The sequence below is a fragment of the Carex rostrata genome, chromosome 10 (genome assembly GCF_964058835.1).
Source record: "Carex rostrata chromosome 10, lpCarRost1.2, whole genome shotgun sequence".
Lineage (NCBI taxonomy): Eukaryota > Viridiplantae > Streptophyta > Magnoliopsida > Poales > Cyperaceae > Carex > Carex rostrata.
The window spans coordinates 9318292-9462470 of NC_135927.1; the positions used below are offsets into that span (position 1 = coordinate 9318292).

Sequence of the window (144179 nt, forward strand, 5' to 3'; positions counted from 1 at the left end):
TCATTGCTAATTAATTAAGTGGTGCCATACTGGCAAATTAATAGATTGTTTTCTTTCAAAGTCTATTATGTTAATTATATGACCGTTTCTAACGCTATCCTCCAATCACAGTGTAAGAGCATGGGGCGCACCTCTTAGTTTAAAACAATAGAAAAAATTAGGCTGTGTCTCCGGTTATTCATACAAAAGTAAATACTAAATACAATTAATAAATGCCTATATTCTGTAAAATATTTTCTTTAGCAATATCGCTTTTTTTTTTTTTTTTAAAAGTAAGCTCACATCTTTATTAGTTATATGCTAATATTAGTATCTTTCTAATTTTGATAGGAATGAAAAAATAATAATTTAATTTATTATCATGTTGAACGGTTCGGATCAACTGTTAGGATTTTGAAAACTCAAATATTAAACCGTTGCACGGAGTTCCTCTATGCTACGCGAAGCACCGTAGCCAACAGATATATATAGAGTAAGGCTACGCTACTTCGTGAATTAATGGGGGTATTTTAATTCACGCTCATATCTCTAGTTTCAAAGTTCAAAATAGCCGATCCAAACTATTAGATGTTTCAACTATATTAAAATGTACTTGGAGACCAAATTTTATATTTTTTGGAATTTATTTACTATTTATTAAGATGGTTTGAAAATCGTTGTTTTTATTAAAATTTTGCATTATTAAAAAACAGCGATTTTCAAACCATCTTAATAAATAGTAAAAAAATTCCAAAAAATGTAAAATTTGATCTCCAAGTGAATTGTAATATAGATTAAATATCTAATGGTTTGGATCAGCTATTTGGACTTCGAACTAGAGATATGGGCTACGGTGAGTTGCGAAGTAAAACGCATTTCTACTTCATGCCGTATTTTTATTTTGAAAGTCCAAACGACCGATCCGAACCGCTAGATGTTTAATCCATATTGAAATGTGCTTGGAGACCAAATTTTACATTTTTTGGAATATTTTTACTATTTATTAAGCATTTTTGGAAATTGTTGTTTTGCTGTGAACGGTAAAAAATAATAAAATTTTCTGAACCATTAGATCAGCGACTTTCAAAATTGGTTAATAAATAGTAAAAAAATTCCAAAAAATGTAAAATTTGGTCTCCAAGCATATTTCGATATGGAGGACAAGATGAACGGTTCGGATCAACGTTTTGAACTTTAAAATCGCAAAATATGAGCATGAAGTAAAATAGTCGCTTTACTTCGCAACTCACCGTAACCCATCTCTCTCTCTCTCTCTCTCTCTCTATATATATATATATATATATAAAGTTTTTTTTTAAAGAGTAGGGTTAAAATGCACCATTGGTTTTGTGCCCCAACCATACCCCATGTCTATATCTCTGTTTACAAAGTTCAAACAGTCGATCCAAACCGTTCATCTTGTTCTACATATTAAAATATGCTTAGAGACCAAATTTTATATTTTTTGGAATCTTTTTTACTATTTTTTTAGATAGGTACAAAATCACCGTTTTTGGATGGTCCAGATGTAGTGATTTTGTACCTATCTAAAAAAATAGTAAAAAAATTCTAAAAAATATAAAATTTGGTCTCTAAACACATTTTAATATGTAGAACAAGATGAACGGTTCGGATCGACTGTTTGAACTTTGTAAATGGAGATATAGGCATGGGGTATGGTTGGGGCACAAAACCAATGGTGCATTTTAACCCCTCTTTTTTTAATTAGCTTAAGTATCAGGTACGATTATGGATTCGATCTTTTTTTCTATTGATATAAATATTTTTATCATTAATGCAAAATGTTCGAAGCTCTTCGGTCGCTCACTGACATCTAATAAAAAAAACACTTTAATAGATATGGATATGAAAAACTCGAACTGTATTAAATTGTACCCTTTGAGTGACACACCTACCTCCCCACATAATTTTTCAGTTGCAAAAAAAAATAATAATAATAATAATTGGGATTGGATTCCAAGCTCACATAATTAGCTAGGGTCGAATTTTCTACCCTTGTGCCTACCTACATTTTAAAATTAGTGATTCCACTCATTTGATCAATCTTAGTTGTCTCAAATATAATTTGATAAAAAAAAAATGAAACTATGAACAAATAAAATAATAAATATATTATAATTACTCAAAAAATAAATTTGTCACTTGACTTTCCATATATACTAAATTAATTCAAAAATTTATAAATTTTAAATAAAAGCATTATTCGAGAAGTAGATCAGTTTCAATGATTTGAATTTATCATCTAAATCTATTTGATAGATATCGGAGTTAAACTCGTCAAGAGGTTTGACAATGAGCGTAAGAAAACGATAGTTTCAGCATGGAATTAAGCAAAAAAAAAAAATTGAAGTAGAAATTTGGAGCTCACGCCTCCAGATTCCATTAATCGGAGTACAAGATGTGTCAAGTTACAAAAGCTCATCTCAACTGAGATGAGAAGAAATAAAACAAAATGACAGTAGCCAAAATAAAACTTAAAAGACAAAAAACAAAACAAAGAAAACTACAAAAAGCACAAATACACACAAGACAGTAGCAGTTGTTGAACTGAACTCTATCATCCATCCTTTTTACTCTAAATTTAAACCAGGATACCAGCTTCTAAGCTTCTAAGCTCTTTGTGTTCTTTGTGAATTAAGCAAAATTAAATATTGGAGTTTGTTATTTACTTCTCTTGATTAATTACCGCTTATTATAACAATTTCATCTTTGTGTTCGTTTTTGTTTTACTTAATTAGATTAATTTTTTTTATAATATATAAGAGTAGGTTTCTGTTTAATTTAGATTAGTTTTCACTTTTCAGGATCTAAGTTCTGGCAGCCTGATGTAATAGAGCAATTATATTTTATTCAACCTATGTAGCTGCTTTTTGTTCTAATTTATAAGGAATTGGCCTACGGGCTTGTAATAAAAAAAAAAGTATGTTAATTTTAATTAGCTTTGGATTTAAAGTCATGGAATTATCGGTTCATAACCTATAAGTTGCAACATTGTCACTCCGCCACAAGAGAGCAACTAACTTAAATAAATGACAAATTTTTGCATTACTTCAAATTTTAATACAAAAATACGTAAACTCATAGAATAAATAAAAAAACAAGAACCATAATCCATAATGAATAAAGCCATGCAGCCAACTGATCATGCCACGTCCTTCTATCACAATATCCTAGCAATTAGGATCCTCACTAGTCCTTCCTCCCAAATCCTTCTCTCACATGCCTTCGAAAATTCTCACTCCTCCATATATATCCTTGCCAATTTAACCATGCACCATTCCAAACATACATGATAAAAAAATGAGAATATAACACATGCAATAATAAGTGCGAGAAAAATAGAATCAATTTATTGAAAATAGCATATATCATATCCAACGTCTCTCATAGCAAACATTATCGAAGAGGGAACTAAAGGTGTGGCCTACATTGCTCATAGTATTTGCAAGCATATTCGCATTAATATTCTGCACTTGGGCCTGCATCAGTTGCGCCTGAAGCTGTTGCAGATTGTTCGCTTCATTACCAACCTGTACAGCTCCATATGGTTGTGGTTATGGTTGTGGTTGTGGTTGTGGTTGCAAATGTTGTGGTGGTGCATGCGGAGCCTCAAGACCTTGTGACAACACTTCTAGTTTGTTAGGAGAGAAGCATCCAACATGACCCCCATAATCACAACTTGTACAAAGATAAAACCATTTGTTAGCATCAAGGTTTTTCATGCACAAGTTACAGTAGGCTCCTGTGTTTGGCGGATAGGGATTCTTTTATGCAAGAGTGAGTGGGTGACGGTGCGAACGGTGGTTGACTTTATGAGGGATTGCGGCACAATGGAGGTGTAGATCATAGCTGCACTCTTTGCACCTCAGACAGAAGGTGCTTCCATCAATTCCACAACCATCGCACCCATGAGGAAAAGGTGGTGTCAGCACAAGCTTCAGGGTGTGTGCTGGGTGCGAGGGCTGGTCTCTCCTTTGTCTGATTGTGGCACAGGTAACATGAAGAAAGTAGTGGCAACAAATGCAACTGTAAGACTGATCGGCACACGGCATGTTGCATGCATGACACATTGGTTTTGGGAGGAGACGCAATCAGTTTTAGGGGATGGAGCTAGGTGGCTGGCATGGATCAAGGTTTTGTCTACATTGTTGATGCTCTCCATTTATTCTTACTTCTCTCTCTTTATGTTCTTTTCAGTGGCTTATGTGCTATGATATTTGGGAAGCTATTTATAGAGAGGATGCAAGTGCATCACTAAAACTGAAGGTGCATATATATGATTAAAAAATAAAATAAAAAATATGTCCTGTTTATTGTCTTTAGTTTCCAGTTTTGACCGAGGCTCCAAATAAGTATATATTCTCATTTTGGTCATTAATTTTTTTTTTCTTCCACAATATTGTAATTAAAAACTAATCATGCATTACCAACAAATTTGATGGACATGTAGCTATTATCTAATATCCACGAGAGATCACAACCGTTTTAAACATGCAACCTCCCACAAGTAGATCTGGAGGATTGCCTTTTACCACTAGATGACTAGATGAAAGGTTGATTTTCGTAATATTATAGTTTCATTGGATATATACGATGGTACCGTCACTAAAATTGGCGTCTATATATGTCAACATTCTGTATCAAACAAGTGCATGCAGGTAAGTAAAACAAATTAATAACGCAGATGCAAACAACAAATATTTCTAATCTAAATACCCTTATACACTGAATAATTCAACATTGTACATTAATATGATCAAAGAATGCTATCCCTTTGAACTTGATAACAATGATCGATAAGGCCAATTAATTAAGTATGAATTTGTTAGAAGCGCTAGTATTATGGATCATGATAGGAATTGCCATCATTGGCCAAAATTACAATTTGTTACTTTTGATGATTCAAGTAATTTACCTCATCTAAAATCCAAAAGCCACATTGCTATTTGCTGACACATTAAATGTAAGTGACATTTCTTGGGGTAATGTAGAAGAAATTGTATATTAGCCCCGTACCTCTTAAAGGAAATTGGTACAATAATATGCAACATAAAACTATGGCAGGAGATTGGAAAGAGAGGAACCTGAGGAAGGGAGTCAAATCGTTAAAGCTGGGTTTAAATCTGGTTAATAATATATAAAGCAGGATTAAATCTGAATTTAATAAGAGGGTTTCTTAATCTAATGGAGTTGATAAGACTTGAGTTAGCCCAATGTATAATGTCCATTCAACCAACTTTACATTGATGGCCCTCGGCCTAAATGGCCCAAATAGCCCAATAATACAGAAGCCCAACTTTTTAGTTGACTCAATTAATTATCCTTTTGTCTTGTGCGCTTCTCTTAGTTCCTTATTCACTGCTAAATAAAATAAAATAAATAAAAAGGGGACAAATTCACTTTTTACCACATGAGTCATGGCATGGGTATTAAGAAATAGCCGTGATTTTAGACTATTCTACTTTGATGTTACGGTTCGGATCAATCTTGTATATTTCATTTCTGTTGAAAATCTGTGTAGTAGGTAGCTAGGTATCCGAATTCGAATTTAAGAAAGCCTCCATGAGATATTCGTATGTCTAAAATCAGGGTCCACTTCTGGTAAATATAGTGGGCAATTGGACTTTGTAATGGGCTGACATTTTCTGGCTCGCCTGATTCATCATCAATTCATAGTTGACTCAATTAATTATTCTTATTCATTCTTATTTTGACATAAAAGGAATGACAAGGACTTATTAAAATCATTAAACCCCTTAAAAAGAAGTTCAATGTCAATTATTTATTTTTTTGAAAAGCTTCGCAAAAATCGCAATGTCACGAGACTCTCGACCTTTGGGTAACCACAGTCTTATAGTGACCTCATACGTGTAATATAGCTAGTTTATCTTTTTTTGTTGAAACATTGGCAGCAGCTGCCAAAGGGAATGATATAAAATTAGTTATGACATCAGTTACATCCATACCGTCCCTGGTACCGGGGTTCAGTACTAAATTACAAAGCACCCCCCAAGAAAATAAAAATGTCAGAACCAGAAAATCTGCAAAATTACAAGTCACTACATCTATCCATGGTTCTGTACAGGCTGTACTGTCCCTGGTACCCGGTTCCAATAGTTAATTACAAAACAACCCCCAAGAAGTAAAAAGTTAACAAGAAACAGAAAACTGCAAATCAAAACTAAGACGCTTGAAATACCAGTAGGCCAGCAAACACCTCTCCACAGCCACCTGAAGCAGCTTCTCTAGTCCGGTTCAGGTAGGAGGTTGGTGCCCATCAATCTATACGTACCAGTGTTGCAGTATTTGACCCATAACCTTCCTTCCTCCATTACCCAATCTGCTAGTACCCTTGAATTGATCAATTTTGAATATAGCTAGCTTCTCAAAGGAACAAATCCTTTAATCCTGGCAAGCATTATTTTCAAAGCCCACAAGAATATTCAGTGCTAAAGGCAAGTACAGTATGTTCCATTTGACAGCTCCTATTAACCAATGACTCAATGGATTTCAAGCCATCCTTTTTAATAAATATGTTGCTTCACTGAGGTGACCTTCAAGAACATAACCTTGCTACAGTGCAGTGTAAGTGATTACATTAGGTTGCTTCTCTGTTTCCTCCATTAAAATTACCAGCTTGTGTGCTTCACAGGTTAGTCAGCGCTTGCACAGAGAATCTATTAGTGCATTGAAAGTGACTACATCAGGTGAGATTCCTTGATTTACCATCTCATGAAACACCCCAATTGCACATTTCCAGTCACCTACAGCTGAAGGCCTATGAAATACACAACAGTATGAGGCAACATTCAGGTGTAGGTGAACTTTCATGCTGCAATAACATCCCCATTTTGCAAAGGCCATCACAGAGAATGATACAAGTGATCGCATCAGGCCTCACTTTTTCAGCAACTATTTACTGCCATGCTGATCTCACCCTCTTTCCAAAAGCCATGGATAAGAGTGTTGCAACTACTTGCTAGTAAGAGCTACTCTCTTTTCTTGACACTTGACGGCAAAGCTCATGCCCGTATCTTGTGTTACCAGTTCAAAGACCATCTATAAGAATGTTGTAAATGATTCAGGAACAAGACCGATAAGAGGCAATTTAGCAAACACCTTAGAAGCATCATAAATCTGCTTCCCTTGGCAAAACCCTTTGTTATATTAGGGAGTCAAATATTTTCAATCATTGGCCAAGCACACAGAATCCTAGATCTACTAGACCCATGTGGCGGAAGCAATCCACCACCACCCCAAAAAAATCACTATGTTAGGATAGACACCTCTGTCCCAAATTCGGTTGAGGGCTTGAGGCAATTAAAGAGATAGATCACAGTGGAGCAGCGGTGGGGATGCTTGGTTTTAGGAATAGCTGTGAAGAGGCTGTTGAAGGGATTAATGGACGGTTCACGTATGGCCCAATTTTAGTTAGCGTCCATCTGCTATCACTGGTCTCTCCAATTGGCTAGTGAAAGGCCTTAGACGGTTCCGTTTTTTGTTCCGTAAACCGAAGTTCTCATTGACGGATGGTTTGCCTTTTTTTTAATGTGTTTTCTTTCAACTGAGTTCTGTTGATTTCATTGATGAGATTCTTCTAAAACTCTCCATGAGAAAGCATTCATCATTGAATTGATCAGATTCAACAACACGGTTTCATTTGCCATTAATTAATTGCAGCTTCTGTTGAGTCGTATAGCATAAACGTCAATAATTTGACCAAAATAAACGGAACATTTCATTTTATATTATAAGAAAACAAATTCTGACCAATAATTATTTCCAGTTGAAGTCGCAACAGGTGGATTGTGAATATGAAGCAAACAAATAAAATTATGTACAATGAGAAAAACTTCCAATTCATATCATACATTCCGATAAAGTTCATTGGAACATTGCCAATTCCATTGGGGTATTAGCAAAACACAGGTCAAACCACACTGGTAAGCAAATTCTAGGAATCACTGAGACATAGTCGCAATATTTCAATTTCACATAAACATCCACAATCAATTTGATGTTTAAATGAAAGAACACCCCAATCCCATGTTTTTCACCCAAGGGCAAACCAAAGGAATAAAAGAGGAACGCTTAGCATAGATATTTGTTTAATACAAAAAAGCATAAATAACAATTTAAAATACAAAGGACCCCAAATGCTAAGTTCAATATGGAGGCGATCTATATCACTGGGATGCCACCTCTGCCACTGCTGCTTGGTCCCACTACCGCACATGACCTATAAAAGATCAGTGTTAAGTGTTAATAAGAACAAAGGGTAAGTACCAGACAAAAATGAAGCAAATGTGTCAATGACAGGATGACTATTGGGTCCTATTTACAAATGTGGGTAAAAATGATTTTCTTAATAAAGATGATAAGTATTGAGCCTTTGGTATGATATGCAGAGAATTACAAAGTGTGACAAGAAACAGAAAAACAACAATAATAAAGAACAATTCTACATGCATCTGACAAAAATCATGTCAAAAACAGCCATATAATTACTTCAGAGATGCCTGAAATTTGACAATACACCAATTAAGCAAGAAAGACGGTGCCAATTAGGCAATATACATATGAAAACCAGCAACCTGTACTTTTTTGTTGCTCGATTCAGACAATTCAATAAACACATAGAAGATATATCAATTATTCATGATATGAAGAAAATCATACATGGAAACACATGCAGGGTGCATAGAGATAGCAATATCACATACAAGATATCACCAACTCACAAAAACCATCGACCATCCAAAACACACCACCATTTAAAAAAAACACACACACACACAAATACCCCTCTACATTGATCAGGAAAAGAATGAGGGCAGTTTGGTACTTCAAATGGAGCACAAGGAAGACAGGAATCGATTTCATGATTTATAAATTTAGTTGACATTATTCATTTTGTTAGGGAAGAAATTAAAAATTTCCAGAACAAAGTTATGTTTCAGAGGAACTGATTTTGGCAGACCAAAATTTCAATAATTATACAGAAAAATAAACAGAAGAAAAGATGGGGCCTTCTTCAAATTAGACCAAATACTTAACCGTATACACAGACAGATCCAGTTCTCTCATATTCACTACCAGCGCCAATCAATTTTATAGTTATTTGCAATATAACATCTAAAGCACAAAGATGTAGCCTACAAAAGTAAAACTAAGAATAAGCCAAATCAAAGATTTTACTAAATCACCACTAGAATTTTAATATCATCTGATCTAAGGCCATTCATAACATGTTTATTCAAGCAGACAGCCCAAACTTTAAATTTGGCAAGTAAACTCTGCTCCACAAGTTACTTTAAAGTGTGTGTGTGTGTCGTCAGGACGGGGTGCAAATACTAAACCTTAAACACTTTCTCAGAATACTTGATGCAGGCTATAAGTATTAAAAAAAATAATAATAAAATAAATAGGTTGCTTATTGCAAAGGGCAGAGCTAACAGATGGCTGCGAAAATTAGCATATGGTTTTTGTGCAAGTGCCTAGAACACCAATCACAATTGCAAACAAGATAAAAATTATATAACCTTCATCATAGCTGAGCTTAAGCAGGAGGATTATCAGTCAAATTAGCACCACTGCCGCTGGGACCAGCGCCACCAGAGAACCTCCTAATGGCAACAAGCATCAGAGCCCGCATCCGACCACCCCTCGGCTGCTGTGACGCCTGGCCACTTGAAGAGAGGTCCATTGTTGACATCCCGTCTATCATTTCCGTCATCTGGTCTCCCGCACCTGTTTCACTGCCTACCGCACTATCCATATCCTGAGAGAAGTGGCAAATTCTGTAATCAGTCAGTATCTGGTATCACCTACTCTTCACACCTTGTCTCAGGTTCATAGAAATATTATTATTATGTTTTGGTCAATCAGCAGCTAGATAAAGGACATTGATTTTTTGAAATATACCTATACCTAAATCACACATTAATGCATAGTGCTAATTAACAAATGTCTATCGGCAATCAGTGATTCAAGGTATTGGTAATTTCATGTGCCACTACTAAATCATAAACTATATAATCTGCTCCAGCACAGCTGTCTCTGAAACAACTGCAACATCAACAATTCAGTAAATCTTCTCCACTTCAAATGATAAACATAGGCATTAACTAGTGCTAGAAAGTTTCCTATGATATTTAACCATCACTGGTAAGCAGTTTTCCAAGCCTAATCATAACTGCAATTCTGAGGAGAATATGGAAAAAGAGAATGGAAAAAAACAAAATTCAAAGGATCCACAGGCAGCGAGAATCAACAAGAGTAAGATAAAAGCACTACTAGTAACACTACCCATAGGCAACAGAGCTCAATTAGGTCAGAAACTGATCAATTACCAAAATTATACCAATTAAAATCCATACCTGCTCTTGCTGCAGCTCCATGGTATCCAGAGTAATCGAAAAGCCCTCACCCCTTACCGACCTAAGCCACTCAATACACTTAGCCGACACAGCACCACACCTCTTCAATTTCACCTTCACCAAGCTGGGGCAGCCCTGTCCCAGTGCTGCCAAGCCATTATCTGACACCGGGCACCCTTTGATACATAGCTTCCTAAGCATGGTGCACCGTGAACCAAGGCAAGCCACCTCCCTGTCCCCTACTGTTTCACAGCCACACATAGCCAGACGCTCCAGCTGGCGACAGTTATTAGCAATCGGATCGAGGGAGCGGAAAGTTGGGTTAACTCCAACCAGCACAAGTTCTTGTAACTTGGGGCAACCCTTGGAGATCTCAATCAGCCCAAGGTCCCCAATGCGGTTGGTGCGCCAACCATCAATATGAAGCTTGCGCAGCATGTGACACTTAGAGGTTATCTCGGCAATGCCAGCATCAGTGCATTCTGGGGTCTTGACTATGTGAAGAATCTCTAGGTTGATACATTTGGAGAGGTAGTACAACCCCTTATCACTTACCTGTACAACAAGGAATGGAAATGAATAAAATTTTGGTTTTAAATGAGATATTGACAAATCAAGACTCCAGGTATTTAGGGAAAGCAGCTCATGAACACAATACCTATGAAGTTATATTGCAGAAATATTGTCGCTTTAATTAATTACAAATAAAAACTAACAAATCAGGAACTGGCTCTAATTTAATTACAACTGAGTGTAAAAGGAAGAAATCCCCTATTAAACAACGAGTGATATGCATATTGTTCAATTCATGTAATATTTACTGTCTTTGATTTCATAGATTAATGGAAGCAATATTGACAATCAACCCCAAAACAAGCTTTTTCTCATGAGAAAGAGGAAAAGTCAAATTCTCATTGGAGTCTAATTCCACAGACCTTCCAACATTAGACAAAACTAGTATGGACTACTCAAATCAAACTTGAACTTGTTATTTGAAGTTTATAAAAAAAAAATAGTTCCACTTGCGATTCCACCTTTTTTTCAAAACATCAATTCAAACATTATTATTACTGCACAAACACGAGTATCCCCTATGGTACCTGACCATGTAGAATACTCACAGCTGAGCCAAAATCAATTTGGTGCCTATTTGGAAACTAGGGGTTTTGTTTTGAGGTTTGTGCCAGATTAAAACGGACGAGTCAGATCTTATTCTACACAGTTGGGTATTGCACTGGATCTGAATTCATAGAAACACAACCTTTGGCACTCTTCAAGTGGAATTGTAGCTAGAATAAGATCTTTGACAAACTAAATCAACCTTAATTGCACCAAAAACTTTCTAAAATTATCTCTATAGTAATACACTGTATCAAATAATTTAAGCATAATTCCTAATTTCACGAACCCGAAAAAAGAAAGTAAGAATTCTAATATAAAGCTACCAGGAAAGAGGCTAGCATATAACAACCTGTAATTTTTCAAGATGAACTTCAGTAATACCCGGGATCCTCGAGCTGATTTCATCCAAAGATCCATCCCATGGACCTGAGCAGCGCAAAATCTTAATTGTTCGCAGATTTTTACACCCAGAAAGATACTGCACGAAACACTGAGCATTGTACAGATCCTTGAGACAAACAGATTTTAACGAATCCGACCCGGTAAACCCAGCCCCGATAACCACCTCATCTGTATTGTTAGTGTAACCATTGCCTTTGTTAATAACCCCTCTGAGTCTCTTCAGAGACAAATCTTCTAGTAAGGGGCAAGAGGTTAGGATTGCGGCCAGTGCACTCGGCCCGAAAGAACAAGAGGCACAAGAGATCTTTCTCAACCATCTACTGTTAGTAGCAAGAGTTGAAATTCCCTGCTCGGTAATTTGCTTGCAAGACCGTAACTTCAGGCGAGTCAACCGAGGTAATTTCGTGGATATGAAGCTCAAAGAATCGTCGGTGATGCTGTCCGTACGGCGGTCGTTCTTCAACGCGAGCTTAGTAACCGAGTCGAAACGGGTCAGGAGATTGGGAAGGAGTGTTTCTATGGCTGATGCAGCGTGGAGAGAGAGACGTTGCCTGCTTTGACCCTCGACCTTGTACCAACGGTGGCAAACCAGGGAGCACTTGTTGCGATCTGATTGAGAGAGAGAACTGAAAACCTCAGAGAGGCACTCGTTGGGGAGGTCAAGGGTGTAGTCACGATGCACGGATTGAACTGAGCATTTGATCGGAAAAAGGGGAACGGATTCGTAATTGAGAAATCGAAACTCGATCTCCATGAGAAATTAGGGTTTCCCGGGTGGGGAATTGGGAAGATTTCAGATGAATTAGACCAAGTGAGGTGAATTTCTCGGGGTTGGTGAGAGAATCATTTGGTCAGATGGAGGAATAAGGGTTTGTTAGCAGCCGGAGCTGGAGAGAATAAGAAAGGAAGGTGCGGAATAACTGAGGAATTGCTCCATCCCAATCTGCCCTTCTCTTTCCTTCTCTTTCCTTCTCTTCTCTCTTCTTTCTCAAAAGATTCCAGATTGCTTTGGTTTGGCCAAAGTAAAAAAATAAAGGGGAAGAAGAATAAAGGGGAAGAGAAAGGAACAAAAAGTAAAGTTATAATATTAATTTATTTTCTGAGTATTATTTTAAATTTGAATAATTATATCAACCTCCACTTTCATTTCTCCATTAGTCTCTCATTTTTTAAATAGAGGTGCATTTTTTTTCTTTCTTTTTCTAATATCGTCTACATTTTTCACAATTTATGAGAAATTTTGCGAATCTAAAATTACAAACGTATTCTACGCAATTTTATCTTTCAAATGAGATTAATGATGACATACTTTCGGACTCATCGTCACACAAGTATTTATACCTCATCATGCAAATATTTATCCACAATCGTGGACCTCATGTCTTCGCATCAACCTTCCCCAATCGTCCCTGCATCAACTTTTATCTAACAAAAATAGTTGACCATATAGGTATAAATACTTCAGTGCATAGGTATAAATACTTATAATACTTGATTTAATACTTTTAAATATCAGCAGTATCATATGTGGAAAATACGAGATATAAATACTTAAATGACGAGGTATAAATATTTGTGTGACGACGAGCTCAAAAGTATGTCATCGTGTATCTCATTTGAAAGATAAAATTACGTAGAAGACATTCGTGATTTTAGATTCGTAAAATTCCTTATAGATTGTGAGAAATGTGAACGAGATTAAATAAATAAAATTGGAGGATAATGGGGGATGAGAGTGGGAAGACAATTATCAGGGCCATTAAACTTATGTTATATTTTTAATTTAAAAATAATAAATTATAAGTAAATGTTTCGTTAGTATTTTTTATTGAATAATTAATTCAACAAAAATTAATTATGAATTTTGTTATATTTTTCCTTTCCTTATTTTTGGTTAATATCCATAGAAATGAAGTATTAGTCGGTAAAATGGAAAAGACCAAAAGACTGGAAAGAGTCAAGAAGAGAAGCGTTTGCTTTATTTGAATGTTTTGAAAGATATTTGTAAAGCGACCCTTGCTTTCTTCATTTACGCAATGTACCTTCTAATGTACGCAAATACAAAAGTGTACTGCAAGAATTTTGAACTTTTAATAAATGCTTTAATCATAGTGATAGAGAGGAATATTTTTAATGAAAACAAATATATTTCATGTAGTTTTGAGATTGGTTGTGCTTTTGTCAGACTAAGAAATTTATTTTGTTTATAATTATGCTTTAATAATTGATGAGAGTTTAGAGTTTGGCTAGTATCACATCAGTGTTATTTCAGCTTATTTAACATCAACTTCAAAACTTATCGAATTGACCTTAAACGACGAACCCAACCCATTCAAACCGATCAACTTTATTAGATGTGTGTTTACATGCAAAAATTATAATTTTTCGAATTTATTTAGTATCAAGTCAAGCAGTCAAATGTGAGGATTTTTAAGTTAATTTTATTCATTCATTTTTAATATTTTTGACTGCTTGACTTGGTATTAAAATAACTCAAAAAATATATATAAATTTTACATGTACATACATCACTCGTACAGTAAATCAGTTTGAATGGTTTGAATTTCTCGTTTAAAGCCTATCAAATAAATATTGGAATTAGAATCATATAGCACCGATATCATACTAGCTAGACTCAATTTTATATGTGTTGAAGTTCCAAAACTTCAAATTATATAACTATTTTTTATAATAACCACCAGCCCAAAATCAAATGCTCTATTTTTTTTTCATATGTTTTTATAGTTAGCTCAATTTAAATGAAAAATTATTACTATTGTTTCCTTATATTTAAATAAGTGTTGGACATTTGTAAATGGAATAACTTGCCTTGTACACAAATAAGGAAAACAACTTACATTATTCACAGGACAAGACTTGGACTTCTGTACAAAATTGTATTATTTAAACTTTATGTGATTAGAATATTTGCAATGCAGATAATATGATTATTAACAATTGGAGAATTAGAGCCTGTTCGGTAGCATGGGAATTTTGTGGGAATGAAAATTTTTAATATGGAAATGGGAATTTCAATTTGTCAAAACCAAAGTTATATAATCCATAAAAAATTTGTAAATGTAGGTGTTCGGCAAATGCATGGGAAATTTGTTAGGATGTTTGTTTGTTTTTCTTTTTATAAAAGATGTAATAAACAAGGGGTAACGATATAATGTTAAATGTTTACGTAATTATAACTAATTAACTAATTAAATAATTTTAACTAATTAAATAATTTTAACAAATTAAATAAATTTAACTAATTAAATAATTTAACTAATTAAATAATTTTAACTAATTAACTTATTAAAATTATAACTAATTGTACAAGTTAATTTTGATTTAACTAATTAAATAAGCATTGATTAGTACAATTTCATCTTTTAATTTCATCCATCTTTTAACTTGAGTGCTGTCACAAGTTAAGTTGGGAAAAAAAAAAGGAGGTGTGAGTGAATTTTTTTTTTTCAACAAAAGCTATTGTAGAGAGTCCTATGGGTTTCAAAATGGGTACAAGTATGGGTATTTTATCAGGCTGCCGAACACTGTGTAGGTAAAAATACCATTACTTCACTTTTACCCTTTAAAACCCATAGGAATAGGTGTAGCCGAACAGGCCCTTAATGGTGAGATGTCATCTAATCCTCTTACAAGGGGTTGTCCCATTTGCACAATAATAAATGCATTAGCGGTGATGGTGGGGTCAACTGTTTTAGATAACTGTCTCTGTGGGACATTTATTTAAATACTAGTTCTTGTGCCGACTTAGTCTAGGCCATATCTTGTTGTTCGGATTCTATTGGAAGCTATAGAAATTTAAATAATTCATTTTAAATCTGACGGTTGAAGAAAGGGGTTCAAATTTGCATCGTGCGTTTTAATCTGGCACGAATTTTAAAGCGGATCCTTTTTAATCCGTGTCTGTATCCTTTGAGATATATATCAAATTTTCAGTATTATTTAAATTTAAAAACCGGATCAAATAGTTTACGATGCCTATCCAGAATGCAGGGCAACTATTTATTATTGTGCTTTGAGATTCGTGCAGAACTGATTTGAATGGTCTGGATTTTGCACAGATCAACTAAAAGTTTGTAATATATCAAGGGATGTGTATTCCTATAATCCAATTAGGTACCGAAATAATTTTTTCCTTCGGGAGCGAAAAGGAAGAGGTTTGATGGCAAACGGACCGTTCCATTTACGTCAAGATTCGTGCGTCTAAGTTAACAGTTTATAATTTGAATAATACGCATGAACTATGATATTGTGAATCAAACGGGTCTAGACCGAACATTAAACCGAATTATTCATCAGAAACATTCTGCTCCCTTTTTGCAAACTTGATTATAAGTTTATAACCTTCTATATATAGTCTATGTTGGCAGGTTAAGAAAGCTAAAAGGTTAAAAAAAATAAAAAATTATGGCAGATCATTTGAGTGTATATCTCATTTGGAATTGCAACAGCAAATTTTCAATTTAGTTGTCCTATTTTTTAATTGGTTCTGTAGATAACTTAATGAAATTGGTGTTGAATATTTTGTCATATTTTCTTCTTATTCTATAGACTGAACTGAACAAACCAATTTTCCTTATTTTACAGGATAAAAATTAACAAAAAAAATGAAAAATTGGACTCCTAGTACATGTTCATATGGAGGTCATGACGAACAATTCGGATCTAATATTCATACTTTGAAAATTAAGATATAAATCCATAATATGAATCAAAATGTGTTATGCATAGTATTGCAGCATCACTCGTGTCTGTTTGAGTAAGCTAGTACAAAACATTAATTTTTATGCGCCTGCTAGATAAAGTTTTAAGTAGTAATTTTATGTTTCTAGTTTTGAAATCAATAAAGTTGTTGTTGTTGTGTTAATTTTTTTTTTTTTTTTACTGAAGTTATTGAACTTGTTATTATAACAGGAGGTCAAAAAAATTGAATGGAACAATTATTAAAAATAAATTCCAAAAAATTTATGAAATACAAAAGAACGAGGGGAAATATAAAATGAAAGCAAGTTGAGAGCAAATTTGATATTGAGCCTTTGGTCAATGGTCAAAGAAAACCCGTCACAGTTTAATTAACAGTCAAACACGATATCATATTGCTGATTCAAATGTTGGTTTAATATATATAAACTTGATTCTAACTAAAAAAAAAATAGAAAACTGATGACATAAATTACACCTGTAATGTAACAAAATAAAATAATATAGACATTAAAGAGTTGAAGGCAATGTTTTATTAAAATACGATTACGTCTACGGTTATGCAATATAAAATGCATAAGAAGTATATATTTAATTTTCAATGTAAGAACTGAGAAGATAAAGGAGATTCCTATGATGACATCGATGCAGAAGCAAGGTCTGCCATGGACTTCAATTCGTTCCACACTTTGGTTGACAGATCTGGCCTATTCTTTCTCATTGGATCGCTGCATCTAAGGCCCAATGAGATCATCTTCTTGGCCTCCTTAAACGACCAGGGACCTGCCGAAGCATCAATTAATGCCTTCAATGTATCCTTCTTTTGTGCTGCCTCCACCAAGTTCCTTATTCCCCGTGGGTCTTTGCATGTCACGAGCCGCAACAACATAATGCCAAATGAATAAACATCAAATAAAGGAGTTATCTTCCCTGTTGAGAAGTACTCTGGATCCATGTAGGCAAGCGTTCCCTTTAGACTATCTGTCAACTGGAATGGTACACTTGCACTATCTGTCAAATTTAGTTGGCGGCAGAGGCCAAAATCGCTGATTTTGCTGACATTGTTAAAATCAAGAAGGATGTTGTCGGGCTTGAGATCACCATGCACAATACCATGAGGTTTGCTGGAGTGTAAGAAACTTAGTGCAGAGCAGATCTCAAATGCAATGCGTGTTCGGGTTTGCCATGAGAGGGGCGAAGTATTGTTTCTGGACCTCAGGTTATCTTCTAGGCTACCATTTGGTAAGTACTCATAAATAAGTGCACGAGTCTCTGCACAAGCCCCTATAAGCGTCACAAGGTTGGGATGCCTCACCTTGCTAAGAATTTCAATCTGTGAAGTTCAAATGAATAATTTCTTATTAACTACAAATAATTAGTCTCCTCTAGTGAGTAGTCAATGCTTAATTACAGAATTATGCATAATTTTAGTACAGACTCCCAAGCAAAATTACCAAACTATTTAAAGTATTATGTGTGTAGTTTGATGTTCTTCAATAATTCCTTGTGTACTTCGCGTCATTTGTGTTGATAGTTGTTTAGCATTTCTATTTTTGAAGTTTTATAAGTCATTTTAATGCTTACATTTTTTATCATTTTTTTTACACTTGACTTTGTACTAAATGGATTCAAAAATTTAAATGCACACACATTACTCATAAATCTCATAAAGTATATTGGTTTCAACGATTTGAATTCGTCATTTGAAACCAATCTGATGAATTTTTGGAGTTGTGCTCACCAAACCCTCTTGATGAGCACATCACATGCTAGCTTTGCTCAAAATTATATATTCTCCTTGTAGGAAATACCTCCTGGTGAAACTCTGTTGCTCCTTGACTGCTTCCTTCTTTCAGAATCTTTATTGCAATGTTAGTGTTGTGGAGGATGCCTTTGTACACAATGCCAAACCCACCTTCTCCAAGTTTCAATGACTCATGGAAATTGTTGGTTGCATCTTGGAGCTCAGAATAGCTGTATCCAGCAAAGTATCCTACAGCTTGGCTACCAGGGGCTTGCTGCTCTGTCAATTGGCGCAACTCTTCAACTTGTTTTCTAGCATAATCTCTTTCAGACATCAGTTGTTCTATGAGTTTCTGGGCTTCTGAAAGTTCAAGTTGAAGGGCAGGCCTCTCTTCGTTTGCATTGTGTGTGTTATTGTGTTCATTCTCATATTCTGCTGTATAAGAAGTTCTGTCATCTCTCTGCATTTAAGAAGCAGATTAATATATATAGATATATTGAGGTTGGCAAAGGTGCCATGCCTAAAACTAATCAACTGGTTCTGGTGGTACAAATCTTAGTTTTGGCTCAGTCAACGTAGAAACTTATTGACCATACATTGTAGAAACTTTTCTGGTTTCTGATATTCACACACTCGGAGTTATCATTTTCACGCCACCTTTTCGTGTTTGTTATATTCGCACTTGTTAACCCATTATTGTACAAAGTTCTTTATTGGATTAACTTTTTCTTGCACCCAACAATTCTCACTAATTTTACTTTCCTAAATTTCAATTTAATAAAATAAATAAATCTCTTGTACATTTATTGTAGATCATTTTATATACTTGTGACTAATAAATAAATTAAAAAATAATACTGTCATTGCGCATAAAGAAAATATCTTTCGTATGATTTATAATTAATGAATTGTTTTTTACAAACAAACTGGAATTTAATTCAGTTTGTCAGTTCGGTTTTATTTCAGTTGGCCAATTTATTTCAATCGGTTAGGTTGTATTTTTGAAGCTTGATTAACATCTGCCTCTCTGTTAAATTAGCTCAAATGGGCTGAAGTACAATGGGCCCAAACTTGGCATTCAGACTCCAACAGGAATTGATTTTCGTGGTGCTTAGCAAAGTTTGTCTTAAGTCTTAACAAAGTTTTTTGTAGCGATTCCACTAATACACTGAAAAGGATAAAATATAAAACACATATCCAAAATATGTACTTCATTTAGAAATGAAATGACAAAAAAATGTTCTGAAGATACAGAAAGTTATGAAATTTGTGGAAAAAAAAAGAAGAAGATAAAAAGGTAATAATATAAGAGATGGGCTACGGTGAGTTGCGAAGTAAAATGCGTTTTTACTTCATGCCGTATTTTTATTTTGAAAGTTCAAATGACTGATTCAAACTGTTAGATGTTTAATCTATATTGAAATGTGCTTGGAGACCAAATTTTACATTTTTTTGAATTTTTTTACTATTTATTAAGCATTTTTTAAAATTGCTGTTTTGCCAGGAACAGTAAAAAACAGTAAAATTTTCTGGACCATCAGATCAGCGACTTTCAAAATTGCTTAATAAATAGTAAAAAAATTTCAAAAAATGTAAAATTTAGTCTCCAAGCACATTTCAATATGGAGAACAAGATGAACGGTTCGGATCAATGTTTTGAACTTTAAAATCGCAAAATATGAGCGTGAAGTAAAATAGTCGCTTTACTTCGTAACTCACCGTAGCCCACCTCATAATATAATTGTTATACAAAAAAACGTTTGCAAAACATTGCAAAGGAAAGTGGGAGAATGCAAACACAAATGGCACTGATTTTTCTATAACTCACAGTGATAGCATTTTTGTAATAGCATTTTTGTAAAGTGTATAAAATTAGCTAACTCACAGTGATCCGTTGCAGTCAAGGTTCTAAATAGCGATTATAGCGGCATAGCGGGGATATAAAAAAAAAAGCTATTGCGAATAACATAGCTATAGCAGAAGCTATCACATATAGTGATTTTTCCTTTTCAAACTTTATATTATATATTTCTACTAATTATCAACATAATTAATATTAGAGAATTGATGTAACAACTAAATGACAACTAATCTAAGTCTATACTTTTTATCAATTACGCAAATAAGAAGGAAAAAAAATCTAAAAAATAACATTATTTAATAGTTTATACTTCATGGTATTACATATTAGAGCAATTAATTTTATAAGGTAAATGAAGTCAATATACATATTTAAACATTTTATAATTATAATAATAATCAAAATCAGTTTTCAATTAAAACGAACGATAATAATTTTACAAATGAATACTATAAAAAGAGTAATCAAAATGAAGAATTAGTATTTGAATATTTCTCGATATAGAATGATAGAATAAATCACAAATAAAAATAAAAACATATAGTTTGGTTTAGTATACTTATCGTAAAAGACCATGTAGCATTAGCAATAAGAATAGAAGTACATAAGTCTATATAAATTGCAAAAAAAAAATCATGTAGCATAGCGGTAGCTATAGCGGGTCTCATATAGCGGTAATAGCGGTAAGCTATTATAGCTATAACGGTCGTAGCTGAGTTAGCGCAATTTTATCTCATAGCTTAGCGTTTATGGTCCGGAAAAGCTATAGCTAGCTATTTAGAACCCTGGTTGCAGTTCAGATAATAATTGGACTAATTGTTTGTTTGTTGTTAGGATTCATTGTGGTCGGATCGAAGATCGTTATGGCTCATAATGCTTTATATTTTAATACTATATATGAAACAAAATCGGTAAAAACAATACTTAATTTTTTTCTCCTTTTTTTTTATTATTTTGCTATGATTTTATCTATCCATTACCGACTCACAGTAAGGGTGTCAATGGGTACGATACAGATAGAGTGGAACCATTTTCACAACCATACCCACTAATTAAGATCTATTGATCTTATTCATACCCTACCTATACCCGTTAAGAATTTACCTTACTCTATCCTACTCATACCCGTTAAGCTGATTAGCGGGTAACGAAATGGTAGTGGGCGAATAATGAATAATACAAATATAATAATTTTATTAATTTTTCAAATAAACCATCAAAACTTATCATATCATAAATATGCAATCACAATTACTAATATAAAATTAGAATATAAATATGCAATTAATTTTAAGTAATAGTTTTTTATTAAGCAAAAAAAATTAAAATCACAAATATCTCTTCTAACAAATTCAATTCCTTTACTATATAATTTGTTTTATATAACAAATTAAAATCATACATATGCATAATATTCTTCTTATTATATAATTTATTTTATATAATTACATGTTACCCAATGGGTATGAAATAAATATTCTTCTTATTATATAATTTATTTTATATAATTATCTGTTACCAACGGATACGAAATAACATTTACTTGTATCCATATCCATTTATCTGCACTAAACCAATGTAATACTGATGAAATTACTTGCCGACCTGGCTAAACCCATTTATTGAAATAAAGTTGCCAATTACAACAAACAACTAAGCCATTTAATTATAAATGTACCAACTAAGATGATAAAGGTGCTTGCTACAATGACACCGATGCAGAAGCAACGTCTGACATGGATTTCATTTCCTTCCACACTTTGGTCGACAGATCCGGTCTATTCTTTCTCTTTAGATCGCTGCATCTAAGGCCCAATGAAAGCATCTTCTTAGCCTCCTTAAAAGGCCAGGGACCTGCCGAAGCATCAATTAATGCGTTCAATGTACCTTTCCTTTGTGCCTCCTGCACCAAGTTTCTTATTCCCCGGGGGTGTTTGCATGTCACTAGCCGCAACAACATAATACCAAATGAATAAACATCATATTGAGGAGTTAACTTCCCTATTGACAAGAACTCCGGGTCCATGTAGGCAAGTGTTCCTTTTGGACAATCAGTCCAGTGGTATGGCACACTTGCGCTAGCTGTCCAATTAAGTTCACGACAGAGGCCAAAATCGCCGATTTTGCTAACATCATTCAAATCAAGAAGGATGTTGTCAGGCTTGAGATCGCCATGCACAATACCATGAGGTTTGCTACAGTGTAAGAAGCTTAGTGCAGAGCAGATCTCAAATGCAATGCGAATTCTGGCTTGCCATTGGAGGGGCAAAGTATTGTTTTTGCACCGAAGGCGGTCTTCCAAGGTACCATTTGGTAAATACTCATAAATAACTGCACGGGTCTCTGCACAAGCCCCTATAAGCGTCACAAGGTTGGGATGCCGTAACTTGCTAAGAATTTCAATCTGTGAAGTTCAAATAAATAATTCGTCATTAACTACAAATATTAATCTCCTAGTGTGTAACAGGGCAATGCTAAGAACTGTGCAAATTTTAGTACAGACACCAAAGAAAATCCTAAAAGAATATTGTACAAAATGTGTATATTATTTGATGTTCTTCAGTCATTCCTTTATGTACTTTGCGTCATGTGTATTGATGGTTGCTTATCATTTCTTTTTTTACATATCAATATAAATTGTCCAAAAATACCCTAACAAAATTTATATTTCATCCTTTGATGGTAGAAATTGGAATTACATTTTCATATTTGAGGGATCAACTTGTGTTAGAGTGAAATTACAAGCAGGTAGAAAAAAACCATCAAGATATTTAAAGGTTCAAATCGACTATAAATTTAGTTTGGAGCTTTTTAACGAGGTTTCGAAGAGGCTTCCTCTTCCTCTGTCCAGTTATTACCTCTTTCTTGCTGTTATGTACTCAAAGTAAAGTTGCACTCGAATTCTGTACAAGTAAATATATATAAATATACTTGTGGAAATTACCTCCTGATGAAATTCTTTCGCTCCTTGACTGCTTGCGTCTTTCATAATCTTTATTGCAATGTTAGTATTGTGGAGGATCCCCTTGTATACAATACCAAACCCACCTTCTCCAAGTTTAAATGACTCATCAAAATTGTTGGTCGCATCTCGGAGATCAGATGAGCTGTAATCAGTAAAGTATCCTACATATTGGCTACCAGGAACTTGTTGCTCTGTCAATTGGCGCAACTCTTCAACTTCTTTTCTAGCATAATCTCTTTCTGACATTAGCTGTTCTATGAGTTTCTGGGCCTTTAAAAGTTCAAGTTGAACGGCAGGACTCTCTTCATTTGCATTGTCTGGGTTATTCTGTATGTTCTTCTTTTCAGCTGTAGAAGAAGTTCTGTCATCTCTCTGCATTTAAGAAGCAGATTAAAATCTATAGATATATTGAGGCTGGACAATGGTGCTATGCCTAAAACTAATCAATTGGTTCTCTCGAAATGACTGATATGAAACAGTCAAGGTAATATATTCTTGGGCTAAGTATTGTTTTTGAATCCTAGATGGTTTTCTAGGATACCATTTGGTAGGTACTCTTAAATAAGTGCACGGGTAATTGCACATTCCCCTATGAGTATCACGAAGTTTGGATGCTGAACTCTGCTTAGAATTTTATCCTATGTTGTTTAAATTAAATAACTTCTGGTTAATTGAAAATATAGTCTCCCGAGACCTAGATATGTAATTGTGAGATGCCATATAGATTAAAACAATCAATACATTATAAATATTTTAATTGACTATGAAATATTTACAGGTATATAGTGTTGAAGTGTCAGCACCGAAGGGCCCAAGGCCCAAAATTAGTTTTCATGAAGATATCAAGAATTGTCTAGAAACTATCAAATAAAATATCTTGTAGTGTAAGATGTAGGAAAATCTAGAAGTGTCCAAAAACATCTTAGGTCTAGATGTTTCTTTAGCTCTAATGGAGCAAGTATAAATAGGGTGCCTTGCTCCTCATTTTAACCATCCAAGCAAGAAAGCAATCTTGGGTCATATAAGTAGTATAGTGTTGTAGTAGTTTGGAGGTGTAGGATAATATAAGTAGTAGAGGGTGTAATTTTGGAGGTTAGATTATTAAGTAGTAGAGTTGTAAGAATATCTTCAGAGAGTAATAAAATTAGTTTCAATATAGTGTCTCTACTCAACAAAGTGGTATCAGAGCCAGGTTAGGTCCTGTTGGCTAGAAGGTTCGGATAATCCGTGAGTCTGTTGTTGTGTCAAAGGTCCTGCTGATTAGGAGCTTTTTGTAATCCCTTAATACATCATGGTGTCGAAATGTCAGACTTGAGTGGCATGAGTGGTTTGATCGAGAAGTTGAATAATTATAATTATAGAGACTGGCGTATGTGTATTAAGTCATATCTGCAGGGGCAAGATTTGTGGGAGATTGTCGGTGGCAATGAGATCGAACCGCCACCGAATTCGATCCGAGCTTATAAGAAGTGGAAGGTGAAGGCGGGCCCAGCGTTATTTGTGTTGAAGGCTACGGTGGACAAGAGCCTACTATCTCATATTGAAGATGTGGAGACACCAAAAGAGGCATGGGATGTTTTTGCCGCGTTGTTTTCAAGGAAGAACACAAGTCGGCTGCAACTGCTCGAGAGGGAGCTGATGAATATCTCCCAAGGTGACAAGACTGTAAGTGAGTTTTTTCTTAAAGTAAAAAATTTGTGCAGGGAGGTTGAGCAGCTAGACGCCAATGCAAAAATTGGCGAGGATAGAATGCGGCGGATAATCCTGAATGGCATGAGGCCAGAGTACAGCGCCTTCATCACGGCAATTCAAGGATGGGCGATGCAACCAACCTTGTTGGAACTAGAGAATTTGTTGGCCAGTCAGGAAGCTCTTGCCAAGCAGCTGGCAGGTTTGACGGTAAAGCACGAAGAGGAGAAGGCTTTGTATAGTGGTCGACGTGGAGAGTCGAGCAGAGACCGGTATCGACGACAACCTGAGACGGAGAAGGTTTGTCATGAACAATGCAAGAGGTGTTCATGTTCAGGGGGAGCTCCTAGAGGCCAAGAGGGCAAAGGAGCCGATGGCGGTGAATACCGGAGTAGAAGAGTGGAGTGCTACAATTGCGGACGACGAGGGCACTATGCGAGAGAGTGTCAGTTCAGGAAGAATGAAGGAAACTTTGTGGTGACCACGAAGGAGAAGGCAACAGAAGAGGTCCCAAGTGAAGAAGAGTGGGACGCAGTAGCAGCTGTTGCGATGCAGTCAGTGGCCGACGTAGAGGACGTCGAAGAGGCTGGTGAGCCTGAGGATGAGGAGATCAATTTTGAGTCATGGTTCTTTGAAGAACCAGTTGAAGAATCGGTCAAGAAGGAGACCGAAGTTATGAGGTGCACAGTGGCTGATGAGGAGAAGCCACAAGAGAGCACTGAACTGGAGGCCATCACCAAGAAGGGTGATGATGACGAGATGACACAGAAGAGTGTCGCTGTTGTGGAGAAGACTATAGGACGAGAGTTTGTGCAAGAAGATGCAGCTTGTATGATGATCTATCGAGAGAAGAAAGCTCGGCGACGACTTGTGCCAAAGCAGCGTGACAAGAAGATTCCAGAAACTTCTCTTGTGAAGATGACTATTCTGGAAGATCGACCGGAGACGTTTGAGCAACTTCAAGCTCAGAAAATTAAAAGAAACAACAAGAAGCATGATGACCCAGATGGACGCGGAGTACCGAAGATTAAGACAACACCAAGTCGGTGTTGAGGGGGAGTGTTGAAGTATCAGCACCGAAGGGCCCAAGGCCCAAAATTAGTTTTCATGAAGATATCAAGAATTGTCTAGAAACTACCAAATAAAATATGTTGTAGTGTAAGATGTAGGAAAATCTAGAAGAGCCCAAAAATATCCTAGGTCTAGATGTTTCTTTGCCTCTCATGAAGCAAGTATAAATAGGGTGCCTTGCTCCTCATTTTAACCATCCAAGCAAGAAAGCAATCTTGGATCATATAAGTAGTATAGTGTTGTAGTAGTTTGGAGGTGTAGGATAATATAAGTAGTAGAGGGTGTAATTTTGGAGGTTAGATTATTAAGTAGTAGAGTTGTAAGAATATCTTGAGAGAGTAATAAAATTAGTTTCAATATAGTGTCCCTACTCAACGTAGAGCTTTCCCAAGAGTGTTTGTGAAAGGCCTGAAAATTAAGAAGAATCCCTCTTGTTTTCTCGTTGTTTTATATATTCCTTGTCATTTACTCGTGTCAAATTAAAGTTGCATTTAAATTTTATTTAAATAAGTTTGTATAAATGTACTTACTAAGGTCGATATCTTCTGATTCAACTCTTTTGTTCCATGGCTGATTCCTTTCAGCTTCTTTATGGCAACAGTACTAATTTTCTGGAGGCCCTTATACATAATGCCAAACCCATCTTCTCCAAGTTTAGATGACTCCTGGATATTCTTGGTTGCATCTTGGAGCTCTGAGTAGCTGCATGTCGGAAAGTTTGGCTTGGAAAGCCAGTATGACTCATCCTCTGTTTTCTCTGATCTTCCTATACGGTGCATGTTCTGGTGATTCAATTAACAGAAATCACATACGATTTAACTAGCAAAATAATGGATCATCAGAAGATGTCTAATATTAAACTAAAAAAAAAGAATGTAAACAGGTAACATAAGGAAATCATTTTGTAGAATAATATTTGATGTGTTCGGCAATATAAGAAAATCATTTTTTAATAACACCATATCTATGAAAATGTTATCATCTAAAAGATGTTGTGGGCATTAAAAAAAAAATGAGAGGGGGGAGCGTTATATAACTATACCTCTTCAAGAAAGTCGTTTAGAAATGTTAATAAATGTCCATCTTCATCCATGGCTCTTCTCCAAATGAACTTCTCTGAATCTTCCGTCTTTTCCTCTTGAGAATTCAATTCAGTTGAAACTAACTGCGAAGTTTCCAAACCTGTAGTCTTTTGACACCAAAACAACATTATAAGTACAACGAAGGAATAACATTATAGATACATGGATGTAGTACTGAGGCTAGTCTTTATTCCATTTATATGTTTCATAAAGTTCTAATGAAGATGCATTCTCATTTTTTTCTTCCTTTAAACCATATTTTTTTTTCTAAACGCATGCATTAACACTCTTAAGTACGGCAAATATTATGACAACTGAGATTGTATGTGCACAAGTAGTAATACTTACCAGGCCGTTTATCATTTGGTCTGTGCCCATTACATTTTGTTGTCTTGCATGCATAGCACAACCCCTTGCAACGTGCTCAAAATGTGTCGTCTTGCTTAGTTTTTTACCAAAAATTTTAGTCACAATGTCAATAATTGCTGGAATGGAGCATCCTTTTCCAACGACTTCTATTAATTCGATCTTCTCCACATTCAACCTGGATTCCATCAACGCTTTTTTCAAGGCCACCTCAATTTTTTTCAATATCGAAATGGTCAACCTTTTAAAATCTTTCCTCTTCATGGACCCCTTAACAGTTATTGAACCGTAAAAGTTCTCAATGCAAAAGGATGCCTCATTTTTTGTGCTTAGATCGTACTTCAATATCTCACAAGCCTCACTAAGTTTAACACAAGCACTGCCGTATTCAGACACATCAATATTATACTCCTTTCTAATCTTAGATGCAAAATGCTTAAACAACACTTTATCAAATTCCCTTCCTCCTAACGATCTGGCATAACCCTTGTACAAAATATTTGTATACCTTACCATGTCATCGTGCTTCCCTATGAACTCAGCAAAGCAAACTTGCATACTGGCATGGCCAATATCAACAAATGCCACGATACCCTGAGATTCCAGTAAACGATTGCTTTCAAGTGCCAATACCATGGCTGTTGTTTCATCCAGGAGGCAGAAAGATGAAGGTAAACCAACTATTTTTGCAGCTTGAAGCACCTCCTTCTTTTGTTGATTTGTGAAGTAGATTGGAATCCCAATACAAGGAGATGCATCAGAATATTCTTTTCTTGCTAGAAATTGTGGACTCGAAATCAACATAGCTAGGATCTCAACGGGGGTGAATGCTCTGTCTTCTCCCTTGCATCTGCTGTGGACTACGGGATATCCATCGGGACCTTCAATTACTCTAAAAGGAACGTAATCAAGCTCCAATTGCAGCTCTGGATCAGAGAATTTCCTACCCAAAAGAGACTTGATCTGAGAGATCTGGGTTTTGAAGCCACAAACATTGGTCCTTGAGAAACTACAATCATTCCAATCGTCCAAACCACATATCACATGGCAACTCCAACTGCCCAGATCAATCCCCAGCATACTCATATCTGATGGTTCCAACATTATTTTTTGTTTCTGCCATGTGTAAAAATCAAGAAATCAACCCAAGTATTATAATACAAAATAACATTTAATTCACATTGCAGCATAAATTGAATTCAATCACCAAGGGTTAAATCAACTTGTTTCAGGAAAGATCCACTGGTAAATATCTATGGTTGACTTCTCATACATAGTTATTTGCTGGCAACAACCTAGTGGACCAATATTTAATTGATATTAACTAAGAGTGAGGCTATGGTATTATGCATAAGCGCATATTGGCCCGTGCTATGTGCTCAAATCTTCGGTTCAAAAGTTTTAACGGTCGATCCAAACATTAAACATGATCTCCATATGAATATATACTCGAAAACCAAATTTAAGATTTTTTTTTACTATTTTTTAGGTATGTACAAAATCTGAAAATTCTGAACCATCCAAAAACAGTGATTTCTACCCATCTAAAAAAATAATATAAAAATTCTAATAATAGTTTGCAAGTACATATTCATATGGAGATCAGGTGAACGGTTCAGATCGACCATTAGATTTTTGAAAACAAAAATATTGATCCGTAGTATGGACCAATCCGCGCTATGCATAGTATGGTTTATTTTTGGACCATTTAAGCATTGTATCAAGGTTTCTCCCATTATATTGAGCCCTTGTGTTGTGCCCCACACAATAGCCTGGATCTTAAAAAATATATGTCTGACATGAACCTAGTGTCAATTTTATCAATTTTGTTTGAACTTGCTTAAGCTTTTTATTTGGTTTTGTTTAAGGGGGCATAAGTGCGAAACCTTGTGTATCATACATCTTAAAGAAGCATGTGAAAACTGAAACAGAAACTACAACCCGACTTTTATCAAATATATAGATGTTATTGGAGTAGAACAAGGGTGTTCCTAAGTTTATTAAGTTTCTTTGTGAACTCAATTCTAAAATCTATCAGATTAATTTCAAATAACGAATCTGAACTATTAAAATCCATCTACTTTACGAGTAATGCGTCTACATGTGAAAATTTTAAATTTTCGAACTAATTTTATCTAGAGTCAAGTGGTCAAAAAACATTCAAAATATAAAAGTATTAAAATTAATTTATAAATCTTCTAATTTTAACCACTTGACTTTATAATAAATTAATTCAGAAATCAATAATTTTCACTTGTACATCCATCAAACGTAAGGTAGAGGGATTTCAACGGTTTGAATTCATCATTTGAAGCCAATCCAATAAATTTTAAAGTTGAGATTACAAAGATACTTGATAAACTTAAGAAGAACCTAGTTATACTCCTGTTATTGTACCAAAACAAGTAAAGACACAATAAATATAAAAACATAAAAGTATAGATGGTACTAGAAGTACTTTGATAAGTTTCCATTGGTAGGTTGCCCATCCCAATTACTTAAGACTAAAGCATTTTTGCTTAATGCATTGTGTGCATGCAATTTGACTGATAGAATAATTTTTTTGGCTACGTGCATGCAATTTGACATATAGAATAATTTTTTCAATACCCATGCTACAGTACCCGTACTGTACTCACTCTACAATACCTACACTATACCCACGCTACAGTACCCGCACTTAGAATAATGATGTATTATGATCCCCACTAATTATATGGTCTCCACTAATTATTATTATAAAAAGATATTTTATAGTCTCAACTAATTATTATTCTAAAATTTCACCATTTCTCTGTGTTCCCCATTAATTATATGGTCCCCTTTTCACAGTTCTCGTCCTCGTTCCCACGTCAAACTTTCTCTAATAAAAATAGTTAACCTCATAGGAATAAATACTTAAGTGCATAGGTATAAATATTTTCAAAACTTAGATATTAATTGTTACATCTCGTCAAATGAAAATGTGAAAATTTCTCTTTAAATTAGAAAAAATACGAAAAATTTGCAAAAATTCAAACCTTCTAATAGATAATTAAGTGAGGTAATTAAAAATATTTTCGTGACATTAGATGGTTTCACTAAAACTTATTTGACAAAAATAGATATACATACATACATATATATATATATATATATATAGAGGTGGGCTACGTTGAGTTGCGTAGTAAAACGCGTTTCTACTTCACGCCGTATTTTTATTTTGAAAGTTCAAACGACCGATCCGAACCGTTAGATGTTTAATCCATATTGAAATGTGCTTGGAGACCAAATTTTACATTTTTTGGAATTTTTTTACTATTTATTAAGCAATTTTGAAAGTCACTGATCTGATGGTCCAGAAAATTTTACTGTTTTTTACTGTTCACAGCAAAACAGCAATTTTAAAAAACGCTTAATAAATAGTAAAAAAATTCCAAAAAATGTAAAATTTGGTCTCCAAGCACATTTCAATATGGAGAACAAGATGAACGGTTCGGATCAACGTTTTGAACATAAAAATCACAAAATATGAGCGTGAAGTAAAATAGTCGCTTTACTTCGCAACTCACCGTAGCCCACCTCATATATATATATATATATATTATTAATTTCATAGCTTCAAATTAGTTAGAAATTTTTAGTCGAATAATGTATATACCATTGTATACTAGAAATCAGAAACCAAATCTTCATTCAAAATACTAATTAGTGAATTAATATTTTTAGTGGATCGCTTTCAAATTTCTTACCCTTATCCATTCTATTTTATTATATTATTTTCTTCTATTTTTCCTCTTGAAACTTCTCCTGTACGGATGAGTAACTTCTTATTTTATTCATGTCCATCTCTACGTGGCAAACAGAGAGTGATTGAGCCGCATGAAATATATATCATGACTAAGCTGGTTTCTCTCTTCTCTCTCAATATGCTAATGAACATGTTTTTCTTCCCCTTGTTATCTCTTGTTCTATTATCCAATATATGGCCGGTATACGTTCTTCTTGCGTGAGCGTGTGTTGTTGACAATCTAAATTGAAGTGATAGCTGGTGGCAGAGACGCATACCAATTCGGCAATTCCTTTCTCTTTTCTCTCTCTTGGTTGCACCAAGACACATGCGTAGGCCTAAATACATGAAGTTAAACTTAATGATATTTTCGAGAGCATCGAATACTCAGGAACGGGTCACTATACTTTTCCTATATTATCATATGCGGGGTTATTGGACTTGTTTGATATTACATTTTTAAGAATTAAATTGTTATTCATTTGTCATATTGAATGATTATTTGTTGCATTATTTGAGATGTGTGAATCATGTGCATAGTGTTGAGAAACAGAAGATTTGCCTCAAAGAATCATCATATGCATTTTAAGGAACAAAATCAAGCTAGCATCATGCAATAGCTGTCAAGCTAAATATAGTACCTAGCAAGATTTGAGTATTTGCATATTCAGAAATTGTAATTTAGGCAAGTAGGCAACAGCTAGAGAAATTGTAATTTAGGCAACTAGGCAACGGCTAGTTTCCTCTCCTCAATTATAAAGAGGCATGATATACATTGTAAGAAAGACAAAATATATAAAATAGTTATTCATCATTTCAAAATTCTAGATGGTATCAGAGCAACATCTGTACCAGTGATCGATACAGAGCAACAACCCACAACAACACAAACACACAAACTGGTAATTTAATTACCAGAGCAACAATGGCAGAAAAAATTCAGATCGATGCCAATACTTCTCTAAAATTAACCCCCATGTTACTCAATGGCAAAAACTACCAGTCGTGGTCCAAATCAGCGATAATTTCACTCAAGGGCAAAGGCAAGTATGGGTACATCACAGGCGACAAGAAAAAATCTGATGCAAACTCAGATGAATAGGAAATCCATGACAATCTGATAATGTCATGGCTCCTAAACTCCATGGAACCAGAAATCAGCGAGCTTTTCTTACATGGTACCGACACCTCAGCCAAGATGTGGACAGCCATCACCAAAATGTTCGGTAAACAAAATAACTTTGCCCATATTTTCCAAATCAAACACGACATCATTCATATCAAACAAAACCAGAAACCCATCACACAGTACTTTGGGGCAATGAAATCAAAATGGGACGAATTGGATGTCCATCAACCTGAAACCACAGACCCAGAACAAATCGGGGAAAGAAAAAATCAAGATCGCATTTTTCAGTTTTTAACAAACCTGGACCAGAGCTATGAACAAGTGCGGCAACAAATCCTTTTCGGGGCCAACCTTCCCTCTCTCGAATCCATCGTCTCCCTACTAGAACAGGAGGAATCAAGGCGAGATGCCATGAATACCAATACCCAGACCGGCGACAACTCAGAAAACCAAGCTTTTCTCTCATACAACAAACCTCAAAACCCTACCTCCCAAAATAATAAGGATCAATCAAGCAGTTCAGAGAGGTGTGAGTGTTGCAAGAAAACCGGCCACAACAAGGAACGGTGTTGGTTCCTTCACCCACATCTTAGACCGAAGAAGTGGAAAAGAGGCGGCGATCGGGATGGAGAGAAACGAAAGGGGGAGAAGGAAAAGAAGGGATACGCGGCTCAGGGGTCTGGGCTTCTCTCCTCTTCTGGCGCGACAAATGAACTCGGTCCAGGTGAACCAAGCTCCACCGAAACTGGAGAGGATTCTATGCGGCAACTGATGACGCAGCTGTCTGTGATGCTTGCTAGACAGAACACTAATTCATGTGGTATTGCTTTAAATTCAGTTAAATTTTTGCCTAACAGTCAATTAATAATAGATACAGGTGCTACTGACCATATGATATACAATAAGGAATTATTTAAGACCTTAGAAATGTGCAAAAATGACCAATATCTTTTAGTTGCCAATGGAACCAAGGTACCCGTTACTGGTATAGGCACCATTAATCTCTTCTCCAAAGAAATTAAAAATGTTCTATACATAAATTCATTTACAACAAATCTAATTTCTGTAAGTAAAATAACACAAGAATTTAATTGTGATGTACTGTTTTCAAAAACAAATGTTAAATTTCAGGACCAAACAACAGGGATGATGATTGGTGAGGGATTCTATGACAAAGGACTTTATATTTTGAATTATCAGTTTAATTTATGCGCAACCAAACAAACTAGCGAAAACGAATTGTGGCACAAGAGACTTGGACATCCTTCTGATAGAATTTTAAATTTCTTCTTAAATTTTCCTTTAAATAATTGTGTTAATTGCGATGTGTGCAAATTAGCTAAACAAACTAGGCTTCCATTTTCATTATCAATTAGCAAGAGTAAAGCACCGTTTGAATTAATACATTCTGATGTATGGGGACCCGCTCCTACTACTTCATATAATCAATTTAGATATTTTGTTTTATTTATTGATGATTTTTCTTGTGCTACTTGGTTATATTTGCTTAAATCAAAAGGTGAAGTTTTTGTATGCTTTCAAGAATTTGCAACTTTGGTAGAAAACCAATTTAATGCAAAAATTAAAATATTTAGATCTGATAATGGCACATAATTTGTTAATAATAATTTTACTCAATATTTTAAAAATAAAGAAATTTTACATCAAACGACTTGTATAAATACACCCGAACAAAATGGAGTATCCGAAAGAAAAAATAGGCATTTGTTAGAAATGACAATAGCACTTTTGTTTCAAATGAATGTCCCAAGGCAATATTGGTCAGATGCAGTACTCACGGCCACATATTTAATTAATAGACTCCCTAGTGTTAAGTTAGAAAATAAAAGTCCTTTAGAAATTCTTTACCAAAGAAAAATCAATATTGACCATCTAAGGATTTTCGGTTGTGTGTGCTTTGTTCATAAAAAAAGAAAAGATAAATTTGACTCAACATCAACAAAAGTTATTTTTTTAGGATATTCAACACATAAAAAGGGATATAAGTGTTATGACCCAATTAATAAAAAAATGTTCATCTCAAGGGATGTTATTTTTAATGAAAATGAAACTTATTTTTTAAAGGAAGAGATTAGTGAGCCTATTACCAATAGTCAAAATAGAGTATTGTTACCAACCAACCATACTCAAGATGTGATAACCTTGACCGAAAATGAAAATAGAGATGAAAATAATATAAGTGAGCAAACAAATGAAATGGAAGAAAGAAACAATCCTACTAATGACAATCATGAGAATGATGAAGAAATTAGTGTAAGAAGGTCTTCAAGGACAATTCAACCATCCACCACACTTCGAGACTTTGTGACTTACAAGGTAATGTATCCTATTCAAGATTTTATTTCTTATGACAAAATTTCAACAAATTACAAAGCCTTCTTGACATCTCTCTCTAAACAAGAAGAACCAAAAATTTTTCAAGAGGCTTTAAGTCAACCGGTATGGTGTGAAGCCATGAAAGAAGAACTTAGGGCATTAGAAAAAAATAATACTTGGGTTATTATGCCTTTACCAAAAGACAAAAAATCAGTTGGGTGCAAATGGGTGTACAAAATAAAATATAATAGTGAAGGTACCACAGAAAGATATAAAGCTAGATTGGTGGCCAAAGGATACACAAACTTATGATATTGACTATCATGAAACCTTTGCTCCAGTTGCGAAAATGAACACTGTTAGGATTTTATTATCAGTAGCAACAAATAATGGTTGAAACCTTTACCAAATGGACGTAAAAATATTTTTCTTCAAGGAACACTTGAAGAAGAAGTTTATATGAACCTAACATCTGGTCATGAGAGAGAGAAAGATTCTAATCTTGTTTGTAGGTTAAAAAAAATCCATATATGGCTTGAAGCAATCTCCAAGGGCATGGTATGGAAAACTTAGTTTTTTTCTTAAATCATGTGGTTTTACAATTAGCAGTGCTGATAATTTCCTTTTCACCAAACACAATAATGGCAATATTGTGATTGTATTAGTTTATGTAAATGACATAATTGTTATAGGAAATAATGAAACAGAGATTAACATGATTAAATGTCAGTTGAAGAAAAATTTTGATATAAAAGATTTAGGAATATTGAAATATTTCCTAGGCATTGAAGTAGCTCATTCAACCAAAGGTTTATTTATCTCTCAAAGAAAATATGCACTAGACCTTCTTAAAGAAACAGGTAAGATAGGATCAAAACCTGCTTCAACATCTATTGAATATAAATGCAAATTAAATACCGAGGATGGAGAACCATTAGAAGATATAAATCAATTTCAAAGACTTGTAGAAAAATTGATATATTTAACAGTAACTAGACCTGACATCTCATTTGCTGTTAGTCAAATTAGTAAGTTCATGCATTCACCAAGAACACCACATTTAGAAGCGATAAATAGAATTCTAAGATACATAAAAGGATCACCTGCAAAGGGAATATGGATGAAAAATAATAATTCTAACGAAGTGTGTGGCTATTCCGATGCAGATTGGGCAGGAAGCTTCGATAGAAAATCAACTACTGGCTTTTGCACATTTGTAGATGGAAATCTAGTCACATGGAAGAGTAAGAAGCAAAATGTCGTAGCAAGATCAAGTGCTGAGGCAGAATATCGAGCTATGTATCAACAGCTAGTGAACTAACTTGGGTTAGACAAGTGCTAACCGATTTGAATATTACAAATCATGAACCTATAAAAATATTTTGTGATAATCAAGCGGCTAGACATATTGCATCTAATCCAGTTTTTCACGAAAGAACCAAGCACATTGAAGTCGATTGTCATTTCGTGAGAGAAAAAAATCAGGCAAAAGAATCGAAACACCATATGTGAAGAGTCAGGACCAACTTGTTGATATCTTCACAAAAGGGCTAGAACCAGGACCATTTTATAAAATTACAAGCAAGTTAGGATTGATCGATATTTACAATCCTAACTTGAGGGGGAGTGTTGAGAAATAGAAGATTTGCCTCAGAGAATCATCATAGGCATTTTAAGGAACAAAATCAAGCTAGCATCATGCAATAGCTGTCAAGCTAAATATAGTACCTAGCAAGATTTGAGTATTTGCATATTCAGAAATTGTAATTTAGGCAACTAGGCAACGACTATTTTCCTCTCCTCAATTATAAAGAGGCATGATATACATTATAAGAAAGACAGAATATATAAAATAGTTATTCATCATTTCAAAATTCTAGACATAGCCAAATCAAATTATAACTGGATTTGTGTGATACTGTTGACCTATCATTTTGAATGGTTTATCGTTTTGTGTGTTCTCCTATTTTGGACTACGGTCGAAAGTCACCATAAATTTATGATGATTACTAACTTATCAAAGTCAATTGCTGGACATTGACTTTGAGCGATTATGCGCATATGGTGTGTGGTCAATCACATGCTAGGCGGTGATTGATCGAATCAGTCAATTGTAGGGCGTTGACTGATTGTGACAGAAACTTGGGGTGACTATAAAGAAACGTCTGATAGATATCATATCCAGTCAATTGCGAGGCGTTGACTATTTTATTTAATATGTTGGAAATTCCGAATTCTGAGTTGATTGCATGCAAAACATTATCCGACTATGAACTAGACTTTAATAAATGGTATAAGCCTGAACACTATACATGAGGGTCAGTTTAGGGGTACTATATGGTACCGACAGGTGTGGGTTTACCTTAGCCACCTGTGTGACTAGTTGGTGTATCATCTGGTTGTGTTACCAGACCTGATAATCTGAGTTTAAATCAAATAAATCTATGTTGAGCTTCATTTGAGATTCTGTGAGTTGAGATTTGATTGAATATTGTGATTGAACATTTGCATTCATTTATATATATAAACTAAACTATTAATGTCAAGTTGCGATGATTTAATTTTGGATTATGGATTGATTGCAAGTCCAGTGGCATGATTATGGCAAATTCGCACTGGGATATAATATTTATATTATTTCTCACCCCCCCATCCCTTGGGTTATTTTCAGGTTTATTATACATATACAGAGAGACAGTTCTAGATTGCATCTGACAGCATAACCACATAATATGGGGTTTTGGGTTGTTAAAACTGACAGGATGCGGGAGGCCTTTTTAAAATATCGTTTGCCGTATTGTGTCAGATAAATTTTGTTAATATTGGAATGTGGTTAATATGTAATGGTGTTATTGGTAATATATATAAAAGATCCACTGCCTTACATAGATGTCTTAACAAATATATGTGGCAGGCTGTTATACTCGATTTGGGGTGTGACATTCACCAATGAATAGTCAACAATCATACGAAAACACAAAACTTGGAGCCTTCAAGTCTAAAGTTGACTTAAGTTCCATAAAAAAGGAATTTCTATAGTTGAAGTCTCATAATTATCTTCTAAGAATTAAATGGAAATTAACAAACCAAATAATCCGGATTAAAAGCATATTGTCATCAGGACAGGCAGAGAGCAATTAATAAAATGTATGTTTTTTATTAATTAAGTAAATTCTATATAGTTTACTTCATTGGTAGGCCAACCGGCAACGATATATGTTTGATTGAAGTTAAAAACTATAAAGGAATGATCATAATGCTCTATTTATTGATTTACAATTTGCTCAACAATGCAGCATACTGCTCTGCTTTGATTTTTATTAATAAGTTATGTAATCCAAACTGAAGCATCCATAATCTAATCAAGCCATGATTTAATCCAAATACACCAAATACAAGTGAACTGGAGTCCAGGCAATCAGAAAATCCCCTTAACTTTGCTGAACCCAGTCCTGACTCCTGATCCAGTCTGACCACAAAACCAGCAAAACCTTTCCTGAAACTTTTATCGCCCCAACCTCACAAAAGCTAGCTGATTGGACCCTCATGATTTATTGATAATACAGCAGATGACATAAATGATTGAAGGAGAATTCTCAGAAACTTTTATACCACATATACAAACAGATTTTTAAGGGCACCATGGTTTCAGCGCTGTAAAAGAATTGAGGTTTAACCAGCTTTTAATATCACTTAATTTGTTTAAGTTGGTCTAACTCTTCTACTGAGTACTTCCCTTTAGGAGAAATTTAAGGAAATAGGTTCCAGAAGTAAGGTTCGATCTTTGATATATCCTACTTCTGAGAAATAAGCAGGTGAAAGATGCAATAGCTATTCTAACCCGACTTAATAAGCCGATTTTTTTATATATATCCAAAAATTAAATCAAATTACAAAAAATAACCGAAGCACCATTGAATTTCGATTATTACCCAATCCGGTTATCCAATAACCGGATTTGATAGAAATGTTCGGTTATCCACTCCCCGGACTCAAAATGCACAAATCTGGTTAATGGTTAACCGGATTTGTGCATTTTGCCTTCTTTTTTTTTCTTTTCTTTTTTTTGAAAAGAGAAATTTTTTTTATTTTTTATTTTTTGTATTAAATATTAGAAATATTGAATATATTTCTTTAAAAATAGATAGAATACAATATAATTTGATTTATTAGAAAAACTGTAACAAATAACCCGGATCAATATTTTTCAGATCGGATTTTTTGCGGCTGTAAGAAAAATTAATATATTTCTTTATGTGTTATTGGAAAAAAATAAAAATAATTAGATTCTGAGTTATTGATCCCGGTTCAAAAGTCACTTCTAGGTAATTCAGAAAATATTGTGATCCTTCTAGTACATTTAATTTATAAAAAGTTGTATCTATTTTTGAAAAAAATCAAAAACTTTAATTTATTTAATTATTGTTTTTCAAAAAGAATTCTCAAAATAGATACAACTTTTTATAAATTAAATGTACTAGAAATGTCACAATATTTTCTGGATTACCTAGAAGTGACTTTTGAACCGGGATCAATAACTCAGAATCTAATTATTTTTATTTTTTTCCAATAACACATAAAGAAATATATTAATTTTTTTTACAGCCGCAAAAAATCCGATCTGAAAAATATTGATCCGGGTTATTTGTTACAGTCTTTCTAATAAATCAAATTATATTGTATTCTATCTATTTTCAAAGAAATATATTCAATATTTCTAATATTTTAATACAAAAAAAAATTTCTGTTTTCAAAAAAAAAAAAAAAAAAAAGGCAAAATGCACAAATCCGGTTAACCATTAACCGGATTTGTGCATTTTGAGTCCCGGGAGTGGGTAACCGGACATTTCTATCAAATCCGGTTATTCGATAACCAGATTGGGTAATAATCGAAATTCAACGGTGCTTCGGTTATTTTTTGTAATTTGATTTAATTTTTAGATATATATAAAAAAATCGGCTTAATAAGTCACTTAATAGAACTAGAAATACTTGGGTATGATGAATACCTCCATGTTACCTTTCTTCCCCCAAATCATTCAAGAGAAGTTTATGCATGTGACTCCCTGTTTCCAACTAATTAGAACAGAATCATTTTGTCGAACACTTTGTATGCATAAAATTTTGACCAATTAAACAACGCACTTTGCATGCCAAGCCACCAGCAACCAGACATAGAACTAATTTTACGGATTTAGAACTCTTAATTAAAATAATTATGTATGCTAGAAATACTTACAAAAGCCAAATCGATGGACTACTTGTGTTGCGCTTCTCCTCTCTCACTAATTTTCTTTTGTTTTGTTTTTTTTTTTTTCTGAATTCACACGCTCTCTCTCTCCCCCCATCATATCTAACGGTAGAGGTCATCGCTCAGTCAATGCTACGCGTCGCTCAGTCAACAGTCAACGCAGAAACTTATTCACCATACATTGTAGAAACTTATCTTGTTTCTGATATTCACACACTCGGAGTTATCATTTTCACGCCACCTTTTCGGGTTTGTTATATTCGCACTTATTAGAATTTTTTTCATAAACCATAATTAATAAAATAAATCTTACGGAACCAATATGATTAAATTTTTTTTTTCAAAAATCATAAGGACCGGAGCGTTCCCACGGTCTCTAAATTTTTTTTTTCAGACCGTGGAAATCACATGGTCTTGCAAAATTTTTTATTTTTTATTTTTTATTTTTTCACTTTTTCACGAAAATTGCCACAGAAGATCCGCAAATTTTATACAGACCATGGGAACCACACGATCTACCCAAATTGAAATCAAGACCGTGGGAATGGTCCGGTCTTGATGAATATATCTCAAGACCGTGAATGTGTTGTAAATATAAATAAATACATACAAAAAAAAATTAACATTCAATATTGACAGGGATAACATGCAAACCCAATCAAATATTCACATTCATTCTATTACTTTACATTATTTATACTATATAAACCACTTATACTACTTAAAAAACAAAATAAACATAAGCCATTTATTTATACTACATGCAAATAAATCATGCATGTACATTAACTATGCAAATAAATAAATCATTCAACAATTAGTACATACATGTACACATAAACCATGCATCTACATAAACTATGCAAATAAATAAATCATTCAATAATTAGTACATGCATCTACACTAAAAAAAATCTACATGCACATAAACCATACATCTACATAAACCATAAGTAAATAATCCAAAAATTAATACATTCATCTACACTAAAAAAAACTACATACATCTGCACTAAAAAAAACTACATGCACATAAACCATACATCTACATAAAATATGCAAATAAATAAATCATCCAACAATTACTACATGCATACTAAAAAAACCTACATGCAAATAAATTACTAAAACTATTTTTTTATACTACAATTACAACATAAACCATTTATACTAATAAAAAAAATACACATAAACTATTTATACTACAAAAAGAAAAAAGTATACATAAACCATTTATTTATACTACAATTACTACATAAACCATTTATACTACATAAACAATCTATTCTACTCATTTATTCATAATTGCGTATTATTTATCAAAAATAAAAGAATTAAACACATACCTAACGAAATTTGTAGATTTGAAGCTCTTTTTGTTCCTCTTTAAAAAATATACAAACTTATGTAATTAAAATAAAAATCACTCTAATTATGAGAGTACAAAAAAAAAATTTAGATGATGGAAGGAAGGAAGAAAGAAGAGGGAAGGAAAAAATGGGGAAGAAACGCAGTGAGGAAGAAGGCTCTCACGGTCTCGGGTAGGAAAAAACAAAAATGAAGACCGGACCGTGGGGTTCCCACGGTCTTGCAAATTTTTTTCAGATATTCTGTGGCAATTTTCGTGAAAGTGTGGAAAAATAAAAAAAAAATAAAAAATTTGCAAGACCGTGTGGTTCTCACGGTCTGGAAAAAAAAAATTTAGAAACCGTGGAAAGTCCACGGTCCTTATGCTTTTTGAAAAAAAAAATAATCATATTGGTTCCGTAACATTAATTTTTTTAATTATGGTTTATGAAAAAAATTCCACTTATTAACCCATTATTGTACAAAGTTCTTTATTGAATTAACTTTTTCTTGCACCCAACAATTCTCACTAATTTAACTTTCCTAAATTTCAATTTAATAAAATAAATAAATCTCTTGTACATTTATTGTAGATCATTTTACATACTTGTGACTAATAAATAAAAATAAAAAATAATACTTTCATTGTGCACAAAGAAAATATCTTTCGTATGATTTATAATTAATGAATTGTTTTTTACAAACAAACTGGAATTTAATTCAGTTTGTCAGTTCGGTTTTATATCAGTTGGCAAATTTATTTCAATCGGTTAGCTCAAATGGGCCCAAACTTGGCATTCAGACTCCAACAGGAATTGATTTTCGTGGTGCTCAGGAAAGTTTGTCTTAAGTCTTAACAAAGTTGGCATCTTGCCACCTTACCTTCAAAAAAAATCTTAACAAAGTTTTTTTTTTTTAGCGATTCCACTAATACACTGAAAAGGATAAAATATTAAACAGATATCCAAAAGGTTCTGAAGATACAGAAAGTTCTGAAATTTGTGGGAAAAAAAAGAAAAGATAAAAAGGTAATAATATAATTGTTATACAAAAAAAAGTTTGCAAAACATTGCAAAGGAAAGTGGGAGAATGCAAACACAAAAGGCACTGATTTTTCTATAACTCACAGTCATATCATTTTTGTAATAGCATTTTTGTAAAGTGTATAAAATTAGCAAACTCACAGTGATCCGTTGCAGTTCAGATAATAATAATTGGACTAATTGTTTGTTTGTTGTTAGGATTCATTGTGGTCGGATCGAAGATCGTTATGGCTCATAATGCTTTATATTTTAATACTATATATGAAACAAAATCGGTAAAAACAATACTTTTTTTCTCCTTTTTTTATTATTTCGCTCTGATTCTATCTATCCATTACCAACTCACAGTAAGGGTGTCATGGGTACGATACGGATAGGGAGGAATCATTTTCACACCCATACCTACTAAGATCTATTGACCTTACTCATACCCTACCTATACCCGTTAAGAATTCGGTTTACTCAACCTTATTCATACCCGTTAAGCTGATTAGCGGGTAACGAAATAGTAGTGAACGAATAATGAATAATACAAATAAAATAATTTTATTAATTTTTTAAATAAACCATCAAAATCTATCATGTCATATATATACAATCACAATTACTAATATAAAATTAGAATATAAATATGCAATTAATTCTAAGTAACAGTTTTTTATTAAGCAAAAAAAATTAAAATCACAAATATCTCCTCTAACAAATTCAATTCCTTTCCTATATAATAAAACAATTCTAAGTAAAATATTTAGCATAATATTCTTCTTATTATATAATTTGTTTTATATAATTATGCGTTACCCAATGGGTACGAAATAAATATTCTTCTTATTATATAATTTATTTTATATAATTACCTGTTATCCAACGGATACGAAATAACATTTACCCGTATCCATACCCGTTTATCTAACGAAAAAAAATCCTTACCCATACCCATACCCAATAAGTTAACAAAAAAAAATCTTACCCATACCCATCTTATCAAATACGATATGGGTGACACCCCTAACTCACAGCATCAGCACGACGAGCCCTTTTTATAGTTTCTGTTATGAGTGAGTCTATGGTACTATGCATATTACGATTTGGCACCGTGCTGCGGCTCTATATTCGAGTTTTCAAATCCTAACGGTTGATCCGAACCGTTCATCTTGTTCTCCATATTAATATGTGTTTGGAGACCAAATTTTACATTTTTTGAAATTATTTTACTATTTTTTTAGATTTATTGAAAATCACTGTTTTTGGATGGTCCAGAATTTTCAGATCAAGTGTTTTTCTAAATATCTAAAAAAATAGTAAAATAATTTCAAAAAATGTAAAATTTGGTCTCCAAACACATATTAATATGGAGAACAAGATGAACGGTTCGGATCAACCGTTAGGATTTGAAAACTCGAATATAAAGCCGCAGCACGGTGCCAAATTGTAATATGCATAGTACCATAGACTCACTCTTCTGTTATATCTTAATTAACTCATACGGGACTGAACCCAAAATGGAGTAGAATCAAGTCAGGCTGCAACAGAAGAATTGAGCCATTAAAAGTGAAATCTTTGTTGACACCTTCAGACAATGACTGGCCGGACTTGCGTAGACTTTATCTTTTTTACATTCTAACAAACCATTCGGAATCATTATAGCAGTACGGCCCTTTTTTTAGATGAGCCTTTGCTGGTTGAGTGATATAGAGCGAAGCCCAAGTCATCAATCTCATGGTTTCTGTTATATACTGGACTAAATTGAGGTGCATTACAGCAATGGAAGTTTATAATACTACGTACGGCCACATTGATTGTCATGTATAATTCTTTTCTTAAAGTAGATTTAAATTGACTTTTTTAATTGCCACTTGTTCAAAATGTGAGCTTCATTTTAATTTCTTTTTCTTTCTAAAGTAAGGCTATAAAGCCCAGATTTTATATTAGAAATTTGGTCCAAAAGGAGACCCAATTTTTCCACTTCATACTAGCTTTCTGAGTACAGACAAATCAGGCTGTAAGCGCTTACAGTAACAACAGAATAATGACAATAAGTGAAGCAATTGCTGCACTAATCCAATGTAATACTAATGAAATTACTTGCCGACCTGGCTAAACCCATTTATTGAAATAAAGTTGCCAATTACAACAAACAACTAAGCCATTTAATTATAAATGTACCAACTAAGATCATGATAAAGGTGCTTGCTACAATGACACCGATGCAGAAGCAACGTCTGACATGGATTTCATTTCCTTCCACACTTTGGTCGACAGATCCGGTCTATTCTTTCTCTTTAGATCGCTGCATCTAAGGCCCAATGAAAGCATCTTCTTAGCCTCCTTAAAAGGCCAGGGACCTGCCGAAGCATCAATTAATGCGTTCAATGTACCTTTCCTTTGTGCCTCCTGCACCAAGTTTCTTATTCCCCGGGGGTGTTTGCATGTCACTAGCCGCAACAACATAATACCAAATGAATAAACATCATATTGAGGAGTTAACTTCCCTATTGACAAGAACTCCGGGTCCATGTAGGCAAGTGTTCCTTTTGGACAATCAGTCCAGTGGTATGGCACACTTGCGCTAGCTGTCCAATTAAGTTCACGACAGAGGCCAAAATCGCCGATTTTGCTAACATCATTCAAATCAAGAAGGATGTTGTCAGGCTTGAGATCGCCATGCACAATACCATGAGGTTTGCTACAGTGTAAGAAGCTTAGTGCAGAGCAGATCTCAAATGCAATGCGAATTCTGGCTTGCCATTGGAGGGGCAAAGTATTGTTTTTGCACCGAAGGCGGTCTTCCAAGGTACCATTTGGTAAATACTCATAAATAACTGCACGGGTCTCTGCACAAGCCCCTATAAGCGTCACAAGGTTGGGATGCCGTAACTTGCTAAGAATTTCAATCTGTGAAGTTCAAATAAATAATTCGTCATTAACTACAAATATTAATCTCCTAGTGTGTAACAGGGCAATGCTAAGAACTGTGCAAATTTTAGTACAGACACCAAAGAAAATCCTAAAAGAATATTGTACAAAATGTGTATATTATTTGATGTTCTTCAGTCATTCCTTTATGTACTTTGCGTCATGTGTATTGATGGTTGCTTATCATTTCTTTTTTTACATATCAATATAAATTGTCCAAAAATACCCTAACAAAATTTATATTTCATCCTTTGATGGTAGAAATTGGAATTACATTTTCATATTTGAGGGATCAACTTGTGTTAGAGTGAAATTACAAGCAGGTAGAAAAAAACCATCAAGATATTTAAAGGTTCAAATCGACTATAAATTTAGTTTGGAGCTTTTTAACGAGGTTTCGAAGAGGCTTCCTCTTCCTCTGTCCAGTTATTACCTCTTTCTTGCTGTTATGTACTCAAAGTAAAGTTGCACTCGAATTCTGTACAAGTAAATATATATAAATATACTTGTGGAAATTACCTCCTGATGAAATTCTTTCGCTCCTTGACTGCTTGCGTCTTTCATAATCTTTATTGCAATGTTAGTATTGTGGAGGATCCCCTTGTATACAATACCAAACCCACCTTCTCCAAGTTTAAATGACTCATCAAAATTGTTGGTCGCATCTCGGAGATCAGATGAGCTGTAATCAGTAAAGTATCCTACATATTGGCTACCAGGAACTTGTTGCTCTGTCAATTGGCGCAACTCTTCAACTTCTTTTCTAGCATAATCTCTTTCTGACATTAGCTGTTCTATGAGTTTCTGGGCCTTTAAAAGTTCAAGTTGAACGGCAGGACTCTCTTCATTTGCATTGTCTGGGTTATTCTGTATGTTCTTCTTTTCAGCTGTAGAAGAAGTTCTGTCATCTCTCTGCATTTAAGAAGCAGATTAAAATCTATAGATATATTGAGGCTGGACAATGGTGCTATGCCTAAAACTAATCAATTGGTTCTCTCGAAATGACTGATATGAAACAGTCAAGGTAATATATTCTTGGGCTAAGTATTGTTTTTGAATCCTAGATGGTTTTCTAGGATACCATTTGGTAGGTACTCTTAAATAAGTGCACGGGTAATTGCACATTCCCCTATGAGTATCACGAAGTTTGGATGCTGAACTCTGCTTAGAATTTTATCCTATGTTGTTTAAATTAAATAACTTCTGGTTAATTGAAAATATAGTCTCCCGAGACCTAGATATGTAATTGTGAGATGCCATATAGATTAAAACAATCAATACATTATAAATATTTTAATTGACTATGAAATATTTACAGGTATATAGTGTTGAAGTGTCAGCACCGAAGGGCCCAAGGCCCAAAATTAGTTTTCATGAAGATATCAAGAATTGTCTAGAAACTATCAAATAAAATATCTTGTAGTGTAAGATGTAGGAAAATCTAGAAGTGTCCAAAAACATCTTAGGTCTAGATGTTTCTTTAGCTCTAATGGAGCAAGTATAAATAGGGTGCCTTGCTCCTCATTTTAACCATCCAAGCAAGAAAGCAATCTTGGGTCATATAAGTAGTATAGTGTTGTAGTAGTTTGGAGGTGTAGGATAATATAAGTAGTAGAGGGTGTAATTTTGGAGGTTAGATTATTAAGTAGTAGAGTTGTAAGAATATCTTCAGAGAGTAATAAAATTAGTTTCAATATAGTGTCTCTACTCAACAAAGTGGTATCAGAGCCAGGTTAGGTCCTGTTGGCTAGAAGGTTCGGATAATCCGTGAGTCTGTTGTTGTGTCAAAGGTCCTGCTGATTAGGAGCTTTTTGTAATCCCTTAATACATCATGGTGTCGAAATGTCAGACTTGAGTGGCATGAGTGGTTTGATCGAGAAGTTGAATAATTATAATTATAGAGACTGGCGTATGTGTATTAAGTCATATCTGCAGGGGCAAGATTTGTGGGAGATTGTCGGTGGCAATGAGATCGAACCGCCACCGAATTCGATCCGAGCTTATAAGAAGTGGAAGGTGAAGGCGGGCCCAGCGTTATTTGTGTTGAAGGCTACGGTGGACAAGAGCCTACTATCTCATATTGAAGATGTGGAGACACCAAAAGAGGCATGGGATGTTTTTGCCGCGTTGTTTTCAAGGAAGAACACAAGTCGGCTGCAACTGCTCGAGAGGGAGCTGATGAATATCTCCCAAGGTGACAAGACTGTAAGTGAGTTTTTTCTTAAAGTAAAAAATTTGTGCAGGGAGGTTGAGCAGCTAGACGCCAATGCAAAAATTGGCGAGGATAGAATGCGGCGGATAATCCTGAATGGCATGAGGCCAGAGTACAGCGCCTTCATCACGGCAATTCAAGGATGGGCGATGCAACCAACCTTGTTGGAACTAGAGAATTTGTTGGCCAGTCAGGAAGCTCTTGCCAAGCAGCTGGCAGGTTTGACGGTAAAGCACGAAGAGGAGAAGGCTTTGTATAGTGGTCGACGTGGAGAGTCGAGCAGAGACCGGTATCGACGACAACCTGAGACGGAGAAGGTTTGTCATGAACAATGCAAGAGGTGTTCATGTTCAGGGGGAGCTCCTAGAGGCCAAGAGGGCAAAGGAGCCGATGGCGGTGAATACCGGAGTAGAAGAGTGGAGTGCTACAATTGCGGACGACGAGGGCACTATGCGAGAGAGTGTCAGTTCAGGAAGAATGAAGGAAACTTTGTGGTGACCACGAAGGAGAAGGCAACAGAAGAGGTCCCAAGTGAAGAAGAGTGGGACGCAGTAGCGGCTGTTGCGATGCAGTCAGTGGCCGACGTAGAGGACGTCGAAGAGGCTGGTGAGCCTGAGGATGAGGAGATCAATTTTGAGTCATGGTTCTTTGAAGAACCAGTTGAAGAATCGGTCAAGAAGGAGACCGAAGTTATGAGGTGCACAGTGGCTGATGAGGAGAAGCCACAAGAGAGCACTGAACTGGAGGCCATCACCAAGAAGGGTGATGATGACGAGATGACACAGAAGAGTGTCGCTGTTGTGGAGAAGACTATAGGACGAGAGTTTGTGCAAGAAGATGCAGCTTGTATGATGATCTATCGAGAGAAGAAAGCTCGGCGACGACTTGTGCCAAAGCAGCGTGACAAGAAGATTCCAGAAACTTCTCTTGTGAAGATGACTATTCTGGAAGATCGACCGGAGACGTTTGAGCAACTTCAAGCTCAGAAAATTAAAAGAAACAACAAGAAGCATGATGACCCAGATGGACGCGGAGTACCGAAGATTAAGACAACACCAAGTCGGTGTTGAGGGGGAGTGTTGAAGTATCAGCACCGAAGGGCCCAAGGCCCAAAATTAGTTTTCATGAAGATATCAAGAATTGTCTAGAAACTACCAAATAAAATATGTTGTAGTGTAAGATGTAGGAAAATCTAGAAGAGCCCAAAAATATCCTAGGTCTAGATGTTTCTTTGCCTCTCATGAAGCAAGTATAAATAGGGTGCCTTGCTCCTCATTTTAACCATCCAAGCAAGAAAGCAATCTTGGATCATATAAGTAGTATAGTGTTGTAGTAGTTTGGAGGTGTAGGATAATATAAGTAGTAGAGGGTGTAATTTTGGAGGTTAGATTATTAAGTAGTAGAGTTGTAAGAATATCTTGAGAGAGTAATAAAATTAGTTTCAATATAGTGTCCCTACTCAACGTAGAGCTTTCCCAAGAGTGTTTGTGAAAGGCCTGAAAATTAAGAAGAATCCCTCTTGTTTTCTCGTTGTTTTATATATTCCTTGTCATTTACTCGTGTCAAATTAAAGTTGCATTTAAATTTTATTTAAATAAGTTTGTATAAATGTACTTACTAAGGTCGATATCTTCTGATTCAACTCTTTTGTTCCATGGCTGATTCCTTTCAGCTTCTTTATGGCAACAGTACTAATTTTCTGGAGGCCCTTATACATAATGCCAAACCCATCTTCTCCAAGTTTAGATGACTCCTGGATATTCTTGGTTGCATCTTGGAGCTCTGAGTAGCTGCATGTCGGAAAGTTTGGCTTGGAAAGCCAGTATGACTCATCCTCTGTTTTCTCTGATCTTCCTATACGGTGCATGTTCTGGTGATTCAATTAACAGAAATCACATACGATTTAACTAGCAAAATAATGGATCATCAGAAGATGTCTAATATTAAACTAAAAAAAAAGAATGTAAACAGGTAACATAAGGAAATCATTTTGTAGAATAATATTTGATGTGTTCGGCAATATAAGAAAATCATTTTTTAATAACACCATATCTATGAAAATGTTATCATCTAAAAGATGTTGTGGGCATTAAAAAAAAAATGAGAGGGGGGAGCGTTATATAACTATACCTCTTCAAGAAAGTCGTTTAGAAATGTTAATAAATGTCCATCTTCATCCATGGCTCTTCTCCAAATGAACTTCTCTGAATCTTCCGTCTTTTCCTCTTGAGAATTCAATTCAGTTGAAACTAACTGCGAAGTTTCCAAACCTGTAGTCTTTTGACACCAAAACAACATTATAAGTACAACGAAGGAATAACATTATAGATACATGGATGTAGTACTGAGGCTAGTCTTTATTCCATTTATATGTTTCATAAAGTTCTAATGAAGATGCATTCTCATTTTTTTCTTCCTTTAAACCATATTTTTTTTTCTAAACGCATGCATTAACACTCTTAAGTACGGCAAATATTATGACAACTGAGATTGTATGTGCACAAGTAGTAATACTTACCAGGCCGTTTATCATTTGGTCTGTGCCCATTACATTTTGTTGTCTTGCATGCATAGCACAACCCCTTGCAACGTGCTCAAAATGTGTCGTCTTGCTTAGTTTTTTACCAAAAATTTTAGTCACAATGTCAATAATTGCTGGAATGGAGCATCCTTTTCCAACGACTTCTATTAATTCGATCTTCTCCACATTCAACCTGGATTCCATCAACGCTTTTTTCAAGGCCACCTCAATTTTTTTCAATATCGAAATGGTCAACCTTTTAAAATCTTTCCTCTTCATGGACCCCTTAACAGTTATTGAACCGTAAAAGTTCTCAATGCAAAAGGATGCCTCATTTTTTGTGCTTAGATCGTACTTCAATATCTCACAAGCCTCACTAAGTTTAACACAAGCACTGCCGTATTCAGACACATCAATATTATACTCCTTTCTAATCTTAGATGCAAAATGCTTAAACAACACTTTATCAAATTCCCTTCCTCCTAACGATCTGGCATAACCCTTGTACAAAATATTTGTATACCTTACCATGTCATCGTGCTTCCCTATGAACTCAGCAAAGCAAACTTGCATACTGGCATGGCCAATATCAACAAATGCCACGATACCCTGAGATTCCAGTAAACGATTGCTTTCAAGTGCCAATACCATGGCTGTTGTTTCATCCAGGAGGCAGAAAGATGAAGGTAAACCAACTATTTTTGCAGCTTGAAGCACCTCCTTCTTTTGTTGATTTGTGAAGTAGATTGGAATCCCAATACAAGGAGATGCATCAGAATATTCTTTTCTTGCTAGAAATTGTGGACTCGAAATCAACATAGCTAGGATCTCAACGGGGGTGAATGCTCTGTCTTCTCCCTTGCATCTGCTGTGGACTACGGGATATCCATCGGGACCTTCAATTACTCTAAAAGGAACGTAATCAAGCTCCAATTGCAGCTCTGGATCAGAGAATTTCCTACCCAAAAGAGACTTGATCTGAGAGATCTGGGTTTTGAAGCCACAAACATTGGTCCTTGAGAAACTACAATCATTCCAATCGTCCAAACCACATATCACATGGCAACTCCAACTGCCCAGATCAATCCCCAGCATACTCATATCTGATGGTTCCAACATTATTTTTTGTTTCTGCCATGTGTAAAAATCAAGAAATCAACCCAAGTATTATAATACAAAATAACATTTAATTCACATTGCAGCATAAATTGAATTCAATCACCAAGGGTTAAATCAACTTGTTTCAGGAAAGATCCACTGGTAAATATCTATGGTTGACTTCTCATACATAGTTATTTGCTGGCAACAACCTAGTGGACCAATATTTAATTGATATTAACTAAGAGTGAGGCTATGGTATTATGCATAAGCGCATATTGGCCCGTGCTATGTGCTCAAATCTTCGGTTCAAAAGTTTTAACGGTCGATCCAAACATTAAACATGATCTCCATATGAATATATACTCGAAAACCAAATTTAAGATTTTTTTTTACTATTTTTTAGATATGTACAAAATCTGAAAATTCTGAACCATCCAAAAACAGTGATTTCTACCCATCTAAAAAAATAATATAAAAATTCTAATAATAGTTTGCAAGTACATATTCATATGGAGATCAGGTGAACGGTTCAGATCGACCATTAGATTTTTGAAAACAAAAATATTGATCCGTAGTATGGACCAATCCGCGCTATGCATAGTATGGTTTATTTTTGGACCATTTAAGCATTGTATCAAGGTTTCTCCCATTATATTGAGCCCTTGTGTTGTGCCCCACACAATAGCCTGGATCTTAAAAAATATATGTCTGACATGAACCTAGTGTCAATTTTATCAATTTTGTTTGAACTTGCTTAAGCTTTTTATTTGGTTTTGTTTAAGGGGGCATAAGTGCGAAACCTTGTGTATCATACATCTTAAAGAAGCATGTGAAAACTGAAACAGAAACTACAACCCGACTTTTATCAAATATATAGATGTTATTGGAGTAGAACAAGGGTGTTCCTAAGTTTATTAAGTTTCTTTGTGAACTCAATTCTAAAATCTATCAGATTAATTTCAAATAACGAATCTGAACTATTAAAATCCATCTACTTTACGAGTAATGCGTCTACATGTGAAAATTTTAAATTTTCGAACTAATTTTATCTAGAGTCAAGTGGTCAAAAAACATTCAAAATATAAAAGTATTAAAATTAATTTATAAATCTTCTAATTTTAACCACTTGACTTTATAATAAATTAATTCAGAAATCAATAATTTTCACTTGTACATCCATCAAACGTAAGGTAGAGGGATTTCAACGGTTTGAATTCATCATTTGAAGCCAATCCAATAAATTTTAAAGTTGAGATTACAAAGATACTTGATAAACTTAAGAAGAACCTAGTTATACTCCTGTTATTGTACCAAAACAAGTAAAGACACAATAAATATAAAAACATAAAAGTATAGATGGTACTAGAAGTACTTTGATAAGTTTCCATTGGTAGGTTGCCCATCCCAATTACTTAAGACTAAAGCATTTTTGCTTAATGCATTGTGTGCATGCAATTTGACTGATAGAATAATTTTTTTGGCTACGTGCATGCAATTTGACATATAGAATAATTTTTTCAATACCCATGCTACAGTACCCGTACTGTACTCACTCTACAATACCTACACTATACCCACGCTACAGTACCCGCACTTAGAATAATGATGTATTATGATCCCCACTAATTATATGGTCTCCACTAATTATTATTATAAAAAGATATTTTATAGTCTCAACTAATTATTATTCTAAAATTTCACCATTTCTCTGTGTTCCCCATTAATTATATGGTCCCCTTTTCACAGTTCTCGTCCTCGTTCCCACGTCAAACTTTCTCTAATAAAAATAGTTAACCTCATAGGAATAAATACTTAAGTGCATAGGTATAAATATTTTCAAAACTTAGATATTAATTGTTACATCTCGTCAAATGAAAATGTGAAAATTTCTCTTTAAATTAGAAAAAATACGAAAAATTTGCAAAAATTCAAACCTTCTAATAGATAATTAAGTGAGGTAATTAAAAATATTTTCGTGACATTAGATGGTTTCACTAAAACTTATTTGACAAAAATAGATATACATACATACATATATATATATATATATATATAGAGGTGGGCTACGTTGAGTTGCGTAGTAAAACGCGTTTCTACTTCACGCCGTATTTTTATTTTGAAAGTTCAAACGACCGATCCGAACCGTTAGATGTTTAATCCATATTGAAATGTGCTTGGAGACCAAATTTTACATTTTTTGGAATTTTTTTACTATTTATTAAGCAATTTTGAAAGTCACTGATCTGATGGTCCAGAAAATTTTACTGTTTTTTACTGTTCACAGCAAAACAGCAATTTTAAAAAACGCTTAATAAATAGTAAAAAAATTCCAAAAAATGTAAAATTTGGTCTCCAAGCACATTTCAATATGGAGAACAAGATGAACGGTTCGGATCAACGTTTTGAACATAAAAATCACAAAATATGAGCGTGAAGTAAAATAGTCGCTTTACTTCGCAACTCACCGTAGCCCACCTCATATATATATATATATATATTATTAATTTCATAGCTTCAAATTAGTTAGAAATTTTTAGTCGAATAATGTATATACCATTGTATACTAGAAATCAGAAACCAAATCTTCATTCAAAATACTAATTAGTGAATTAATATTTTTAGTGGATCGCTTTCAAATTTCTTACCCTTATCCATTCTATTTTATTATATTATTTTCTTCTATTTTTCCTCTTGAAACTTCTCCTGTACGGATGAGTAACTTCTTATTTTATTCATGTCCATCTCTACGTGGCAAACAGAGAGTGATTGAGCCGCATGAAATATATATCATGACTAAGCTGGTTTCTCTCTTCTCTCTCAATATGCTAATGAACATGTTTTTCTTCCCCTTGTTATCTCTTGTTCTATTATCCAATATATGGCCGGTATACGTTCTTCTTGCGTGAGCGTGTGTTGTTGACAATCTAAATTGAAGTGATAGCTGGTGGCAGAGACGCATACCAATTCGGCAATTCCTTTCTCTTTTCTCTCTCTTGGTTGCACCAAGACACATGCGTAGGCCTAAATACATGAAGTTAAACTTAATGATATTTTCGAGAGCATCGAATACTCAGGAACGGGTCACTATACTTTTCCTATATTATCATATGCGGGGTTATTGGACTTGTTTGATATTACATTTTTAAGAATTAAATTGTTATTCATTTGTCATATTGAATGATTATTTGTTGCATTATTTGAGATGTGTGAATCATGTGCATAGTGTTGAGAAACAGAAGATTTGCCTCAAAGAATCATCATATGCATTTTAAGGAACAAAATCAAGCTAGCATCATGCAATAGCTGTCAAGCTAAATATAGTACCTAGCAAGATTTGAGTATTTGCATATTCAGAAATTGTAATTTAGGCAAGTAGGCAACAGCTAGAGAAATTGTAATTTAGGCAACTAGGCAACGGCTAGTTTCCTCTCCTCAATTATAAAGAGGCATGATATACATTGTAAGAAAGACAAAATATATAAAATAGTTATTCATCATTTCAAAATTCTAGATGGTATCAGAGCAACATCTGTACCAGTGATCGATACAGAGCAACAACCCACAACAACACAAACACACAAACTGGTAATTTAATTACCAGAGCAACAATGGCAGAAAAAATTCAGATCGATGCCAATACTTCTCTAAAATTAACCCCCATGTTACTCAATGGCAAAAACTACCAGTCGTGGTCCAAATCAGCGATAATTTCACTCAAGGGCAAAGGCAAGTATGGGTACATCACAGGCGACAAGAAAAAATCTGATGCAAACTCAGATGAATAGGAAATCCATGACAATCTGATAATGTCATGGCTCCTAAACTCCATGGAACCAGAAATCAGCGAGCTTTTCTTACATGGTACCGACACCTCAGCCAAGATGTGGACAGCCATCACCAAAATGTTCGGTAAACAAAATAACTTTGCCCATATTTTCCAAATCAAACACGACATCATTCATATCAAACAAAACCAGAAACCCATCACACAGTACTTTGGGGCAATGAAATCAAAATGGGACGAATTGGATGTCCATCAACCTGAAACCACAGACCCAGAACAAATCGGAGAAAGAAAAAATCAAGATCGCATTTTTCAGTTTTTAACAAACCTGGACCAGAGCTATGAACAAGTGCGGCAACAAATCCTTTTCGGGGCCAACCTTCCCTCTCTCGAATCCATCGTCTCCCTACTAGAACAGGAGGAATCAAGGCGAGATGCCATGAATACCAATACCCAGACCGGCGACAACTCAGAAAACCAAGCTTTTCTCTCATACAACAAACCTCAAAACCCTACCTCCCAAAATAATAAGGATCAATCAAGCAGTTCAGAGAGGTGTGAGTGTTGCAAGAAAACCGGCCACAACAAGGAACGGTGTTGGTTCCTTCACCCACATCTTAGACCGAAGAAGTGGAAAAGAGGCGGCGATCGGGATGGAGAGAAACGAAAGGGGGAGAAGGAAAAGAAGGGATACGCGGCTCAGGGGTCTGGGCTTCTCTCCTCTTCTGGCGCGAAAAATGAACTCGGTCCAGGTGAACCAAGCTCCACCGAAACTGGAGAGGATTCTATGCGGCAACTGATGACGCAGCTGTCTGTGATGCTTGCTAGACAGAACACTAATTCATGTGGTATTGCTTTAAATTCAGTTAAATTTTTGCCTAACAGTCAATTAATAATAGATACAGGTGCTACTGACCATATGATATACAATAAGGAATTATTTAAGACCTTAGAAATGTGCAAAAATGACCAATATCTTTTAGTTGCCAATGGAACCAAGGTACCCGTTACTGGTATAGGCACCATTAATCTCTTCTCCAAAGAAATTAAAAATGTTCTATACATAAATTCATTTACAACAAATCTAATTTCTGTAAGTAAAATAACACAAGAATTTAATTGTGATGTACTGTTTTCAAAAACAAATGTTAAATTTCAGGACCAAACAACAGGGATGATGATTGGTGAGGGATTCTATGACAAAGGACTTTATATTTTGAATTATCAGTTTAATTTATGCGCAACCAAACAAACTAGCGAAAACGAATTGTGGCACAAGAGACTTGGACATCCTTCTGATAGAATTTTAAATTTCTTCTTAAATTTTCCTTTAAATAATTGTGTTAATTGCGATGTGTGCAAATTAGCTAAACAAACTAGGCTTCCATTTTCATTATCAATTAGCAAGAGTAAAGCACCGTTTGAATTAATACATTCTGATGTATGGGGACCCGCTCCTACTACTTCATATAATCAATTTAGATATTTTGTTTTATTTATTGATGATTTTTCTTGTGCTACTTGGTTATATTTGCTTAAATCAAAAGGTGAAGTTTTTGTATGCTTTCAAGAATTTGCAACTTTGGTAGAAAACCAATTTAATGCAAAAATTAAAATATTTAGATCTGATAATGGCACATAATTTGTTAATAATAATTTTACTCAATATTTTAAAAATAAAGAAATTTTACATCAAACGACTTGTATAAATACACCCGAACAAAATGGAGTATCCGAAAGAAAAAATAGGCATTTGTTAGAAATGACAATAGCACTTTTGTTTCAAATGAATGTCCCAAGGCAATATTGGTCAGATGCAGTACTCACGGCCACATATTTAATTAATAGACTCCCTAGTGTTAAGTTAGAAAATAAAAGTCCTTTAGAAATTCTTTACCAAAGAAAAATCAATATTGACCATCTAAGGATTTTCGGTTGTGTGTGCTTTGTTCATAAAAAAAGAAAAGATAAATTTGACTCAACATCAACAAAAGTTATTTTTTTAGGATATTCAACACATAAAAAGGGATATAAGTGTTATGACCCAATTAATAAAAAAATGTTCATCTCAAGGGATGTTATTTTTAATGAAAATGAAACTTATTTTTTAAAGGAAGAGATTAGTGAGCCTATTACCAATAGTCAAAATAGAGTATTGTTACCAACCAACCATACTCAAGATGTGATAACCTTGACCGAAAATGAAAATAGAGATGAAAATAATATAAGTGAGCAAACAAATGAAATGGAAGAAAGAAACAATCCTACTAATGACAATCATGAGAATGATGAAGAAATTAGTGTAAGAAGGTCTTCAAGGACAATTCAACCATCCACCACACTTCGAGACTTTGTGACTTACAAGGTAATGTATCCTATTCAAGATTTTATTTCTTATGACAAAATTTCAACAAATTACAAAGCCTTCTTGACATCTCTCTCTAAACAAGAAGAACCAAAAATTTTTCAAGAGGCTTTAAGTCAACCGGTATGGTGTGAAGCCATGAAAGAAGAACTTAGGGCATTAGAAAAAAATAATACTTGGGTTATTATGCCTTTACCAAAAGACAAAAAATCAGTTGGGTGCAAATGGGTGTACAAAATAAAATATAATAGTGAAGGTACCACAGAAAGATATAAAGCTAGATTGGTGGCCAAAGGATACACAAACTTATGATATTGACTATCATGAAACCTTTGCTCCAGTTGCGAAAATGAACACTGTTAGGATTTTATTATCAGTAGCAACAAATAATGGTTGAAACCTTTACCAAATGGACGTAAAAATATTTTTCTTCAAGGAACACTTGAAGAAGAAGTTTATATGAACCTAACATCTGGTCATGAGAGAGAGAAAGATTCTAATCTTGTTTGTAGGTTAAAAAAAATCCATATATGGCTTGAAGCAATCTCCAAGGGCATGGTATGGAAAACTTAGTTTTTTTCTTAAATCATGTGGTTTTACAATTAGCAGTGCTGATAATTTCCTTTTCACCAAACACAATAATGGCAATATTGTGATTGTATTAGTTTATGTAAATGACATAATTGTTATAGGAAATAATGAAACAGAGATTAACATGATTAAATGTCAGTTGAAGAAAAATTTTGATATAAAAGATTTAGGAATATTGAAATATTTCCTAGGCATTGAAGTAGCTCATTCAACCAAAGGTTTATTTATCTCTCAAAGAAAATATGCACTAGACCTTCTTAAAGAAACAGGTAAGATAGGATCAAAACCTGCTTCAACATCTATTGAATATAAATGCAAATTAAATACCGAGGATGGAGAACCATTAGAAGATATAAATCAATTTCAAAGACTTGTAGAAAAATTGATATATTTAACAGTAACTAGACCTGACATCTCATTTGCTGTTAGTCAAATTAGTAAGTTCATGCATTCACCAAGAACACCACATTTAGAAGCGATAAATAGAATTCTAAGATACATAAAAGGATCACCTGCAAAGGGAATATGGATGAAAAATAATAATTCTAACGAAGTGTGTGGCTATTCCGATGCAGATTGGGCAGGAAGCTTCGATAGAAAATCAACTACTGGCTTTTGCACATTTGTAGATGGAAATCTAGTCACATGGAAGAGTAAGAAGCAAAATGTCGTAGCAAGATCAAGTGCTGAGGCAGAATATCGAGCTATGTATCAACAGCTAGTGAACTAACTTGGGTTAGACAAGTGCTAACCGATTTGAATATTACAAATCATGAACCTATAAAAATATTTTGTGATAATCAAGCGGCTAGACATATTGCATCTAATCCAGTTTTTCACGAAAGAACCAAGCACATTGAAGTCGATTGTCATTTCGTGAGAGAAAAAAATCAGGCAAAAGAATCGAAACACCATATGTGAAGAGTCAGGACCAACTTGTTGATATCTTCACAAAAGGGCTAGAACCAGGACCATTTTATAAAATTACAAGCAAGTTAGGATTGATCGATATTTACAATCCTAACTTGAGGGGGAGTGTTGAGAAATAGAAGATTTGCCTCAGAGAATCATCATAGGCATTTTAAGGAACAAAATCAAGCTAGCATCATGCAATAGCTGTCAAGCTAAATATAGTACCTAGCAAGATTTGAGTATTTGCATATTCAGAAATTGTAATTTAGGCAACTAGGCAACGACTATTTTCCTCTCCTCAATTATAAAGAGGCATGATATACATTATAAGAAAGACAGAATATATAAAATAGTTATTCATCATTTCAAAATTCTAGACATAGCCAAATCAAATTATAACTGGATTTGTGTGATACTGTTGACCTATCATTTTGAATGGTTTATCGTTTTGTGTGTTCTCCTATTTTGGACTACGGTCGAAAGTCACCATAAATTTATGATGATTACTAACTTATCAAAGTCAATTGCTGGACATTGACTTTGAGCGATTATGCGCATATGGTGTGTGGTCAATCACATGCTAGGCGGTGATTGATCGAATCAGTCAATTGTAGGGCGTTGACTGATTGTGACAGAAACTTGGGGTGACTATAAAGAAACGTCTGATAGATATCATATCCAGTCAATTGCGAGGCGTTGACTATTTTATTTAATATGTTGGAAATTCCGAATTCTGAGTTGATTGCATGCAAAACATTATCCGACTATGAACTAGACTTTAATAAATGGTATAAGCCTGAACACTATACATGAGGGTCAGTTTAGGGGTACTATATGGTACCGACAGGTGTGGGTTTACCTTAGCCACCTGTGTGACTAGTTGGTGGATCATCTGGTTGTGTTACCAGACCTGATAATCTGAGTTTAAATCAAATAAATCTATGTTGAGCTTCATTTGAGATTCTGTGAGTTGAGATTTGATTGAATATTGTGATTGAACATTTGCATTCATTTATATATATAAACTAAACTATTAATGTCAAGTTGCGATGATTTAATTTTGGATTATGGATTGATTGCAAGTCCAGTGGCATGATTATGGCAAATTCGCACTGGGATATAATATTTATATTATTTCTCACCCCCCCATCCCTTGGGTTATTTTCAGGTTTATTATACATATACAGAGAGACAGTTCTAGATTGCATCTGACAGCATAACCACATAATATGGGGTTTTGGGTTGTTAAAACTGACAGGATGCGGGAGGCCTTTTTAAAATATCGTTTGCCGTATTGTGTCAGATAAATTTTGTTAATATTGGAATGTGGTTAATATGTAATGGTGTTATTGGTAATATATATAAAAGATCCACTGCCTTACATAGATGTCTTAACAAATATATGTGGCAGGCTGTTATACTCGATTTGGGGTGTGACATTCACCAATGAATAGTCAACAATCATACGAAAACACAAAACTTGGAGCCTTCAAGTCTAAAGTTGACTTAAGTTCCATAAAAAAGGAATTTCTATAGTTGAAGTCTCATAATTATCTTCTAAGAATTAAATGGAAATTAACAAACCAAATAATCCGGATTAAAAGCATATTGTCATCAGGACAGGCAGAGAGCAATTAATAAAATGTATGTTTTTTATTAATTAAGTAAATTCTATATAGTTTACTTCATTGGTAGGCCAACCGGCAACGATATATGTTTGATTGAAGTTAAAAACTATAAAGGAATGATCATAATGCTCTATTTATTGATTTACAATTTGCTCAACAATGCAGCATACTGCTCTGCTTTGATTTTTATTAATAAGTTATGTAATCCAAACTGAAGCATCCATAATCTAATCAAGCCATGATTTAATCCAAATACACCAAATACAAGTGAACTGGAGTCCAGGCAATCAGAAAATCCCCTTAACTTTGCTGAACCCAGTCCTGACTCCTGATCCAGTCTGACCACAAAACCAGCAAAACCTTTCCTGAAACTTTTATCGCCCCAACCTCACAAAAGCTAGCTGATTGGACCCTCATGATTTATTGATAATACAGCAGATGACATAAATGATTGAAGGAGAATTCTCAGAAACTTTTATACCACATATACAAACAGATTTTTAAGGGCACCATGGTTTCAGCGCTGTAAAAGAATTGAGGTTTAACCAGCTTTTAATATCACTTAATTTGTTTAAGTTGGTCTAACTCTTCTACTGAGTACTTCCCTTTAGGAGAAATTTAAGGAAATAGGTTCCAGAAGTAAGGTTCGATCTTTGATATATCCTACTTCTGAGAAATAAGCAGGTGAAAGATGCAATAGCTATTCTAACCCGACTTAATAAGCCGATTTTTTTATATATATCCAAAAATTAAATCAAATTACAAAAAATAACCGAAGCACCATTGAATTTCGATTATTACCCAATCCGGTTATCCAATAACCGGATTTGATAGAAATGTTCGGTTATCCACTCCCCGGACTCAAAATGCACAAATCTGGTTAATGGTTAACCGGATTTGTGCATTTTGCCTTCTTTTTTTTTCTTTTCTTTTTTTTGAAAAGAGAAATTTTTTTTATTTTTTATTTTTTGTATTAAATATTAGAAATATTGAATATATTTCTTTAAAAATAGATAGAATACAATATAATTTGATTTATTAGAAAAACTGTAACAAATAACCCGGATCAATATTTTTCAGATCGGATTTTTTGCGGCTGTAAGAAAAATTAATATATTTCTTTATGTGTTATTGGAAAAAAATAAAAATAATTAGATTCTGAGTTATTGATCCCGGTTCAAAAGTCACTTCTAGGTAATTCAGAAAATATTGTGATCCTTCTAGTACATTTAATTTATAAAAAGTTGTATCTATTTTTGAAAAAAATCAAAAACTTTAATTTATTTAATTATTGTTTTTCAAAAAGAATTCTCAAAATAGATACAACTTTTTATAAATTAAATGTACTAGAAATGTCACAATATTTTCTGGATTACCTAGAAGTGACTTTTGAACCGGGATCAATAACTCAGAATCTAATTATTTTTATTTTTTTCCAATAACACATAAAGAAATATATTAATTTTTTTTACAGCCGCAAAAAATCCGATCTGAAAAATATTGATCCGGGTTATTTGTTACAGTCTTTCTAATAAATCAAATTATATTGTATTCTATCTATTTTCAAAGAAATATATTCAATATTTCTAATATTTTAATACAAAAAAAAATTTCTGTTTTCAAAAAAAAAAAAAAAAAAAAGGCAAAATGCACAAATCCGGTTAACCATTAACCGGATTTGTGCATTTTGAGTCCCGGGAGTGGGTAACCGGACATTTCTATCAAATCCAGTTATTCGATAACCAGATTGGGTAATAATCGAAATTCAACGGTGCTTCGGTTATTTTTTGTAATTTGATTTAATTTTTAGATATATATAAAAAAATCGGCTTAATAAGTCACTTAATAGAACTAGAAATACTTGGGTATGATGAATACCTCCATGTTACCTTTCTTCCCCCAAATCATTCAAGAGAAGTTTATGCATGTGACTCCCTGTTTCCAACTAATTAGAACAGAATCATTTTGTCGAACACTTTGTATGCATAAAATTTTGACCAATTAAACAACGCACTTTGCATGCCAAGCCACCAGCAACCAGACATAGAACTAATTTTACGGATTTAGAACTCTTAATTAAAATAATTATGTATGCTAGAAATACTTACAAAAGCCAAATCGATGGACTACTTGTGTTGCGCTTCTCCTCTCTCACTAATTTTCTTTTGTTTTGTTTTTTTTTTTTTCTGAATTCACACGCTCTCTCTCTCCCCCCATCATATCTAACGGTAGAGGTCATCGCTCAGTCAATGCTACGCGTCGCTCAGTCAACAGTCAACGCAGAAACTTATTCACCATACATTGTAGAAACTTATCTTGTTTCTGATATTCACACACTCGGAGTTATCATTTTCACGCCACCTTTTCGGGTTTGTTATATTCGCACTTATTAGAATTTTTTTCATAAACCATAATTAATAAAATAAATCTTACGGAACCAATATGATTAAATTTTTTTTTTCAAAAATCATAAGGACCGGAGCGTTCCCACGGTCTCTAAATTTTTTTTTTCAGACCGTGGAAATCACATGGTCTTGCAAAATTTTTTATTTTTTATTTTTTATTTTTTCACTTTTTCACGAAAATTGCCACAGAAGATCCGCAAATTTTATACAGACCATGGGAACCACACGATCTACCCAAATTGAAATCAAGACCGTGGGAATGGTCCGGTCTTGATGAATATATCTCAAGACCGTGAATGTGTTGTAAATATAAATAAATACATACAAAAAAAAATTAACATTCAATATTGACAGGGATAACATGCAAACCCAATCAAATATTCACATTCATTCTATTACTTTACATTATTTATACTATATAAACCACTTATACTACTTAAAAAACAAAATAAACATAAGCCATTTATTTATACTACATGCAAATAAATCATGCATGTACATTAACTATGCAAATAAATAAATCATTCAACAATTAGTACATACATGTACACATAAACCATGCATCTACATAAACTATGCAAATAAATAAATCATTCAATAATTAGTACATGCATCTACACTAAAAAAAATCTACATGCACATAAACCATACATCTACATAAACCATAAGTAAATAATCCAAAAATTAATACATTCATCTACACTAAAAAAAACTACATACATCTGCACTAAAAAAAACTACATGCACATAAACCATACATCTACATAAAATATGCAAATAAATAAATCATCCAACAATTACTACATGCATACTAAAAAAACCTACATGCAAATAAATTACTAAAACTATTTTTTTATACTACAATTACAACATAAACCATTTATACTAATAAAAAAAATACACATAAACTATTTATACTACAAAAAGAAAAAAGTATACATAAACCATTTATTTATACTACAATTACTACATAAACCATTTATACTACATAAACAATCTATTCTACTCATTTATTCATAATTGCGTATTATTTATCAAAAATAAAAGAATTAAACACATACCTAACGAAATTTGTAGATTTGAAGCTCTTTTTGTTCCTCTTTAAAAAATATACAAACTTATGTAATTAAAATAAAAATCACTCTAATTATGAGAGTACAAAAAAAAAATTTAGATGATGGAAGGAAGGAAGAAAGAAGAGGGAAGGAAAAAATGGGGAAGAAACGCAGTGAGGAAGAAGGCTCTCACGGTCTCGGGTAGGAAAAAACAAAAATGAAGACCGGACCGTGGGGTTCCCACGGTCTTGCAAATTTTTTTCAGATATTCTGTGGCAATTTTCGTGAAAGTGTGGAAAAATAAAAAAAAAATAAAAAATTTGCAAGACCGTGTGGTTCTCACGGTCTGGAAAAAAAAAATTTAGAAACCGTGGAAAGTCCACGGTCCTTATGCTTTTTGAAAAAAAAAATAATCATATTGGTTCCGTAACATTAATTTTTTTAATTATGGTTTATGAAAAAAATTCCACTTATTAACCCATTATTGTACAAAGTTCTTTATTGAATTAACTTTTTCTTGCACCCAACAATTCTCACTAATTTAACTTTCCTAAATTTCAATTTAATAAAATAAATAAATCTCTTGTACATTTATTGTAGATCATTTTACATACTTGTGACTAATAAATAAAAATAAAAAATAATACTTTCATTGTGCACAAAGAAAATATCTTTCGTATGATTTATAATTAATGAATTGTTTTTTACAAACAAACTGGAATTTAATTCAGTTTGTCAGTTCGGTTTTATATCAGTTGGCAAATTTATTTCAATCGGTTAGCTCAAATGGGCCCAAACTTGGCATTCAGACTCCAACAGGAATTGATTTTCGTGGTGCTCAGGAAAGTTTGTCTTAAGTCTTAACAAAGTTGGCATCTTGCCACCTTACCTTCAAAAAAAATCTTAACAAAGTTTTTTTTTTTTAGCGATTCCACTAATACACTGAAAAGGATAAAATATTAAACAGATATCCAAAAGGTTCTGAAGATACAGAAAGTTCTGAAATTTGTGGGAAAAAAAAGAAAAGATAAAAAGGTAATAATATAATTGTTATACAAAAAAAAGTTTGCAAAACATTGCAAAGGAAAGTGGGAGAATGCAAACACAAAAGGCACTGATTTTTCTATAACTCACAGTCATATCATTTTTGTAATAGCATTTTTGTAAAGTGTATAAAATTAGCAAACTCACAGTGATCCGTTGCAGTTCAGATAATAATAATTGGACTAATTGTTTGTTTGTTGTTAGGATTCATTGTGGTCGGATCGAAGATCGTTATGGCTCATAATGCTTTATATTTTAATACTATATATGAAACAAAATCGGTAAAAACAATACTTTTTTTCTCCTTTTTTTATTATTTCGCTCTGATTCTATCTATCCATTACCAACTCACAGTAAGGGTGTCATGGGTACGATACGGATAGGGAGGAATCATTTTCACACCCATACCTACTAAGATCTATTGACCTTACTCATACCCTACCTATACCCGTTAAGAATTCGGTTTACTCAACCTTATTCATACCCGTTAAGCTGATTAGCGGGTAACGAAATAGTAGTGAACGAATAATGAATAATACAAATAAAATAATTTTATTAATTTTTTAAATAAACCATCAAAATCTATCATGTCATATATATACAATCACAATTACTAATATAAAATTAGAATATAAATATGCAATTAATTCTAAGTAACAGTTTTTTATTAAGCAAAAAAAATTAAAATCACAAATATCTCCTCTAACAAATTCAATTCCTTTCCTATATAATAAAACAATTCTAAGTAAAATATTTAGCATAATATTCTTCTTATTATATAATTTGTTTTATATAATTATGCGTTACCCAATGGGTACGAAATAAATATTCTTCTTATTATATAATTTATTTTATATAATTACCTGTTATCCAACGGATACGAAATAACATTTACCCGTATCCATACCCGTTTATCTAACGAAAAAAAATCCTTACCCATACCCATACCCAATAAGTTAACAAAAAAAAATCTTACCCATACCCATCTTATCAAATACGATATGGGTGACACCCCTAACTCACAGCATCAGCACGACGAGCCCTTTTTATAGTTTCTGTTATGAGTGAGTCTATGGTACTATGCATATTACGATTTGGCACCGTGCTGCGGCTCTATATTCGAGTTTTCAAATCCTAACGGTTGATCCGAACCGTTCATCTTGTTCTCCATATTAATATGTGTTTGGAGACCAAATTTTACATTTTTTGAAATTATTTTACTATTTTTTTAGATTTATTGAAAATCACTGTTTTTGGATGGTCCAGAATTTTCAGATCAAGTGTTTTTCTAAATATCTAAAAAAATAGTAAAATAATTTCAAAAAATGTAAAATTTGGTCTCCAAACACATATTAATATGGAGAACAAGATGAACGGTTCGGATCAACCGTTAGGATTTGAAAACTCGAATATAGAGCCGCAGCACGGTGCCAAATTGTAATATGCATAGTACCATAGACTCACTCTTCTGTTATATCTTAATTAACTCATACGGGACTGAACCCAAAATGGAGTAGAATCAAGTCAGGCTGCAACAGAAGAATTGAGCCATTAAAAGTGAAATCTTTGTTGACACCTTCAGACAATGACTGGCCGGACTTGCGTAGACTTTATCTTTTTTACATTCTAACAAACCATTCGGAATCATTATAGCAGTACGGCCCTTTTTTTAGATGAGCCTTTGCTGGTTGAGTGATATAGAGCGAAGCCCAAGTCATCAATCTCATGGTTTCTGTTATATACTGGACTAAATTGAGGTGCATTACAGCAATGGAAGTTTATAATACTACGTACGGCCACATTGATTGTCATGTATAATTCTTTTCTTAAAGTAGATTTAAATTGACTTTTTTAATTGCCACTTGTTCAAAATGTGAGCTTCATTTTAATTTCTTTTTCTTTCTAAAGTAAGGCTATAAAGCCCAGATTTTATATTAGAAATTTGGTCCAAAAGGAGACCCAATTTTTCCACTTCATACTAGCTTTCTGAGTACAGACAAATCAGGCTGTAAGCGCTTACAGTAACAACAGAATAATGACAATAAGTGAAGCAATTGCTGCACTAAACCAATGTAATACTAATGAAATTACTTGCCGACCTGGCTAAACCCATTTATTGAAATAAAGTTGCCAATTACAACAAACAACTAAGCCATTTAATTATAAATGTACCAACTAAGATCATGATAAAGGTGCTTGCTACAATGACACCGATGCAGAAGCAACGTCTGACATGGATTTCATTTCCTTCCACACTTTGGTCGACAGATCCGGTCTATTCTTTCTCTTTAGATCGCTGCATCTAAGGCCCAATGAAAGCATCTTCTTAGCCTCCTTAAAAGGCCAGGGACCTGCCGAAGCATCAATTAATGCGTTCAATGTACCTTTCCTTTGTGCCTCCTCCACCAAGTTTCTTATTCCCCGTGGGTGTTTGCATGTCACTAGCCGCAACAACATAATACCAAATGAATAAACATCATATTGAGGAGTTAACTTCCCTATTGACAAGAACTCCGGGTCCATGTAGGCAAGTGTTCCTTTTGGACAATCAGTCCAGTGGTATGGCACACTTGCGCTAGCTGTCCAATTAAGTTCACGACAGAGGCCAAAATCGCCGATTTTGCTAACATCATTCAAATCAAGAAGGATGTTGTCAGGCTTGAGATCGCCATGCACAATACCATGAGGTTTGCTACAGTGTAAGAAGCTTAGTGCAGAGCAGATCTCAAATGCAATGCGAATTCTGGCTTGCCATTGGAGGGGCAAAGTATTGTTTTTGCACCGAAGGCGGTCTTCCAAGGTACCATTTGGTAAATACTCATAAATAACTGCACGGGTCTCTGCACAAGCCCCTATAAGCGTCACAAGGTTGGGATGCCGTAACTTGCTAAGAATTTCAATCTGTGAAGTTCAAATAAATAATTCGTCATTAACTACAAATATTAATCTCCTAGTGTGTAACAGGGCAATGCTAAGAACTGTGCAAATTTTAGTACAGACACCAAAGAAAATCCTAAAAGAATATTGTACAAAATGTGTATGTTATTTGATGTTCTTCAGTCATTCCTTTATGTACTTTGCGTCATGTGTATTGATGGTTGATTATCATTTCTTTTTTTACATATCAATATAAATTGTCCAAAAATACCCTAACAAAATTTATATTTCATCCTTTGATGGTAGAAATTGGAATTACATTTTCATATTTGAGGGATCAACTTGTGTTAGAGTGAAATTACAAGCAGGTAGAAAAAAACCATCAAGATATTGAAAGGTTCAAATCGACTATAAATTTAGTTTGGAGCTTTTTAACGAGGTTTCGAAGAGGCTTCCTCTTCCTCTGTCCAGTTATTACCTCTTTCTTGCTGTTATGTACTCAAAGTAAAGTTGCACTCGAATTCTGTACAAGTAAATATATATAAATATACTTGTGGAAATTACCTCCTGATGAAATTCTTTCGCTCCTTCACTGCTTGTTTCTTTCATAATCTTTATTGCAATGTTAGTATTGTGGAGGACCCCCTTGTATACAATACCAAACCCACCTTCTCCAAGTTTAAATGACTCATCAAAATTGTTGGTTGCATCTCGGAGATCAGAAGAGCTGTATTCAGTAAAGTATCCTACATATTGGCTACCAGGAACTTGTTGCTCTGTCAATTGGCGCAACTCTTCAACTTCTTTTCTAGCATAATCTCTTTCTGACATTAGCTGTTCTATGAGTTTCTGGGCCTTTAAAAGTTCAATTTGAACGGCAGGACTCTCTTCATTTGCATTGTCTGGGTTATTCTGTTTGTTCTTCTTTTCTTCTGTAGAAGAAGTTCTGTCGTCTCTCTGCATTTAAGAAGCAGATTAAAATCTATATATATATTGAGGCTGGACAATGGTGCTATATATGCCTAAAACTAATCAATTGGTTCTCTCGAAATGACTGATATGAAACAGTCAAGGTAATAAATTCTTGGGCTAAGTATTGTTTTTGAATCCTAGATGGTTTTCTAGGATACCATTTGGTAGGTACTCTTAAATAAGTGCACGGGTAATTGCACATTCCCCTATGAGTATCACGAAGTTTGGATGCTGAACTCTGCTTAGAATTTTATCCTATGTTGTTTAAATTAAATAACTTCTGGTTAATTGAAAATACAGTCTCCCTACACCTAGATATGTAATTATGAGATGCCATATAGATTAAAACAATCAATACATTATAAATATTTTAATTGACTATGAATTTTTTACAGGTATATAGCTTTCCCAAGAGTGTTTGTGAAAGGCCTGAAAATTAAGAAGAATCCCTCTTGCTTTCTCGTTGTTTTATATATTCCTTGTCATTTACTCGTGTCAAATTAAAGTTGCATTTAAATTTTATTTAAATAAGTTTGTATAAATATACTTACTAAGGTCGATATCTTCTGATTCAACTCTTTTGTTCCATGGCTGATTCCTTTCAGCTTCTTTATGGCAACAGTACTAATTTTCTGGAGGCCCTTATACATAATGCCAAACCCATCTTCTCCAAGTTTAGATGACTCCTGGATATTGTGGGTTGCATCTTGGAGCTCTGAGTAGCTGCCTGTAGGAAAGTTTGGCTTGGAAAGCCAGTATGACTCATCCTCTGTTTTCTCTGATCTTCCTATACGGTGCATGTTCTGGTGATTCAATTAACAGAAATCACATACGATTTAACTAGCAAAATAATGGATCATCAGATGATATCTAATATTAAACTAAAAAAAAAGAATGTAAACAGGTAACATAAGGAAATCATTTTGTAGAATAATATTTGATGTGTTCGGCAATATAAGAAAATCATTTTTTAATAACACCATATCTATGAAAATGTTATCATCTAAAAGATGTTGTGGGCATTAAAAAAAAAATGAGAGGGGGGAGCGTTATATAACTATACCTCTTCAAGAAAGTCGTTTAGAAATGTTAATAAATGTCCATCTTCATCCATGGCTCTTCTCCAAATGAACTTCTCTGAATCTTCCGTCTTTTCCTCTTGAGAATTCAATTCAGTTGAAACTAACTGCGAAGTTTCCAAACCTGTAGTCTTTTGACACCAAAACAACATTATAAGTACAACGAAGCAATAACATTATAGATACATGGATGTAGTACTGAGGCTAGTCTTTATTCCATTTATATGTTTCATAAAGTTCTAATGAAGATATGCATTCTCATTTTTTTCCTCCTTTAAACCATATTTTTTTTTCTAAACGAATGCATTAACACTCTTAAGTACGGAAAATATTATGACAACTGAGAATGTATGTGCACAAGTAATACTTACCAGGCCGTTTATCATTTGGTCTGTGCCCATTACATTTTGTTGTCTTGCATGCATAGCACAACCCCTTGCAACGTGCTCAAAATGTGTCGTCTTGCTTAGTTTTTTACCAAAAATTTTAGTCACAATGTCAATAATTGCTGGAATGGAGCATCCTTTTCCAACGACTTCTATTAATTCGATCTTCTCCACATTCAACCTGGATTCCATCAACGCTTTTTTCAAGGCCACCTCAATTTTTTTCAATATCGAAATGGTCAACCTTTTAAAATCTTTCCTCTTCATGGACCCCTTAACAGTTATTGAACCGTAAAAGTTCTCAATGCAAAAGGATGCCTCATTTTTTGTGCTTAGATCGTACTTCAATATCTCACAAGCCTCACTAAGTTTAACACAAGCACTGCTGTATTCAGACACATCAATATTATACTCCTTTCTAATCTTAGATGCAAAATGCTTAAACAACACTTTATCAAATTCCCTTCCTCCTAACGATCTGGCATAACCCTTGTACAAAATATTTGTATACCTTACCATGTCATCGTGCTTCCCTATGAACTCAGCAAAGCAAACTTGCATACTGGCATGGCCAATATCAACAAATGCCACGATACCCTGAGGTTCCAGTAAACGATTGCTTTCAAGTGCCAATACCATGGCTGTTGTTTCATCCAGGAGGCAGAAAGATGAAGGTAAACCAACTATTTTTGCAGCTTGAAGCACCTCCTTCTTTTGTTGATTTGTGAAGTAGATTGGAATCCCAATACAAGGAGATGCATCAGAATATTCTTTGCATGCTTGAAATTGTGGACTCGAAATCAACATAGCTAGGATCTCAACGGGGGTGAATGCTCTGTCTTCTCCCTTGCATCTGCTGTGGACTACGGGATATCCATCGGGACCTTCAATTACTCTAAAAGGAACGTAATCAAGCTCCAATTGCAGCTCTGGATCAGAGAATTTCCTACCCAAAAGAGACTTGATTTGAGAGATCTGGGTTTTGAAGCCACAAACATTGGTCCTTGAGAAACTACAATCATTCCAATCGCCCAAACCACATATCACATGGCAACTCCAACTGCCAAGATCAATCCCCAGCATACTCATATCTGATGGTTCCAACATTATTTTTTGTTTCTGCCATGTGTAAAAATCAAGAAATCAACCCAAGTATTATAATACAAAATAACATTTAATTCACATTGCAGCATAAATTGAATTCAAACACCAAGCGTTAAATCAACTTGTTACAGGAAAGATCCACTGGTAAATATCTATGGTTGACTTCTCATACATAGTTATTTGCTGGCAACAACCTAGTGGACCAATATTTAATTGATATTAACTAAGAGTGAGGCTATGGTATTATGCATAGCGCATCTGGGCCCGTGCTATGTGCTCAAATCTTTGGTTCAAAAGTTTAACGGTCGATCCAAACATTAAACATGATCTCTATATGAATATATACTCGAAAACCAAATTTAAGATTTTTTTTTACTATTTTTTAGATATGCAGAAAATCACTTGATCTGAAAATTCTGGACCATCCAAAAACAGTGATTTTCTACCCATCTAAAAAAATAATATAAAAATTCTAATAATAGTTTGCAAGTACATATTAATATGGAGATCAGGTGAACGGTTCGGATCGACCATTTGATTTTTGAAAACAAAAATATTGATCCGTAGTATGGACCAATCCGCGCTATGCATAGTATGGTTTATTTTTGGACCATTTAAGCATTGTATCAAGGTTTCTCCCATTATATTGAGCCCTTGTGTTGTGCCCCACACAATAGCCTGGATCTTCAAAAATATATGTCTGACATGAACCAGCAAGTGTCAATTTTATCAATTTTGTCTGAACTTGCTTAAGCTTTCTATTTGGTTTTGTTTAAGGGGGCATAAGTGAGAAACCTTGTGTATCATACATCTTAAAGAAGCTTGAGAAAACTGAAACAGAAACTACAACCCGACTTTTATCAAATATATAGATGTTATTGGAGTAGAACAAGGGTGTTCCTAAGTTTATTAAGTTTATTTGTGAACTCAACTCTAAAATCTATCAGATTAATTTCAAATAACGAAGCTGAACTATTAAAATCCATCTACCTTATGAGTAATACGTTTACATGTGAAAATTTTAAATTTTCGAACTAATTTTATCTAGAGTCAAGTGGTCAAAAAACATTCAAAAAATAAAAGCATTAAAATTAATTTATAAACCTTCTAATTTTAATCACTTGACTTTATAATAAATTAATTCAAAAATCAATAATTTTCACTTGTACATCCATCAAAGATAAGGTAGAGGGATTTCAACGGTTTGAATTCATCATTTGAAGCCAATCCAAAAAAATTTAAAGTTGAATTTACAAAAATACTTCATAAACTTAAGAACACCCTAGTTCTACTCCTGTTATTGTACCAAACAAGTAAACACACAATAAATATAAAAACATAAAAGTATAGATGGTACTAGAAGTACTTTGATAAGTTTCCATTGGTAGGTTGCCCATCCCAATTACTTACGACTAAAGCATTTTTCTTAATGCATTGTGTGCATGCAATTTGACAGATAGAATAATTTTTTCGGGTACGTGCATGCAATTTGACATATAGAATAATTTTTTCAGTACCCATGCTACAGTACTCGCACTGTATTCACTCTACAATATCTATACTATACCCACGCTACAATACCCGCACTTGGAAGAATGATGTATTATGGTCTCCACTAATTATATGGTCTCCACTAATTATTATTCTAAAAAGATATTTTATAGTCTCCACTAATTATTATTCTAAAATTCTAGCAACACCTTTTTTCTGTGTTCCCCACTAATTATATGGTCCCCTTTTCACAGTTCTCGTACTCGTTCCCGAGTCAAACTTTTTCTAACAAAAATAGTTGACCTCATAGGAATAGATACTTAAGTGCATAGGTATCAATATTTTCAAAACTTAGATATTAATTGTTACATCTCATCAAATGAAAATGTGAAAATTTCTCTTTAAATTAGAAAAAAATACGAAACATTTGCAAAAATAAATCATACTTTCTAATAGATAATTAAGTGAGGTAATTAAAAATATTTTCGTGAAATTAGATGGTGTCACTAAAACTTATTTGACAAAAAAAAATATATATATATATAGGTTGTGGCTAATTTGCTGCCGGCAGCATTTCTGCCGGCGGTGCTGCCACTGTTTTTTCTATTTTTTGATGTTCAAACGACAAATCTAAACCATTAGATGTTTAATCTATATTATAATCTACTTGGAGACCAAATTTTATATTTTTTGAAACTTTTTTACTATTTATTAAGCTGGTTTGAAAACCGCTGATTTCAATACTGCAGAAATTTACTGAAATCAGCAGTTTTCAAACCAGCTTAATAAATAGTAGAAAAATTCCAAAAAATGTAAAATTTGGTCTCCAAGTAGATTATAATATAGATTAAACATCTAACGGTTTAGATTTGTCATTTGAACATCAAAAAATAGAAAAAACAGTGGCAGCACCTCCGGCTAAAATGCTGCCGGCAGCAAATTAGTCGGACCATATATATATATATTTACATATATGTACATATATGTATATATATGTATAGAGTATGGCTAATGTCATAACATTATAATTTCAGTCTAAGTTATAACGAGTCTGTTTTTGAGATTTCAAAGTCTGAATAGCCGATCCGAACCGCTCAACACAATCTCCTTATTAATATGTGCTTGGAGACCAAATTTTACATTTTTTTTAATTTTTTTATTATTTATTAAGCCACTTTGAAAATCACTGATCCAACGGCAATAGTAAAACCAAAAGGCACCATGGGATCAGTGATTTTCAAAGTGGCTTAATAAATAGTAAACAAATCTCAAAAAATATTAAATTTGGTCTCCAAGCACATAGTAATATGGAGAACAAGATGAACGGTTCCGATCGGTTATTCGGACTTTGAAATCTCAAAAACTAACTCGTTATAACTTAGACTGAAATTATAACGTTATGATATTAGCTAGACTCTATATATATATATATATATGAGGAGGGATCTGATGACACCCTTTTTTGGTGACATCGGATAACATCGTGCATTTTCAAAGTTTTCAAAGTCCAAACAATCGATCCAAACCGTTCAACATAATATATATGTTAAAATGTGCTTGTAGATAAAATTTTACATTTTTTGGAATTTTTTTACTATTTATTAAGTATTTAACAAAATCGCTATATTTAGACCGTTGAATTTTTGTACCCATCTTAATAAATATTAAAGAAATTTAGAAAAATGTAAAATTTGATCTACAAGCACATTTTAACATATCCATTAAGTTGAACGGTTTGGATCGACCGTTTGGACTTTAAAAATGCACGGTGTCATCCGATCCCTCCTCTATATATATATATTATTAATTTCATAGCTTCAAATTAGTTAGAAATTTTCTTTCAGTCGAATAATGTATATACCATAGTATACTAGAAATCAGAAACCAAATCTTCATTCAAAATACTGAAATTTATTATTAGTGAATTAATATTTTTAGTGGATCGCTTTTCACCTATTTAACATTTGCATTCATTTATATATATAAACTAAACTCATAATGTTCAGTTTCGATGAATTAATTCTGGATTATGGATTGATTGCAAGTCCAGTGGCCTGATTGTGGCAAATTTGTACTGGGAGATAATATTTATATTATTTCGCACCCCCACCCTTTGAGTTATTTTCAGGTTTATTATACAGATACAAAGAGACAGTTCTGGATTGCATCTGACAGCATAATCACATAATATGGGGTTTTGGGTTGTTAAAACTGACAAGATGCGGGAGGCCTTTTTAAAATATCGTTTGTCGTATCCTGTCAGATAAATTTTATTAATATTGGAATGTAATATGTAATGTTATTGGTAATGCATATAAAAGATCCACTGCCTTACATATATGTCTTAATAAATATATGTGACAGGCTGTTATACCCGATTTGGGGTGTGACATTAATACTTTCAGTATCATATGTTAAAAATACTTAAATATTTATACCTTCATAGATATAAATACTTAGAAGATAAGATATTAACACTTAAAAAATAAGATATTAATACTTTAATGCGTAACTTGTTATGATTATTCCTTTCAAGTTCTCCAATCATTCTTGAGTCAACATTCTTCTAACTAAAATAGTTGACCTCGTAGGTATAAATACTTCAGTGCATAAGTTTAAATACTTTCAATACTTAGATATTAATAATTTTAGTGTCATACATAAAAAATATTTGTAAGTATAGGTATAAATACTAGTACGACAATGTATAAATACTTGCGTGACGACAAACCTGAAATTATGTCATCATAGATCTCATTTGAAAGAAAAAATTGTATAAGTGTTAATACTTAGAAAAAAATTTAAATTGTGGAGTTTTTGCGGTCCGCACAAAAAAGTTATCTTTCTGCATTTAATTTTCGGTGGTCCCCCGGATACAGTATCTGATGTATCTTCGCACTACAGTACTTGCACAATAAATAATTATTCAACACATAGCTATAAATACTTCCGTACATAGGTATTAATACTTTAGAAAAAAAATTCGAATTGTAAATTTTTTACGATTCCAAAAAAAAATTATCTTTTCACATTTAATTTTCAACGGATACTGTTATAAGCTCTCATATATTAACCAACAGATTTCATCAAAAGCCATCACAAACACACATAAGAAGGAGACTAATAAAAAACAATATGCAAGGGATTGACAGCAAGAAAAGCTTTGGAAAATACTTACAGAACAAATCAATGCCTGCTGCTTTTGTGACCACCCCTTTTGCGGTTTTCTCTTCTCGCTCTCAGTCTCTCTCCCTTTTGTGAATTTATGCTGTTGTCACCCTCTCTATTTGACTCAGATCTCTATCTCTCTCTACTTTTGGTTTGGTATAATGTGTAATGTCAAAACTCAAAACTCCTCCTCGATCGTCTCCCTCTTTCTCTCTCAATATATATTGTAAGGTTAGGGAACTGAAGGTCATTGACCAGTTCCACTTGACTTGGTTGTCGCGCGTGGACTTTTTCTTTTTTTGTTTTTGTTTTTGTTTTTTTTTTACATTATAGAACTTTGCTATCATTTCAAAATGGGACCTTCATTTGTGAGTAGGAGTGAAGACGAACTAAATATCATGGTTCTGGAAATCGGAATCGGAATCGGAATCAGAATCGGATTTTTTGCCGCCGAATTAGAATCGGAAGAATCAGATCGGTAACTCGGGTATTTTTGGCAGAAATCTTGTTTTGTAGCAAAAAAATAGGAAAAAATTAATAAAAATAATTTGTAAAAAAACTATGTTAATTAAGACAATATTACACTCACATAATCCACTAATTATATAATGTATTACAAACATTACAAATAGAACACACTTTTATTGCTAGAAGCTATGCCGAGCTGGCTGGATCATCTCATCGTCCTCTGTATTAAAATACGAATATGGATATTGTAGAATAAAAAAACTGTAGAGTCACATGCACAAGAAAAAACAATCTGTACAGTCACACGCACTACTAATTGTCTTAGAATTAATCAACAAAACCAATTCTTCTTTATTCGGTAAAATGAAAAAAAGAGTAAAAAAGTAAAATGTAGAGAGGCCATCTGTACATTTTCATTTCTCTCTTCCCTTCCGACATCTCATTTCTGTCTTTTTTTTTTTTTTTTTTTTTTTTTTTTTTTTTTTTGAGGTAAAACCCGTAGGTGCTTTGATTGAAGTAATAAAGGGTTTACATGATAAAAAAATTACAATACTTAAAAAGTAGTAATTGAAAATAAAAGACTAGATTAACTGCGGACATATAAGTTTCTAAATTAAGCAGTCACTACAAGCTAACTACTCAAAAATAAAAAGCTCCGTTCCCTAAGCAAAAAGGTCCCTGTCTTTCATCCATCTCTTTTGTTACAATTTCTCCGCCATCCAGGGGCCAAATTGAATAAAACCCCTCTCCTTTCTGTCTTCACTTCCGACTCAAAAACCAATTCCCCCATCGCGACTCTCTCTTCCCTTCCGACTCAGCTCAGCAATAACCTCTACGCGACAATGGAGATTTCTCTTCTCCTCAGCACTGACCCCTGCGCGACTCAGCCTGTTTCCCTGCGCGACACAGCCGGCCGATCTCTTCTCTTATCTTCTCCTCAGCTGGCCGACCTCTTCTCTTCTCCTCAGCACAACTCAGCCTACGAGAATCGGACAAAACTTGCACAGGTTAGTGAGAATCGGACAAAACTCGAACAAAACTCGACAGGCTCGGCACTGTTCATCCGAGTTTTTTTCGAGAAACTCGCACAGGTCCGAGAATCGGGTAAAGCTCGGCCCGGTCAGGTCCGATTCCGAGTTGAATCGGCCGAGTTGACTCGGAATCGGCCGATTTCTGAAACCATGCTAAATACCACTGAGGCATTTCGTCAACAACTTTTTGTGAGTAAAAGTTGACCAACCAAACAACAAAATTTGTGTCCCAAACCACAACCAAATAGGCAATGAATCAAAAGCAATTTGCAAGCAAATCTCACCCAAAAAATCTCAACTTTGTATTTAATTTCTAGAAAATCCAGCGATGAAAACCACCATTCATGGTGCGACAAAGTATAACTCTTATAATGATAATGCGGGCAGGTACTACTTGCAAAAATCAAATCCACAATGTCGTTGATGAGTTCCTATATATGAAAAAGGGCCGATAATCATCTCTTCAGATTTAGATCTGACATGCCTTCTCTCCCACACAATGATTAAAAAAATGAGATAGATGGAGCGGTCATTAAGGTGGTCAAACCTCCGTTGAAATATAATAATAAGGCTTGGATTTTTTTTTTTAGGCTGATTCATGCCCCTAGGATAAGGCTTGGATTAATACTGCTTCAAAGAGACTCAGCTTCTTTGACTTTTTACGCACGTGGGCTTTTAGAAATCGATGGATCGAGTTTCCGGACTTCTAATAAGAATTTCTTTTTGGACTTGGTATTTTTATTTTTATATTTTTCTGGGAAGATATTTAGTGTTTAACGAGTAAGAACCTTGGCACAAATATTAATTAATGTTGTTTGAATATTTATTAAAATGTTATAAGAGTAGGGTTAAAATGTCCTATGATTTTGTACTCAAACAGTCAATCTGAACTACTCCATATTAGTGGATTGAATTCGGGTAGGGTACGGGTACCTCGGGTACGGGTAGGGCGGGTAGTCGGGTAGGGCGGGTACGGGTAGGGCGGGTAGTCGGGTAGGCGGGTACGGGTAGGTCGGGTAGGGTTTTAAAAAAGTGTACCCTACCCGTTTCAAACCCGTGCCCGTCCCGGGTAACGGGTACCTCGGGTACGGGTAGTCGGGTAGGGCGGGTAGGGTACGGGTATTTTTTTTTTTTTTTTTTTTTTGTTAATACTGTTTTTTAGTTTTTTTTTCTGTTTTTAATATTATTTTTTTCGGCGGCAAAATAATTTTGAATTTTGAATTTAAAAAAAACGGGTAAACGGGTAAAGGGTAATGGGTAAACGGGTAAAAGTACACGGGTAAAAGGGTAAAGTAGGTCGGGTAAACGGGTGCGGGTACTGGTAAAACGGGTGCGGGTAGACGGGTTTCGGGTACGGGTAAAACGGGTACGGGTTGAGCGGGTTTTTTCCCGAATCATTGAGTCCGGTCCGTCTCAAACCCGTACCCGTGTACCCGTTTACCCGCCTATACCCGGGCACGGGTACGGGTACCTCGGGTAACGGGTACGGGTCGGGTAAAACGGGTCATACCCGTTCGGGTAAAAGCAAACCACTACTCCATATGATTTTCATATTAAAATATATTTAAAGATTAATTTTTTTTTATGGAAAAAAGTTACCTTTTTTTTGGGAAAAAGTTACTTTTTTTTTTGGGAAAAAGTTACTCTTTTTTTTAGAAGATTCTAGATTATCCGAAAACAGTGAGATTGTACTATAAAATAAAAAATTTGGTCTCCAAACATATTTTAATACGGAGATCACGCTAAGCGGTTCACATTAACTGTTTCAACTTTAAAAGTGAAGACAAAAATGTAGAGTATGATTGGAATACAAAACTAATAGTGCATTTTAGCATTACTCATGATATAAATATAACAATAGCCGAAAATAAAAAAAGAAACAACAATAAATTACAGAGAGCGGTAATAATTGTTATAAAGAAGAAGTTTGGCAAAACATTGTAACGAAATTAATTGAAGTGGGAAAATGCGAACATATATGACCTTCTCTATTTTTTTTATTTTGTTTCACTAAAAGTGTGCTCCAATTGAAGGTACGCAGAGGGAAGGGAGGAGGAAAACACTGTGCGGAGGTTAAGCCATCGCCAGAAGAGGTAGCGGAGGGTACGCGGTACTGTGCGGAGGAGAAGAGAGGAGAACACCAAGCTTTGTTTTGGCCAGATCTGTACCTCCCGATTTGGAGTGTAAAAAATACTGTGCTGAGAGTTGGCTATCTCCGACGGAGTTCCTTCCCTTAATGAGGGGTTTTCCTCTGCGTTCTTAAGCACACCTAAGAATTGGGGACCAATAGTAGCCTTAATTTGCCAGTTGAGTGATATAGAGTGAAGCCCAAATCAACAATTTCGTAGTTTCTGTTATATGTTTGCTCAAACTAGACCCAACCAAATGGACCAATTTGGGGCCATTTAAAGTTGAATATTTGTTGCAATTTTTAAAATTGGGCCATCATCTGTGGACAGGGGCGGACCCACTGTAGCACGGGGGGTCAGCTGCCCCCCGCTGGATTTTCAAAAATAGTGCTAAAAATCTGCTTTTCGGACCTCTGCCCCTCCCTGGAATTCAAATTGCCCCCCTGTAGCCCATTCTGGAATTCTAATAGACAGAACGGAGCCCATATAAACTCTGAGCGAAACAAATTAGCGGAGCCCAAATAGGGGCTGATCCCAAATAGCGAAAATTAGTTGAACCAAAATTCCCTATAAATGTTGAATTGTTGATTTTTTTTCAAGTAATTTAGGATTTTTATTATATTGATTGGTATTTTTTTTTTGTTATGTTGAATTGTACCCGATAAGCTATTTGCATCCGATTATTGTCCCGTCCTGACAAAAATTTTGCGTCCGCCCCTGTCTGTGGAGTATTTTTTTAGGGAAGGGTGAAGACTGAAATAATTAATTCCGGCAGTCCAACAAACTGATTCACGTCTTTATAAATTGCATTTGGAAAAAAGTTTATTTTTGACATAAAACTATTACATTAAGTTGATTAAAATAATTACACCAAAATCTGCTAAAAATGAAAACCAGAAATATTGAAGTAAACGCAATAAATTATTAACATCGTAGATTTGTTCCTATTTGATAGCTAGGCTTCACAAATTGCACCATCAAAATGAAATTTCTTTCTCCTCCCAGTTGTTATCTTGTTTCTTGCATTCTTTGTTTTCCTTCCACATTGCAACAATGTTTCTTTTTATCCTATGCCTATAATAGAGCAGCAGCCTACAATTCAAATGTAAATCGTGATTTATGCTTGACATCCTTCCAAGTTATTCAAAGAGTGTGCCGGCCAACTTAATCGGTCTTATCAACATCAGCTTAAATCTTGCTATTAAAAATACAACAACAACTATATCACATATAACATATCTACTTTAGAACTCGGTCAAAGCCTTTTCTCCTCTCCTTCCCTCCCTTCTCTTTCATAAGTGTTTTGAAGCACAACCTAGCTAAGAGACGGCCCTACAGTTTTTTCTTATTTTATATAATTTTCTGTTTTTAACATGTCAAGATCAAGACACTAGTGGAAAATATAGAATCAGGATCGGTTATATACGCATATTAGTATCGGAATATAACCGATCCTGATGAAGGCGATACTGATACTATCAGGATCGGTTGGGTTTTTTATGTTTTAACCAACCGATCTTAATAAGCACTTATCTGGATCGGTTATATCTGAGAACCGATCCTAATAGTTTTTTTTCCCGTTTTTTAATACCCATTAAAAAAAACAATTAGTATCGTTTTAATTAAACCCGATCCAGATTCTTCTTTACTAGTATCGGTTTTAATTAAAAAACCAAATCTGATCCAGATGTTACACTATCAAGATCGGTTGTACATAACAACCGATACAAATAGTAACTATTAGGATCAATTATTTAATATAACCGATCCTAATTCAAAAAAAAAATATTAGGATTGGTTATTAAAAAATAACGGATCCTAAAAGTTTTTTTTTTCAGATCCAAATTCTAAAAAAATAAAAATAAAAAAATAAAAAACTTTTAGGATCCATTATTTTTTAATAACCGATCCTAAAAGTTTTTTAATTTTTATTATTTATTATTTTTATTTGAGAATTTGGATATGAAAAAAAAATACTTTTAGGATCGGTTATTTTTTAATAACCGATCCTAAAAGTTTTTTTTTTTTTTAGAATTAGGATCAGTTATTTTAAATAACCGATCCTAATAGTAATAATCTGGATCGGTTGTTTAAAATAACCGATCATGATGTTTAATTGAAGCTAAAAAAAATATTTTTATTTATTTGACCAGCTTCCATATATATTTTGTTGGCCAGCATCCTAATTTTTTTTTTTTGCACAGTAAAAAGCAATAATCAAATATCATATACACATCCTAAATTAAATATCATACACATATTAAATTATTAGAAAAAATTCATGTTCATGCAAAGTTTACCTAAACTAAAGCTTTAGATAAATATAAATAAATTTTGGCACCAAAAACACAAATATCAAATAAATTTCAGAATTTTGGCACCAAAAACACATATATCAAATAAATTTCAGAACCTGTCTTTGCTGAAAATAAGCCTTAGCATGACCCTCCCTCTCACGAATTGCAAAATAGTATCTAATAGAGCACCATTGAAATCCCCTAACTTCAATTTGCAAGCCTGAAAAAATACCAACAAGGTAACGTTCAAAATAAAATTTGCAAATGGAAGACAAAATTAAGATCAAAGCTCTTAAATCACATGCAAATCCACTTTGTTAATAAACCTAAAATTAATAGTAAAGCTCACTAGTGGGAAATATGGAATCAGGATCGGTTATATACGCATATTAGTATTGGAATACAACAGATCCTGATGAAGGCGATACTGATACTACACTAATCTGGAACAGTTAAACAACCGATCCTGATAGTACTATCGGGATCGGTTGTTTGTAAGCAACGGATCCTGATAGTTACTATCAGGATCGGTTGTTTGTAAGCAACTGATCCTGATAGTTACTATCGGGATCGATTTTTTGTAAGCAACGGATCCTGATAGTTACTATCAGGATCGGTTGTTTACAAACAACCGATCCTGATGTTATATTGGATCTAAAAAAAATATTTTTTTTATTTGGCCAGCTTCCATATATATTTGCTGGCCAGCATAAATTTTTTTTTTATTTACCATTAATTTATTGGAGCTCAAAACCAATGAACTATATCCAAGTTTGTTGATTCCCGATTGTCCCAGTACCCTATTTTTGGCTACGTAAATATTAGTCCATACTTGAGAAATTACCATGACTAATTTGTAATAAAAAAGTAACTAAAAAAGGTGAAAATAAATCTATCAATAATAGAACCAGCAGTGAATAATTTTACCAGCTCAACTTGTTGCTAGCCCGCTACGTACCAATTTGGTTGGGAGGAGAAGTTGTATTGGTAGGAAAACAAGGAAAGTAGGCGAAGAGAAGGAGGGGAATAAATAAGAAGCGCAAGAAGGAAATAAATAAGTTATTGGAAAAAAGGAGGATTATAAAATACAAACCTGGTAAAATTACCTTTTTTTGACATGATCGAGACAGAGATCACTAAGTTGAGAGGCGCCGGAGACAGAGAGAGAGAGAGACGTCGGAGGAGTTGAGAGGCGGGTTTGATTTTTGCTAAGTTGAAAATGAGAGGCGCGAAATGAAAATAAGAACCCTAGAAGAGGGAGAGACTGAGACAGAGAGAGAGACGGAGGAGTTGAGAGGCGGGTTTGATTTTCGCTAAGTTGAAAATGAGAGGCGCAGAATGAAAATAAGAACCCTAGTATTAGGATCAGTTGTTTACAAACAACCGATCTTGATAGTATAACTATCAGGATTGGTTGTTTGTTAGAACCGATCCTGATACTATCAGGATCAGTTGTTTGTAAAGAACCGATCCTGATACTATCAGGATCGGTTCTTTACAAACAACTGATCTTGATCGTATAACTATCAGGATCGATTGTTTATTAGAACCGATCCAGATACTATCAGGATCGGTTTTTACAAACAACTGATCCTGATATCAGGATCAGTTGTTTGTAAAAACCGATCCTGATAGTATCTGGATCGGTTCTAACAAACAACCGATCCTAATAGTTTATTTATTAGGATCGGTTGTTTATAAAAACCGATCTAGATAGTTATTAGGATCAGTTGTTTCATATAACTGATCCAGATAGACCGATCCTGATTCTAGTTTTTCCACTAGTGGCTTACTGAGCGGAGAGGGCGAGGCGAGAGGGAGAGACGGAGACAGAGAAAGAGAAACACGGAGGAGAGGGAGAGATGGAGATAGAGAAAGAGAGAGACACGGAGGAGAGGGAGAGAGAGAGGATGATAAATAATTGATGGGAATCAGTGATGGCTTTATGCATGGATAAATCTGGTTTAGGTATAAATGGTTACTTGTTTTTTTTTTATTGCTGGTTCGGGTATCTGAATGGGACTATGTTGTGTTGGTTGGTTTAATGTTTGTTCAAATTGTTGGAATTACATTAGCTTTGGTATGTATATATAGGTAAAAATATACAATAGCTTTGTTCACTGAGTTTAGGGTTTAGAAATTTCAATAAATTTAGGGATTTTAAATTTCAATAGCTCTTGAGATATAAATTTAAGGATTTAAAATTTCTATTTTATTTTCTTTATTTTAATTTTTTTTAATGATGAACTATTTTTTTTTTTAAAAAAGATGGGTCTGAGGTTTGTGAAGCTCCAATTTGGCTTAATAATTTGTCTATCTAAGTTGGTGAAAATATGGTCACACTTAATTGTTAACTATTAAGACATGGTTAGAATTGGTTAGATCGAATTGGTTTATGCTTTAACTTTTAAGCTGATTTCACTTGTACTTAAGCAGATTTTTTAGGTGAAATTAGGTCAGATTTTTAGGAGATGTAGCAGATTTTCATAGTTCAAATTATTTTGGGTCAGATTTTCATTGTACAAATTATTTTCGGACATGATGTTCATAGTATATCCTGGCCCGTACTACAGATACACGGATTTCCTCAAGGATAATAAGGATGTTATCTAGGAAGAGTTTTTAGTAAGTAAATCATTCTGAAACAAAACTTCTAATAATTACTTGTTTTTTTTTTGAAGCTAACAAACGATATTAATTCTTAACTATACATTGCAGAAGCACTACCAGTTTCATCCGTATATACCTTTGACAGATGCATCGAGTGTATTTAGAAAGATAGCTGATGTACGGCTTCAGGATATGCTGAATAAATGTAAGGCGGCAGCAAAAAAGTCGTACAGAGAGTCAATGCTCGAGTGGAAGGAGCGTGGGGTTGCTCCTCGTCCCTACGACGCCTGGATCCAGCCAGCGTACTGGTCTGGACTCGTCGATCATTGGTGCAACGACGCTTTTGCTAGTCGGAGCCAGCGGAATGCAGAAAATAGGGCCAATGCTGAAGGTGCAGGGGCTTCAACGGGCTCTGTGAACATGCTTGTTCACAAACAGCGATTCGTAAGTTGTTTTTCATTACATTAATATATTTTCATACCTGTGAATATAATCGAACTAACCTTGATAATCTTTTTTTAAATGAAATTGTCTTTCAAATTCTTAACAGGAGCAAACACAAGGGCGCGAACCCAGATGGAGCGATGAGTTGTTTTAGCCTACCCATACGAACAAGAAGACGGGGGAATACGTTAGTATTAAGGCTAAAAATGCACAGGTAATAGTACTTTCGAATCGTTGTATAAAATATCATGGTTCATGTTGTACGTAACATTATTGTTATATTTTACAAAAATTGCAGCTAAAATATGAGAAAGCTATGAAGGACAAGTATGGAGAGGATAAAGAGACATGGCCCAAATACGACGGCAATCTCTGGTTCACTACGGGCGTTGATGATCAGAATGCCCACGGCGATAACTATGGTCTCGGCGATCTCTTTGAAATTTATTTTTAGTTTTGTCAGATAATTCTAATTGTCTTACTTTTAATGTTTCAGGCAAGACGAGAGGCATGTTTCGCTCTGATGGGTCTAGAAGTGCTCGGTCGCACTCGTCACAGTCATATTCTTCTATGCTGCCATTGACGCATCTCACAAAAGAAGATATTGAGAGGATATCTTCCCGGTTACTTGATAAGATGGAGGCTCGCATCGAGGCTCAGGTGGAGGCTCGGTTCAGAGCTTCTTCGGTACGAAATTTGATATTTTCGTATGTTTTAATTGTGAACTCTAAACCCTAAATCATAATTATCTAAAATACTTTCTTACAACCTCACAGGGAGGTTCGGGCTCGCAGTCGGCCTCGATGCCCGCTCAGGATGGCGAGGATGATGGCGATGATGACGAGGGGCATTACTCGGATGTCGTTGGCGATGGTACTGCTTAGGTTTTTTTATATATTTATATCTTGTTAGATGATATTGTTTATGGTACTGTTTATTGCTTGTGTTATTCGGATATTTATGTTTGGTGAGATGATATACAGTTTCTTGATCTTTATGTTTATATTTGTTTGTATGCTTATATTATATGCGATGTTTATGTTGTATGCGATCGTTTTGTTGTTTGTGTATCAATTTTTATATTTATGTTATGATGTATGTTGTATGTTGGTATGTGTAGTACCAATTAATTAAATGGTACAAATATAAATAACAAAAAAAAATCAAAAACCTAAAACAAGGTATCTGCGACCGGAATATTATATCAACGACCATTTTCTGAACGTTTTGTTGGTCGCAGAAACTTTATTCTGACGTCAGCAAAAAACTTTCAGAGACTGTTTTTTTTAGTTTCAGCGACTGTTTTATGCGTCGCAGAAACTTTTTTCTGACATCAGCAAAAAAAACAGCGACGAAAAAAAATTTGTCACAGAAAGAGTATCAGCGACCGGCTGAGCTTACAGCGACCGGACTTTCAGCGATTGTAATATTGTATCAGTGACCGGTTTCTCTATCTGAGACCGGCGACACAACTTTCTGCTTTAGTGTAAGTATACTAGATTTGGTTTTTATGAAAAACAGCTCCATCGATCTTGTGGATTGGTGGAGGCAGTTTAATTACTATGCTAGCAACAAGTGTGATATAGCAAAAAAAGTTTCTGCCTCCATCGATCCACATAGCCGGTCAGTTGTTTTCATAAAAAATCAAATGCAGCGTGCTTGTTTCGTTAAAATATTTAAATTTGATGCTATTTAAAAAGAAATCCTCCGGTGATGTAGTGCATCTTTCTTAATTTTTTGTATCCACAACTGGTAGTATTAAGTAGGGAGAATTTCACACAGGACCCTCAAATTTTTTGAAATGGCGCATTCCCCCTCTAAAATTTATAATATCATATTTGCCCCTCTATATTTGAAAAACTCACAAATTTATTCTATTTTTTTTGTAGTAAAACTCATTTTAAATTTAAATTTTCATGTCCGACCATCAAAAAAAAAAAATTTCATGTTCCAGTCTCTCTTTAATTTTATTTTCATGTAATTCTACTCATCCAAAAATAGAGCATGATAGAATTACAAATATTTTTTTTGTTAGAAATTATCTGTGGTGGTGAAGCCTGCACAATCTTAAATTAAATATAATTTTTCATAGTATTGTTAAAATATTTTTTTTTTGAAATACTAACAAAAAATTATTTTAAAACCGCGGATATAATTTTGTTCAAGTTTAATATAAGTAATTTCATGGGTTGTTGGTTTGTCCCAATTGTGAAATAAATATGCAATCCATATAATCAATTGCTTTGAAAACTAGTTGTTTGCCAATTGTATAGATTATCTTTTTGGATTTTAGAATACAAGTGCTAGGCACATTAATAAGAGTAAGGCTAGTGTATGCTAGGCAAACCAAACTCTTATGGTGAGATTAACCCCAGTACCGTCCGATCTAATTTAGATTCGCACTATCTCTGATTTTGATTTAGTGCTGAAATCAGACGCAGATAGAAAATTTTGAAATGACTCCACCGTTATCTTCATTTTTGTCCCTTTTAGAGTTCCCTTTCTGATTTTTTCATATTCCATTCCTAATCTCTCTCTTTCTCCCTCTTTCTCCCTCACTCCCTCTACTGAGGCTTCGCCTCTTCTCCTTGCGCCCAGCCTCCCCTCCGCCTCATAGATCCCCACCTCCTCTCCTTTAGTTCGCCTCATCTTCACAGCCCTTATCCGTGCACACTTGTCGCTGCCTCCGTCTCTCGATCGGTTGGAAAAGCAAAACCGTAGAGGTCCCTTGGACCTGCTCACATGGCAATGTTAAGTTAGTCGCTCCTCGGCCTGCTACTTCGAGCAGGACGAGCCCAACCCAAGCCCTTTTTATCATCCGTGATATAGATGAGCCGTCAACACGTATTAGTTTGATCAATATCAACTCTGTTCTTTCTTTGAATCGATGGGACGTCAAAAGGGTAATAGGGCATTCTAGTAGTGTCTGTTTATAGCAAGTTAATAGGGCACTCAGAATACAAATACATCACTTCAATTGAAGTTCTTTGGAGCGCTAAAAAACTGACTCTATATAGCAAGATAATAGGACATTTACGACACTACTACAATACTCCAATTCAACATGTTCGGAGCACTTTAGTAGTGTCTCCAGGTGGCAAGATAATACGGCAATTACAACCCTAATACAATACTCCAATTGATGATGTTTAGAGCACTATTATAATGTCATATGGCAAGATAACAGGGCATTTGCAACCCTAGTACAACACTCCAATTGATGGTGTTTTGAGCACCCTAGTAGTGTCTCTTTATAGCACGTTAATAGGGCATTAAGAACCCAAATACATCACTCCAATTGATGGCGTTTGGAGTACTCTAGTAGTGTCTCCAGATGGTAAGGTAATAGGCCAGTTAAAACCCTAATACAATACTCCAATTGATGGTGTTTAGAGCACTATAGTAGTGTCCCTATATGGCAAGATAATAGGACATTTACAACCCTAATACAACACTCCAATTGAAGTTCTTTGGAGCACTCTAGTAGTGTCTCTATATAGCAAGATTTTAGGGCATTTACAACCCTAATACAATACTATAATTGAAGGTGTTGGGAGCACTGTAGTAGTGTCTTCATATGGCAAAATAATAGGGCATTTACACCCCTAATACAACACTATAATTGAAGGTGTTTAGAGCACTCTAGTAATGACTCTATATGGCAAGATAATAGGGCATTTGCAACCCTAATACTCCAATTGATGGTGTTTGGAGCACTCTAGTAATGTCTCTTTATTGCAAGATAATAGGGCATTTACAACACTAATACAACACTTTAATTGAAGGTGTTTGGAGCACTCTAGTAGTGTCTCTATCGAGCAAGATAATAGAGCATTTACAGACTCTACATGGGAAGATAATAGGGCATATGGAACTCTAATACATCACTATAATTGATGGTGTTTGGTGCATTATAGTAGTGTGTCTTTATAGCAAGATAATATGGCATTTAGAATCCTAATACTCCATTTGATGGTGTTTCGAGCACTGTAGTAGTGTATATGGCAAGATAATAGGGCATTTAAAACCTCAATGCAACATTCTAATTGATGGTGTTAGGAGCACTCAAGTAGCGTCTCCAGATGGCAAGATAATTGAGTATTTACAAGCTTAATACAACACTCCAATTGAAGGTGTTTGGAGCACTCTAGTAGCATCTCCATTTGGCAAGATAATAGGGCATTTACAACCCTAAGACAACACTCCAATGGAAGGTGTTAGAAGCACTCTCATAGTGTCACCAGATGGCATGTTAATTAGGCATTTACAACCCTAATACAGTATTCCAATTGATGGTGTCTGGAGCACTCTAGTAGTGTCCTAGATGAAAAGATAATAGGGCATTCACAACCCTAATATAACACTCCAATTAATGGTGTTTGCAACACTCTAGTAGTGTCTCTATATGGCAAGATAATAGGGCATTTCCAACCCCAATGCAACACTCCAATTGAAGGTGTTTGAAACACTTTGGTAGTGTCTCTATATGGCAAGATAATAGCGTATTTACAAGCCTAATACAACACTCCAATTAAAAATGTTTGGTGCACTCTAGTAGTGTCTCTATATGGCAAGATAATTGGGCATTTAAAACCCTTACAACACTCCAATTGATGGTGTTTCGAGCACTCTAGTTGCGTCTCTATATGGCAAGATAAAAGCGCATTTACAACCCTAATACAACACTCCAATTGATGGTGTTTGGAGCACTCTAGTAGTGTCCCAATATGGCAAGATAATAGTTCATTTACAAACCTAATACAACACTCCAATTGAAGATATTTGGTGCACTCCAATACTTTCTCCAGATGGATAATATGGCATTTACAACCCTAATACAATACTCCAATTGATGCAAATTGATGCACTCGAGTAGTGTCTCTATATGTAAAGATAATAGTGCATTTGCAACCCTAATACAACACTCCAAATCAACGTGTTTGGAGCACTCTAGTAGTTTCTATAATTGGCAAGATAATAGGGCATTTACAGCCCTAATACAACACCCCAATTGAAGGTGTTTTGAGCACTCCAGCAGTGACTCTATACGCCAAGATATTAGCACATTTACAACCCAAATACAACACTCCAATTGAGGGTGTTTGCAGCACTCTGGTAGTATCTCTATGTGGCAAGATAATAACGCATTTACAACAATAATACAACACTCCAATTGAAGGTATTTGGAGCACTCTAGTAGTGTCTCTATATGGAAAGATATTAGCGCATTTACAAACCTAATACAACACTCTAATTGATGGTGTATGGTGCACTCCAGCAGTGTCTCTATTTGGTAAGATAATAGGGCATTCACAACCCAAATACAACACTCCAATTGATGGTGTTTGCAGCACTCTAGGAGTGTCCCTATGAGGCAAGATAATAGCGTATTTACAACACTAATACAACACACAAATTGATGGTATTTGGAGCACTCTAGCAGTGACTCTATATGGCAAGATATTAGCTCATTTACAACCCTAATACAACACTCCAACTGAAGGTGTTTGGAGCACTCTAGCACTGACTCTATATGGCAAGATATTAGAGCATTTACAACCCTAATACAACACTCCAATTAATGGAGTATGGTGCACTCCAGCAGTGTCTCTATATGGTAAGATAATAGGGCATTCACAACCCTAATACAACACTCCAATTAATGGTGTTTGCAACACTCTAGTAGTGTCTCTATATGGCAAGATAATAGGGCATTGCCGACCCCCAATGAAACACTCCAATTGAAGTTGTTTGAAGCACTTTGGTAGTGTCTCTATATGGCAAGATAATAGTGCATTTACAACCCTTATACAACACTCCAATTTATGGTGTTTGGAGCACTCTAGTAGTGTCTCTATATGGCAAGATAATAGTTCATTTACAAACCTAATACAACACTCAAATTGAAGGTGTTTGCTGCACTCCAATAGTTTCTCCAGATGGCAAGATAATAGGGCATTTACAACCCTAATACAATACTCCAATTGATAGAGATTGAGGCACTCGAGAAGTGTCCCTATATGGCAAGATAATAGCTCATTTACAAACCTAATACAACACTCCAATTGAAGGTGTTTGGTGCACTCCAATACTTTCTCCAGATGGCAATATAATAGGGCATTTACAACCCGAATACAATACTTCAATTGATGCAGATTGAGGCACTCGCGTAGTGTCTCTATATAGAAAGATAATAGTGCTTTTGCAACGCTAATACAACACTCCAATTCAACGTGTTTGGAGCACTCTATTGGTGTCTATAATTGGCAAGATAATAGGGCATTTACATCCCTAATACAACACTCGAATTGTACGTGTTTGGAGCACTCTTTTAGTGTCTCCAGATGGCAAGATAATAGGGCATTTACACCCATAAATACAACACTCCAATTGAATGTCTTAGGAGCACTCTAGTAGTGTCTCCGGATGGCATGATAATAGGGTATTTACAACCCTAAAATAGCACTCCAATTGATGTAATTTGGACCACTATAGTAGTTTCTCTATATGGCAAGATAATAGGGCATTCACAATACTAATACAACACTCCAATTGATGGTGTTTGCAACACTCCAGTAGTGTCTCTATGTGGCAAGAGAATTGCGCATTTACAACACTAATACAACACTCCAATTGAAGGTGTTTGGAGCACTCTAGGAGTGTCTCTATATGGCAAGATATTAGCGCATTTACAACCCTAATACAACAGTCCAATTGATGGTGTATGGTGCACTCCAGGAGTGTCTCTATAAGGTAAGATAATAGGGCATTCACAACCCTAATACAACACTCCAATTGATGGTGTATGGTGCACTCCAGGAGTGTCTCTATAAGGTAAGATAATAGGGCATTCACAACCCTAATACAACACTCCAATTGATGGTGTTTGCAACACTCTAGTAGTGCAAGATAATAGGGTATTTCCAACCCCAATGCAACACTCCAATTGAAGGTGCTTGGAGCACTTTGGTAGGGTCTTTATATGGCAAGATAATAGGGCATTTACAACCCTAATACAATACTCCAATTGATTGAGATTGAGGCACTCGAGTAGTGTCCCTATATGGCAAGATAATAGCTCATTTACAAACCTAATACAACACTCCAATTGAAGGTGTTTGGTGCACTCCAATACTTTCTCCAGATGGCAAGATAATAGGGCATTTGCAACCCTAAAACAATACTCCAATCCACGTGTTTGGAGCACTCTCTAGTAGTGTATATAATTGGCAAGATAAAAGGGCATTTACAGCCGTAATACAACACTCCAATTGAAGGTCTTTGGAGCACTCTAGCAGTGATTCTATATGGCAAGATATTAGCTTATTTACATCCCTAATACAACACTCCAATTGATGGTGTATGGTGCACTCCAGCAGTGTCCCTATATGGTAAGATAATAGAGCATTCACAACCCTAATACACTCCAATTAATGGTGTTTGCACCACTCTAGTAGTGTCTCTATATGGCAAGATAATAGTTCATTTACAAACCTAATACAACACTCCAATTGAAGTTATTTGCTGCACTCGAATAGTTTCTCCAGATGGCAAGATAATAGGGCATTTACAACCCTAATACAATACTCCAATTGATGGAGATTGAGGCACTCGGGTAGTGTCTCTGTTTGGCAAGATAATTGTGCATTTGCAACCCTAATACAACACTCCAATTCAACGTGTTTGGAGAACTCTAGTAGTGTCTATAATTGGCACGATAATAGGGCATTTACAGCCCTAATACAACACTCCAATTGATGGTGTATGGTGCACTCCAGCAGTGTCTCTATATGCTAAGATAATAGGGCATTCACAACACTAATACAACACTCCAATTGATGGTGTATGGTGCACTCCAGCAGTGTCTCTATATGCTAAGATAATAGGGCATTCACAACACTAATACAACACTCCAATTAATGGTGTTTGTAACACTCTAGTAGTGTCTCTATATGGCAAGATAATAGGGCATTTCCAGCCCCAATGAAACACTCCAATTGAAGTTGTTTGGAGCACTTTGGTAGTGTCTCTATATGGAAAGATAATAGCGCATTTACAACCCTTATACAACACTCCAATTTATGGTGTTTGGAGCCCTCGAGTAGAGTCTCTATTTGGAAAGATAATAGTGCATTCGCAACCCTAATACAACACTCCAATTGATGGTGTTTGGTGCACTCCAATGCTTACACCAGATGGCAAGATAATAGGGCATTTACAGCCCAAATACAATACTCCAGTTGATGCATATTGAGGCACTCGAGTATTGTCTCTATTTGGAAAGATAATAGTGCATTCGCAACCCTAATACAACACTCCAATTCAACGTGTTTGGAGCACTCTAGCAGTGTCTTTATTTGTTAAGATAATAGGGCATTTACAACTCTAATACAACACTCCAATTGATGGTGTATGGTGCACTCCAGTAGGGTCTCTTTATGACAAGATAATAGGGCATTTCCAACCCCAATGCAACACTCCAATTGAAGGTGTTTAGAGCACTTTGGTAGTGTCTCATAATGGCAATATAATAGCCCATTTACAACCCTAATACAACACTCTAATTTAGAGTTTGGAGCACTCTAGTAGTGTCCCTATATGGCAAGATAATAGTTCATTTACATACCTAATACCACACTCCAATTGAAGGTGTTTGGTGCACTCCAATAGTTTCTCTAGATGGCAAGATAATAGGGCATTTACAACCCTAATACAATACTCCAATTGATGGAGATTGAGCCACTCGAGTAGTGTCCCTATATGGCAAGATAATAGCTCATTTACAAACGTAATACAACACTCCAATTGAAGGTGTTTGGTGCACTCCAATACTTTCTCCAGATGGCAAGATAATAGTGCATTTGCAACCCTAAAAAAATACTCCAATTCAACGTGTTTGGAACAGTCTAGTAGTGTATATTGGCAAGATAATAGGGCATTTACAGCCGTAATACAACACTCCAATTGAAGGTGTTTGGATCACTCTAGCGGTGACTCTATATGGCAAGATATTAGCGCATTTACAACCCTAATACAACACTCCAATTGATGGTGTATGGTGCACTCCAGCAGTGTCCCGATATGGTAAGATAATAGGGCGCATTCACAACACTAATACAACTCTCCAATTAATGGTGTTTGTAACACTCTATTAGTGTCTCTATATGGCAAGATAATAGGGCATTTCCAACCGCAATGAAACACTCCAAATGAAGTTTTTTGGAGCACTTTGGTAGTGTCTCTATATGGCAAGATAATAGCGCATTTACAACCCTTATACAACACTCCAATTTATGGTGTTTGGAGCACTCGAGTAGTGTCCCTATATGGCAAGATAATAGCTCATTTACAAACCTAATACAATACTCCAATTGAAGGTGTTTGGTGCACTCCAATGCTTACACCAGATGGCAATATAATAGGGCATTTACAACCCTAATACAATACTCCAGTTGATGCATATTGAGGCACTCGAGTAGTGTCTCTATTTGGAAAGATAATAGTGCATTCGCAATCCTAAAACAACACTCCAATTGATGGTGTTTGCGGCACTCTTGTAGTGTCTCTATGAGGCAAGATAATTGCGCATTTACAACACTAATACAACACTTCAATTGAAGGTGTTTGGTGCACTCCAATACTTTCTCCAGATGGCAAGATAATAGGGCATTTCAACCCTAAAACAATACTCCAATTCACGTATTTGGAGCACTCTAGTAGTGTATATAATTGGCAAGATAATAGGGCATTTACAGCCGTAATACAACACTCCAATTGATGGTGTTTGGAGCACTCTAGCGGTGACTCTATATGGCAAGATATTAGCGCATTTACAACCCTAATACAACACTGCAATTGATGGTGTATGGTGCACTCCAGCATTGTCTCTATTTGGTAAGATAATGGGACATTCACAACCCTAATACAAAACTCCAATTGATGGTGTTTGCAGCAGTCTTGTAGTGTCTCTATGAGGCAAGATAATTGCGCATTTACAACACTAATAGAACACTCCAATTGATGGTATTTGGAGCACTCTAGCAGTGAGTCTATATGGCAAGATAATAGGGCATTTACAGCCGTAATACAACACTCCAATTGAAGGTGTTTGGAGCACTCTAGCAGTGATTCTATATGGCAAGATATTAGCTTATTTACATCCCTAATACAACACTCCAATTGATGGTGTATGGTGCACACCAGCAGTGTCCCTATATGGTAAAATAATAGGGCATTCACAACCCTAATACACTCCAATTAATGGTGTTTGCACCACTCTAGTAGTGTCTCTATATGACAAGATAATAGTTCATTTACAAACCTAATACAACACTCCAATTGAAGGTATTTGCTGCACTCCAATAGTTTCTCCAGATGGCAAGATAATAGGGCATTTGCAACCCTAAAACAATACTCCAATTCACGTGTTTGGAGCACTCTCTAGTAGTGTATATAATTGGCAAGATAAAAGGGCATTTACAGCCGTAATACAACACTCCAATTGTTGGTGTTTGGAGCACTCTACTAGTGTCTCTATATGGCAAGATATTAGCGCATTTACAACCCTAATACAACACTCCAATTGATGGTGTTTGGTGCACTCCAGCAGTGTCTCTATTTGGTAAGGTGGGCATTCACAACCCTAATACAACACTCCAATTGATGGTGTTTGCGGCACTCTTGTAGTGTCTCTTTGAGGCAAGATAATTGCGCATTTACAACACTAATACAACACTTCAATTGAAGGTGTTTGGTGCACTCCAATACTTTCTCCAGATGGCAAGATAATAGAGCATTTGCAACCCTAAAACAATATTCCAATTCACGTATTTGGAGCACTCTAGTAGTGTATATAATTGGCAAGATAATAGGGCATTTACAGCCGTAATACAACACTCCAATTGATGGTGTTTGGAGCACTCTAGCGGTGACTCTATATGGCAAGATATTAGCGCATTTACAACCCTAATACAACACTGCAATTGATGGTGTATGGTGCACTCCAGCATTGTCTCTATTTGGTAAGATAATGGGACATTCACAACCCTAAAACAACACTCCAATTCATGGTGTTTGCAGCACTCTTGTAGTGTCTCTATGAGGCAAGATAATTGCGCATTTACAACACTAATAGAACACTCCAATTGATGGTATTTGGAGCACTCTAGCAGTGGGTCTATATGGCAAGAAAATAGGGCATTTACAGCCGTAATACAACACTCCAATTGAAGGTGTTTGGAGCACTCTAGCAGTGATTCTATATGGCAAGATATTAGCTTATTTACAACCCTAATACAACACTCCAATTGATGGTGTATGGTGCACTCCAGCAGTGTCCCTATATGGTAAAATAATAGGGCATTCACAACCCTAATACACTCCAATTAATGGTGTTTGCACCACTCTAGTAGTGTCTCTATATGACAAGATAATAGTTCATTTACAAACCTAATACAACACTCCAATTGAAGGTATTTGCTGCACTCCAATAGTTTCTCCAGATGGCAAGATAATAGGGCATTTCCAACCCTAATACAATACTCCAATTCACGTGTTTGGAGATTGAGGCACTCGGGTAGTGTCTCTGTTTGGCAAGATAATTGTGCATTTGCAACCCTATTACAACACTCCAATTCAACGTGTTTGAGGCACTCTAGTAGTGTCTATAATTGGCACGATAATAGGGCATTTACAGCCCCAATACAACACTCCAATTGATGGTGTATGGTGCACTCCAGCAGTGTCTCTATATGCTAAGATAATAGGGCATTCACAACACTAATACAACACTCCAATTAATGGTGTTTGTAACACTCTAGTAGTGTCTCTATATGGCAAGATAATAGGGCATTTCCAACCCCAATGAAACACTCCAATTGAAGTTGTTTGGAGCACTTTGGTAGTGTCTCTATATGGCAAGATAATAGCGCATTTACAACCCTTATACAATACTCCAATTTATGTTGTTTGGAGTACTCGAGTAGTGTCCCTATATGGCAAGATAATAGCTCATTCACAAACCTAATACAATACTACAATTGAAGGTGTTTGGTGCACTCCAATGCTTACACCAGATGGCAAGATAATAGGGCATTTACAACCCAAATACAATACTCCAGTTGATGCATATTGAGGCACTCGAGTATTGTCTCTATTTGGAAAGATAATAGTGCATTCGCAACCCTAATACAACACTCCAATTCAACGTGGTTGGAGCACTCTAGCAGTGTCTTTATTTGTTAAGATAATAGGGCATTTACAACTCTAATACAACACTCCAATTGATGGTGTATGGTGCACTCCAGTAAGGTCTCTTTATGACAAGATAATAGGGCATTTCCAACCCCAATGCAACACTCCAATTGAAGGTGTTTGGAGCATTTTGGTAGTGTCTCATAATGGCAATATAATAGCCCATTTACAACCCTAATACAACACTCTAATTTAGAGTTTGGAGCACTCTAGTAGTGTCCCTATATGGCAAGATAATAGTTCATTTACATACCTAATACCACACTCCAATTGAAGGTGTTTGGTGCACTCCAATAGTTTCTCCAGATGGCAAGATAATAGGACATTTACAACCCTAATACAATACTCCAATTGATGGAGATTGAGCCACTCGAGTAGTGTCCCTATATGGCAAGATAATAGCTCATTTACAAACCTAATACAACACTCCAATTGAAGGTGTTTGGTGCACTCCAATACTTTCTCCAGATGGCAAGATAATAGTGTGCAACCCTAAAACAATACTCCAATTCACGTCTTTGGAGCACTCTAGTAGTGTATATAATTGGTAAGATAATAGGGCATTTACAGCCGTAATACAACACAACAATTGAAGGTGTTTGGAGCACTCTAGCGGTAACTCTATAAGGCAAGATATAGCGCATTTACAACCCTAATACAACACTCCAATTGATGGTGTTTGCGGCACTCTTGTAGTGTCTCTTTGAGGCAAGATAATTGCGCATTTACAACACTAATACAACACTTCAATTGAAGGTGTTTGGTGCACTCCAATACTTTCTCCAGATGGCAAGATAATAGAGCATTTGCAACCCTAAAACAATATTCCAATTCACGTATTTGGAGCACTCTAGTAGTGTATATAATTGGCAAGATAATAGGGCATTTACAGCCGTAATACAACACTCCAATTGATGGTGTTTGGAGCACTCTAGCGGTGACTCTATATGGCAAGATATTAGCGCATTTACAACCCTAATACAACACTGCAATTGATGGTGTATGGTGCACTCCAGCATTGTCTCTATTTGGTAAGATAATGGGACATTCACAACCCTAAAACAACACTCCAATTCATGGTGTTTGCAGCACTCTTGTAGTGTCTCTATGAGGCAAGATAATTGCGCATTTACAACACTAATAGAACACTCCAATTGATGGTATTTGGAGCACTCTAGCAGTGGGTCTATATGGCAAGAAAATAGGGCATTTACAGCCGTAATACAACACTCCAATTGAAGGTGTTTGGAGCACTCTAGCAGTGATTCTATATGGCAAGATATTAGCTTATTTACAACCCTAATACAACACTCCAATTGATGGTGTATGGTGCACTCCAGCAGTGTCCCTATATGGTAAAATAATAGGGCATTCACAACCCTAATACACTCCAATTAATGGTGTTTGCACCACTCTAGTAGTGTCTCTATATGACAAGATAATAGTTCATTTACAAACCTAATACAACACTCCAATTGAAGGTATTTGCTGCACTCCAATAGTTTCTCCAGATGGCAAGATAATAGGGCATTTCCAACCCTAATACAATACTCCAATTCACGTGTTTGGAGATTGAGGCACTCGGGTAGTGTCTCTGTTTGGCAAGATAATTGTGCATTTGCAACCCTATTACAACACTCCAATTCAACGTGTTTGAGGCACTCTAGTAGTGTCTATAATTGGCACGATAATAGGGCATTTACAGCCCCAATACAACACTCCAATTGATGGTGTATGGTGCACTCCAGCAGTGTCTCTATATGCTAAGATAATAGGGCATTCACAACACTAATACAACACTCCAATTAATGGTGTTTGTAACACTCTAGTAGTGTCTCTATATGGCAAGATAATAGGGCATTTCCAACCCCAATGAAACACTCCAATTGAAGTTGTTTGGAGCACTTTGGTAGTGTCTCTATATGGCAAGATAATAGCGCATTTACAACCCTTATACAATACTCCAATTTATGTTGTTTGGAGTACTCGAGTAGTGTCCCTATATGGCAAGATAATAGCTCATTCACAAACCTAATACAATACTACAATTGAAGGTGTTTGGTGCACTCCAATGCTTACACCAGATGGCAAGATAATAGGGCATTTACAACCCAAATACAATACTCCAGTTGATGCATATTGAGGCACTCGAGTATTGTCTCTATTTGGAAAGATAATAGTGCATTCGCAACCCTAATACAACACTCCAATTCAACGTGGTTGGAGCACTCTAGCAGTGTCTTTATTTGTTAAGATAATAGGGCATTTACAACTCTAATACAACACTCCAATTGATGGTGTATGGTGCACTCCAGTAAGGTCTCTTTATGACAAGATAATAGGGCATTTCCAACCCCAATGCAACACTCCAATTGAAGGTGTTTGGAGCATTTTGGTAGTGTCTCATAATGGCAATATAATAGCCCATTTACAACCCTAATACAACACTCTAATTTAGAGTTTGGAGCACTCTAGTAGTGTCCCTATATGGCAAGATAATAGTTCATTTACATACCTAATACCACACTCCAATTGAAGGTGTTTGGTGCACTCCAATAGTTTCTCCAGATGGCAAGATAATAGGACATTTACAACCCTAATACAATACTCCAATTGATGGAGATTGAGCCACTCGAGTAGTGTCCCTATATGGCAAGATAATAGCTCATTTACAAACCTAATACAACACTCCAATTGAAGGTGTTTGGTGCACTCCAATACTTTCTCCAGATGGCAAGATAATAGTGTGCAACCCTAAAACAATACTCCAATTCACGTCTTTGGAGCACTCTAGTAGTGTATATAATTGGTAAGATAATAGGGCATTTACAGCCGTAATACAACACAACAATTGAAGGTGTTTGGAGCACTCTAGCGGTAACTCTATAAGGCAAGATATAGCGCATTTACAACCCTAATACAACACTCCAATTGATGGTGTATGGTGCACTCCAGCAATGTCCCTATATGGTATGATAATAGGGCATTCACAACACTAATACAACTCTCCAATTAATGGTGTTTGTAACAATCTAGTAGTGTCTCTATATGGCAAGATAATAGGGCATTTCCAACCCCAATGAAACACTCCAATTGAAGTTGTTTGGAGCACTTTGGTAGTGTCTCTATATGGCAAGATAATAGCGCATTTACAACCCTTATACAACACTCCAATTTATGGTGTTTGGAGCCCTCGAGTAGAGTCTCTATTTGGAAAGATAATAGTGCATTCGCAACCCTAATACAACACTCCAATTGATGGTGTTTGCAGCACTCTAGGAGTGTCCCTATGAGGCAAGATAATAGCGCATTACAACACTAATACAACACTCCAATTGATGGTATTTGGAGCACTCTAGTAGTGACTCTATATGGCAAGATATTAGCGCATTTACAACCCCAATGAAACACTCCAATTGAAGTTGTTTGGAGCACTTTGGTAGTGTCTCTATATGGCAAGATAATAGCGCATTTACAACCCTTATACAACACTCCAATTTATGGTGTTTGGAGCACTCGAGTAGTGTCCCTATATGGCAAGATAATAGCTCATTCACAAACCTAATACAATACTCCAATTGAAGGTGTTTGGTGCACTCCAATGCTTACACCAGATGGCATGATAATAGGGCATTTACAACCCAAATACAATACTCCAGTTGATGCATATTGAGGCACTCGAGTATTGTCTCTATTTGGAAAGATAATAGTGCATTCGCAACCCTAATACAACACTCCAATTCAACGTGTTTGGAGCACTCTAGCAGTGTCTTTATTTGTTAAGATAATAGGGCATTCACAACTCTAATACGACACTCCAATTGATGGTGTATGGTGCACTCCAGTAGGGTCTCTATATGGCAAGATAATAGGGCATTTCCAACCCCAATGCAACACTCCAATTGAAGATGTTTGGAGCACTTTGGTAGTGTCTCTATATGGCAATATAATAGCGCATTTACAACCCTAATACAACACTCTAATTTATGGTGTTTGGAGCACTCTAGTAGTGTCCCTATATGGCAAGATAATAGTTCATTTACGAGCCTAATACAACACTCCAATTGAAGGTGTTTGGTGCACTCCAATAGTTTGTCCAGATGGCAGGATAATAGGGCATTTATAACCCTAATACAATACTCCAATTGATGGAGATTGAGGCACTCGAGTAGTGTCCTTATATGGCAAGATATTAGCTTATTTACAAACCTAATACAACACTCCAATTGAAGGTGTTTGGTGCACTCCAATACTTTCTCCAGATGGCAATATAATAGGGCATTTACAACCCTAATACAATACTCCAATCGATGCAGATTGGGGCACTCAAGTAGTGTCTCTATATGGAAAGATAATAGTGCATTTGCAACCCTAATGCAACATTCCAATTCAACGTGTTTGGAGCACTCTAGTGGTGTCTATAATTGGCTAGATAATAGGGCATTCACACCACTAATTCAACACTCCAATTGATGGTGTTTGCAGCACTCTAGTAGTGTCTCTATGTTGCAAGATAATAGCGCATTTAGAACAATAATACAACACTCCAATTGAAGGTGTTTGGAGCACTCTACTAGTGTCTCTATATGGCAAGATATTAGCGCATTTACAACCCTAATACAACACTCCAATTGATGGTGTATAGTGCACTCCAGCAGTGTCTTTATTTGTTAAGATAATAGGGCATTCACAACCCTAATACAACACTCTAGTTGATGGTGTTTGCAACACTCTAGTAGGGTCTCTATATGGCAAGATAATAGGGCATTTCCAACCCCAATGCAACACTCCAATTGAAGGTGTTTGGAGCACTTTGGTAGTGACTCTATATGGCAAGATAATAGCGCATTTACATCCCTAATACAACACTCCAATTGAAGGTATTTGGTGCACTCCAATAGTTTCTCCAGATGGCACAACCCTAATATAATACTCCAATTGATGGAGATTGAGGCACTCGAGTAGTGTCCCTATATGGCAAGATAATAGCTCATTTACAAACCTAATACAACACTCCAATTGAAGGTGTTTGGTGCAATCCAATTCTTTCTCCAGATGACAAGATAATAGGGCATTTACAACCCGAATACAATACTCCAATTGATGCAGATTGAGACACTCGCGTAGTGTCTCTATATAGAAAGATAATAGTGTTTTTGCAACACTAATACAACACTCCAATTCAACGTGTTTGGTGCACTCTATTGGTGTCTATAATTGGCAAGATAATAGGGCATTTACATCCCTAATACAACACTCGAATTGTACGTGTTTGGAGCACTCTTGTAGTGTCTCCAGATGGCAAGATAATAAGGCATTTACACCCATAAATACAACACTCCAATTGAATGTCTTAGGAGCACTCTAGTAGTGTCTCCGGATGGCATGATAATAGGGTATTTGCAACCCTAAAATAGCACTCCAATTGATGTAATTTGGACCACTATAGTAGTTTCTCTATATGGCAAGATAATAGGGCATTCACAATACTAATACAACACTCCAATTGATGGTGTTTGCAGCACTCTAGTAGTGTCTCTATGTGGCAAGAGAATTGCGCATTTACAACACTAATACAACACTCCAATTGAAGGTGTTTGGAGCACTCTAGGAGTGTCTCTATATGGCAAGATATTAGCGCATTTACAACCCTAATACAATACTCCAATTGATGGTGTATGGTGCACTCCAGCAGTGTCTCTATTTGGTAAGATAATAGGACATTCACAACCCTAATACAACACTCCAATTGATGGTGTTTGCAGCACTCTAGTAGTGTCTCTATGAGGCAAGATAATAGCGCATTGACAACCCTAATACAACACTCCAATTGAAGGTGTTTGGAGCACTGTAGCAGTGACTCTATATGGCAAGATATTAGCGCATTGTCAACCCTAATACAACACTCCAATTGATGGTGTATGGTGCACTCCAGCAGTGTCTCTATATGGTAAGATAATAGGGCATTCACAACCCTAATACAACACTCCAATTGATGGTGTTTGCATCACTCTAGTAGGGTCTCTATATGGCAAGATAATAGAGCATTTCCAACCCAATGAAACACTCCAATTGAAGGTGTTTGGAGCACTTTGGTAGTGTCTCTTTATGGAAAGATAATAGCGCATTTACAAGCCTAATACAACACTCCAATTAAAAGTGTTTGGTGCACTCTAGTAGTGTCTCTATTTGGCAAGATAATAGGGCATTTAAAACCCTAATACAACACTCCAATTGATGGTGTTTGGATCACTCTTAATCGCGTCTCTATTGAAGGATGTGTTCTTTGAAAGTTATCTTTTAATAATAATTTATGTGTTGTTCATGATTTTATTACGAATATTATTATTATTGTTCCTTGAGATTTATATGTTATATCTTTGGAAGTATTCAAGAAGATGCTCTTGGTCTTGAATCATAGAACTCCTAAGATGAGAAACATTTAATCACTAAATAAGTTCACAATCGTGGTAATTAAGGAGGAACATTAATTGCCGAGGAAGATTGTCATGTAGATTAAAGTACATTGAAGTTCTATAAATGTTGATAAAGGATTATCATTTAATTACATGAATATATAAAATGTGTATTTTATATATTGAACATGACCTAAATGAATGGAACATTATATGGATTGCGTTTTGTATCATTAATGTTTCCATTGTGTCTTTAGAATCTTAGATATGAGATGTGTAGGTTTTTCACATGAGAAGCATATAATGTGATTGCTATTTAAATACTATCTTATGATAGGAATAAAATAGCAGTTCGTTGTGTACAACTTGTGCGGGAGAAACCTATATGTTAATATTATCATTGTCCCTCAATTTGAGTTATGATATTACTGGGCCCCTTGGTAAAGTGGAATTATATCGCATGCAATATAACTAATGTAGTTATAATTATAATTCACTTGAGAGACCAAGAAAATGAATATAATGCAAAAATGACACGATCATATTTTGCATATTATTCATAATATCATGTGACAAGGATAGACACAAAATTAGTGAATTGAGTAAATGATTACTATGTCGTTTGGATAACTATAATGTAATGATAGAACCTCTTATAGTCAATAATATAAAGTTTTATATTATTGCCAAGATGACATAGATCCTCTATACGGTCACACCAACTGAAGAGAAACAACGAGTATTTTACATTTCATAATGATGTATAAGATAAAATACATGAGATGAAATGCTAAAATAAAATGTCATAATATGACATGCTTAGATCATAAATAAATTTGTGAAATTGTGCAAATATTATTTGGTATAATGTTTGAATACATTATAAGAATAATATAAATATTGTATAATAGAATAATATGAATAATATTATTTGTTCATAAATTAATTTATTGAACCAACCATAAGATGAGATTAAAGAGAGCATGAGATGGCTAAACGAGGCTAGTGGCATTTGTGTAATTGATTCAAACCTTACACAAAGGGTTGCCCTAACCCTTGCCTATTTAAGGGGGCTCATTTGGGAGAAAAATATGCTAATTTCCTGCCTATAACACTTGCCAAAATCAGCCCCTTAGTAGCCACGTTTTTCCTTTCCCTTTGGCCAAAACTTTGAAGGGAGGCTCTCATCTCTTATTGCTAGGTGGTTGGATCTAAGATCTAAACTTCACATCCATCTATCTAAGAGGTGTGCTAGTTTGTTGTTTAGGTTCAAGGTGAACCAAGAGGTGGAGAGGCGTTTCAATCGAAGAGGTTGTTTTCAAGAGATCTAGAAGGGAAATCGACTTCCCTCTAATCAAGAGATTTGACAATCTCTTTAGGTATAAATTATTATCTCCTCTTGTATAAGAAATGAATAAATTTATTTATTTTTTATTTAGTACACATTAGGTGCTTAATGAAACTATTAAGAAGTTTCTTGTTTGCTATTGTCATATAAATAACGTCCTTTGTATATTGAGCCAAGTGGTGATAGGAAAATTTTTAAATTCTCACCACATAGGCATACACATGAAATCCTTACATCTATATGGCAAGATAATAGCCTATTTACAAGCCTAATACAACACTCTAATTGATGGTGTTTGGTGCACTCCAGCAGTGTCTCTAGATGACAAGATAATAAGACATTTACAACCCTAATACAACACTCTAATTAATGGTGTTTGGAGCACTCTAGTAGCATCTCTATTTTGCAAGATAATAGCGTATTTACAAGCTTAATACAACACTCGAATTGAAGGTGTTAGGTGCACTCCAGCAGTGTCTCTATATGACAAGATAATAGGGCTTTTAAAATCCTAATACGACACTCCAATTGATGATGATTGGAGCACTCCAGTAGCGTCTTTATTTGGCAATATAATAGCGCATTTACAAGCTTAATACAACACTCCAATTGAAGGTGTTTGGTGCACTCCCGCAGTGTCTCTAGATGGCAAGATAATAGGGTATTTACAACCCTAATATAACACTTCAATTCAAGGTGGTTGGAGCACTCTAGTAGTGTCTCTATATGGCAAGATAATAGGGCATTTACAACCCTAATACAACACTCTAATTGATGGTGTTTGGAGCACTCTAGTAGTATCTCTATATGGCAAGATAATTGGGCATTTACAATCCTAATACAATACCCTAATTGAAGGTATTTGGAGCGCTCTATTAAAGACTATATATTTCAAGATAATATGGCATTTGCAGCCCTAATACAGCATTCAAATTCAAGGTGTTTGGATCATTCTAGTAGTGTCTCCAGATGGCAAGATAATAGAGCATTTGGAACCCTAATACAACACTCGAATTCTAGTTGTTTGAAGGATTCTAGTAGTGTCTCAAGATGGCAAGAAAATAGAGTATTTACAACCCTACTACAACAATCTAATTGAAGGTGTTTGGAGCACTCTAGTAGTGTCTCCACATGGCAAGATAATATGGCATTTAGAACCCTAATACAACACTCCAATTGAAGGTGCTTGGAACACTGTAGTAGTGTCTCCAGATGGCAAGATAATATGACATTTTTTAAAGATGCGAAGTGATTTTTATGTTTATACTTGCATGAGAAGATTTTCACATTTGCAGCTGTAATTAGAAATCAATAGTTAATATTGGCACATGAGTTCTTAATGCATAAAATTGGTGTTATGTGTTCAGACTTGTAGCTTCCTAGCTACTATCTAAAGTGATTTATATATAAGTGGTGTTCGGATGTTTGAAAAGATAATGTCAATTGTTAAAATAACCTCTCTTAAATATTAATTACCGATAATAACAGAATATTTCGAATGCAGTAATAAATGCTTGGTGTTGAGAGAGGACATAAATAATTTTGCCATAAAAAAAAAGAGCAGACGGAACGTGGTGGCACCAAAACAAAACGACAGAAGCATAAAGACAAAAACTTGGTAGAAAAATTGAAGAATTAATTGAGGGGAGAAAAACGTATGATATGGCGTTGCGTCATAATGCCATATACATGCATTCTCATTTTTGTAAAATATGCCCATATAGTTTTAATCAAAGATTTAAATAGCATTTATCACGTTATTGCAGAATGGTTAGAAAAACATTTGTCTAAATAGCACCGCTATAGTACGGAATAGCGCGCTATAGCACCGATAGCGTCATAGCTTTTATAGTCCAAAAATACTATAGTGGCGCTATAGCGCGCTATTTAGAACCTTGGTTTTAATTTTCAATTTTTTTTCTATTTACTACAAATAAAAATTTCGAACTAGAGACACTAAGACACTACTACAAAAAAAACATTTTTCCCATCACCCATTTACTATCGGATGTGCTTCCACACAGATGGCGCTTGTCACGAGTGGCAGCACTGTAATTACGTTGAATTTTTTACCGTTCTGGATAACAAACCGATGGCGTTGATGGACCCCCTCATTTTTCATCGGTTAAATTTCATGAACAGTTTGTATTGAGAGACTCTTTAACATCGGTTGGGCTAATAATCCGATGGTATAGATGTGGTGATCTTTACCATCCATGATGTAGATGAGCCGTCAACATTAATATGATCAATACCAACTGCGTTCCTTGTTGAACAGATGGCGATGTTCTCAACTGTACGTGTTCCTTGTGATGTATTGTGTCATTAAGTTTGGAGCTATATATACTCGACAATTAATATAATGAGATAATTATTTAATAACATACATTTAATACCAACTCAATAATATCTAATTAAATAATAAGGATTAACGTACGGGCTCCTGAAATTTTTGTGTTATAATTTGTTAACATAAAAAGTTCATAATTAAAATATCACTAGTTAAATTAAAAACAGTAAATACTCATTGCTATCATTAGTTCATAATCAAAATTAAATTAAGTAGCAAGATTAAAAATACTCATTGTTACCAAGATCTGAGAGTAACACACTGTACTTGATCACAGAGCTTAATATGAAAGATCAGATCATAGAATAAATGATCATCGGAAGACGAAGAGTCCAGAGCAAGCTAACCATCTCAGAAATTAAAACTTCTTCAAGTAACACATGGTTTTAATTTAGATCCAACTGTTGCATCTAAGCTAGCACGAATATTAATTCATGCAATTGAAGAACGAACGGACATGATGTAAAATAAAAATGTCAAGTACCTTAGCCCCAACTCAGCAGTATAGTCTTCTCTCACAAAAGCCTCCCTAGAAATTGAATCACCAAATGCACCGATAGTGATTGTGTTAACAAGGTACCTACACTATCGGTTAACCTGATGGCGATAATGTGTTGTCATTCCGTCTTCCCAATATTTTTTTTATAAATATTGGATCACTTTGTGTGTGTCCATCTTCCTGACCGGCCCTAATTTCAAATTTTGAAACTTCCTCTCTCACTAGAGACCTTTTTGTCATCTGAGCTCTCTCTCCTCCAAAGGTTGCTCGCTATCACTCTCGATCCGTCTAGGTTTTTTTTATCTAGGGTTTTATGTAGTGTTTGTAGTAGTTTTTACCTAGATTAAATACCTAGGTCAAGATCTTATTGTTCTTTTTTTATCTTAAAGTTTCTTAGTTAAATGTTTCCTAGTGGTTTTCTAGTGGCTTTAGGTTAATTTTTTGGTTCTTTTAGGGGTTGGGTTATATATTTTCTGAGCCAATGTCTTTTGTTAGAGTTTTTCTAGGGTTTAGGAATCAAATGTGTTTAGGAGTTATGGTTTTGCAATTTGTTTAGGACTTAGGGTTTTCGATCTGAGCCAAATTCTTTTGTTGATTTACATCTTCAATCCTTGGATGGTGATTTTGTTTCCTTGTTGTTTCGGAACTCTTCTATATATTTTTCATCTATCAATGAGAGCTCCGATACAACTTGGAACCTACATCTCCTCTCTGAATGGGGCACACGGAATGGCATTGAATAAAAGGTCTATTCATCTAAATTATAACATAATATGGTAATGCTTTGTTAATTTTTCTATTTGTTATTGGATGATATGGAGAACTTCAATGTGATATTGGAGGAAAAGACCAAGGCTGCAATATCTCCAAAAGGTAGTCAAGCCAATCATTTGTATGTTGTTTCAATTTTTGAAAAATATTCATTGTTACTTACTAATTTTATGTTTCAATTTTTGCATTGATACTTATTAATTTATCTCCAAAAGGTTAATTTTTTGGTTCTTTTAGAGGTAATTAGGTTATTTTCTGAGCCAATGTCTTTTGTTAGGGTTTATCTAGGGTTAGGAAACTAATGGGTTTAGGACTCGGGTTTTCGATCTGAGCCAATTTCTTTTGTTGATTTACAGCTTCAATCCTTGGGTGGTGATTTAGGTTTTCCAATGGTATCGGAGCCCTTCTATATTTCATCTATCAAGGAGAACTTTGATACTATTCGAAACCTACATCTCCTCTCTGAATGTGGCACACGGAATGTCATTGAATGTATGTTCATCTAAATTATAACATAATATGGTAATTTTTGTTAATTTTTCTATTTGTTAATGGCTGATATGGAGAACTTCAATGTGATATTGGTGGAAAAGACCAATGCTAGCTGCAATATTTACAAAAGGTAGTAAAGCAATCATTTGTATTTTGTTTCAATTTTAGAATACTATTCAGTGTTACTTATTGTACATATGTTCACCTACATCGATCCTCTCTCTGAAAGTGGCACCCAGAATGGCATTGAACATAAGGCATATATGTTCATCTAAATTATAATAAAATAGTAATGCTTGTCAGTTTTTCTATTTGTTGGTGGCTGATATGGAAAACTTCAACGTGATATTGGAGAAAAAGACAAAAGCTACAATTAATATCTCCAAAAGGTAATAAAGCCTATCATTCGTATTATGTTTTAATTTTTGAAAAATATTCATTGTTACTTAATTAATAATGTATGCACTCAAATTTTGTTCCAATTTCAGCCACTAGCAGTGAATATATATGGAGATAATTCCGAGAGAGGACTGCCGGATGAGGCTCTATGATGTACCTATTTAATCAACATATTGGCCACTCCTGCACATAACGAGTTTGATGAAGCACAAAGGCTGCAGGTTAGAGGGAAGGATGAAGACAACTTGTACCTATTGTATTATTTGAATACGACTTGCAAGTTAATTTTAACTACTCTTGTGTTTTTCCTATCTAGAGGAACGACTTGTATATGTATAATATATATGTTGTTGATGCCTATGTGTTGTTGATTATATTATATGTTTTAAAAATGGCTAGGCTAGCCTGCAATATAAGAATTAATAATAAAAAAATAATAATAATTACATATACATCACCATCGTCCCAGAAATTAATGACCAGCTAGAATTCTAGGATTTGTCAACGCCAACACAGACAAAACAGATGATGCAAGACGCTATTGCAATCGGCAATTGAAATTCAGTGGACAGCGTTAATCACATTTGCCATCGGTTGGAGAAACAAAAGGGATGGCGTTAGGTTCGTCAAATTCGATGGTATATTGATTAACGCCATCTATTTTGATCTAATAGCATAGACGTCTATATTTTCTATCGGGGCGATATGCATCAGATCGGACCCCGATGGCACAACGCGATTCTAACCGATATAAAAGATTATAGCAGCATATATGTGGTACGCAATCTTACCGATATTAATTTCTAAGATTCAAATATTAGTCACATTAATATCCAATCAAATAAGATAAATTTGTTGGATTAGAGTTTTGCATAATAGGAAAGCCTAACGGCTAAAAGAATAATTAGAAAATATCATAATGACTTATTGGCCTATATAAATTTTTGTAAGCAATGTAATGCTTAATTCAATCAATGAAATAATTTATTTTTCAATTCAATCTAAAATTCTAATAGAAACACATCTGAATGTAGTGCAACCTCCGCGATAACCACTAATAAACAATAATTTTGTTGACTGGCTTGAAGTATCTGTTATTAACACATTACGTCACTTATTCTCATATAAAAAAACAACACGTTGCTTCTTAAAAACAACCGATCGAAGTCAAAAAAACGAATTGTATATATATATATTCTAATAAATAACCACCTATCAACGCAAATAATAACACGTCGCGCCAAAAAGCCCGTTTCATTTTACTGAAACAGACGAATGAATAAATAATAATTTAATGTTCACTTGACTTGACTTGCTAATACCATGTTTCACACCTATGCCGACTACTCATTGAGAAAACAAACATAGGAAATACGAAATATTTAAATTATAGTTGACTTGGTACTTGACTTGCTAATCCCACGATTAACACGTACCTAGACGAAGACTGCGTACTTTCAATTAGAGTATTAATAATACCCGGGACGGGTATACCCGACCATACCCGCCCATGCCCGCCGCCCGGGGTACCCGTGCCCGTGCCCGAGCCCGGGTATGGGTCGAGTACTCGGGTACGCGGGTACGGGCAAAAAATGGACCGGACCCGGTTTTTTGCACCCATACCCGACCTTACCCGTACCCGACTTTACCCTACCCGGGTACCCGTCTACCCTTACCCATACCCGTACCCTTATACCCGACCCAAATTCAAACCCCAAATTCAAATTTCCCCCCAAACCCTTAATTTCTATTTTTTTAAATCTGTTTTTTAATTTCTATTTTTTAAATTTTGTTTTTATTTCTGTTTTTTAATTTCTGTTTTTTAATTTCTGTTTTTAAATTTCTGTTTTTAAAATTCTGTTTTTATTTCTGTTTTTAATTTCTGTTTTTTCATTTCTGTTTTTAAATTTCTGTTATTAAAATTCTGTTTTTTAATTTCTGTTTTTTAATTTCTGTTTTTTAAAATTCTGTTTTTATTTCTTTTTTTTAATTTCTGTGTTTTAATTTCTGTTTTTTAATTTCTGTTTTTAAAATTCATTTTTTAATTTCTGTTTATTAATTTCTGTTTTTAAAATTATGTTTTAATTTCTGTTTTTTTTATTTATATTTTATTGTTTTAAAGTAAAAAAAAACACATAACAAAAAAAGAAAAAAAATATATCAGGAAAGAAAACGGAAAAAAATGAAAAAAAAAAAAAATACCCGTACCCGCCTTACCCGTCAAGGGTACACGGGTACGGGTATAGGACGGGTAGGGTATGGTTTTTGAAAAATATACCCGACATACCCTTACCCTTATACCCGTCCTACCCGTCCTACCCGTACCCGAGACGTACCCGTACCCGTCCCGGGTATACCCGGGGTACCCGTACCCGCCCGACCATTAATACACTACTTTCAATGATTGTTTTGCAAAGCACATGATTAATGCCCTAAATAGTTCTACTCGATAGACTGATTTTTTTTTTTTTTTTTGGGGCATTGATGACGCCCGTAGGCCATAGAAATTATATTGTTGTATTTTTTTTTTTGCTCTGATTACACAAGAGAAAGTTTGAATTCTTTTTAAACTCAATGTTTCGAATCTATTTTTTATTATTTCTTAGGAAGCTGATAATTGTACCTCAAACAAAGTATCCGTCTGTGTCCCCCAACCTTCTAGAATGTTGGCGACAAAAAGATCAGATTTTATTTTATACAGTGCAATAACAGTACCAATCTTTCTTTATTATATAGAATTTCGCTGCATGAAGAGAAAAACACTCAGTTAAAAAAATTTGACAAAAACACAGCCAAATGCAGCGAAACAATCGTATAATTTAAACATATAAAGAAAAGCGTTTAATCAACTGCATTCAAGTGTTTAACTTTCATTGTAAATGAGTTAAATTTTCATTTTTTAAAACAAAAACGAATCCCCGAATTCTTCCCGGAGCAAAAATTTACAGCTCTAAATTTGAACCAATCCCAAGCGCGTCCCCGAGCACGAAATTTATAACTCTAAATTTGTACTAATCTCCAAGGGCGTCCCCCAGCACATTTTTTTTTCATTTGTGCAGAATGTGCCAGAAACAGTACCTGTGAACAAGTAAAGCATGTAAACCAATATGTACTGGCAAGCAAACAACATAAACAAAGCATTGAAAATTGGTGCATATAAACATGTGTTTACAAACACATTTTAAAGCTTATTCTTCAAACACATTTTAAAGCATATAAACCTGTGTTTACAAATATTGAAAAATGAAGACTATTTTTTTAGTTATTAAATATCAAAAGCTATTAATTTGCATAATTAAAATTAGAACAAATTCCCCACCGCGTCCACGAGCTAACTGGATTTAAATTGTACTTTAAAGTACACTAAAGTACTTTAAAGTATTTATAACTAGTTTAACTAATTAAAGTACTTAATTAGTTAGAAAATGATTAGAGGACCGTTAACAATCTGGGGGACTAATTTGGAGATTGGTGATTACAACTGTTTCTAACAAACTGTCCACGAAATTAAAACACATTACAAAAGCATGCAAAGCTAACGTTTAAAACAATCAAATTAAAACTGCAATGCGTTAAAACAGCAATTCGTTAATTAATGGCAAATTAATAAATTACCGTTATTAGCGGACGGTTAAATCCAATTAAATCAATTTAGAAACGAGTTCGAATTTGGTGGCTCGGGGTACATAAACATTTCTCTATTTCTTATGCTATAGATAAAAGATCGGCTTGACTAGCAAGTATGGGTCAACTTTCCACTGCCGTGTGATTTGAGCGCCTTTCAACAAAAATGATTGTGGAATATATATAAGACTGTGATTTGAGCGCCTTTCATTATTAATTATTCAAAATAAGAAAGAAGTCGTGAGACATCACTTTCTATTGCATGTCTTGATAAACATACATATAAACTTCCAAAATTGCAAACAGTAAATAAGATGTAACATATTCTGTTACGTTTGGGACTGCTTGCGAAATTTCTAGCTCAATGTTTGGCAGTTTATCTTTATGGTTTTGTTGTTTTTTTTCTTCTTATCTGTGTGTTCGTGGTTATAAATTAAACGCAACACATACCTACATATACAAGAATAAACTTATAATCTAGTGACTAAGGAAATAGTTTTTGGATGAGATCATAAATTTGAAATCTCACTGAAAACATTTGTGGATATTTAAGATGAAAAACATGACATCCATAATCTCAAACAATATAAAGTACACATATTTACATATAACATGTATAAGAAAATTTATAAAAATTATAATTGAGTTTCTAATGAAGTGCTGCCATATTTATATATGCCTCTTGCACTAAAGCATTTTTCTACAATTTTTTGTAGGTAAAAGGTCCATTTATGGTTTTTACATAATCAGAACAAATAGACCAAAAGAAGTCATGCTCTAGTGGTTGTATATCAACAGGTTCGAATTTTATGGATTCTTGAGCGAAAGTGCATCACTCTCTACATTTGCAAAATTCAAACAGTCGATATAAACCGTTCAACATGATGAATATATTAAAACGTGCTTGCAGATCAAATTTTATATTTTTTTTTTTTGAATTTTTTTACTATTTATTAAGATAAGTACAAAAATTCAATGGTCTGAAAACAATATTTTTCTTAAATACTTAATAAATAGTAAAAAAAATTAAAAAAAAATTAATCTGCAAGCACATTTTAATATATTTATCATGTTGAACGGTTTAGATAAATTATTTGAATTTTAAAAATATTAAAAATATAAAATGTAATTCTGTGTCAATAAAAGATTATATATATATATAACATGTTTTTATTGGTAGAGGTTCTTGACAAAGATCAATATTAATAGTGGTCGGTCACATGGACAATTCAATTAAATCCTAGGTTGGCCTCATGTAGGGGTGCAAACGGATTGGATACGGATACGGATTGGATATTAGACGGATACAGATACAGATACGGATCGGATATTAACCGGATACAGATACGGATATCTGTTTTTTATAACAGTAAATAACATTTTTTTTCATAATATATATTAAACTATATAGTATGTATCTACTATTCGGATATAGATAATTAAAGTTTAAAACCATATCTGTATCCGTATTCGCACAGATATTCGGATATCGGATATTCATATCAAATTTTTAGATATGGAGTCATATACGGTCAGATAATATCTAACCCGTTTGCACCCCTAGCCTCATGATCCACGTGAACAAGAGAGAGACAGAGAGAGATTCTAAAAAGTAAATGAAAATCGTTTGTCGAAAAGCTACCTCTCAAGAAAAATAGCCTGCATGTAATATGAAACCATATTAATCAATCATTTAGATTTTCGTAATTAATTTGTAAGCGCAAGAGAAATAATCCACCAAATTAAACACGTCACTGGCTTCAAATCAATCAGTTTAAACAGTTCATATTTTTTTTAGAAAAAAAAACATAAATTTAAACAGCCCAATTGAATTTGTAGACGCGCTTCATTTAATGTTTTATGCACTAACATCATGTTTAGTTGCGGATTAAGAGGTGGAGTAAACTTCTTACTTCACATTTAAGTAGCCAAACGAAAAGTAAAATAAGACGAGTAAGATGAAATAAGATGTGAGTTAACCGGAGTAACTTACTTCACCTCTCTAGGTGGAATTACACACTCTACACACCACTACAAAAAACATATTTCTCATCGCCTCTTTATCATCGGATGTACTTCCGCACAGATGGTGTATGTAACGAGTGGTAGCGCTGTAATTACTTTGAATTTTTTACCGTCTGTTCGGTATAAACAACTGATGGCATTGATGGACGCCCCCCCCCCCCCCCCCCCCCCCCCCTCATTTTCATCAGTTAAATTTTACAAACAGTTAGTATTGAGCGACACTTCAATATCGGTTTGGCTAAATGGACGATCGCACTGAGGGAGTTACTTTTATCATCTGTTGTGTATATGATCCGTTGGTGTCAGATTGGTCAACACTGTCTTACTGAACTGATGTTGCATTTTTGATTGGCAGCTATGATAAATAATTGGAATATTGGCTGTATACATTAATTTAACCGATGGTATTATTACTACAAATCACACACATTTAATTATAATATATAGCTCATTTAATTATTTAATAATAACAGAATGGTGTTCGGATGTTTGAACATATAATGTCAATTGTTAAAATTACCTCTCTTAAATATTAATTACCGATAATAACAGAATATTTCGAATGCAGTAATAAATGCTTGGTGTTGAGATGTCAAAAGAGGAGAGAAATAAATTTGCCTTAAAAGAAAAGACCAGAAGGAACGTGGTGGCACCAAAAGAAAACGACAGAAGCATAAAGACAAAAACTTGGTAGAAAAATTTAGGAAGAATTAATTGAGGGGAGAAAAACGTATGATATGGCGTTGCGTCATAATGCCATATACATGCATTCTCATTTTTGTAAAATATGCCCATATAGTTTTAATTTTCAATTTTTTTTCTATTTACTACTATTAAAAATTTCGAAGACACTTAGCAGCATATATGTGGTATGCAATCTTACCAATATTAATTTCTAAGATTAAAATATTAGTCACATTAATATCCAATCAAATAAGATAAATTTGTTGGATTAGAGTTTTGCATAATAGGAAAGCCTAACGGCTAGAAGAATAATTAGAAAATATCATAATGACTTATTAGCCTATATAAATTTTTGTAAGCAATGTAATGCTTAATTCAATCAATGAAATAATTTATTTTTCTATTCAATCTAAAATTCTAATAGAAACACATCCGAATGTAGAGCAACCTCCGCGATAACCACTAATAAACAATAATTTTGTTGACTGGATTGAGATATCTGTTATTAACACATTACGTCACTTATTCAGAATGTTGCACACATACTTCATAATTGGTCCCGTATCCGTATCGGGTGCGTATCGGATACCGATACAGGTACGATACGATTTCAATACGTATTGGATATGCTAGCTGGCGTATCAGATGAGGTGACGCATCTTTAATTTCTGATACGGTCGCAGATACGGATTGAAACGGCATGAATCGAACTGGTGAACTTCGGTGTAGCATACTACCACTTTACTACTACATCAACTTCCACTTGATGTTAGAACTGAGTAACAATGATATTTAGTCTATAATTTTGTTATTTAATGCATATTTAATCATATTTATTGTTATAATCACAGGATTTTTTATATTTACAATATAATATAAATATTAAATTAATAATATAATTAAAATAATATATATTTAATAGACGTATCGTATCCATAATTTTTAAAAATTACCGTATCTATATCTGATACGATACCTGTACCGTATCCGTGCAGCATAGCTTATTCTCATATAAAAAAACAACACGTTGCTTCTTAATAACAACCGATCGAAGCCGAAAAAACGAATTGTATATATATATTCTAATAAATAACAACCTGTCAACGTAAATAATAACACGTCGCGCCCACTTGGAGCTCCCAGCTACCTGGTTGTCGAATGAATAAATAATAATTTAATGTTCACTTGACTTGCCGACTACTCATTGAGAAAGCAAACATAGGAAATAGGAAATATTTAAATTATAGTTGACTTGGTACTTGACTTAATTGCTAATTCCATGATTAACACCTAGACGAAGACTGCGTACAGCGTACTTTCAATTATTGTTTTGCAAAGCACATGATTAACACAAGAGAAAGTTATATTGTTGTATTTTATTTATTTTTTACTCTGATTACACGAGAGAAAGTTTGAATTCTTTTTAAACTCAATACTTCGAATCTATTTTTTATTATTTCTTATGCTATAGATAAAAGATCGGCTTGACTAGCAAGTATGGGTAACTCCACTACCGTATGATTTGAGCGCCTTTCAACAAAAAAAATGATTGAGGAATATAAGACTGTTTCATTATTAATTTTCAAAATAAGAAATAAGTCGTGAGACATCACTTTCTATTGCATGTCTTGATAAACATACATGAGTAGAACTAGGGTGTTTTTAAGCTCACCAAATTAAATGTTTGGTGAGCTTAACTTCAAAATCCATCAAATCAGTTTCAAATGACGAATCTGAACAGTTGAAATCCGCCTACCTTACGAGTGATGTGTTTACATGTGAAAATTTTAAACATTCGAATTAATTTATTATAAAGTCAAGGTACTAAAATTAATTTATTAACCTTCTAATTTTGACCAATTGACTTTATACTAAATTAATTTGAATGTTTAAAATTTTCACATGTAAACACATCACTCGTAAGGTAGGTAGATTTCAATGGTTTGAATTCATTATTTGAAACCAATTTGATTGATTTTGGAGTTAAGCTCACCAAATACTTTGATGAGCTTAAGAACACCCTAGTTCTACTCAACATACATATAAACTTCCAAAATTGCAAACAGTAAATAAGATGTAACATATTCTGTTTGGGACTGCTTGCGAAATTTCTAGCTCAATGTTTGGCAGTTTATCTTTATGGTTTTGTTGTTTTCTTTTCCTCTTATCTGTGTGTTCGTGGTTATAAATTAAACGCAACACATACCTACATATACAAGAATAAACTTATAATCTAGTGACTAAGGATATAGTTTTTGGATGAGAGATCATAAATTTGAAATCTAACTGAAAATCATTTGTGGATATTTAAGATGAAAAATTTGACATCCATAATCTCAAACAATATAAAGTACATACTTACATATATACATATAACATGTATAAGAAAATTTATAAAAATTATAATTGAGCTTGTAATGAAGTGCTGCCATCTTTATATATGCCTCTTGCACTAAAGCATTTTTCTACAATTTTTTGTAGGTAAAAGGTCCATTTATGGTTTTTACATAAACAGAACAAATAGACCAAAAGAAGTCATGCCCTAGTGGTTGTATATCAACAGCTTCGAATTTTATGGATTCTTGAGCGAAAGTGTGTGCATGTATACACACAAACATCTCCTACATTTGCAAAGTCCAAACAGTCAATATAAACCGTTCAACATAATGGATATATTAAAATGTGCTTGCAGATCAAATTTTATATGTTTTTTAATTTTTTTTTACTATTTATTAAGATAGGTACAAAAAATCAATGGTCTAAAAATAATATTTTTCTTAAATACTTAATAAATAGTAAAAAAAAAATTAATATAGAGATCAGATCTAACGGTGGCTTCTGATTTTACTATTTTGTTAAGCCACTGTTGGATCAACGATTTTCAAAGTGACTTAATAAATAGTAAAAAAATTCAGAAAAATGTAAAATTTGGTCTCCAAGCACATTTCAATATAGAGATCACATCTAACGGTTCAAATCTACCATTTTAACGTTCAAAACAAAAAAAAAATGACTTATAAGCATATGCCCTCATATGCTTATGGAAGTAGAGTAGCCAAGCACTATATATATATATATATAGAGAGAGAGAGAGAGAGAGAGATAGGCTAATGTACTTTCGGTAGCATATGGGCCGAAATACACACGATCCAAATTTGAAATTTCAAAATTCAAAAAGTCAACCTGAACTGTTCATCTTGTTCTCCATATTAATATGTGCTTGAAGACCAAATTTTACATTTTTCTGAATTTTTTTACTATTTATTAAGCCACTTTGAAAATCGCTAATCCAACGGTTTTACTGTTTTGTTAAGCCACCGTTGGATCAGCAATTTTCAAAGTGGCTTAATAAATAGTAAAAAAATTCAGAAAAATGTAAAATTTGGTCTCCAAGCACATATTAATATGGAGAACAAGATGAACAGTTCAGATCGACTTTTTGAATTTTGAAATTTCAAATTTGGACCGTGTGTATTTCGGCTCATATGCTACCGAAAGCACATTAGTCTATCTCTCTATATATATATAATTTTCAAATAGGAAATCAATGCTATATATGGTGATTAGGCCAGCTGGTGATAATCATTTCAGAGAGAAATGAAATTTCAACTTTGATTAAAATAAATATATTTTAAATGACATTTTATACAAGAGAAGCGGCACCAATTCCAAAGGATCGATATTTATTGAGAGAAATCAACATTATTTGGCACACGTACTTGTCACGCATAATCGTCAAATGTGTCCATCACATGTGACGAGTACGTGTGGCAAGCATGTGTCTAAATAAATTTAAACTTGTACATATAAAATAATATAAAATAGATGCATCAAAATAAAAATAAAAAACAGATTATTTGATTGGAGGGCTGATATTTAATTCAAAATTTCATCTTTTAATAACGGTGGTTGGCGGATCAGATATCTTGGTGCTTAATGTAAAAATAAAGATACACAAATAAGTCTATATATATAAATTTTAATATTGGAAAAAATACACATTGCATTGTTAATTCATTTGTCAGTAACAAGTTTATTTTTAGGTTAGAAAGAAGAATTAGGCTAAATAAAGTTGGACCAATTGTCCCGCACCTGATTGAGGTGTTGTACACTTTTAAATGTTGGATTGATTACGTTTATTTCTTCGTTTCGTATTCTAACAAAATTAAGTTATTGCGGCAAGCAATTCTGGTCTGGGCTCTAATCTAATGGTTTTTATTTTTATTTTTTTTTGAGAGAGAGCAGCCGATTTATTGCGTCATATACCTTATGCATGCTCACGTACGTCATATATCTTATACAATCATGATGACATATGCATGCTCACGTCCGTCTTTATTAGAGACTATTTAAGCATGTCAATTCCCTCTCCGTCTTCAACTTGCGATCTCCTTCCAGCATAGACACACAGATAATTAGTAGATAAACAAAAAACCAAACACAATATCAAGATGAGTAATTTGTACAATAAAATAAAAGGGAAACTAGAGCAGAGGGATAAAGGGGAGAGGATAGAGGGGATTGCTTTTGTGATGAAAAAAAATGTGCTCAACGGTGCTGATTGCAAAGCACCTATGCTCGACCGATTTGCTGAGATCCTCGGCAACAGCATCTCCTTCCAGCTCATATCCTCCACCCATACAGATCCAGGTCTGTTCCACCTGCTCTTGTTAATTTGTTCTTGTTTGTGCTAGCCATTATGTGTGACTAAGCACAGTGTTTACTTGAGTTATTGTTCCGTACTAATTAATTAATTATAATGCATACATGCACAAACACAGTCAGTGGGCGAGGCAAGGTGGGGAAACCAGCCTACTTAGAGAATTGGGTAACAACAGTGTCAAAATTATCCACCGGAGAATCAAAATTGAAAGTCTTTTTCGAGTGGGATGAAAGCCAGGGCATTCCAGGTGCTGTCATTGTCAAGAACAACCACCCTTGTGAGTTCTTCCTCAAGCACCTTACTATCAATGGTTTACCTGAAAAGGGCCGGGTGCATTTCGTCTGCAACTCCTGGATATATCCCAAGTACAGTTACGATCGCATCTTCTTTACTAATGACGTAAGTACATGTAAATTTCAAGTACAATTGTCTAAATTTGCTTAAGAATATGGATAAAATGGTATTCTAAGGCTCCAATGTGCTTGATTAACAATTTTAAAAGTCACATGTTATGTTTGTAATTAGCTACTGCAAAGAAATGGTAGAAACAGTGCAATATAATTAAATATATAATTGTGTTACTCATCTTACTAACTAAAATCACTAGTTTGTATATAATTGCATTACTCATTTCTTAACAGCTTGGCTGGTTTAGGAGGTTATATATATTGACAATTCCCAAAGTTATATATGTTCCTTCTCCAAATTGGACATAAAATATCTTCAGACTTATTCCTTTTAATTTACTGAAAGTTATTCGTCGCTTGCTTTCGTTAATTAGTTAATTAACAATAGCAAACTCCAATAGGAGATATTGAGGTGAACACTATAATAATTTTGTCCGCTGAAAATTTAATACCTAAATTAAAATATAAATTATTCACATCCCTAAACATCAATTTGATATATACAGGTGTATCTTCCAAGTCAAATGCCAGAGCCGCTACGGCCATATAGAGAGCTAGAGCTTTACCAACTCAGGGGAGATCATGTGTCCGGCCCACTTGAGGAGAAAGACCGCATCTATGGCTATGCAGTCTACAATGATCTCGGTCACCGCCATGTCCTTGGTGGATCCCGTGAAAAACCATACCCTCGTCGTGGTCGTACTAGTCGTGCCCCTACAAAAAGCGGTGTGTTAAACTGTACATATTAGGAACTTACATATGAATCAAAAAGGATCACCATCTGGTTTATACTGCTATGATTATAGCCAGATATAGTGAAGTCACTTCAGAAAGGTTGCTTCCAAAAATTTAAATCACATTTATACAAAATTAATTAATTAATCAAATAGTCAGTTACCAAGAGAAAAAATAAAATAAAATATATTGATAAATTTATGGAAAGGAAAGGAAACTGCTACGGGTGTAATGACATATATATTATTTTATTTTATTTTTGACATATACATCGTAGAAAATATTAACTGAAAGTTCAATTAGGACTCCAAATTAACTACTCTTAAGTTATATATCTAACAGCCAACTGATCAAGTCATATTTACAGATCCTACTTTAGAGAACAGGATAACGGTTTTCCGTGATGGTTTCCTTGAGCAGAACTATGTTCCAAGAGATGAGCGGTTTAGCTTCCAGAAAATGTCAGAGTTCGGAGTCTTCTTTTTAAAATCTGTAGGCCATTCGTTGTTTCCGGGACTCTCCATCCTTTGTAAAACTTCAAATGAATTTAATTCGCTCCAGGAAACAATCGACCTTTATAAGGGAGGCCTTAAGGATCCAAATCTCCCCGTGCTTAGAGATCTAGTCGGGGAAATACCTGTCCACATATTGAAGGAAATGGTAAGAAAGGATGGAACACATGCTTTGCAGCTCCCTGAGCCCCAAATAATTAAAGGTATCGTACTTTGAACTAGAATTATCATTTGTTAACGGAACTTATGAAGTTTATTTTGCAATGTTACATTCTAAATAGTTGGTTTCTGCTGGGTTACGAAAAATCAACAGAAGACAAGCTTGCATGGAGAGCAGATGAAGAGTTTGCGAGGCAAATGCTTGCAGGAGTGAATCCAATTGTAATCAGGTGTCTCGAGGTACATTTGTGGTTTCTCATATATCCCTTTCTTGTGGAGTAAAGATGTAGAATTAATTAATTAGTCTTCTGACATGAAAGTACATTTTGTTAATTGTAATAGGAGTTTCCCCCTACAAGCAAGCTTGATCCAAAAATATATGGTGATCAAACAAGCAAGATAATGCCAGAGCACATTGAGCCAAACTTGGAAAGGTTTACGGTGTACGAGGTGCACTCAAAGTTCACTCTATTTAACTTTTCTTGCTTGCTTCAATTATTTGTTTGTCATTTTTGTTAATAAACCAGCTATTGGCAAGTATATGTAGTAATATATACATCTTGGAACTGATAGTAACAAATATTAATTATTTATGTAGGCACTGGAGCAAAGAAGGTTATTCATCTTGGACCACCATGACACGTTCATGCCATATTTAGAAGCTATAAATAAGCTGGAAGAGACCTTCATCTATGCAACTAGAACTGTGTTGTTTTTAAGGGATGATGGGACCCTCAAGCCAGTAGCCATCGAGCTCAGCCTGCCCCATCCGGACGGATGTATCTATGGGGCAGAGAGCCAGGTTCATACACCATCATCTTACAGTGTTGAGGGCTCCATTTGGCAGTTGGCCAGGGCTTATGCTTCCGTTAATGACACTGCATATCACCAAATTATAAGTCACTGGTATGTAATGAATTGTAACGAGACGTCTTTTTTTTAGTTCAAGTAATAGAATATTAGTATTTCAGTTTGACCCTACATGTCAGACTGAGTCATTTACCGGGGCATTAATTGGAACTGTGAACATTTTAAGTTCCAACTAGATGAACTAACTAGTGAAAATACCAACATTGGATAATAGAACCAAAATAAATGGAGCAATATCTTAATAGATAACTTTAGAAAACAGCATTATCATGCAATGGATCAAAAGGACAAACTTCAAAATCCTATTCTATAACTTACCCAAAAGGATTCGGATTCCAATTCTTATCATCAAGAGAATTTGTTATGATTGGCTAAATTGTTATGTTTTCAATTGTCATAGGCTCAACACACATGCCGTGATAGAGCCATTCGTGATAGCAACAAACAGACACCTGAGTGTAATGCATCCAATACACAAACTCCTGAATCCACACTTCAAAGACACAATGAACATTAATGCTTTGGCTCGCCAGCATCTCGTCAATGCTGATGGTATAATTGAGATGACTATGTTCCCTGGAAAGTATTCTCTCAAGTGGTCATCAGATGTCTACAAGACCTGGAAATTCCCTGAGCAAGGCCTCCCTCAAGACCTCCTCAAGAGGTAACTTCTCTCCCCTAATATAAAACTAAATATCAACAAAAGTGACAATGGAAATTAAAAAATAAATTACCTAATACCTATACACCATTTTTAAGTACTATTTTTTACTTTACTGTAGGGGAGTAGCTGTTGAAGATCCTTCGAGCCCAAACAATCTCCGCTTGTTGATCGAGGATTATCCATATGCAGTAGATGGTCTAGCTGTGTGGTCAGCCATAGAGGCATGTGTTTATGAATACTGCTCAATCTACTACCCCGATGACAACACAGTTAAAGCTGACACCGAACTTCAAGCATGGTGGAGAGAGGTTCGTGATGTTGGTCATGGTGACTTAAAAGATGAAACATGGTGGACAGCAATGCAAACTTATAAAGATTTAGCTGACACCTGCACCACTGTGATTTGGATAGCATCTGCACTTCATGCTGCCATCAATTTTGGCCAATACCCATATGGAGGCTACCATCCTAACCGCCCGACCAAGAGTCGTCGACCAATGCCTAAACCAGGTTCAAAACAATATGAGGAGTTGAAGCAAGAACCAGAGAAAGTATTTTTGAAGACAATTACACCCAAAGCGTCCAGTATAATAGTTGGTGCTTTAATAGAGATACTATCTCGACATTCCTCTGATGAAGTGTACCTTGGGCAACGTGACAGTGAAGAGTGGACATCTGATAAAAAGGCCCTAGATGTGTTTAACCGGTTTACTCAGACGCTAATAGGGATAGAGAAGAGGATCACGGAAATGAATGAAGATCCTCGTTTGAAGAACCGCAGGGGCCTTGCCAAAATGCCGTACATGCTTCTGTATCCAAATACCTCAGATGCAAGTGGCAAGAGTACAGGTCCTGTAGGAATGGGGATCCCCAATAGTGTGTCCATTTGAGAATTGAGGTGATGATCTATTGGTGGCTTCTGTTGAATATTACTAAGATCTTATAAATGAAATAAAGTGTTGTTATGTCTTTTGAACCCTTTTCTATTGCATGGACTTTACTTGTATTGTAATATGTATGCAACAGTTATTGATTTTCTGTTGTTTATTTAAATGAAAACAGTCTCCGATATATAGTAAATTTCAGAATTTCTTCGAATTTGGTTGCTACTTTATATGGAAACACCAACACGAATTTTATAAAGATAGAAAATTGTTTATATTTCACTTTTGAACATCAACCAAAAACAAATACAATCAGTTCACAACCAATCAAGACAATTATTCCACACATTTCAAATAAGCTAATCCAATCCATAGTAATACGTTACACAATGTATGAACATCTCTTGGATACAAAAAAATAAATAAAAGAACAAGATAAATGCACTCGGCTCATAAAATACATCAATTTTCTTCCCAATTAAACAAGGTACGCATGTCTCTATTGCTTTGCAATCGAGGCAAAAAGGTTAGGTTCTTTTATTTCCTGAATGTGTTTCTCGCTTGTGTGACCAAGACGATAGTGCCATAGGAGAGTTTCATGTTCATGAGATATCTTGAGTCTTTTTTTTTATTAATGTTTAGAACTTGTTTACTATTCAATTCAAGCAAACATAAGTCATTTCGAATAAAAGCATTTGCATAAAATAAATCATCTTCCAAAACATTACAACATGCATTCCAAATAGAAACTTTTAAATCATCCATGTCTAAACATGACATGGATATAATATTTCTACGTATTGATGGATCAAACTAAACATTGTTTAAAACTAAAACTAAACCACTATGTAAATGAAGCGAGGTACATCCAATTGCAACCGTTGAGACGTTTGCACCATTTTGAACAAATATAAGCACATGATCCGGTATCAATTACCCAATCATAGATAGATGTGGTTAAGTTTACTTCAATAACAATGATACATTTGAGAGACTTGGGTGCTTGTGTTTCACTTTGCCACAATCCAAGTCAGCCTTGTATTTGGAGCAATTCGCCTTGAAGTGCCCCATCTCGTAACAATGGAAGTATTCGATTTGGAGAGTAGGTTTTCTAATCTTAGAGGTGCTCGCTTGAGCAACTCCCTTCCATTTTCTTTGGCTGGCATCTTGGCTATCTTTTTTTCTTTGTTCTTGGAGATCGTTTTACTCTATTGAGAGATTGATGACGCTCAAACATATAGTGAAAATAACTATCTTTTCATGCAAAAAATGACTAAAAACGAATTTGAAGTAGCCATTTTCCTTATTTATTTATCGCATATGTGTTATTGAGTTATTTTGGCAGGTTTTGAAGGAAGTTGCATATTTAGGAAAAAAAACAGAGAAAAAATGTAGTATTTCGGCATAAATGGAAACACCACCAAAATTGGATATCTCACGGAGCATACAACACCTCTTACAAAGTGTATGACATACGAAATGAAGTCATAATGAAGAAAATCTGCTAAGTACGAAGTCCATGCAGCATAAGCCATCCTGTGTTGTTTCACGTGCGAAGTCCAGGCCTTCTAGAAGGCTTGCTCTGCTGAAAGGCCACGCTATTTTAGATTCTGCTGACCAATCATAAACTTCACGTTCCTCACTATTCCATCATCATTTAGGAAGGCTATAAATACCCCTCTAGGCTAGTAACATCCATTCTAACAATCCACATAGTCATGTAGAGTCTAGGTTAGATCAATTAAACTCTTAGAGAGAGGTTTAAGCCGATTGTGGCCGAGTAGAAGGATAATTCATCAAGGAGGCATAAGTCGATTCATCCGAAGGCGAAGAAGAACTCATCTATCTCCAATTGGGTTGTATTTTATGTTTTCTTTATTTATTTGCTTTGTTACTATGTCCATAAGAGGCTAAATTCCTCCTCTCTAGAGTGTGTATTATACTTGAATTCTTATGATGTTTAATTAATTACTTGTTCATTTATATTTTGTTTTGCATTTAATATCTAAATTCCTATTGTGCTTTTACCTTTTCATTACTTTCTTGCATACAAATTTTTGTCAACTATATGCGAAAGTAATCCACATGCCATTGATAAGTCATTCAAAGAGTTCGTGTGAGGAAATACTTGTAAGTAGTGTCGAGATTGGGGTTAACGATTCTTGGCTACAGTTCAAAGACTATAGTTACAAGCCAAGGTGCTCCCTTAGTAGGATAGTATAAATCGAGCTTAGACTACGATTAATTGCCTCTCTTTACTAGATTAGACCTACATATAAGTACTTAAACTGCGTAATTTAATCGCCCCCCTAAGCTAGATTACACCTTAAATAGAATGAGTTTAGGAAACCCAATTAAACATTGTGGGGTCTTTAGGATTATTTCAACAACAGGGTGATCGTTAGATTAGAAAACCCTCAGATCGTAGAACATAAACATTAGTATACTGCATGCGACTACTGACAATAACATATGCGGCATAACTGGAACATAATAAAACTCTACTGTATGTAGCATAGTAAAAGTCATAACTTGTATCAATTTTACTTATTAGGGAGGATAGAAAACTAAATCCTAGGGGCCTTTTACCTATTGAAAACTTTACTTTAATTCCCTTGCTTGTTGCTTGTTAACTTTAATCACACTAAAAACAACCATATCAACCAGAAATAGTGAAATTGTAAAAAACTTAGTACACAAAACTATCTCTACAGATCGACACCCCAATCGATACTATACAGTAGGATCATACGCTTGTAATTTGATCATACATCTAATTGGAGTTTATAAATATTTAAAAGATTTAAAAGAAGTGTTCTCATTTTAGTGCATCAAGTTTTTTAGCACCGTTGCTGAGAATATATAGTGTAAGGACTCTATTTACAGGGATCTTACATTGTTATTAGGTGTCTAACATACTAACTGGGATTAGGTTATAATTTAAGACTTTTAATTTCTACACTTTACTTTCATTGTCATTTATTTTTTGTCATTTACTTTTTGTCAAAATATAGAAAATCTAAAAAAATTAGGAGTAGAGTAATTTACAATTTTACTTTTAGCAATTTAAATTATGTTATTAAAAGTAGATTACTTTAAATATCTCTTTTAGGTAACGCTAGTAGGGCCAACACCATCTCCTAAATCCAAACTAAAATCCAAATACCAACCCAAAGTCGATACGATTGAAGAAGAGTTGGCCTCAAGTTCTAGCAACATAATTCCACCACCTCCACCAATTAGACCGTCGAACTGATAGGGCTGAAATAAGCATTGCTTTTCCCTATCACTTTACCTAAAGAAAAAGTTAAACCTTTTCCCTCCTCCACAAAATGCACTTAGGAGGGGGAGGGAAGGGGAGGGCAAGGTAAGGGATAGAAGAATTTCAATGCATTTACTTGCTCTAGTAGTAGTAGTTTACACCAGGAATGGTGGTTGAAGTGTAATTACATTTTTGAATTTCAATTTTATTGAAATGTAAAATATTACCAAATATCGAGTTACAAATGTCCAACTTAGTTAGAATTAGATTACTTTTGTTATTTTCACTTAATTTCATAGAATTACATATTTTTATTGATATTCGAACTAAAACACACATAAAATGAAGCATTCTGGACATTATGTATTTGCCATGCGATTTGGATGCAAACTGCATGCAAATAAAGTAAGGAAGAGTGAATATTTTATGAATTTTACCAGTTGCATACGGATGAGTGCTCAACCGCATGCCCAACCGCATAAAAGCCCATCACTTCCAGCGAACAACTAGAGCTGAAATTATGAAGGAAAACATTATACTGACATTGGATCACTTTCTGAGCCTTGTACATTCGGAGTCTGAACTCAAAACCTTTACAAAAGTTGTAGATCGCATTGTCTAAGTTCCAACGCAAGTTGAATCACCTCAATTGGAGGTCGGATGACGATTATACAGTCAAAATAAGAAAGATTGATGAGTTCATGCGGTTCTAGCCGAATGGCATGCGTTTTTAATATTCATCCGCATGCGACCTTCCAAAACCGCATAGACACTAGATTCTAGAAGAAATGGTAGTTATAAAGCAACTTGGACTCCAAGTTCCACTAACTCCAGAACTCATCCCCCTCAACTCCATTATGCCTAGGAAGCCTATAAATAGTTATTTCTTTGTATTAATATTTCATCTTTCAATTTAGCGAAGATAGGGTTAGTATGAAGGCCTATTAGAAGGTAGAAATCTGCTTTATGGTATAATTCTGCCAAAAACAGAGGCAAGGCGATTCTAAGAAGACTAAGGAGATTCTCTAGGTGCATTCCTTCCATCTCTGTTTCTTCTTTATTGTTGTATCATAACTCTTCTATCTATTTTCATTGTATATTTGCCCATGAGAGGCTAGATAGCACCTTCTAAGGTGAAGGCATATAATCTTGAATTCTTATGAGTTTAATTTAGAGTTTTTATTTATATTTGTCATTTGCGTACATGGTTGATCAGTTAGGAATAGGGTACAATTATCCAAGATCCAATAAGGGAAATAGATGTAGAAGTTGATCCTTTGTGATGCAATCTCAGTTAGAAACCTATTAGAATATAGATCTGCAGACGAACGTCGCGTTCTATAAACTGATAGTGGGGTAATCTTAGTTATTTCAACTACGGAAGGTATAAAGGATTGACGTAGCTGTAAACATAAATTCTTCTAGTCTTGGTAATTGAGATTTATCATTGATCTTTATGTGATTGATTAGGGTACCATCTCCTTGCCAATCCTTCTCATTTAGAATGCTATAGTGTAGCAGTGATTAGCACTAAGGTAGGATTAGCAACTCTCAGATTTGCATTTGATACCAATACAGGACGTACACGGTTCTGGCCAAACTGCATTCTATACCGATTGAAGTTTGAAACCAAAATTGACAGGTATTGCGCTTGCATGTAGTTAGTGACAACACCACATGTGTTTGCATTTGTGACCAGAAACTAAATTAAATGAATAGGAATGATAGATAGCCTTATCCCTAGGACCCTTTACTACATTTAATCCTTATTTTATTACTTTTATTGATCACCTAAAACTCATCACAACTCAACCAAACAACCAAACACAACCAAATAAACCTAGAATTAGTGAACGATTTAACCTTAATACACTAATCTTGTGGATTGACACCTCAATCTATAATATACGAGAGATTCACATGCTTGTGAGTGGATTGTAAAGTAAACAATTAGGGCTATAAATATTATTAGCTCTGATTTTGACCCATCCAAATAGCAAGAGTAGATGAGAAGATGTCAATACCATTTAGAGACTTCGCCCTGCCACACGTTGAGGAATAAAATAGCATCAAATAAAGTACCCGCTATCGAGGCTTGTTTAAGTTCTAAGAAGTTTCCTACTTTTTAAGTTTTGTACAAAAATGATCCAGTGGTCTGACAAGAATGAAAGACAAATTTGCAAAAAAGACCCTTCTATTATGCGTAGATCACTACTACAAAAAAAATTTTGCCCACGCCCCTTTACCATCGGATGTGCTTTCGCATAGATGGTGTATGTCACGAGTGGCAGTGCTGTAATTACTTTGAACTTTTTACCGTCTGTTCGGTAAAAACAACCGATGGCATTGATGGGCCACCTCCTTTTTCATCAGTTAAATTTTACGAACAGTTAGTATTGAGCATCTCTTCACTAATGGATAACTTGGAATTAGTATCTTGATTATATATACACACGTATGGGAGCTAGACCCTAATAAAAGCACAATTAAAAAAATATATTCACATAAATTACCAACGGCTCAAAATTAGTTAGTAAGGCATAGCTAAAATAATCAAGAGACCTGCCAAATGCCAACGCAGTAAAACAGATGGCGTAAGTGACATCCACCATCGGTCAAACAACCGCACGAGATGGCATTAAACCCTAAACAGCGTCAAGTATCAAATGTCGTATGTAGGATCGCCATCGGTTCATTACCAAAGTAGATCTGATGGTGTTTCTACATTAAACGACTTATTTAACAACTGGAAAACTATTACTCCCATTGGTCCCTAATTTTTCAACCGATGGCGTTGGACCTGAACGCCATCTGTTTCAACCGATGGCATATGTCTATGCATTTCCTATCGGGTCAATAAGCATCGGTTCGGAACCAGATGGCATAATGCGATTGCAACCGATATATAAGTGTTTTTCTCTAGTAGTGAAATGACCGTTCCTGATTGTATAAACATGAACAGCTGTAGAACCGATTCTGATTAAAGAGACTATCAATAACCCCTGGATCAAGAATGCCCATAGGTCCGTTCCTGATATCGATTTTTGACTGTTCCTGATGTTTGGTTCTCCACTAATGTCTGATATATTAAAAATTGGAGGTCAAACTATCAATTATTTAATATTTATAAAGGATTCACCATTTCAATTTTGAACGTGCAACTTCCTACATAAAAGATATTGTCTTTGCTACCAGATCAAAGATTGGTTCTCTTGTTGTTGCCCCTATTTTAATGAATAATACAAATGTGTCATGTACGTATATATATACATGTGCTATCATCAGATGGTATGTTTGCTTTCACACGTCATATTGAGTTTTAACTATTTTCATCATGTACTTGAGTTCAAACTAGAGATATATTTACTTTATTGTCAAACAATTAAAATAGAGATCCGGGCCAAAGAAAATTCCATAAGACTTAATTCTTTGTTGAATCGGTCCAAGATTTGATCAAAATCAAAATTAAAATTTGTGTTACTACGTAGGAGAATATGGACTCATCATTTGGTTTATGCTCCTCCAGTTTTACCAAAATTATTAGAGTCCCCATAGCGTAATTTAGACAATTGGTATGCTTCCCATCCAATGGATAAAAATTAAAAATGCTGAAGTACTCTCCTGCTGTGGGCTGTCACGGTTTTCAAGGCTATTAATAGGAATCCTTCTTAGTACTCTCCTGCTAGTTTGCAGATAATATTCATTAGGGAGATGCAAAATAACGTTTTATTATTATGACTAAATTAATTACTCTATGCAGCGCAGGAAGAGGTCCGAGGTGCAAGTAACAAAGTAATTTTCGCATGGGGGAATATTTCCAAAACATAGTGTGAAGGGGGATATTTCAAAAACATATCTATCTAAGCCAAAACCCGACCGAGGCACGCGGACCCGTTACTCTAATTAATATATATAATTAAATGATAATTATTTTTTATTTATTCATATGAATATATAATTTTATTATTATAATTATTTTTATTTATATTACATTTTGTATAATTTTTAATCTAGATATTTATGATGAAATTAAATAATGACATAATTTTTATACAATACTTTATCATATCATTTACTTATAATTTACGTACGTCTTTAAAAATAATAGGATAAATAATTATAACTGAGATAAAAAAAAAAGAATTATATTCTGTTATATTAGATACATGATATTTTTAATATTTTTTTTATTCTTTGAATTAAATTATACATGCTATCAATATATTCGCTAATAACTTTTATTTGTTTCATTCTCTGTTATTATAATCGATAATTAACGGTAGGGTATCGATAAGTTAATTTTTAATAGGTGGGAATAGGATACAAGTAAGACTAATTTTAAATGGATTTGAGTATGAAAATGATCTCACCTGATCTATACCGTAACCATTGACACCTCTAGCTCTGCCCGAGCCAGCTTGCATGACAACCTGTCCTTCCTGCCCTTTTTTTCCATAATATCTCTAGATCGATCTGCTGTCTGTGCCATATTATCTGACATGGACTGCCACAACAACAAAGTAGACACTTTTCGTGAGAGAAAAAACGCATTTATGACAGAACTCTGTCGCGAAAAGTATCGTCGCGAATAAAAAAAATACGTTTATAACAGTACTCCGTCATAAAAAATCATTTTTTATCCTCACAAAAAGTGTTGTCTAGATCATGCAAAACCCTCCCCTTATTAATCAGTGGAGAGGAGCGAACAGGGAATTTAATGCCTTTATTATTGCAGGCTTGGACAGTTAGATCTGTACGACTGACTGTACATTAGTACATCCCATATTATTGCAGCCTGATGGTGGACTTCAAGTCAAGATCGACAGCTGTTCTATAAGTTTACAAATCAATTATATGCTGTATGTGCTGCTCCTTATTGTCTGATGCTTGACTTCAAGTCAATACAGCGCCGTTCTATATGCTGCTCCTTATTTCTTTAATTTAGAGTAGTCAAGACTTTTATCAGAAATATAACGGGTTGTGAACTACCGTAAATTAATTAATTCAAATTATAGATTCTTCAGGTAGTTATTTTATTTTTCAAAGATAAACAACAGTTCGTTTATACATAAATTTATATCTGATCTTCAAAATTCAAAAATAAACAATGGTCTAGTTTGTTACCGATAAAAATGATAACTAAAGACGAATAACATTTTTTAGTATCTAAATGAATGATACTTTTTATTGAGGAGCCAAAACTATTTTGCTTAGTTTTGTTATTATACTAGATATCACGTGTTGAGGAAGTGACAAGATAAGATATGCGTTCTCAAGACAATAAATGACAAAAAATGATGAGAAGAGTCAAGTGACAAAATACGAAGTGTCATGATTAAGCTTCATGTCAATTAACATACACTTATTCAACTCATATATAGAAGGTCATGCATCTTTCAAATAAGATATTTTGCATACCACGTCTTGCTAAAACTCGTATATAATAACACTAAATAGAGTAGAAATAAGGTGTTCTTAAGCTCATCAAGTTCTTTTTGTGAGTTTAACTCAAAAATTTATCAGATTGATTTCAAACGATGCACTTAAACCGTTAAAACCGATCTACTTCATGAATGATGTGTTTACATGTCAATTTTTTTTAAAAATTTAACTAATTTAGCATCAAGTCAACATGTAAAAAAAATGGTTTATAAGTTAATTTTAATGAGTTTATTTTTCATCATTTTTTTACCCCTTGACTTTATACTAATCTCAAAAACAATGCCAGTCTGCTATAGGATAGGGTAGATGCACTATCCTAAAATTTTTTTTTAATTCATACATAGTTGGATTATTGTGAAATCTGAATTTCTAACAACAGTTCAATTTCATCTCTATTTTTTGCAACTCAATCTGAATACATCACGTACCGTGTTGTAACCAAGTCATATTTCTACATGTTGCATTCAAATTCAAAAAGACATCACGTCACGTGAATGGTCAAGTCACGTGAGTCGCGCCGTAACGGATCACGTTTGGTCACATTATCTATTTTTCATAATTTAAGTTAGTTTATTTAAGATGTTCTATTCGATCAAAATCTAACTGTTCTAATTACACGTAACTTGCATGACCACCAGCCGTATCATGAAGTGATCAAATCTTTGACATGACGTGCTAAGCTGTGTCATTTTTTTGAAAAATAGTCACATCACATGACCAACGAACGTGTCGTGCCATGACGTGATATTTTTACATCCTTAAACCCAACCCATGAGTCTCTCATCATTTTTTCAAAATCCTAATCGCTCTAACTATACACGTGAACTGTCTAACACAGCGAATTCAGGTCTCACGAAAAAAAACCAAAACTTTAAAAAGAAAAAAAGGCGAATGCTGACTGGGCAATTGACAAAGCAATTCAAGCCAAGAATTAAAGATGATTTGTGAAGAAAGGGTGATCAACAACGCATGAGTTCGATCGGGCGAAGACAGACAAAATGGACCGGATATATTTTGCTCACCCTGATTCAAATTCTAATTATGCCACTGACTAAACTAGTTTAAATGCATCACTTCTGAAATAGATTGGTTTCAACTATTTGAATGTGTTATTTGAAACCAAACCGATAATTTTTTTAGTTAAGCTCACAAAAAAGCTCGGTGAGCTTAAGAACACCCTAGTTCTACTCACACTAAATATATACATAATAGAACTAGGGTGTTCCGATGTTCACTAAGTCTTTTTATGAACTCAATTCTAAAATCTATCGGATTGGCTTGAAACGACGAATTCAAACCGTTGAAATCTTTCTATCTTATAAGTGATGCGCCTACATGGAAAAGATTTTAAATTCTAAATTAACTTATTTTGTATAGGGTCAAGTGGTCAAAAGACGCCAAAAAAAAATAAAGTTTAATTTAGTGACTAAAAGTAATGTTTTCATGTCAAAAATCGCGAATTAGAAATTCATATAAAAAAATTCTTAACCTCCAACATTTACTCAAAAATACTAATTACTTCCAGTGAGGGCGGCGCATTTTTCTTCATTTTACCCAAGATTATATTAAAGATGTATTATTCAAAATCAATGCTAAACATACAACATCAGAGGCCCTGCTAATTAACTCGGCTGAGCTAAAATTGAAATTGACATTTTCTATCTTTTTTTTCTGTTTGCTTTCATAATGGAAAAATCTGCCTAGTTAAGCTGAATTGAGATTCTTTCATCAAATCAAATCAAATCAAAATTTTCTGAGCTCTGAGCCTCGTCCTCCAGTTCAAAACTCTTTTGACAGGATGAATGTCGAAATGCCAGTACAGCTTCTTCAATGGCGTGGCCCAGATCTGGCCCAACTTGACATACTTGGGTTGGGCCCAATGCTATTGTATTGTCAGCTTGGCACGTCATGTTGGGTTTGGTAGTTTACAAGCCGTATGAGCCTGAAAACGCTTATTTTATTTACTTTAGCTTTTCGTAGCTTTGGTTTAGATTGTTTTGAATGAGATTAAGCTAATTGTGGGTACGTACAAATGTCTCGTGTCTTTTGTGTCTCACATTATTTATTTTTATTTTCAAAATTTATACACTCAATTTAAATCGCTCAATATGATTATCATATTAAAATATACATGGAGATCAAATTTTATATTTTCAGAAATTATTTATTATTTGTATTATTTGTGCTTGGAGATCAAATATAATGGCAACCCACTTAATTTCTCCACTACAAATTTCATTCAAAGCCAGACACAACCCCCCACTCCAGCATTAACTTTCTCACCTCCTCCACCAAATACATGGAAGCGGTGACAAATGTAAGAAAATTGTGTCAATGGGATGCTGTCAGACGTAGACTTGGTAAAGTCAACCCATGCTGAATAGGTAGACATTTATAATACTAAGATTTTTCCTCTTTGATTAGTTCAGATTTTCTTCTGCAGTCATCCAATGGACAGCACAAAATTTAAATGAGATGAATGGAACAAAATGAACTATTGAGAGCTAACTAGCCGAAATTTTTATTAATTCAAAAAAAATATAAAATTTAACACTCTACTTCCAAATTCGAGAAAATTTGAAATCTGTCCCATCTGGAAATTAACACAGATCCAGAGAATAATTTTCTGGAACTCTAAATTCGAAAAATAATTCTCCGGAAAGAAAACCATTAAATCTGGAAAATTATTTTTCGGAAAGAGATATGGGATTCGGAAAATAATTTTCCGATTTGAGCAGATTCGAAAATAAATTGAAAATGGATGTAGATTTTGAAATTTTGAAACTTTTTTGGATATTAATAAAAATTTCGGCTAATTTTGCTCATATCTGAATTCCACAAACGCACTTATCAGGTTGATCTAGTAAATTTGGCATATTTTATATATGATTATTATAAATAATTAATTAAGAAAAAGTTTTTTAATATAACTCAAACGAATTAAACCTACGAATCGATCGAACGTAACTAGCTTGACATCACTTGAATTATAGCTTGACATCACTTGAATTAAACATACTTTTTACATATATATTTTGCTGTCCAGACTCTTAACACACGACCGTTGAAGATTGAAGGCCCAATTTGAATAAGTTGCAACTAGAAGTGCCTTTCTAAAAGAACCAATCTCATTTGTTCTAGTGCTAAAGGACAATATATATATATATATATTATTTTTTGCTTCAAAGGAACAATATTTTCCGTATAAGAAAAACTTGGGTTCAAAATTCGGTTGAAAAGTTCTTTATGAATATTAAATTAAAGTTAGAATGCTAGATTTTTAACTTTCCATCTAAAAAAATTGCTTCAATCTATTTAAAGAAGTGGTTAAATAATGATTTTTAAATAATTTTGTCAAATTAAGTATTTCTATTAATTTTTTATTTACATAAATATAGTTGATTATAGATCATTATTTTACGAAATTGTTGTAAAATGAAACGTAACTGTAAAATTAATTTGCAATTGTTTAAAAAAATAAAGCGTAATTTTGTAATTACCTTGCAAATTAAGTATACTTTTACATAACTTTTACTTAGAAGTATACAGTATTAAAGGTATAGTCCCCATTGTATAGGAATTCGTATCCTCTGCATTAACTCGAAAGGGAATCTTTTGAGTTAATGAATCTCAACCGTCTGATTTATTTTAAGATTCGTACGGATTAGATTCGTACTAATATTAAAGGGTCTCTAAGTTATAAACACAAACTGAATTAGCTCCGGTTAAAATCAGACGATTAAGATTTATTAACTCAAAAAATTCTCTTTTGAATTAACGCAGAGGATATGCATTCATTTGAAAGTAGTGACCGAAGACCGTAGTGCTATTATGGGTCAGAATATGAAGAGAAGACAAAATTGTCCACACTGAGTCAATGCACAAGTCAATGCGTCAAGGTCCCATTACCGAGAAATAACAGAGAAAGAGAGAGATCTAGCGATCGAACAATTCTGCTATGAGTCAAGTGTTTTTGGATTAATTTAATCTACTTGTAGTTGGCACTTGGCAGCCACTACCAATTATCTCCGTAGATCGCGAGAGTGTACAACTGAGTGAACTAAGGATGTGTTTGGATGGCAAAAATAGCACTGATACAAAAATAATATTATTTTTTTGAACTATTTGTTATTTGAATGAAATAAGAATAATACTAATTCACTATTATTTATTTAGATTAATTCACTATTCTACTAACTTAACTAAAAATTGAATTAGTTACTATTTTTAAATTTGAAATTAGCTCTATTTTTACTCTATTTCTTATTTCATCCAAATGTATCCTTAAAAAAAAAAAAACAAAGTGAGAGAAGAAAACCCTCAAAGAAGCGATGAGAAAATTTAAGCAGCATGCATCAATCTTTTCATGTAAGTATTTGCCTTCTGCATCAATATTAATATATATTAACTTGATCAGTTTAATATCGATCACTTAACAATTCAACTAATTTGAAGTCGACCTTCAAAAAAAACTAATTTGAAGTCTAGAAAACAACATACAGGTTTTGCAAGTTGGTTTTTATTTTGTCTGGTACAAATAAAAGCTTATATATATATTTATAGAGTTAGGCTGGGGTGCTATGGATAACATAGTGGCCTCTATGCTACGGCTCAATATTCGAGTTTTCAAAATCCAAACGGTCGATCCGAACCGTTCATCTTATTCTCCATATTAATATCTGCTTGGAGACCAAATTTTACATTTTTCTAAATTTTTTTACTATTTATTAAGTATTTTACAAAATTGTTGATCCAACGGTGGCTGCACAAAACAGTAAAACCGTTGGATTAGCGATTTTCAAAGTGGCTTAATAAATAGTAAAAAAATTCAGAAAATTATAAAATTTGGTCTCCAAGTAGATATTAATATGAAGAATAAGATGAACGGTTCGGATCGACCGTTTGGATTTTGAAAACTCGAATATTGAGCCGTAGCATAGAGGCCACTATGTTATCCATAGCACCCCAGCCTAACTCTATATATATATATATATATATATATATAAGATAAACAGAGTAGTTTGATGGCCGGTAATGAAACTATTGAGCAAATTTTAAATCCAAATAAAATTATCCATTCCAGTATTCATTATTTTAATGTTTTATTTATGTCAAATCAATATTGTAGGAGATTCGCGTACTATCTCAAATAAAATTCAATGAATTAATAATATACACACAGATATGCACCCAGTGGTTGTTGTACTCCAACTTAACGACATAATTAATTATGCTACTATCGGGAAGGGTAAAATATGGCTATTGTCAAGGGTACACTGACAAATATTGCTATTTTCAAAAAAAAAAAAAAAATACTTTTATTCTCGCAGATAGTGACAAATTCTTGTAGAATATATGTTGTTGCGATCAAAATTACTATGTATGAACAGATTCCGTTCATTCGTCAGTAAAATTTTCTCACAATTTTTTTTTTCGTTCATAGTCAATTTAAATTTAGAGTTAAAATTAAAATAAATATTTTGAATTATGATAGGTAATTAGAATTATATGTTAGATAATCAGAAATTACAAGTCAAAGTATTAGAAAGTATAAGTTAAAGAATTCTTTTTTATCAAGCAGCAATTTAAACCGATTCGGTATTTTTTTTTTACTCCCGACGAAAATGCTGAATCTGTCAAAGCGATGTGCTGAATATTGTATACAATAATGTAAGAAAATTACGGCAATTAGGTGCTATCAGACGCAGACTCGGCCAAGTCAAAGTCATGCTGAATAGGAAGATATTTACAATACAAAGACTTTTCATCTTTGATTAAATCAGATTTTCTTCTGTATTTCACAAACGCTCTCATAAGGTTTCATTTAAGTAAACTTGGTCTATTTTATATATGATGATTATTATAAATAATTAAGTAACAGAAGAAAAAAAAAACTAATTTAATATCACTCAAAAGAAACCTACGAATCAATCGAACTAGCTTGATATCAGTTTAATTAAAAATACTTTTTAGATATATATTTTTCACTTTTTTTATTCTGCAGACAAATTTCGGCAAAATCTTCCATTAATTAAACCAATATGCATGCTTACTTATTTTGTGACTATACTGTCTATGATTAGAGGTTAAAAATATTCATAATATATATTTTCCATTCTGAAAATACCACTAATATCACTAATACTAAATCTTTAGATTGTCAGATTCACATGCAAGGGCGGAGAGAGGCTACTCGGGGGGGTGGGGGGGGGGGGGGGGGGGGGGGGGGGGGGGGGGGAGGGTGTGGGAATAAAAAATTTAGACATATATAATTTTATAATTATTTTGAATATTAAATATATTTTTATATTTTTTTTTTCTGAGAAAAAAATAGATAAAAACATATTTTTTTTAAAATTCAGAAGTTGATAAACTTTATAATTTTTGAAACTTATATAAGTTATATTTCCATAACAAAAAATTGGAAAAAATCTAAAAGATAAGTATATTTTTTTATTTATTTTCTATTTTGGTAAGAGATGGACACGTGGATAATCCATATCCTCTAAGGTAATATAATATTAATATTTAGATCCAGACCACATCAATCCGATCTGAAATAATGCATCAAATCTTTTTAATATTTGACTGAATTCTGATCATACCGTCAAAATCTAAACAAAAATATGTGATTGAAATGCAAGAGAGGAGAGAATAAGAGAGAAAACAGTACTCTGTTATTCTCCGAGAATAAGAATAACAATAGATTTTTCATTTCTACTTTGACTCCCCCACTCTTCATTTGTTTCTCCATCCATTCGCCAATAAAGTTTTCTCACAATTTTTTTTCCGTTCCAATTTGAACTAGCAATTAAAAATATTTTCACAATTTTTCCCGTACATAGCCAATATGAATAAGTAGTGATTAAAAGTCATCGACCCATGAAGGACCAAATTGAATAAATTGCAATTAAAAGTTATACGCTTTAAAATAGCCAACTTTTTTCTTTTTTTTTAAAGATCAGTGGCTTTACGAAAAAAAAATTACAATAAGTCTAAATAACTCTAATCTCACTTACATACACTCATAATTATTCAATTATATTTCTCTACTGTTCTCTACGATCGGATTCTGTTTTTTGACCGCCACCGCGCTCCAACGGCCGGATCTACTCACCCGCACTCCGATCGAAATGACGTAGAGACTCAACGCTCAGAACTCTGACTCCTCTCTTCTCTCTTATTCTCCTCTCCTCTCAAGGTAGAGACGAGAGAGAGAGGATGTACTTTGTTAGAAGATAAGTCTAGAAAATGTGACAGAAGAGTAGATTGAAAGTAGAGATGTAATGGAAAAGGAAAGGAGGAGAGGTAGCTGCCTAGGGTTTGATATCGGCTTGGCAGCTCTTTTTTGGCCTAAAATAGCCAACTTTAATTCGTTTTAGTGTCAAAGGACAATACTCTTTATCTAAAGAGCCTTTTGTGTTCAAAATTGAATTGAGAAGTTTTTTATGAACAATAATAAAAGTTAGAAGACTAGACTTCAATTTTTTTTTGTCCAGAAAAACGGCTTTAAATTTATTTAAGAAGTGGTTAAATAATTATTTTATAATTATTATGTTAAATTAAGTACTTCTTATAATTTTAGATTTACATACATATAGTTAATTAAAGAGGATTATTTTACAAAAATTGTTGTAAAATGAAGCGTATAACACTATAATTAATTTTTAAAAATAGAAGCGTAATTTTGTAATTACCTTGCAAGTTAAGTATATTTATAGTTTTATACATAACTTTTATTTAGAAGTACGGTTTTATAGGTACAGTACCCAATATGTAGACGTGGCCCCACGACTGCGGCAAAGGCTTATTTTAAAGTTGTGGCCATAATGCTATTATTTTGTTCACACCGAGTCAATGCGTCAAGGTCCCATTACAGAGAAAGAGAGAGAGAGAGATCTAGAGATTGAACAATTCTGTTATGAGTCAAGTGTTTTTTGATTAATTTAAACTACTTGTAGTTGGCAGCCATTACCAATTATCTCTAGTGAGTGAGATCGAGAGAGAGGGTGAACAACTGAGTGAATTAAAAGAAGGGAAACAAAGTGAGAGAAGAAAACCCAAAAAGGAGCGGTGAGAAAATTAAAGCCAGGCATCAATTTTTTCCTGTAAGTATCTACCTTCTGCATCAATATCAAATTAGTTTAAAATGGATCACTTAACAATTCAATTAATTTGAAGTTTAGAAAACAAGATACAGGTTTGGCAGGTTGTTTTGCATTTTTTTTCTGATATAAATGATAGCTTCTATAAACAGAGCATTTTGATGGCCGGTAATGAAACTACTGAGCAAATTTTAACTACAAATTAAATTATCCATTCCAGTGTTCACTCTTTTATTGTTTTATTTATATCAAATCAATATTGTAGAGATCCATGCACTATCTCAAATAAAATTCAGTGAATTAATTAAATATATATGTACATATGCACCCAGTGGTTGTTGTACACCAGCTTGATGACATAATATATATACTGTTGCGAGCAAATTACTATGTATGAGCAGTCAACCATAGAAATGTAGCAAAGCACCTTTCCCCGTTAGTAAACTTAATATTTGGTGTCTGTATTCAATTAATCTTGCAATGTGAATTAAATGTTATTTTGTGATGTAATAGTAAGGTTGATTTCTTCTTCTTTTTTTACATGTCAGAAATAAAAATTAACGTTTAAGTCATCAGATATGAGTATGCTGGGGATTGATTTGGGCAATTGGAGTTGCCATGTGATATATGAGAATGCCATTGTTCCTCGAGATATTGATTTTCCCTGGGCGAGTACTGAATTCAAAACCCAGATCTCTCAAATAAAGTGTCTTTTGGGTAGGAAATTCTCTGATCCAGAGCTGCAATTGGAGCTTGATTACATTCCTTTTAGAGTAATTGAAGGTCCCGAAGGATATCCCTTAGTCCACGGTAGATGCAACGGAGAAGACAGAGCATTCACCCCTGTTGAGATCCTTGCTATGTTGATTTCCACTCCAGAATTTCAAACACATTCTTGTTCTTCTCCTTGTATTGGGATTCCAATCTACTTCACAGATCAACAAAAGACAGACGTGCTTCAAGCTGCAAAAATGGCTGGTTTGTCCAATTCATTCTACCTCCTTGATGAAGCAACAGCATTGGTAGTGGCACACGAAACGTTATTGGGACCTCCACGTATTGTGGCTTTTGTTGATATTGGACATGCCAACATGCAAATTTGCTTTGCTGAGTTCAAATGGGACACCTACAAAACTAGGGGTATTGGTTACTTTGAAAAGAAAAGGTCCGTAAATATTTTGTACAAGGGTTATGCGAGGTCGTTAGGAGGAAGGGAATTCGATAAAGTGTTGTTTAAGCATTTTGCATCCAAGATTAGAAAGGAATATAATATTGATGTGTTTGAAAGCAGCAGTGCTTGTGTTCGCCTCAATGAGGCCTGTGAGAGCTTGAAGAATGATCTAAGCATTAACAATACGGCATCCTTTTGCATTAAGAACTTTTCAGGTTCGATAGATGTTAAGGTGTCAATCACGAGGAAAGAGTTTGAAAGCTTGAGTATTTCAATATTGAAAAAAATTGAGGTGGCGTTAAAGAAGGCGTTGAGTGAATCCAGGCTGAATGTGGAGAATATTGATTTAACAGAGACTGTTGGAAATGGATGCTACATTGCAGCAATTTTTGAAATATTGACTAAAATTTTTGGTAAATATCCAAGAAATATAATGTATGATGAGCACGTAGCATTGGGTTGCGCTATGCATGCAAGAATACAACATATAACGGGGACAGAAATAATGATAAACGACCTGGTAACTAGTCTGTGTTTATACATGCTTAGTTCTCTTAATTAATCATAATGTTATACCTTCGTTGTACCTATAATGTTGTTTTTGTGTTAGAAGACTACAGGTCCGGAAACTTCACAATTAGTTTCAAGTGAATTAAATTCTGAAGAGAAAAAGGCGGAAGATTCAGAGTTCCATTGGAGAAGAGCAATGGGTGAAGATGGACATTTGTTGACATTTCTAAATGAATTTCTTGAGAAGGTTTAGTTACATACACCACCCCCTTTCCTTCTCATTTTTTTCTCTTCACATATTTACGCTCAACAGATTTGGTTATGAGGTTTCTCTTCTATTAAAAACAAAAAAAGAAGTTAAGTACGTTTGCTTTTTGCTAAGATTGGAAGACGGAAGTTAACATTGCCAAACATGTCATATATTATTCTACAAAATGAATTTCTTACATTGCATTCTTACTTTCGTTTGTTTTAGTTAGTTAGTATTAGACATCATCTACTGAACTATATTTTTCTAGTTAACACCTATGTGATCTGTCAATTGCAGAACATGCACCGTATAAGAATATCGGAGAAAACAAAGGATGAGTCATACTGGCTTTCCAAGGCAAACTACTATGCTAAATACAGCTACTCAGAGCTTCAAGATGCAACCAACAATTTCCATGAGTCATTTAAACTTGGAGAAGGCGGGTTTGGCATTGTGTATAAGGGCAACCTCCACAAATATAGAACTGTTGCAATTAAGATTCTGAAAGAAGGAAGCAGACAAGGAGTAAGAGAATTTGATCAGGAGGTATCTACCTTAGTCAGTATATATATTTATACATGCTTATTTAAATAAAACTAAACTACAACTTTGACTAGAGTAAATGACACGGTTAGAGATAATTATAACTAGAGAGAATCAAGTACCAACTTCGACTCAGTAAATAATTTTAAACGTGGTACAAATTAACACTAATGGAAAGGCTAGCACTACAAAATTCTTAGCCAATTAAAAATCTTTATGTCTTGATTGTTTATTTGTTTTCATCTGGGTGAAAACTCTGTACTTTTACCCTAAGAT

The 144179-nt window shown here is 34.4% G+C and overlaps 8 protein-coding genes across 9 annotated transcripts in view; 3 read left to right on the forward strand and 5 right to left on the reverse strand.

Moving 5' to 3' along the window:
- Window positions 1–7845: 7845 nt before the first annotated feature.
- On the reverse strand, window positions 7846–12945 carry LOC144560346 (F-box protein At1g47056-like). The gene is made up of 4 exons (XM_078309512.1): window positions 11851–12945; window positions 10380–10934; window positions 9543–9781; window positions 7846–8239 (listed from the first exon to the last, which is right to left on the reverse strand). The coding sequence occupies exons 1-3, from the start codon at window positions 12655–12657 to the stop codon at window positions 9560–9562; spliced, it is 1584 nt and encodes a 527-aa protein (XP_078165638.1). The 5' UTR covers window positions 12658–12945; the 3' UTR covers window positions 7846–8239; window positions 9543–9559.
- Window positions 12946–17216: 4271 nt separating this feature from the next.
- LOC144560537 (U-box domain-containing protein 33-like) lies at window positions 17217–18925 on the reverse strand. The gene is made up of 2 exons (XM_078309761.1): window positions 18434–18925; window positions 17217–17955 (listed from the first exon to the last, which is right to left on the reverse strand). The coding sequence occupies exons 1-2, from the start codon at window positions 18830–18832 to the stop codon at window positions 17254–17256; spliced, it is 1101 nt and encodes a 366-aa protein (XP_078165887.1). The 5' UTR covers window positions 18833–18925; the 3' UTR covers window positions 17217–17253.
- A 2764-nt stretch (window positions 18926–21689) lies between these two features.
- LOC144561097 (uncharacterized) lies at window positions 21690–40000 on the reverse strand. The gene is made up of 6 exons (XM_078310317.1): window positions 39875–40000; window positions 27383–28516; window positions 26995–27141; window positions 26483–26734; window positions 23172–23564; window positions 21690–22631 (listed from the first exon to the last, which is right to left on the reverse strand). Exons 2-6 carry the CDS (start codon window positions 28502–28504, stop codon window positions 21930–21932), a joined length of 2616 nt encoding a protein of 871 aa, XP_078166443.1. The 5' UTR covers window positions 28505–28516; window positions 39875–40000; the 3' UTR covers window positions 21690–21929.
- LOC144560267 (uncharacterized) lies at window positions 31716–32973 on the forward strand (the record flags this gene model as incomplete). Its single annotated transcript, XM_078309432.1, has 2 exons — window positions 31716–32212; window positions 32324–32973. Coding segments are annotated over exons 1-2 (768 nt in total), but the record flags the coding sequence as incomplete, so codon positions are not given.
- A 4288-nt stretch (window positions 40001–44288) lies between the features above and the next one.
- LOC144560094 (uncharacterized) lies at window positions 44289–62540 on the reverse strand. Its single transcript, XM_078309246.1, has 6 exons — window positions 62415–62540; window positions 49923–51056; window positions 49535–49681; window positions 49023–49274; window positions 45712–46104; window positions 44289–45171 (listed from the first exon to the last, which is right to left on the reverse strand). The coding sequence occupies exons 2-6, from the start codon at window positions 51042–51044 to the stop codon at window positions 44470–44472; spliced, it is 2616 nt and encodes an 871-aa protein (XP_078165372.1). The 5' UTR covers window positions 51045–51056; window positions 62415–62540; the 3' UTR covers window positions 44289–44469.
- A 4294-nt stretch (window positions 62541–66834) lies between these two features.
- LOC144560268 (uncharacterized) lies at window positions 66835–76838 on the reverse strand. Its single transcript, XM_078309433.1, has 6 exons — window positions 75898–76838; window positions 70110–71243; window positions 69723–69869; window positions 69211–69462; window positions 68252–68644; window positions 66835–67711 (listed from the first exon to the last, which is right to left on the reverse strand). The coding sequence occupies exons 2-6, from the start codon at window positions 71229–71231 to the stop codon at window positions 67010–67012; spliced, it is 2616 nt and encodes an 871-aa protein (XP_078165559.1). The 5' UTR covers window positions 71232–71243; window positions 75898–76838; the 3' UTR covers window positions 66835–67009.
- A 43321-nt stretch (window positions 76839–120159) lies between these two features.
- On the forward strand, window positions 120160–124633 carry LOC144560681 (putative linoleate 9S-lipoxygenase 4). The gene is made up of 9 exons (XM_078309929.1): window positions 120160–120376; window positions 120508–120788; window positions 121303–121522; window positions 121899–122246; window positions 122357–122442; window positions 122545–122652; window positions 122801–123108; window positions 123473–123736; window positions 123855–124633. The coding sequence occupies exons 1-9, from the start codon at window positions 120178–120180 to the stop codon at window positions 124624–124626; spliced, it is 2586 nt and encodes an 861-aa protein (XP_078166055.1). The 5' UTR covers window positions 120160–120177; the 3' UTR covers window positions 124627–124633.
- A 12702-nt stretch (window positions 124634–137335) lies between these two features.
- Window positions 137336–144179, forward strand: part of LOC144560650 (uncharacterized) — a 7996-nt gene continuing 1152 nt past the window's right edge. The window contains exons 1-5 of one of the 2 annotated variants that reach the window (XM_078309885.1): window positions 137336–137354; window positions 141317–141432; window positions 141978–143120; window positions 143211–143357; window positions 143658–143906. In XM_078309885.1, coding sequence (XP_078166011.1) covers window positions 142008–143120; window positions 143211–143357; window positions 143658–143906 — 1509 coding nt within the window. In that variant the 5' untranslated portion in view covers window positions 137336–137354; window positions 141317–141432; window positions 141978–142007. Of the gene's footprint in view, window positions 137355–141187; window positions 141433–141977; window positions 143121–143210; window positions 143358–143657; window positions 143907–144179 lie in introns of those variants that run through there. The other variant, XM_078309886.1, reaches the window with a different exon arrangement.

Excerpts from the sequence above, each read along its gene's own strand:
- LOC144560094 (XM_078309246.1), bottom strand. The coding sequence starts at position 51,044 with ATGTTGGAACCATCAGATATGAGTATGCTGGGGATTGATCTGGGCAGT. Across the intron at positions 49,682-49,922 it reads ACCAAATGATAAACGGCCTG|ACTACAGGTTTGGAAACTTC; the intron begins GTAAGTATTACT and ends TGGTGTCAAAAG. Across the intron at positions 49,275-49,534 it reads TAAACGACTTTCTTGAAGAG|AACATGCACCGTATAGGAAG; the intron begins GTATAGTTATAT and ends TTGAATCACCAG.
- LOC144560681 (XM_078309929.1), top strand. The coding sequence starts at position 120,178 with ATGAGTAATTTGTACAATAAAATAAAAGGGAAACTAGAGCAGAGGGAT. Across the intron at positions 122,247-122,356 it reads TGAGCCCCAAATAATTAAAG|AAGACAAGCTTGCATGGAGA; the intron begins GTATCGTACTTT and ends AAAAATCAACAG. Across the intron at positions 123,737-123,854 it reads CCTCAAGACCTCCTCAAGAG|GGGAGTAGCTGTTGAAGATC; the intron begins GTAACTTCTCTC and ends ACTTTACTGTAG.
- LOC144560268 (XM_078309433.1), bottom strand. The coding sequence starts at position 71,231 with ATGTTGGAACCATCAGATATGAGTATGCTGGGGATTGATCTTGGCAGT. Across the intron at positions 69,870-70,109 it reads ACCAAATGATAAACGGCCTG|ACTACAGGTTTGGAAACTTC; the intron begins GTAAGTATTACT and ends TGGTGTCAAAAG. Across the intron at positions 69,463-69,722 it reads TAAACGACTTTCTTGAAGAG|AACATGCACCGTATAGGAAG; the intron begins GTATAGTTATAT and ends TTGAATCACCAG.
- LOC144560537 (XM_078309761.1), bottom strand. The coding sequence starts at position 18,832 with ATGCAGAGAGATGACAGAACTTCTTATACAGCAGAATATGAGAATGAA. Across the intron at positions 17,956-18,433 it reads CAACAGAGTTTCACCAGGAG|ATTGAAATTCTTAGCAAGGT; the intron begins GTATTTCCTACA and ends TGAACTTCACAG.
- LOC144561097 (XM_078310317.1), bottom strand. The coding sequence starts at position 28,504 with ATGTTGGAACCATCAGATATGAGTATGCTGGGGATTGATCTGGGCAGT. Across the intron at positions 27,142-27,382 it reads ACCAAATGATAAACGGCCTG|ACTACAGGTTTGGAAACTTC; the intron begins GTAAGTATTACT and ends TGGTGTCAAAAG. Across the intron at positions 26,735-26,994 it reads TAAACGACTTTCTTGAAGAG|AACATGCACCGTATAGGAAG; the intron begins GTATAGTTATAT and ends TTGAATCACCAG.
- LOC144560346 (XM_078309512.1), bottom strand. The coding sequence starts at position 12,657 with ATGGAGATCGAGTTTCGATTTCTCAATTACGAATCCGTTCCCCTTTTT. Across the intron at positions 10,935-11,850 it reads TTCATCTTGAAAAATTACAG|GTAAGTGATAAGGGGTTGTA; the intron begins GTTGTTATATGC and ends CTTGTTGTACAG. Across the intron at positions 9,782-10,379 it reads TGGAGCTGCAGCAAGAGCAG|GATATGGATAGTGCGGTAGG; the intron begins GTATGGATTTTA and ends CACTTCTCTCAG.